A 144,179-nucleotide genomic window follows, 5' to 3' on the forward strand; every position below is an offset into this window, starting at 1 on the left:
ATGGTTTTACTTCTGCTTTTCCAATTTGGATGCCTTTTCTTTTTCTTAACTGCTCTGACAAGGACTTCTCATACTACGTTAAGTAAAAATGAGGAGAGCAGGCATCCTTGTCTTATTTCTGATCCTAGAGGAAAAGCTTTAAGCTTACCACCATTGAGTATGATATTAGCTGTTGGTTTATCATATATGCCTTTATTATGTTGTGGTACATTCCCTCTGTACCTACTTTGTAGAGAGTTTTATCATAAATGGATATTGAATTTTGTCAAGTGTTTTTTCTACATCCATTAAGATAATCATTTGATTTTTGTCTTTCATTTTGTTATTGTGATGTATCATGCTGACGGATTTACAGATGATAAACCATTGTTACATCCCTGGAATAAATTACACTGATCAGGGTAGGGCTTGTGATCCTATTAATGTATTGTTGAATTTGGTTAGCTAATATATTGTTAAGAATTTTCACATCTATGTTCATGTTCTTGTGGTCCTTGTCTGGTTTTGATGTCAAGGTAATGCTGGCTTTATAAAATAAGTTTGGAAGAGTTCCCTCCTCCTCAGAATTGGCTTCTGGTTCCAGTTCATGATATCAATGTAGGAAGATCCTGAACTCATCTCCTCCCACAGACACACTACATATGGAACAATTTCCCTTAAAAAAACCTAAAGTGTAGCTGAGTGATGATTACATTTTGGGCAAATGAGGAGAAGACCACATTGAAGCAGACAGGAAAGCCTGGCACAGAATCTCGCCATAAATCCCTCCACCCTTGGCATGTTGACCCACAACCAGGAGAAAACTCAAAGCCTGGAAAATTCAAAGCCTCTTCACCTCAAAGACCAAAGGGTTTGCACCCTGTATCAGGCAACTTAATTTTTAAGACCTGCCCTAAGAGATGGGCTGCCAAACATCTAACTTTGAAAACCAATGGAGGCTCACGTCTCAATACCTACAAGACTGAAGTGATGTGAGAAACAGCTCTTAAAGTGCCTATATACTCAAACTTATCCAGCTCCAGGCTCAGGTCAGAGGCAGCCAGTTGCACCCAGGCTTAAGGTGAAGAAGGCTCATATTAAAGCATCTGCCTGAAGGGCAAGCATCTAATTTAACACACACTTGTAGGAGTCTTCCGGAATATTCTCTGGGATAGACTCTGGCAGGTACCACCTTTGCCCTATCCCTTTGCCATGCTCTAGAGCATTTGTATCTCCTGGAAAGGAGCTTTTTTGTGGCTGCATCCCAGGGGCTGCCTTGGTCACCTGGCTCTGGAACCCAGGGGAGCTTGTGTTCTTGCCCCCATGAGACTGCAGTAATTGGTGCCACCCATAAAGGAGGTCATACCCCTTTCTGGTATCCCAATTTTTGCAGCTGCTACCATGGGTCACTTCTATATCACCTGGCTCTGGTGGCCAGTGGGGCTTATGCTTGTGGGTCCCACAGGACGGAAGGAGAAAGGCTTTTTAAACAGTACTACCCCCATGGCACAGCAAGAGGCAACAGACCCAGGAGCTTGGGCTTTCTGTGAAGGAGACCTATTAACTAGCTAATCATCATGGCTGCAGTCTGAGGGGAAGGAGGCTTCTAATTAAACACCCGTCTAGGGGCTGCCTATAATTGTTTCCAGAGATTCTATCTTCACGCTTTCCCTGTGCTGTGCTCCAGAGTGCCAATGTCTCCTGGAGGGAAGCTTTACATGTATCTGATACCCTAGTTTTTATGTCTGGTGCCCTGGTTCTTATGACTGCTACCCAGAGGACACCACCTGATTGCCTAGCTTTGGTGCCCTGGGAGCTTGCATTCCTGGGTTCCATAGGACTGTGGCAATCAGACAGTTATTGGGAGGATACCAACCCCAAGCCCTGCACAGGCAGCAGAGTCTTTGTGTTGACATGTCTTATTTTCCTGGTGCATTCAGCTCTTGGAATACTTGGTCAATTCTCTTTCTAGCAGACTTTGGTCAGGACTCCTTGATGGACACTTTACAAGTTTTCCTACATTCAAATCATGGAGATTGGAGTATGGGGCTCTGATGTCTTCTCTGCAACTTAAGGCCCTAGGTTTCTTATAGGGACTGAGTCATCTCCTCCCCAATGACCAGCGCTGCACACCAATGGGAGAGACAAATTTTGTTAAGACAAAAAAAAAAAAAGTCCCTTATTCCAGAATGCGTGTCTACTCATGCTATATTTGCATAACTAAAAGGTTACTAAAGTGACCCTTCTCTAGTCCAAGAAGCTCAAGTTCTATCAAGTTTAAAAAGGCAGAAATAAAAATAGTAGAGGGTAGATATCCTGCGACATTAGCAAAGGAAAAGAAAAGTTAAGAGAAGAACAGGAGAGACCATGGTAAGGAAACCGGGCATTTTATAGAAATGAGTGATCGATAATTTCAGTTTTTATCAGGTTACATAAGTGGAGACTGCAAAGGACCCACTGGATTTGGACTTTGAGTCATTGTTGGGTAGACACATGATTGCACTTGTTTGAAGAATGAATGAGAGGTGAAGTAGAGACTGTAAGTCTGTACTTTCCTTATAAGAACCTTGGCTGTGAAAGCAAAATGAGAGGGGATAACTATGTATGTGTGTGTGTGTTGCGGGGGGGTGATGTTGGAAGTAGGCTTTCTCAGAATAAGGGCAGCTTCGAGGAATTCCAGTCTCACTTGTATTATCTGCTTCTTTGGGAATTTTGAGTTAACTGAAACCTGGTGTTTCTTATTAATAGAATCCCATCCAGGCTATGTAACATATAGTCACCATGGCTCCTTAGGCTCCTCTCAGCTGTGATTATTTCTCAGACTTTCCTAGTTTTTGGTGACCTTGACAATTTTGTTTTGTTTTTTAAGCAGGCTCCATGCCCTATGTGGGGCTTGAACTCATAACCCTGAGATCAAGAGTTGCATGTTCTACTGACTAAGCTAGCCAGGTGTCCCATGACCTTGGCAGTTTTGAGGAGTACTGGTCAGGTATTTTTTTGTGTAATGTCCCTCGACTGGGATTTGTCTGGTGCTTTTCTCATAATTAGACTGGGGTTATAGGTATCTAGGAGGAAGACCATAGAGAGTCATTTGAATCACATGACCAATCACCACTGATGTGAAACTTGATCACCTGGCTAAGGCAGTATTTGTCAAATTTCTCCACTGTAAAGTTACTTCCCTCCCTCCCTTTCCATACTGTCCTCTTTGGATGGAAGTCACTCTGCAAAGCCCACACTTAAGGAGTCAGGAGCTAGCTTCCACCTCTTCCAGGGTGGAGTATTTACATAATTTTTTTTGGAATTTGCTAAACAGGAACTTTGTGTCTTCTTTCCTGGGTAAGTCAATTTTTAGTCCCCCTATGAAAGACTCAATGACTTCATGCCTTGCTTACTGAGATTAAATTCGTAGGATAAATTTCATCCAGGAAGTCAGCTATTTGATTCATATTTTTCAGTACAGATTAACATGCTGACAGTAGCAGAAATTGAGAGCATTGAAGAGACTCATAGAAATAATATTGAAAGTGTTCACATATTTCACATATTTCTTTTGCCAGTCGTTAACATTTCCATAGGCCAAGAAAGAAGTCATTTAATGAATGACCTGTAACTGAGTGATTTGAATAACATGAAGTTGAAATACTGAATCAACACTTTTATTTGTCAGTTTTAATTTTCTAGTTTCTGAATGCATAAGACTGTTTAAAAAATTAAAGTTACTGAGTTTCACATCCTAATAATTAGCACTGATAATGAAAGAGAAACTACAGATTAAAACTGGTTGTGTTAAGCAGCCATAATTTATCGAGGCTCTATCACTTTCTAGTTGTGTGACCTACTGTAACTTAGCTTCTGTAAGCAAACCTCCATTTCCTCACCTATAAATTAGAAAAAGAATAATGCCTACATAACAAATTTTTGAGGATTAAGTGGGAAAAATGTATATTTCTTAAACTTTTCATTTACATTCCAGTTAACATACAGTGTAATATTAGTCTCAGATGTACAATATAGTGATTCAACACTTCCATACAACACCCAGTGCTCATCACAAGTGTGCTCCTTAATCCCCACCACCTATTTCACCCATCCCCCCACCACCTCCCCTCTGGCAACCATCAGTTTGTTCTCTATAGTTAAGAGTCTGTTTCTTGGTTTGCCTTTCATTCTCTCTCTCTCTTTTTCTTTCACCCTTTGCTGATTTGTTTTGTTTCTTAAATTCCACATATGAAGATAATATATTTTAAAATGCATTTGTAACATATAAAGCTGCACCAGGCCCTGGGGGTGATACTCAACCAGGGTGCACTGCTGCAGCCAGTATGTTTATGCCTAATGTTCATTAGATTGGTCAGGGCCCAAGCTGCATCAGTGCTAAGAATTTTGCACATCACTGCTGTTAGCTACTTGTGAGACACACAGAGAGTCAGCTTCCTCCTGGCCCTCAAAGCCAATTAATTTATGTACTGTTGGAACTAGCACTGTAAATAATTAAGGGCCTTGCTACACATTAATAATTAAGATGCCTTGATGCCTGGAGATCTGGAGGTGGGGAGCCAGGGGTTCACCTTGACAGAGTTTGAAAGGCAAACCTTACTCTTGCAGGTGTACTTGCTATGCCTGAATTAGCAAGTCCTGCTGGGAAGCCCCTCCCACTGTAAGCACAGACAGGTAGACAGACATGCCCATATTCAGGCTTATGGTTCCCTGGCCCCCTCTCCGTTGGTGTGAACATTTCAGGCAGTGGACATAATTAGTATTTGGTAAAGATAGTTTCGTTCCTTCCCTTTATTTGCTTTTGTTAAAATGTTACCCAAAGCAATGAACACAGGAGGAAGACTACTCCCTAAATAATTTCTTGAGTATAAGCAAGTTATCATAGAAAATTATCAAAAATTCCAAGCCATATTTAATACTGAGTTAGGAAATAACTGCTCCAGGTGATTACATGACACCAGTAAACAAACAAAAAAAAATATTCAGGAGTCTCTCCTCAAATACGTTATTAATTGAAGGCAGTTTATGGAATCAATTCCACTTCTGCTGAAAAAAAAATACTTAGTGCTTTTGGAGAAATACTTAATAATATCATAGTTTTCCAATCACATTCCATGTTTTGTTTTTCCAAGTCAACATTTTTGCTAAAGAATTGTTTTCTATTTGTAAAATTGTACTGATTACCTAAGATTGAATACATAATTTTTTAATAATTTCAAATCATTTATTAATATGTATTTTTAAAGGTCATCATTTTGGGGAAAAATAATCATATATTCTATTTTGGTATTAAAATTTGAAATCAATAGTCCATAAGGAAAAACAAGGACATTTCAGCCTCCTTATTGCCTAATGTTAAAGATCTGACTTCCATTTCAAGAATATATTCTGGGTAAGAATGAGAACTCAGTGCATCATTCCAGAAATTGGAGCGTTTCCCTCCTTGAGTCATAAGCCTTGTGGCTAAAAAAAAAAAATTATCTTCAGATAGCTCCTGGAGATAAGGTTTTTAGCATTAATTTATTTCTTCTATTTCATCCATATTTTATAGTTTTAAAAAAATATTTTATTTATTCATTTGAGAAAGGTGGGGGGGAGAGAGTGTACAAGGGGGAGGTGGGGGGCAGAGGGAGAAGCAGTCTCCCTGCTGAGCAGGGAGCCCAATGTGGGACTCGATCCCAGGAAGCTGGGCTCATGGCCTGAGCCAAAGGCAGATGCTTAACCGACTGAGCCACCCAGGCTCCCCATAAATATTTTATAGTTAAAAAAAAATTCTTACCGATGAGCAGAACTGTCTTAATTTTGTTAAGCATATCACTTGAAATACTGAATTCGAATTCTACTAAAAAAAATACATATTATCAAAGAAACTGGGGGGTGGAACTGGCCATGAAAGCCACCGGATTTATTTACACATAGTGTGACTCACGCAATATCTGGATGGCTTTCATTTGTGCAGGAGTCACGAATTTTAAGACCAGAGTTCTTCGAAATCATCTCATAATTTGCATCATCTTACAGTTGGGGAAATTGATGTCTCATATTTACTCAGCTTGTGGGGAAAGAGCTGCTCTGAGGGAAACCGAGTAGGTTTGTGGTCCTGTGTTGTTTTTTGGGGTTTTTTTTTTGGGTAAAGATTTCATTTACTTATTTGAGAGAGAGAGAGATTATGAGCGGGAGGGAAAGGGAGTCTGGAGCTGAGTCCGCGCTGAGCACAGAGCCCAATGCTGGCGTCAATACCACAGCCAGATCACAACCTAAGGTGAAAGCAGGGGTCAGATGCTGAACTGACTGAGCCACCATGGTGCCCCCGTCCTGTGTTCTTTGAGCTGTAGTTCACTGCTCCCCCTCCCCCGCTGCTGAGGGCATACAGCAGGCACCCCTTGTCCTCGGGTGTGCGTCCCAAGACCCTTGCGGCACGGAAACCGTGGGTAGCACTGAACCCTCTACAGACCATGGTTTTCCCTACACAGACATTCCCAGGATAAAGTTTAAGTTCTAAATTAGGCACAAGAGGAGAGTAAACGTAACTACAAATAAAATAAAATGATGATAATGAGATACCTGTAATACAAGTTATGTGAATGTGGGCTCTCTCCCTGCCCTGGACTCCCCGTGCCTGTGAGATGGGAGACGACCAGATGCCTCCGTGAGGAGACGAAGCCATGGGAGGGACGCAGGCGCGTGACGTAGTCCTAGGCGACCACTGGCCTTCTGCTGATTCTCCGGCGGGAGGGTCGTGTGCTTCCCCACCGAGGTCGACCTGGGTAAGTGAAACTGCACAGAGCAAAACCCGGGAGAGGGAGCGCTGCTCTCGTTTTACCCCAAGTCGAATCAGGCGCCGTGGGGGCTGCAGGTTGCCCCTGAAACAGCCAGCTTCATTCCTCGCGCGGCTCAGCGAAGGGAGCCCGCTGGGCTCGGACTGTGCGTTCAAGGTGTGTGAGAGTAATACCTTCTTATCACTGGTAAAATGTGCACATGTATGACGACTGTGAACTGTTATAGCAATATGCTCTTTGGTGCCAGTGATGCAGTCCCAAAGAGAACCGGCCAAGGCCAAGAGAGAGGGTGGTTTGCTGTTAGGATTCTGGGAGAGCACACCCAACTGAAGGAAGACCTGCCCTGCCAAATCAAGATAAAGCTGTCTTCGAGAACAACCTGAACAGAACTGAATGCTGCTAGGACTCTCATTCTCTCTCTCATTCTCTTCTATCTTCTTAAAGCTTTCGTTTGAACTCCTGGGGGTGGCAGGGAACGTATGTTATTCAACACAGAACCGGTTCTGAACTCAGGTTTGGCTGCTTGCGGCTCCAAAATCAATACGTGAGGGACGAGTTGTGGGAAAGAAAAGGTTGCTCTACTCAGGAAGCTGGCAACCTGAGAAGATGGTGGACTAACATCTCAAAGACCATATTCACTGTCCAGGGGAAGCCAGAGGGTTTGAAAGGGGAAAAGGGAGGGAGCTACTGGCAGGAGAAGCAGGTGCGCAGGCGGTTAGTTGTCTGTTGACATGACCCTGAACAGACTTGGTGGCATCTTTGCAGCTCTTTTCAAATGTCGTCAGGGCTTATCTTCTGGAAAAGTCTGGTCCTTCACTCCTTAAGGCCAGTGATCTGCAAATCTCATGGAAAGTAAGTTAATTCTGCTACAGACCAAGGGATTTAGGTCAGCAAGCAAGGAGTGCATATGCTTGAAGCAATGTTAACCGTTCAGAGTAGTTTGAGTGCTGGGGCGCCTGGCTGGCTCAGTCAGTAGAGCATGTGACTCTTTTTTTTTTTTTTTTTTAGATTTTATTTATTTATTTATTTGACAGAGAGAGAGAGCCAGTGAGGAGGGAACACAAGTAGAGGGAGTGGGAGAGGAAGAAGCAGGCTCCCAGTGGAGCAGGGAGCTGGATGCGGGGCTCGATTCCAGAACCCTGGGATCACACCCTGAGCTGAAGGCAGACGCTTAACAACTGAGCCACCCAGGCGCCCTGAGCATGTGAGTCTTGATCTCGGGGCTGTGGGTTCGAGCTCCACATTGGGTGTAGAGATTACTTAAAAATTAAAACTAAAAAAAAAAAAGAGAGAGAGAGACTAGTTGGAGTGCTGTTCGGGGGAGAGGTAAGGGAAGAAGTTCCTATACAAAGGTCAAGCACTTTGGAGGTCCGTCAAAACAAAGTTCAAATTCAGCTCTGCAAACTTACCTAGGACATATTATTTAATGGCTCTGAACTGATTAAAGTCAGTTCAATAGTGACTTTCTCTTAGACTCTTTGAGGAGAATTACATGTAATGATATACAGAAGTCACTTAGCATAACACTGGCCTATAGTAGTTACTCAATAAATAGTGTTATTGTTACCATACACTTCAGAGTCTTTCCTGCCTGCTCTTTCGTCTTCCCCTGGCTGCAAAGCCAACATATAAAAATTGTAAAGATCAGCTTCAAGAGCATCAGAGATGCCATCAGTTGTAAGATAAGCCATTATTTTATGTACCATTAAAAATAAAATATGCTGCCAAAAAATGTGCTGCCAATGATACTATGGCTCACTCTCTTATCGCTTGGGAATTTTTTTATACTTCTTGAAAAAGCTGTTTTAGCGGCGCCTGGGTGGCTCAGTCGTTAAGTGTCTGCCTTCGGCTCAGGGCGTGATCCCAGAGTCCTGGGATCGAGCCCCACATCAGGCTCCTCTGATGGGAGCCTGCTTCTTCCTCTCCCACTCCCCCTGCTTGTGTTCCCTCTCTCGCTGGCTGTCTCTCTGTCAAATAAATAAAATCTTTAAAAAAAAAGCTATTTTAGACTTATTAAGATGTACATTATCAAATACCACTGTTGTACATATATAAAAGGAAGGTATAAGCAAAAAATTGGTTAAAATATTCCTGAAACTCCCTCGCATTCTGTGTCTGATGGCTGTGAATCAATGTATCAACTCAGAGGCATCAGTGTCTATGTTTTTCCACATATATCATCCTTTATTCCATCAAGAGCTTCAGTGAGACAGCATTTCTTTTAAAAAAGTCACTCCACTAATGCTAGGATTCCAGGACTTTTTCCAAATTGCTGGTACCCGTTCTGCTGTTCTGCAAGTTTTGAGACTGCTGTTTTCATGATCTCACCAGAAATCATGTGATCAAGGAAAACATCCAAGTTAATGGATGTGCAAGCCATGTCAGTGTCTGCTGCCTGGCCAGTGGCCAATGCAAGGTGCCATGAGTGGTATAAAGATTCCCAGTTTCAGAGTTGTTAAAATGTGAAATAATGTGCACCTAAGGATTGATGTACAAATGGTAGACAGCCCACATCATTACAGGTCCCTCACTTAGAAAAAACAAGTCATCATAAAATTATTTCAAACAGTGAGCTTGTTTAGCACATTAAAAAGTATTTGAATAACCCCTCTTTAATCTGTATAAAATGAAGTGTACTTGTATTTTCTTTCTTTTACATCAACAGGAAATGGTAGGCTGAGTTTTAGGCTGAAAACAACTTGCCCTAAGTGAAGGAATGGTTTTCCTCAGTTCTATTAGCATCCTACTCACAGAGACAAGTTGGTGCCATTTGAAGGTACTTGAGACCTGCAGCCTTTTCTTGCCAAGATTTGTTGTTATAAAATTCAGAAAGGCTTAAGAGTTTTAAAAGAACAACTTCTTTCAATTTTCAAGTTGAGGGCATATTCACTTCAAAATCAGAAAAAAAGGAATCTTATACAAGTATTATGAACTTACTAACCTGTGTTTTCCTCCCAGTACTCTCTCTTTTTTTTTTTTAATTGAGATATACTCTATGTCAAATAAAATGCATAGGTCTAAAACAGTACAGTTAAATGGCATAAACTCATGTAACCACTTCCCCAGTCAAGAAATAGAGTATTTCTATCATAACAAAAAAGTTCCCTGGGCCCCTTTCCAATCATTCACCCTGGCCTCCTTCAACATAATGTGGTCTTTTAACTTAAACCATGGGTCAACAACATATTAACGTATAAAAAAAAAAAAAGAGAGAGGGAAAGAAAAGAAAAAGAAAGAAAGAAAGAAAGAAAGAAAGAAAGAAAGAAAGAAAGAAAGAAAGAAAAGAAAAGAAAATAGAAAAAAAAGAAACTTCTTAAGTGATCATGAGTTATAGGGTGAAAAATCTGTTTTGCAACTTAATCTTAATTACTATCGCTATGTTGTTATATATAACTACCCTGTCTTCGAGTGATTTTGTTATTTTTAAAATGATTAATATTAACCTGAATAGTAAATAAAATGTATACCCTAGTCACACACACACAGGTAGAAATATGATATATTTTTAGCCAGGCTGGATCAGGTAGCGTGTGGTCTCCCATTTCAGTTTAGGACATAAACACTATATAGATTTACCTACCACATGACTTCCAGACTTAGACCAGCAGTCTCAGAACTTTATATTGTGTAAATTATTACTTAAAATTTATTTTTTCTTTGCATATAACAAAGTGAAGTGGCAACTGTGGGAGACTTTTACTGAAATGTAAAAAGTTACTATAAAGGTGACAATATACTTCTCCCTTTCACTCCCCTGTATGAAACTGTGGGACTTTAGTAGGAGTAATTCACTACTTTTTGTCCATTTGTACTTTCTTCATTACTCCAAATGTGATTCCAATAAAGACATGGGTAATAATCTGCTTGCTTAATGTTGATATGCGTTAACATGTTCAAGGGCTAATAAAATCTGGTTGGAATTAGAGTAGAGGTAATAAGAAAAATGAACCATGGCCTATTTACTTTGACACTATAACTGTGGGTTCACTCATTTTGATTAGTCAACAAATATTGAGTGCCTTTTATATGCCAGTCACTGTGCTAAAGTTGGAGGTACAACCAAAGATAGAATAACCAGACCAGAACCAAAGACCCTTTTGGCCAGAGTGGGGGCTCAAAAGTTGTCCACCCAACAAGGAATCATTCACTGTCCAGAGAGCGAGGACAAGGACAATGTCTATTACTCATTGCATGAAAGTCATACTCTACTGGGGTTGTAGACACATGAGCAATTACAATTCAGTTTGACGAGTGTGTAAATATAAGTGGTGGGGAAATATAGGAAGGGTCCTCGACTCAGACTCAGATGGAGGGGTGCAATTCAGATCTAAGGAATGAGTAAGAATTCACCAGGTAAAGAGCTGGGAAAGTAGCTTATAAGAAAGGAGAAGGAGATGGGACAGAGTATTTGGTTATATGATCCCAATAGTAGGAACCCTGGCCATACTTCTTCAAGTATAATATTCCTTTTAAAACAAATGAAGCTATCAGTGAAGAAATTACTGGCCAATCAATGTTTCAAAGGACAATGAGAATCACATAAATATAGCAGGATTTTATCTGAAACAATAGACCAAGTATTCTAGATCCACCTTTCTGTTCTAAGATAGTTTTTATATTCCTAGGGAGAGACAGAGACCCTTCCAAGTGATAAAAGTACCACAAAGGAATTTTTTTGTTGTTGTTTTCTTTTTCTCTCCACTGAAAACAGAACGAAACAAAAAAAGTAAAAACAACAGGGAAATACAGAAACCCTACCACAAAGGAACTATTGTCTTGATCTAGATTGTGTTAGAAAAACTGGCAAATCAGTGCTTCTCTGTTCCAATTGCTGGGAAACACATCACTGTCATTATGAAATTCTTGAGATGCAGGCAGGCAATTTCATCTACTTCCATGATTTCAACAGGCTGCTGATTACCAAATGAGTTATCTCTTAAGATCTGTATTTCCCACTACACTACAACTTCCAAGAGGTCTGTGTCAAAAGCCATCATTTCCCCGGGGCCTGGTGTAATACTTGGCACACAGTAAGGTGCTCAATAGATGCTTGTTAAATGAAAGTAGAGATTTACCTTTCCAGCCATCTTTTTTCTCCAGCTTTCCTCCTTGTACCCTATGATGGGGAAAATCAAACATGATGGCCAAACCAGAATTCCTTGGCCTTCTCTGACAGCCCTCCATTCACCTGGCAGGACACTTACCAGCTGGCCCCAGGATAGGCTGATGTCTCTCCCAAACTGGATTGGGAGCTTCTGAAGGATGGTGATTGTGTCTTATTCAGTCATGGAATACCTGGGCTCTCATAAAATCACTAGGATATAGTAGGAGCTCCATAACCCTACTGAATAAGGAATTGTATAAAGAGTTTATAAACTTTGCAATGAATTTATTTGTATCAACAAATAAATATTCATTGCATTCCTAATTCACTAGGCACTGTTTTAGATGTGGAGGATACACAGGTGAACAAGACTGATAAGGCCCCTGGTTTCATGGAGGTCAAAATTCTGGTGGAGGCAGACAATAAACATGTCTGACTCTGTTTTTGATGTTTGACTGCTGACAGCTTTCAAGCCCCAGCCCTCCCTCTTCCCTTCTGTCCTGCCTCTGGACAAGTGGGTGAGAGTCTCCCTCCCTTGTTCAGACCACAGAAACCCCAGCAACGTGCAGGAGAATTCTAACCCTGGCCCCACCCCCTAACCACAATGAACACCGGAACCATTCACCCCTGACTTCACTCAGGCCATTTTGAATTGCCCTACTCTTCCCAGAAAGTCCCAGCATGTGAGTAATAAACGCTTTCAGACTCTTCTGGTACATGTGTGTCCTCATCACTCTGGACATCTGAAAGGCTTTGGTGGTGCTGGTGAGGGACTGATCCTGTTTTCTGTGGAGCAACCACAAGACCCATGTAAACAAACAAGGTGCTTTCAGATAATGGTAAGTGTTATGAGAAAAATAAAACAGGACGAGACAAACAATGAGGGGTGGTGGCAGTCAAGGGATGGGGAAAGGGTGAGCTTGACAGAATTATGTATGTGACAATGTTTTGACTAAAACTCCACTTGATGTGGTGGGGACTGCAAGCTGCCTCCCAATAATTCCCTTTCTCCATAATAAGAAAGGAATAATAACAATATTTCATTTCTTCCTCCACTTTTAGCTGGGTATGTGGCCTCCTAGAATAAAAATGTCATTTCCCAACCCCCTTAACTGGGAGTGGTCATGGGACTAAATTCCAGCCAATGGGCTTGGACTGACTCCATTCTCCTGACCAGATGTAGACTTGGTGGTTGGAGCTCCAGGGACCACCCTGGAGCATGGCATGACAGCAGGGACCCAGGCTGTACAGAGCAGAGCCACGGAAGGGAAAGGTCCCTATGTTGCAGAGCACCCCAGCTCTGCCTGGCTCCCTCCACTTGAACCTCTAAGACAAAACCCCTGTATCTTGTTAAAGGTGCTAAAGTTTTAGGTTTCGTGCTTTTCTCACCTGAATGAATCCTAAGCCATACATTTGTTGGACATACCACTTTTGAAACTGTTATATTCTGTCTCTTCATACCTCTCACCGACTCTGTTTTGTCTACTTAGTCCTGCTTCTTTTCTTCTTTTCCTTTCCCTATTTCCCCCTTTGTTTCTGTTCTTTTCTCCTTACTGAGCATTATGCAAAACTCGAATATCTTGATCTATTCTCTATTGAATACGTTTTAAAAAGTAACTTATTATAGAGAATGTAAAATACACAAAAGTAGACAGAATAAAACACTAAATCTTTTGCACTCACAGCTCTGCTGCACCAGCTTTTAATCTATGGTCAACTCAGCCACATCCACATTCCAGCCTCTTGCCCCTTTCTACATTATTTTAAAGCAAATCTCAGATCTCATATTATTATTGAATAAATCTTCAGGTCTCTCTATTGCTTAAAAAGCAGATGAAGCAATATTTTTCTTCCAGAAATAAAGCCAAATTTTTAACTCATGTTTTTCTTCACTTCATAAAACTTATCCTTTTCATATTATCTTCTTAAGTGTTCACCTTCCTATTTCCCTGCTCTTTGCCCTCCCCCATTCCTTTTTTTCTCCCTCATTCCCTTCTTCCCTCCCTCTTTCTGTATCTAAATCATCTTTTGACTATAGGGCACCCCACATTTTTTTAAAAAGGAAATCCAGGTCTAATTTTACCAGTTACAGATGTGGTTCTTTGATATACCTACCTCTTTCAATTTTCAACCACTGAGAATCTTTTTTGCCAAAACAGCAGAGTTTCCTCATTTATAGTTCCTTTAGAGTTTGAAAGGAAGTATTTTTAAAAAGTCACATAGTCCCCAAACTACCCTCCCCCGGTCCCCTAATAAAAACCAGCTATACTAGTAGTACACTGTGAGAAAGTATAATTAATAAAAGGAATCCAGTTATAATAATAACCAAAATTAAGTATTGGATGTTATTTTAATTATACAAACTCTAAAACCCTACTGATACTGAAGACTTGTTTTTATAATATTGATAAGACATTGAACTTTTATGTCATTGGACCTGGGCCATGTGTATGTTTTCCCACAAAGCAAGCTGGAACTGTTTTGATATCACTCATGCGTAAGAATCAAGCATGTTTCTCATAGGCAGAATGTAACCAATCTTTTGGAGTGAGTACAGATTATTTGGACACGGTGGAGGCAGATCTTGCCACCACATGGTATGATTACAGAGTCACTGTCAAATTCTCATAGATTTTATTTGTTTTTATTTTGCTATCCTGGTGAAAAATCAATTTGTGACTTTTCACACTGTAACAGAACAAAAAGAACTATGACCGATAAACACAATGCTCTTTATGTACCTTTGGAAACAGACTATGTTCCTAAACATTACAAACATATTTCTCCTCTGGGAAGTTGTGGGAAGTGCGTGTCACTCCACCCATTGCTTTCACCTATTACCTTGACCTTCACACCAATAAGAAAGTGTGGTGAAAGAACTTGTAATTGTTGCTCATTATGTTTACTTGTCTAACCTAAGACTAAAGTGTTTGAGGGCAAAGGCTTGTTGCTTTTGCCTCTGTATCTCAAAACACTCCGTTTGTAGGGTCAGGCCAATCAACAGTCAATGTGTGCCCACGAGCATTTTATGAAACGAGTAAATACAGAAACTCTTCAGGAGAACCAGTAGCACGGGTTATAGAAGTCCAGGTTCATTTAGCAAGTTGGCATTTAATGCTTCTTTTGTTCTTTACTCTTAGTAGTTCTCTCTCTCTCTTTTTTAATTCCAGTTAGTTAACATACAGTGTTAGTTTCAGGTGTACAATACTCTAAGCAGTTCTTAAAGAGCATTTTTACTTTTCTTGTAGTCTTAACATGATCGTTTTCCTTATCATGTCCCTCTACTTCAGTATTGTTAGCTTTTTTGACACGAGACTAACATTTAACCAACCTCTCCTAATAGTCTTAAAATCGTGTGTTCTCACTTCTATGCCCAAGTGGGGTTTGACTTACATTTTCAGAAACAGTGTGAGTATTTAGGTCTACATACTACTCATGATAAAGTGAGCAGAAGTGTTTTCTCAGAAAAGCTAAAATAACTATTTCCTGAGCTAGTGGTTTTAACTGAAGGTGAGAGATTTAAAACTTCTCCTCCTTATGGTCTTGGGAAAACAACTGTTTAGAAAAGTTGCATGTATAAATAATATTCTAGCAAATCATACACTGTTTGAGGGAGGAGAAGGGGAGAGGGAGAGGCAGAGAAAGAGAACATGCTCTAACTAGACATTCATCTACATGTCTAGACATTCATTCCACATTTAAATATTTAGAACTTTCAGTAGCCTGTGAATACAAGAAAATTTATTACATTAAGGTAGGCTTTAGATATTTGACATGTAGCTGATATTTTCATAGTGTGAGAAATACCAAGCTGACATTATGCTTTCTCTGTGATGATTACTTCCAAATGTCAGAGAGTAGAAACTTATTCATGGGATTTCAGGGCCTTAGGATAGTGTCAATTTAAAAGACATTCACATCGACCTCTTTTTTATTTAAACATGCTAAATGGAGGATGAAAAGCAGGTTAAGAAATCAACAGAGAAAGGAAGAGCAAAGAAGAAACCTATTGACAAGAAAATTTTAAATAGATTGATGTACTCTTACATCAATTTCATGAAACCCTAGCTGACAGCAGGCTTTGCAATTGCCTCCTAATATTTCTGACAACCGGAGTCTGGCAGTTCATATTATTTTACTCATATCACTTCTGTTGAATTTGGGAAATTAAAAATAAGATGTGAACTATTTGATTTTTTGTAGACTATCTTTAATAAATAAGTCAGATAACTAATATTGTCTTTTAATACTGATATTGGACTTCAAATTAAAACCAAATAACTTAGTGATATTTTAAATTAAAAATTTATTCTTTTGTTCACCAAACTCCTTAGAAGCTAATTATGAATCTACTGAAGTGCTATTTTAGAAATAACTCAAAGAAATTTTTAAAATTATTATTAAACAAATTGGCACATCAGAGATAATTATGAGTTTAAATAAACCTTTGTCTTTCCAATTATGTGCACAGCGGTGCTCTTAATTACTTGGGGTCACTGAAATCCCATGGCATCCTGAGAAAAGCATTTCTCCTGCAGTCTATCTAGTTAGATTTCCTGTTTTTGGAAGCCAGCATCTTTTCCTTTTTAAAATCCCTTTTTAGCAACAGTGGGAATGATGTCAAGGATGGTAACATGGATTCGGAATCTTAAAATCAGGCCCTTTTGTTTGTCTTCTGTAGGTCAATGACAGGAGTCACTGAGTAGCCATCTAAGTTCTCTGATTTATCTTACAAACTAATTTTTGATACAAAGAAAATATTGTGGAACCTCAGTGAGCTAGACCAGCTACTTCTTGGGGCTGCAAAATTTTAAATTGTTACTTAGAAAAACAAAAGGACAAGCCAAACATGCTGACTGATAGAACTATAGCAGAGGATCATTGTAATCTTGCTCACTAAATAAAAGCTGGAATAGAATGGACTGATAACTCGGTTTCCCTATTGGTATTGCTCAAATTCTTGAACTGAAGTGCTGGATTCAAGGACGATCATTCCATTATTAAGCTCTAAAAGCCATACTGTTTTGTATGCATCGAACACCACAAAATGAATAATATTGAAAAGCTAGAGGGGCGCCTGGGTGGCTCAGTCGTTAAGCGTCTGCCTTCGGCTAAGGTTATAATCCCAGGGTCCTTGAATCGAGCCCCCAAATGGGGCTCCCTGCTCAGCGGGAAGCCTGCTTCTCCCTCTCTCACTTCCCCGCTTGTATTCTCTCTCTCTCTCTCTGTCAAATAAACAAAATCTTAAAAAAAAAAAAAAAAAAGCTAGAGTTTGCTACGTTTACACACTTGATAGGCCACCCCCCAGACCCCTCGCTCCCCCGCCAAGGCCAAGGCGTCTGGGCTGTCCCCTGTGAAGGCAGGAGACAAATGGGGAAGGGTAAGACGTTGTTACCAGCACCCTGGCGCAGAGCGCCCCACAAAGTCCAGAGCCACCCCAGTAACATCCTTAGAATGGCAGAACCTGTAGGTCCTCTGCTTTTGCCAGGTTAAGAGAGAGAGGTCTCAGGAATCCAGAGTCCCAAAGCCAGTCCCTGGGCTTTGACTGCCCTGGGCCTTTCCCGGGTGTCTCACACTGCAAGAGTCACTAACAGCTTCATCGGGACAGAGTGTCTCCTGCTAACTGCAAGGTCCCCAACACCTAGTTCAATTCTGAGCTGGACCAGGGCTCACCTCCTCACTGGGCACTTTCCTGATTGTTTTTGTCTTCTTAGAACCTTCAAGTCCCGTACGCCCAGTCTGTTCTCTGCCCGGCAGCCCAGGGCCAAGTCTGGGCGGGAATGGTGAGTGTTCAAAGCCTGGGCTAAACTTAGGGGATTTCGGGCTTTGCTGAGAGGCCTCCTCCCTCTGTCAGAAAGCAATGGGTGCGCTGCACGGTCGCCTTTGGCTTCCGGGGAAAAGTCCCCCCAAAGAGACAGCCTCGCGCCTGGAGTCTGCAAGCTGGAGCTTCAGGGCGAACTCCTAGGCCACCGTCCCCAACCCGCGCGGGGCGCGGGGGAGACTCGGAGCGCCCCCCAGTGGCCGCCCGGCCGCGCCGCTCCGGGCCGGTAGGGGCGGCGGCGGCGGCGGCGGAAGGGGAGGTGCGGCTGCGGCAACGGGGTGGCCATGGCAGAACCCGCGCGGGAGGAGCTCTCCGCCCTGGCCGCGATTTTCTGCGGGCCCGACGAGTGGGAAGTGCTGAGTCGCTCAGGTGACTACCCCCACGAGGGAGGGGCCGGGCGTCCTTCCTTCCCACCACCGGGACTGGGCTCCCTCCCCCGGGGCCCACCCTCGGGGACCCGGCTAGTTGAAGGATGGAACGACACGCACTGGGACCGGAGATGTGTGGGAGCAGGCGGGAGAGTGAGGCGACCCCTTCCAACGTAAGCAGTGTGGCGGCGTGCTCGCCACTCCGCAGGGGACGGAGACCGCAGCGCCCAGGCCGGTGCGGCTCGCCGGCGGGCCCCTGCCTCCCGCGTCCCTCCGGCCCGCGCCCGCCCCCACCCCAGCCCCACTGCCACCGGCCGAGCGCCCGGCCCTGAGCGCCCGCAGAGCCCGGGTCCCGGAACCCGCTCCACCCGGCTTCTCCGGCCGCCCGTGTTGACCTCAGGTCTCACCTTGAAAAGAGGCCTGTCCTGACACCCCGTTTAAACCCAGCTGCCCCAAATTGCATATTGTCTTTTGTAAGCGCTGTGCATTATTCCTTCGGGGCACTCACCACAGTTTTAACTCTGTGGGCATTGAGTGTGCCATGCAGGTGGGCGGGGACCCTGTCTGTTACGTAATCACAAAACTCCATGCACCTAGGACAGTACCAGACATATGGTAGTCAGTAAATGTTTGTTGAATGAATCTTTGAATTCTCCCAGTGCTCTATCCGAACCGTGTCTCAGTTATGTTCCCTAGTTGATTGCTCTTCTTTGGGTTTTTCTAGTCCCTTTAAAGGTGGCTGTCAATAAGAGGCTCTTGGGGGGTTGATCGTTCAGCTCACGTGTACTGATTTCCTGTAAACACTGACAAGGGTTCAAAGACACCGCCCATGTCCTCTGGGAGCTTACAGTCTAGAAAGGTTCTTCTGGCGATTTTTTGATGATAGTTAAAACTTATTCTGTCCCTGTCTGTGACTTATATTACGTAAAAACCCAAACTGAGGATTTTGAAAAAGTGCAGCGATGCAGATAATTTTCAATTTTCACTTAGCTTTTAAATTTATTATGTAAATTTTTTGGCATGGGATTTAGCCTTCTGTTATATTTCAGCAACTATTAAAATTGCCTTTTTGACCGTAAATTGGTTGACCTTTAAGAAAGTAGTCTAAAAATGTTCTGGGCTTGTGAGAAAACCATCTAGGACTAAGATGGGTTTCATGGTATCATTTGGTTGCTAATTCACACAGGAAGCCAGAGCTGGGCCTTTTTCATTTCTTCTTCCTTGCAGCCCCTGTGGTCATGTGACCACTGTCATGTTCCAGGCACTGTGAACCGGTTTGGGTAATGGAGCTGCTTCCTTTTCAGTGCCTAGCCTGTCTTGTATCTTATAGAAACTATCATTGACAATCCATATGAAATAATTTATTTTTAGTGTTCTTGTCACGCCTCTTCTGATTGGATAGCATTCATGATTCTTCATCATCTTACTCCCTGTCTCCATGTCTCTCTTTATTGATAATTACTTCTGCCTAAGGCAGGCTATTTGAGAGATCATCAGTTTTTCTAAATTCTTTCATAATGCCTCAGTTGAAATATCCTGGGAAAATGAACATATGATTTCCCATCACACCTTAAAGAGTGGAGTGGTTGTGAGCCGGGTCATGAGAGCGTAAGATGCTGCTGACAGGTCAGAGAAAACCTAAAAAAGTAAGCATAGAAAGAAAGAGCAGTTTCTTAATAGCGAGAACACTGTGGACCCTTTATCTGCTGTTAAATTGAGCATGACTTTCAAGCCATGCCTCCTAATTAATTTAATTCAGCGTTCTGGCATCAATAAGTAATTGAATTATAAAAGAATTCAGTGTAACAACTTAGGACATTTTGTTGCTGAAAGGTTCATTGGAGAATAGAACAATTCAGTGATTGAAATAGGTATGTTTGATGTTCACAGCTGGGAATTAAGAGTAAGGTAAGGCCTTCTTTAATAGACCACAGTAAACATACAGTGAACTGCTGGCTGTTGTTCTCACCGTCACCGTCACCGTCACCCTGGATTGGAGGATATAAGATTGATACCAGAACATTTTTAACACCATCAGTTCCATTCTGGCCTCCCTGCAAATAATGCTCCTTCTTGTTGCCGCTGGAATCAGGAGAACATTGTGGGATACTGTGGGTGAGATTGCGCTTCTGGTTGCCCAGGAAGGGTTAGGCTCCCAACCCAAGGGTCAACTATTGAGGCCATAAGATTAAAGAGGCTGACTAATTGGAATCAGCTAAGTTGGGCTAATTTGTGCTGGGAATTTCAGGGGACTTAAGCACCTGGCCTCTTTACAATGGTTATAGTAAGCTTATAGTAAGAGGCATCAGGTATAACTATCTCTTACAGATACAAATGAAGTAAACCCCCACACTGCTGTCTACTAGGGAGGGCTGTGGGTAGACCAAATCAGAAATATTCTACGCCTCCCTGTACAGTGCAGTCAGGCCAGGTGCCAGGTTTAATTGGGGTCGCCTTCCATGTGCCTCATAATTCAAATGCATCTTACTTGATGAGGGGTAATCTTAGCTTTTTGTTTCATAGAGAAGTTAATAGATGCTCAGACTGGTTAACCACCAGGCACCAGAGTGTATGGACCCTTGACAGAGATGGGGCTGCTGCATGAGGAAGAGAATTCTTAGCAAGGGTAACAGTTGTGAAAGAGCAATAATGAGCATGCAGAGAAAGGAGATGGGTGTCACCCAGTTTATGTTCAGAGTAATTCTGAAGGCGAGTGTGTGGGCATGCATATGTGTGCACACCTATCAGATAGATGAAATTGATATTGTTATAAATCCTCATTTTCCTGATGAGGTAGTTGAGGGTCACAGATTATATTGCTGTGGTCAGTGCTCATTATATGTGGAGCTGTATTTCTGGAAATTACCTTGTGGATCAAAAAGTTGTAAAATGGGAGGTATATAGGACTCAATATCATATAATGTTTGCACAGTAGCTTCAGCATGAATTTTTGTCTTCTGCTAATACTCATGTTCAGATTGGATTGGGCCCTCTTGCAAAATGAATCATGACTGTCACCCACTGACCCCTCTAAATCTGCTCAGCTGTTTCCTGCTGATTGTCAGTACTGTGCTCACCTCTGTAAAACCAATTCAGCCTTGAACTTGACTTCTAAAGGATGGGATTGCCACTTTTAGCTTCACTTATTTTTAGTTTTCCTTTTGCTTTTTTCCCTGTAACCACATTTTAAACACATATAAAAATCCAGCCATAGCATAAAAACAAGCACAAGTGGATGCGTACTTGTGGCGAGCTGCCCAGGAGGAAAAGGAAAGAAAGCCCTGTTCAGTGTAGTACAAGACGGGATTGGGGGGTGCTTCTTGGTTTTCTGAACAAAGGCTTACTCTGAGGATATCTAAAAATTGAAGAAAAAAAAGCAAGTAAAAGGAAAGTCAGTTGTATATGGTTTCTTAACGGGCTCTAAATGAATCTTGAAGAACTCATTCTATTAAATTGTTTACATTTTCCAATGTCTTCTGTTATTGGACAGCATTTACTAAGTTCCTATTATGTGACTATGAAGTAGGGAAATCCTTAAAAATAACACTGCTCTGGAATTTGGGGTTCAGTTCAGTTTCTCTAGTTTGAATTTCTGTTGTTTGGAGTGTGGTTAGGTGTACAGTTTCTTTCATCTACTTGTAAGGAAGAACAAGGTCTGAAACCTATTTCAGTTAGTGTTTTATTTATGAAATTGATACACTTATTATAAGGCAGAGTGACTTACTTAAAAAAAAAAAAAGAAAGAAAAACTAGGGAATTTATATGTGAATTTCAACCAGAGGTGAGGTCTACATCTTTTGGTAGGATCTTTAGATTAAAAGAGTCTTGGAACTTATGAAAATTCTAGTTTTCTAGGGCAAGCATAAGGTTTCTGGGGCATAGTTGTTTATTGACAATGATGAATTTGTGAGTTAACGAGTTTGTTGAGGTCAGGGAGGGGCAAAGATTAGCATTAGATTTAGAGCACAATTATTTTTCTGTTAATCATTCTTTCTAAGCTGTTAATAGTCTTAAAGCAGATAGAGGCAACTTTGTTTTTTGTGTCTCTTTTTTTTACTGAAAAAATCAGAGTGACTGTACATGTGGTTATATGAAAACTTCTGACATGAGAGAGAGCCAGTTTAATTGCATGTACAAACTAAAGCAGATGTGAAGTGTAAGAGTAGTACACATACTTTGAGAGTTTTAGGGAGAAAATGAGTTTTTAAAAGAATGTATAATTTTATTACCACATTAAATATCAGCAGAGTGGGGTCATTTTTGGGCTTTTCATTTTCCAATAGGGATAACATCATTTTGTGTTATTTTAGTTTGTAGCCCCAGTGTGTGTGTGTGTGTGTGTGTGTGTGTGTGTGTGTGTGTGTGTGTGTTGGGAGGGAAATGGGCAGGGAGTCACTGTCTCTGAGAAGACCAATTAGGAAGAATGTTAATCCTTCCCAATTCTTGAAAGAATCAAAGCAATTTTTCTTTTAAACATATGAAAAGAATTTTACAATTTTCTAAGGCAAAAGTGAGGATTTTTCCCATTGCTTTTTTTTTTCTTTTGAGAGAGAGAGAGAGAGAGAGAGAATCCCAAGCAGGCTCCACACCCAGCATGGAGCCCAGCGCAGGGCTCAATCCCACCACCCTGAGATCATGACCTGAGCTGAAATCGAGAGCTGAACGCCCAAGCAACTCGGCCACCAGGTGCCCCTCTCCCTTATTTACTATTTGCTGACTAGGACCAGAAAATCACTGAGAGAGAAAAATAAAAATTGGTCAGGAGTAGAAAGACCAGCTCAATAGCATTTTCATACTTTCTCGCTGGACTGCCTGTTTCTGTCAGTTGGTTATCTGCACTGGGGAGGAGCAGGTGGGTACTTAACGTATGGCAGAGATTGGAGGACACTGTGGGTTTCAGGGTTTTGATCAGGAACGGATTCTTGCTTGAACGGAAAAGCTTGCTTTGTGGACACAGGTACTGTATTAGTTTCCTGTGGCTACTATAACAAATTTCCAAAAGTGTGGTGGCTTAAAATAATGCATATTTTTTCTCTTGTAGTCCTGGAGATCAGAAGTCTAAAATCAGCTTCACCAGGCTGAAAGCATGTGGTCAGCAGGGCTGTGTTCCCTCTGGGGGCTTTAGGGGGAGAATCCACTTCTTTGCCTTTTCCAGCTTCTAGAGCTGCATTTCTTGTGCCTCTTCGCTCATGGTCCTTCTCTATCTTCCAAGCCGGTAGCGTGGCATCTGACTTCAGTGATTACATTGCCTTTTGTGGTACAGTCTCCCTCTGCCTCACTCTTATAAGGACACTTGTGATTACATATAGGGCCCATCTCAGGATCCTTAACCCGATCACATCTGCAAAGGCCCTTTTGCCATGTTCTGGGGATTAACACATCCACATTATTTAGCCTATCATGAGTAGCAAGGACTTCTGCACCTGTGAGCCCCATGGGTACAAGCTAGTGCTCAGAGCTGTTTAACTAAAATTTAAAAGTTTCTTATAACCTGTAAAATCATTTCTTGGTTGTTGTCCAAAAGGAAATTGAGATATTCCAGTGGTGAAGAAAATAGTTCATTTGGTTCAAACATGATAATTCTGGTATGAAAGTACCATAAAATAAGTTCAAAGTACCATGGGAATCATAAGACAGATTTTAGAGAGGTGATGTTTGTTGAATGATGAATGTATAAAGATCTTCAGAAGTTATGCCTCCCCTTGAGGGAGAAGGTGGGCTCCCTAAAGGATTTCTGGAGAATTTATTCAGTCTAACGGTCATACGTCGTCTGTAGGTGTATTTATAGTGCCCATTTCACATAGTGGAATGTACTAATCTAACTGACATATATGGACCCTATTTAATAATAAGATTAAAAAAATAAGGAACTAGATGAAAGAAAGAAGGGTTTTGAGAAGTATGATGGATTGTAGAGGAACGTACTAAGTTAGGTTTGGAAACTTTTTCTTTATGCAGTACCCGTTTTACTTATGTAAACACATTTTAGTTGTATCATTTTAATATGATCTTTATAATGGTTACTGTCTGTGTTTCTGGGTGGTGTCTTAAAATAGTAGTGCTTTGCAGCTGATACCAGAGTCTATTAAACAACAACAGCAGAAACCCTTTTGTAGCAGATGTGTTTGGTCCTATGTGAATCAACGCCTGTAACGACAGCTTTTATATAAATGGAATCAGATGGCTCGAAAGCCATGTTAATATTCTGTCTGATTCTTTCGAGGGGGACACAGTCGGGTTCCAGTTGTTGAGGCTGTTGAGCAGCAATCCAGGTATGGAAATGAGAAAGGTTTGGCTGCCTCTCTCGTGAAGGAGGCTGGAACAAGGGCGTGTGGAGAAAGAAGTAGGGGTAGAGAGAGGCAAGTTAGCTTCAAAGAGATTCGTCTGCACCCAGTTCTGTTCTACTCTGCTCTTCTGATCTGTGTGCTTCTGCCCCCTGCAGAATGAATCAGCCTGACGTTTTATCAACTTTTTGAAAAGTGGGGTGAAGCGATGTGGAACACATCAGAGGGGTGAAGTCGAGCAAATCTGAAAGGGAGCAGTGTTTCATCTCCTAGCCTGTGTGTGCTCCCCCCACCCCTCATGGAGCCAGAGAGGGCTGAATTGATGTCCGCCCCATTTTAGTTCATCCTGCTACCTTCATGTTACACTGATACTAATACATTTGAAGTCAGAAAAGAGCAGGGCCAGGCAGTTACTGTCTCCTGCACAGTCATCAGTTTCTCGGGCCCTGCAGCCACACAGCATTGCGGTGTTTGCTTTGGCATGGATTTTCCACACAATGACCTTCCTTGGATGTACTGTGTAACTTTTCAATTAATCGTTGATTTTATAGATATGCAACTGTTTCTCTGAATGTTCACGGGAGTTTATTGCAGAATTAGAACTAAGTGAGGGTAGAAAAAAAATTGCGTGCTTTACCCTTCTGATAAACCTGAAAAAAAAAAATGGGGCAATAGCAAGGGTAAATGCCCCAGAAGCCCTGGGTACTGGGATGCAGGAATCCAGGAGTATATGTGTGTGGTTGAAGCCGATGATCTGCAAATCATGGCTCTCCTGGAGTTATGTGTCTCTTTGTGAAATAACTCCAGTTTTCTCATGAAACCTAAGTCGACATTGGAAACAAAAATTTTAACTTCTTAGTGTGCCATTCAAATCGAATTATGTATAGCTAATCATTGTTTTTGGATGTTTTCCAGAGACAGATGGGACGGTGTTCAGAATTCTCACAAAAGCCGAAGGACTTACGGGTGCGGATGTACCTTTAGAGTTGGTGTTCCATTTGCCAGTCAATTACCCTTCGTGCCTGCCTGGTATCTCGGTACACTCCGAGCACCTGACCCGGGCCCAGTCCGTGACTGTGAAAGAGAAGTTACTTCAGCAAGCAGAGAACCTTTTGTCGGAACCTATGGTTCACGAGCTGGTTCTCTGGATTCAGCAGAATCTCAGGCACGTCCTCAACCAACCAGACACTGGAAGTGGCAGTACTTTTGCAACGGGCATGACTGTGGATGATGGACTGTGGCTGACTCTTTTGCGTTTAGATCACATGAGAGCAAAGACCAAATATGTCAAAACTGTTGAGAAGTGGGCTTCCGATTTAAAGCTGACAGGAAGACTGATGTTCATGGGTAAAATAATACTGATTTTACTACAAGGAGACAGAAGCAATATCAAGGTGCCAAAACGTGTGATGTTGAATATAAATTTGGCTATTTTCTGCTAAAATGGTGTGTCTATAAGTGTGTTTTGTGACGATGGGACAGATTAGTCGTTAAGATGTTAATGGATCTCCATTTTTTAAAGAATGTCTCTAACTTCTAATTACAGCTACAAACTTGCAAAGCTTGAAGAATAAGTAGATAATATCTTAAAAATTATTCCACATAATGAAAGTGATGTCATAAAAAAAAATCTCTGTGGTGTGCGAATGTTTGTTTCTCTAATTAGCTTTGAGCCTTGACTTTATAAATGTGCACTAAAAGTTTGTGCAATTTGTATTTCATTCCTTAGGCACAGCAAGGTGTCTGTAGGTAGTGTGTAAAAGTTTGAACTTTTTGGCAGTTAAAAACACATGCTGACACTTTAATTTGGCTTCTGTAATACCTGGAAAGAGGAGCTGGTCCCTCCTAACCAGGATTTAGTGTTCGTGGAAGTAGCATCGTTAGGCTGTCAGCTTGTCACCTCCTACCTAACTTTTGCTTTCCACCTGACTTGTCGCAGCAGCTGCTTTCAAAACCATCATCTTCTTCAGATTCTCCAAGTTCGCATTCTCAACTCATCTAGCCTGTTTTATGTGGGACCAGACGAGGAAAGCTGCTTATTATATTTTAAATCTTGAAAGCGCTACAAATCACTTAATAGGTTTATGCTTTCAGATGGGTTGGGTCAAGAATACTTACAACTGAATTTATTCAAAACAGATTTAGCTTGCACAACCTATAATCTGAAAGATTTGTAGAATAACTACCTAGCTTTTTTCGGATGGGGCCTTATCGCAATACTTATTTGGCATTTGGTTAACCAGATTAGTGCTGGGGTTATAGCATAGAGGTGCCACCAATAATTATAGTTTAATCTAAATCTTGGTTTGAGGTTTGACCAAAGAACCAGATATTGCAAGGTGATTTATAGTATATCTATAAAACTTGATATTTAGGGTAAACTCCTGGCTGATGAAATGAATACGAATTAATTTCCTTGTTCATATTTCCCTAAAAGGCTCAGATTTTTCTTTAAACCAGCTCAGGAATGTTAGGCTAAGTGCGGCTGTTTTGCAGATGTTGTTACTCAGATTGGATCCATCAATTAAATAACAAGTATTTATTCATATGACTAGAACTTTGCTAATGTAGAAAAATTATGCTTTTTATTTAAAGAGTTTTTTCTTTTTTGTGAGCTTTCCCTACAATGCCATTTAATGTAAATATTTCTGTTAGATTTTTTAAGACTATATATCAGGATTGAGAATTACAGGTACATATTTATAGATGCCATCCAATTTGGAATTGTAAGTGCTGTGTACCTATTAACTTCTTGCAGACACCGAAGTAGTAATAATACTGCCACTAGCTGGTACTATTAATTGTGCCAGGCTGTCCTCTGAGCACTTTGCATGTATTCACTCATTTAATCATCACAGCTTCCCATAAGGTAGGTGCTGTTCTAAGTACCATTTTATGGAGTAGGCTCCTGAGGTAGAGAGGGCTTAGCCTGGAATCAGATCAAGGAGGCTGCACAGTCCAGATTTAAACCTGTGTAGTTTGATGGCCTCCTTCTACCAGCACATTCTGCTGCCTAGTGTAGAAAGACACTGTAGTCCTCTTACTGCTTGATTCAGAAAGAGAGTACTCTAGGCAGTAAAATAAGCCTGCAGGTACATGGCTCCTTTAAAACTAGGACGTGGAGATCCAGAGTAAGATATGTATTTAATGTACTGATTTATCATTTAGGAGTACCTGATTCTTCAGAAAACCTCCAGAGTAGATGTGGACTCAAGTGGAAAGAAATGCAAAGAGAAAATGATTAGCGTACTGTTTGAAACAAAAGTACAGAGAGAACACAAAAGGTATAATTTAGTACTATTGCAGATGGAAAAGTAACTGAATCGGTAATTATACTCTGACAAATCTAGGCATATTCATGAGTTTCTCTTGTATAACGCAGGTTTCTGGCATTTGAAGTCAAAGAGTATTCATCGTTGGATGAGTTACAAAAGGAATTTGAAACTGCAGGACTTGAGAAGCTTTTCTCTGAATTTGTGCTCGGGCTGCTAAGATGACATGGGAGACAGGACTCTTTTAGTAAGACAGCAGTGGCGTTTTGTTTTGTTTTGCTTTGTTTTGTTTTGTGTTTTACAGTGGATTTGGGGAATGGCTAATTGAAATCCTCGTAAGGAAACAATTTTAAAGTTTCTCTGAATCAAAATGATAGACACCATTCTAACTTCAGGAACAAAAGCCCATTTTGTTTATGGACTATTAAACGGGAAAAACAGCCGTGTATTCTAATTTTTGCCAGTAAAGGCTAGGTTCAATAGATGGAACATTATTTGAAAGATAAATATAAAATGATGATGATAAGTGAGCCCTTGTGATTATCTAGAGGATTTGTTTGGAACTATGCAATTTTCTGGCCAATTTTCTTGTAATTAAATGAATTTTTTAAAAGGTTTGTTTTCATGTTCACTTTTTTCATGTTTACATTTTTAGCATTTGATCACGATTTTCCCACATTCAGCATATTATGTCTAATGTTTTAATTTGAATGTTAAGAAAAATATAACATTGATTTATTTGTGAAAGTACATAAACTGTTTAAATACAAACTAAACAAGTTCTATAGAACTTGATTTTTGATCACTTTCTTTGGGGTCCTAGATAGCATGGGATTTGCTAGTTGCAGGATTAAAGAGTCAATTTAAATTAAAATTATTATTTTTTGGGGGGGGGCACAGATGGAAAGGGAGAGAGAGAATCTTAAGCAGGCTACATGCCTAGCATGGAGCCCAACGTGGGACTTGATCTCACGACCCTAAGATCATGACCTGAGCCAAAATCAAGAGTCGAATGCTTAACCAACTGAGCCACCCAGATGCCCCTTAAAATAATTTTTGGAAAAACTTACCTTCTGGTTTTACAAGGGGAGAATGTTTCACATAAAATGAACTTGACTTGGTGGATGGAGAAAATGATATAGAGATACTATTTTATATTTCTTAGGAAATCTGCTAAAGTATGATGATCTTAAAATACACTTATTATGACCCAAGGAGAGAAGAAGCCATAAAATGAAAGCTTGTATTACAATCTGTAACAAACGTTTAAGGAGGCATTTATGTTTGAGAAAGGGTATTTGTGTTCATAAAGCCAACTGTGCTTCCAAAAGAAGGGGCCAAGTGATGGAGGAAAGGCCATGCAAATCCCTCTCACTGCAGTCTATGGAGTACAGTGATGTCATTATAACATCATAACTGGTGGGAGACATACGTGAGGACATGTTGCAGTATGCGGGTAGTGTTTCTTGACGGTGCTGCTTTGGGACAATGGTGGTTCAATCTGATTGCCTCACTTTCAGGCATCCTTATAATTAAGTTATACCTACCTATTGATCATCTTATGGGGTTCAAATGAGAGGGGATTTTTGGTTCATTTTACCTCATTCCAGAGTGTTTATGATCTTTTTCTTCGAGAACTGGTAAATGTAGTTAGGTTGTTCTATGGGAACAGCATATGGCAAGGAGAAGCTAGGCTACCGGTATGCTAAACTGAAAACAGGCTTGAAAATTTGGGGCTGGTCATTATTACTGCTTCATTTGATTTACTAAGCAAGGAGATTAAAAGTTATTGCCATCAAGGCTGTGACAGTAGAAGTAGTAGGGGGCTGGTCTGAATTTTATCACAACAGAACTTCTAGTCCTTTATTATACCTTGAATCTTCTCTGGTCAGGTGTTTTCTACACCATGCTTTGTGGTTCTCCTCCAAACTTTCATCTTCACATTTGACCCTCTACCCCTAGAGAAGAACTTGAATCAGGCAAAATTGAATGTTCACAGTGACTTTCTCCAAATTAATTAAATTTCTATTTGCTAAAATTATGTTTAAAAAGTATTGGTTATGATCACTTTCTTGGATGTTTACATCTCAGTCTTTCACAAATATACACATCAGAATGCAAAACTAACCTTAACAGTGTTAGAGACTTATATAAATTTAATTTGACCATCTCTGAATAAAAGAAAAATTTAAATTATATGCAAAAAGTCTTTAAGAGTCTTTTTGGTATTTTCTTAACTTTAGAGGAGGAGAATTGTTTCCATTGATATTTTTGCCTCAAACTCGGATGCTTTCTTTTCAGCCTGAGGTACTTACGGAAAGATAATTAGGACTTCCAGAAGACAGAAGAGGTGAGGCCAAGAGCTGGGACCCCTGAAGGACTACACTGTAAGAGTAAGACTGAAGTGTGAATAAACTAATTGTCGTAGTACTATAGCTAAACTTTGAGGATTCTGTTAGGTCCAGAAAGTCTTAAACTTTGAATTTGGATTAAAGTAGTTCATGATTCTAATGCCCCCATATCCTCCAAATCTTTGGAGGAAGATAACATTATCCTAGGTGTCAAATTTTATCTATGAGCAATTTTAAAATTCAATATGCAGCAAATAATCAGAGATAATTGGACTCGTGAAGAGACAAGATACTATCAGCGAGAAACAACCGAAACAATAGACAATAGTAATAGACCCACAGGGACTCTACATGCTGGAATTATTAGACGTAGATCATGGAACAGTTATGCTTAGTATGTTCTAGTAGACAAAAGCCAAACTTGGAACTGGTATTAGAAACTGTAAAAGGCGACATGGTATATTTGTATTTGAAAAACAACAAAACAAAAAGCAAAACAAATAGAAATTCTAGAACTGAAAAATATAAGAATTAAAGGAATGGTTAATGAGTTGAAGCCCAGTTAAGAAATCAGAAACCAGCTTAGGTATTTCTAACAGTGAATTTAAAGCAGGGATTGGTTAGAAGGCTGGAAGAGCAAAACAGAGAAGGAATGGGACTGGATGAGAAAAAAGAAAAAGAGAGGAGGGTGATATCCTCAGAGTTCAAATTGCCAAGAGTGCGTACCTGCTGCTGCACTTTAAAAACTGTTGTATTTGGTCCCAGATCTGCTCACATGGTGCTGCCTGGACCAGAGCTAAAGCTGCTGATAGGTACTGTCTCTGGTCTATTGGAGTTGCCACTTGCTACCACTACAGCAAATGCCAACAACTATCACAGTACCCTGTGCTACCTTCAGATCTTCCAGCAGTTCCTTCTATTGACCAAACCCAACAGGAATCCAGCTGGCAAAGAAGTCTGGGAAATGTAGTTTGAATATCCCAACCCAGAAGAACCACAGAATATAGGAGGATGGGTGTGTGTGTGTGTGTGTGTGTGTGTGTGCGCACGCGTGAAGTGAGAGGGGAGAGACCTGAGTGCCTGTAGCAAGTAACCAGCACAATCTTCCCTTTAGGCTATTAAGCATTCCCACATACTCCGTACCCATATTTAAATTTCTCTACAATTTTTCTGATTCCATCTATGCAGATTTTATGCTTCCATCTATGCAAATTAAACTATTTTTTTTGTACAAATGAAGAGATTTTCACCTTTTCCCCCAAAGGGGGAGAACTAAAGTCCCATCAGTTACTATTATACTCACTGGTGTTAATTCTTCTAGTTCAATCATAATTCCACAGTTCCGCTTGGATATTTTGTAACCTGAAGATGAAACTGTAAAGTTCACCACCACCACCATCTCTTACGTAACTTGAGGGAAGGAAAGGGAAGAACTTGCAGGAAGAGGGAAGGAAAAATAGTTAATACATACAAAGATATACAGAACAAAAAAAATTTTGAGGAGTATTTTGGTACTTATTTCTATAACTGGTCATGAAACTGCAGCTGGTATTTTTGACTTCTTCCTTTACTCCATTCTTCTTTGTTCTTAGTCAGTACTTTCACTGGTCAAGGCTCTCTACTTAGCATGGTGGCCAAAACCTCATTCTGGAAGGATCTAAACCTTCAGTAGTTGAGTTGCTTATTAACAAGAAATATTAAGAGGCAACCCAGAGAATTTTCTGGGCTCCTGACATAGTTCTTGTTGACCTCATTGTGTATCAGTAGCCCAATTTTGCTGTAATAATCTGGATCAATCACCCCAGCCATTATGGGATTCTCTTTCTTTGCTTGTGGGTTTAGTATCATAAGGAGCCTAATATATTCAAGTGTGTCTCAACTTCTAATTCATTTGAACCATTTTGTGTGCTCTGATAAAAACATTCTTCCATAGGAACTAAGACTGCCAAACCAGCATAGCCCAGGTTTACAGAGATGGGAATAAAAAATTCTGTGAGTAGATTATTAAATATAATATGGACAGAAATCCATCCTATTGTTATTCCTTGATTTCTAGACCCTTGTACTCTGGCAGTGGGTAAAATGATCTTACACTGATCACTGATTCAAAGTACTTTTTTATCTTGTATGATAGCACCTCAACCTTTCAGAGTCTTGTCTCCCAGCTGGCCAAATAACTGAGTCTTTTATAAGTCATTCTATTACTTTATCAAGCTGGCCACATCTGGTGTCTGGGTGATTTGGTACATGGAAAGACCTATGAATTTCATAGCCATGACCTGTTGCTACATTTCTTTGGTTGTGAAATATTGTTCTCATTTAGAAGTTATATTGTGCTCTCACAACGTCTATAATATTGTGGTTGGTAGTGTTATAGGAAGGGACTTCTAATTCATATCCAAAATAAGTATTTTTATGAAGACAAATTGCTGGCCCTTCCACTAGAGAAGAGATCCAATGTGATTAACTAGCCACTAGGCAGCTGGTATCTCCCAGGAAGTGAGGCCCTACTGGTGGCTCAGCATTGATATCTGTTCATAGCAGGTTAGACACTTGGCAGTGATAACAGCAAGATCAGGATTGGTGAGAGAAATTGTATATTGCTGAGCCCATGTATAACTTCCATCCCTGCTGCCATATTTGCTTTGTAGAAGAGCCCACTGAGCAAGCACTGGAATGCTAGCGAAAGAGAGTAACTGACATCTATAGGGTGAGTCAACCTGTGCATTTGATCGATGAAGGCTTTCTTCACAGTGGTTGCCCTTTGATAAACATCACATGGTACACAGATATCCTTATATTTTGTGTTCATCCCGACGGGTCCATTCATGTATCTCTGCCTCAGATCTCCCTGTCGTTAGTCTTCTTGATCTCATTCTTTCAAAGTGACTGATTCCATGGCCAACATTAGCCACTGCCCATGAAATACTGTAGGTCTACACCATGGACATTTCTTTACCTAGACAAAGTAGACAGCCAAGGAGTACTGCTCAAAGTTCTGCCCACTGAGAAGATGTCACTTTCACCTTTCAGAGACACTCTAGACTGGAATGGTCATTGCTGAAGCAACTTGTGAAGAACCGTCCATATCCCAGGCCTGAGTTCTGTCTTCCTCAGTTAACAAGTTACAGGTACTCCCCATGACAGCAAGAAGAAGCTATGTCACAGTTGCTGTAGGCCTCTGAGCCACGTGATCACGTAGCTTGCCTCTGCCTTCAGGACCTGCTTGAGCTTGATCTTGTACATATTGTACTTTCTCAAATTTAAGAATACCCAGATGAAATAATACGCAGTTCGTGATATGGGGAGCTCCGGTCACATGGTCAGTTGGTATTCCACAGTCAAGTGTTCAATCTCATCCAAGATCCAGGAGCAAGCTAGGGGTACTTTTTCAAGAGAAGGGTAATAATACGTAAAAGAGGGCATGGCTTTGATTTAAAACCCTGAGTTCCACTGTGCTTATGAGGGGCTCTACATAGCATCACCACAGGCCATAACTACATTGAGCTTCATTGGGTCTTCTGGGTTGCAAGGTCCATGCAGCAAGGCAGCTTGTACTGCAGTTTGGATCTGTAGCCTTTTCTTGCTCCGGGCCCCACTCAAAACAGGCACCTCCAAGGGTTAATTGTCAAATGGGGGCAGAAAATCACATTCGAATACAAAATATATTGCCTCCGGAATCCAAAGATGCCTGGGGAGCATTGTACTTCAGTGGCAGGAGTACAAGGGGAAGCAACTTGGGATATCCTGGGATATACCTGGAAACACTGGGGCCCTAAAAACTTCATCATGCTGATGGGCTTCTGAATTTTTATACGTTTTTATCTCCCTCTTTCCGATGCGGTATTTAGAGTACTTGCTACTTTCTGCCCACCAGGTCTAATTGGCATGATGTTCAGAGGGATGTTAAAATAAATGAAGTCCTTGAATACTGAATTATGACCCAGAGCCAGAGAGCTGACGTAGTCCCAAAGTAAAATATAGTCGTGAAGTCAAAGTGTCAGGCTGTCCTTGCTAGGTAAGAACAAACTGCTTCTAGTGGGCCTTACAAATGGATCTTGAGAAAAAGCATTTCCCAGATCCAGAGCTGGATACCACGAACTCAGGGCTATGCTGATTTGCTGCAGGATAAGACCGCATCTGGAAGAGCAATTATGATTGGAGTCAATTACTTACCTAAATTTGGTATTCTACAGCCATTCTCTGAGACTCATCTGCTTCTGCCAAGCCCAACTGGTGAGTTAAATGGGGATGTTGTAGGAATCACACTTAGAAAGGACAGAACGTGGTCCTGGAAAAATTGAGTACCTACATGGAGAAAAAACATAAATAAATTTTGCTCCTACCTAACATCATAACCAAGATTAATTCCAGTTGGATTAGAGACCAAAATGTGAAAGGCAAAAATATTTTAGAACAAAATACAGAAGCATATTTTCTTGACCTTCAGATCCTAGTGTTAAACAGGACACAAAAGCAACATCTTGATGGGAAAGATTGGTAAATTGGACTCCATTAAAATAAAACACTTCTATTCATCAAAAGGTATCATTAAAGGTCATGGAAAGATAAGCCACAGAATGGGAAAAGACATTTAACATCTAATTGATACAGGTCTCATTTCTAGAATATAACAAATACACAACCCAATAGAAAAATGGGCAAAAGAATCTTGAATAGATACTTCACAACTGAAACTATCCAAATGGCCAAAACAGTATGCATAGGTGCTCAATGTCAATAGTAATTAGGGGGAATGCAAATTAAAACCACAATGATATCACTAGCCACCCACTAGAAGAGCTAAAATTTAAAAGATGGATAATAACAAGAGTGGACAAAGAGGTGAAGCAATGCCAACACTGACACACCCGTGGCAGGAGTATAAACTGACCCAACTACTTTGAACAAACGGTTTGATATAATCTGGAAAAACTGACAATTCCGTATCCTATAACCTTCTAGGTATATATCTGCTTCTAGGTATATACATCACAGAAGCATAAATGTGTGAGGTTACCCATACAAGAATGTCCATAATAATATTATTTTTACTAGCCCAAATGAAGCAACCCAACATCCATCAACACAGAATGGATAAGTAAATTGTGGTATATTCATGCAATGGACTACGATAGAGCAAACTGAGTGAAGTGTAACCACATAGAACAACATGGATTCCTTTTATAAAAGCAAGATTCCACAAATGAGGTAAACACAGAAGAATACGTACCATATGATTCTAAAATAGAAGTCAGCATGGCAGTTACCTGTAGGGGGGAAAATGGGGTTGTGGTTGGGGTTGCACGTAAAGACTTTTTTTTTTTTTTTTTTTTTTTGCAGGAGGAGATGGCTATGTTCTCTTTCCTGACCAGGTGCTCATTTCTCAGACATTTCGTTATAGTCATTCATTAAGCTCTACACTTACTTTATTGTATATTTCTATATTTTTTCTTCTATAAAAGTAGGCTTGGCTTTTAAAAATGCCAGAGTTCTTACAATATTTTTAGTAAATAAGAAAACTATTGAATCTTAAATCTTTATAATTAATAGCAATTTCTCTGATCTTAAAGCTTGGCTCAGCCACATAGAAAATTTGGAAGGTAGGTGCAAAATGGTAGGCTATTGTAAGTAGAATTGTTAGGGCAATCTTCTCTAAGGGCACGGCATTTAAACCAGTACCTGAACGAAAGGGACCAAGCATGGGAAAAGTAGGCAGCAGAGAGTTCCAGGCAGCAGGAACTCTAAGTGCAGAAGACCCGAGGCCTGAAGGCATGTGACCTGTTTGAAATAGATTCAACTGAGTGAAGACTTGTTCCGCGACAGAAGCTGTACATCCACCTGTCTCCGCAGGCCAAATGATCTCCATCATACTTCAGGTATGCTAACTTTATGACACTTCTGCTTGTTAGCATTATTTTTGACCCCTTAATTTGCTGTTTTCTACGTATTTTTATACAAAAGGGAAAATGCAATATTCAAATACTTGTACGCATAGAGCTATATAGGATGAAGATGTTAACAAGTTTGGAATCGTGGTACGATAGCCTAATTTGTCTGTCAGTTGATGCACCGATGTCTGAATTTGAGAAACGAAAAACTACCTTTCAAGTGTCACTACTATAGCATGCGTAGGGCAGAAAAATGAATTTGAAATAAACAGATTAAAAATAGGAGCAATTCCCCCATATTATGAAAAACAGACAAAAACGTCTAAAGATGGTAAAACTGCCAAATGTACAAAAATGATCAAGAAATGAGAAAAGTTGGGGAATGGAATCTTCATTTTTGATCACTTGGTCATTTCAGGTCATCAAATGCCTAAGTCAGTTTGCTTTCCACCGTTTGATTTGGGACTAGATAGCTTTTCTTCCAAACAACCTGGATCATAGGTTTCAATTTCTTCAGATCACCTGAAGTGATGTTGCTGTACTCCTTCCATCCCTCTTCGATTAGTCAGGGTTCTCCGGAGAAACAGAGCCAATAGGGTATATATTTACTTATTTTAAGGGATTGGCTCAAGTGATCGTGGAGGCTGGCAAACCCAACATTTGCGGAATGGGCTGGCAGCCTGGAGACTTAGTAAGGGCGGATGTTGTAGTTTGTGTGGAAGGCTGTCAGTGTGGAGCCCAGGGGAAGAGCCCCTAATGCAGCTGAAGACTGCAGGCAGTCTCCTGGCAGAATCCCCTCCTGCTTCGGGGAGGTCAGCCTTTTGTTCTATTTCCATTTGCAACTGATTGGATGAGGTCCACCCACAGTATGGAGGCCCCAATCTGCTTTCTCAAAGTCCACCATTTTAAATGCAAATCTCACCCTGAAACACCCTCACAGGACCATCCAGAATGATGTTTGGCCAAATATGCGGGCAATGTGACACAGCCAAGTTGACACATACAATTAGCCATCACACCTCTCAAGAAGGCTCCCGTAGCTTTGCTTCTAGAGGCGAGGAATGTGGCTTTCAGTTTGTAGCTGCTTAAGTCATTGTGGTTTCTTCTTACCATGTACCAAGGCTACAAAACATTAAAGACCGGTATGAATCTGTAGTAGCATTGGTAAGAAAGATACCGTTTACAAAACAAGTTCACAACTTGACAAACTGTAGTTTTCTTTGGCCTGAATGGCTCCTCTTGAGTCAGAACTGGCCACGGTAATAAATTCCACAAAAAGCTACATTTCTGCTACCCTAGAAGTATAAAAAATGTACACTCAAAGGTGTATATTGATTTTTTTAAAAAGTGAACTCACCTGCTTTGGGACATCTTTCTAGAGCTCTAAACTTGTGTTTCCTCAGTTCATTGTTATGAAGTGTTATTAGGGGGGAGTTCTGGAATTGTACTCCTTTCTATGTGAACTCCAACCTAGTTTTTTTTCTGATACGTTTGACAATCCTGTTTCTCCATCACCAGGGGGAAGATTAGCCTCTGTTAATCTTTAGCAGTAGACCTTTCATGCAACTAGGAAAGCTGTGTTGTAAAGCGCTAGTGACTTCGAAATTTCCATGCATTTAGGAAGGTGACCAGATCATAATCAAAGTAACTGGCTTCACAGCCAATTTGGAATTCTGTCTCCAGGAAAATGGTTACTATGTGATAGAGACAACCCTGAGAAAATGAGCATTCAAAACTGCGTCAAGGAAGAAAATAAGCTAAGGTGGTTAGGAGAGCAGATTCTTTTTTTTTTTTAAGATTTTATCTATCTATCTATCTATCTATCTATCTATCTATCTATCTATCTATCTATCTGAAAGCAAGAGAGTGAGAGCATGAGTGGAGGCGGGGGAGGACCAAGGGAGAGAGAAAAACAGACTCCCCACTGAGCAGGGAGCCCGACATGGGGCTCGATCCCAGGACCCGAAGATCATGACCTGGGCTGAAGGCAGACACGTCACCAACTGAGCCACCCAGGGGCCCCAGGAGAGCAGCTTCTATAGTAAGAGTGAACAGATCCTAATCTGCCTAAATAATTTATGATCTAGGTGGCCTTGGAAACAAGTAGAACTTTTCTCTGCCTTAATTTTCTCATCTCTAAATTGGAACCTATCTCATAGGGTGCTTGTGAGAATGCTGGCAGTGTCCTTGGTACACAGTAAATGCTCAGTAAATGTTACTAAATCTGGTAATAATATATTTTCTTCTCCTGGGGGTACCAAGAATCTGACACAAAGATGAGCATTTCAAATAAAGAGAAGCTATAAGATAAAACCAGCTCATCCAAGCTAATAACAGAGAGCAGTTCAGATTTTCTCTTGACTGGATTTGATTATATAATCACAAAAATAAATAACTGACTCAGTTTCAGATATAAAAGAGGTACAAGTATGACAGAGAAAGTGTTTACTTCTCCAGATACAGGGAGTGACGTTCAGTTTGCTCTTTTTTGTGTGTTTAGTACACTAAAACTCTTTTTTCTCCAGAAGAGAGAAAACAAGTCCACAAAGGTTGTTTCATCTCCTAATCCTGTTGTTTTATGTTGATTTATAGATATGCCCATTATAGACTCAATTCTTGAGTCATGAAGATGTGACCCACGTTATTTAGAACTCCCCATGTGCTGTAGTCAACACCCCCCACCTCTCATTGGGTTGTTTTTTTTTTTTTAAGATTTTATTTATTTATTTGTAAGAGAGAGAGAGCACAAGCAGGGGGAGCTGCAGTCAGAGGGAGAAGGAGAAGCAGCCTCCTGCTGAGCAAGGAGCCCAGTGTGGGACTTGATCCCAGGACCCTGGTATCATGACCTGAGCCAAGGGCAGACACCTAACCTACTGAGCCACCCAGGCATCCCTCATTGGGGGTTAGATTAGCAGACGTTCCCTTCTTCCTCATGCCAGAGCCTCCTGGAGATCAGGCACATCTTCAGAGGGCTCAACTCCAGTGTTGATATGGGGACCTAGACCCATTTTGTCCTGTGGTCCCCGTGTTTCCTAGGACTTTCTCAATGTTCTCCACGGGAGCTTCAGCCTTCCTCAGCTGATGAGCAAAGATACAGAATGAGGTTGATTGTGTGGGATATTTTATATCCAGCTTGGGAGTGGCAATCATCATTTATTCTCATATTCCTTTGGCCAGAACCTGGTCACGTGGCCACAACCTAACTGCAAGGGAAGCTAGGAAATGTAGGTTTCCTGTATTCCCATGATGGGAAAAAGGGACGGGCAAACATTTAGTTAGCCTCTGATGCATGACTTTTCTTGATGTGAAATTAAAAAGTTTTTGCACTGGGTAAAGATTTATAGGGTGGTTTGCCACAAGGGAAGTTCAGAGACCTTGGCCACTGGATCAAGGCAAGAGCCTTTTGTACTTCAAAATGTGAATATGCACATTAATATGTACAGCAGTGAGGACCTCTTTGAGTAGGATGCCCCTGATCCACTGGGGTGGGTGGAAGTCGTTCTTGCTTCCTTAGGTCAAGATGCTGAAGAAGGAGCGGTAACCCCATGCTTTCTAGATATTCTCCTAACATCAAGACCCCTCCAGAGGATATTGAAACCCTTTTCATCTGGCTAATGTAATTCAACTTGATGTTAACTTGATATTGCCCATCTCTTCTCTAGAATTTTCCCTTAACGTGTTTCAACTTTTACATCTGAGTCTGTCTGGATCATCAAAATGGTCTTGCCTTGCCCTCACTCACTCATTCATCCAGCAAGCAGCTATTGAGTGTCTACTATGAAAAGACAATAAGAATAGTTTTTGGTTATATCTTCAGATAGTAATGTGGCTTTACTAAAGGGGTAGAAACTTTCAGTTCATGAAACAATCTATCCAATAACAGTAATTTATAAAGGAAATTACTGGAATTACATGTTTTTCACTTCTTTATTACTTGGGAATTTTATCCATTTGCGTATCTCCTCTCTGTAGCAATGGCTCAAGTTTACGCCTCAGGTCCTGACCTCTCTCCTGAACTCTATACACACATTTCTAACTCTGCCTGATATTACAACCTAGATGTCCTGCGAACACCTTAAATCCACTATGATTAAAACAAATGATCCCATTTGTTGTTGTTGTTGTTGTTACTGTTACCAAAACTGTCATTGGGCTCCCAGGATTAATCCTGGATTTTCCATTGACTTCTTCACTTCTTTGCATCCAATTAGCTGCCAAATCTAGCTTCTACTGAGTCTTATATTCTCCCATCCTTTCCATTCTCATGGATACACTGTATGTCAGGTTCTTTTCTTTTTTTCTGGACAGGACTATTGGAGGTCTCCAACCTAGTATTCTAATCTCTGTTCTCCTCCTGACCGATCCTATACATTAATAATCCCTCATACAAAACTTGGGGTCAGATGTGTTTCAGAATGCAGATTTTTCTTTTCAATTGTTAGAGTTTTAGAAAAGTAATGTGGAGAAGATACCTTATATTACAAAGTCTCCCTAGTGGGGACTGGGGCAATGTCCTGTAGTCAAATATTGTTTTTCTGCAGCAAAATGTATGAATAATCACTTTAAGTAGGATAAATAAAAAGTATTAATGGTCTTGTATTGTTCATGTAAACTTAAATGCCAAATAAGTTCAGATGAGATTGGCTTTTGCCTCCAAGTAAAGTATCAAAAAAGAACCAAAACAATGTTCTGCATTTTTTATTTTCAGAACGTTTGCTTTTGAAATTGTGGAAAAGACTTGGTAGATCTGGACTAGGTATATCTTCCTCAGGTAACCCTATCACTCCCATTTCCTACTGGGTTAGTTATAAACTCTTCACTCTGCTATTTTCAAATGCCTTCCCAATTTGACCACAAAGCATTGTTTTCTGGTTTTATCTTCCACTCATCTTCTACATATCGTTTTGACCTACCTAAACTAGTTAACCACATCTTATTTTTTCTTCTGCATATACTCAGGCTCATCCTTCTTCCTGAAATGTCCTTTCCTCTTGTCCGTTCTTCTGCCAGCTATCTGCTGATCTTTTTTTCTGTTTTCAGAATGTTTCCCTCTATAAACTGTTTGATCCCCATTCTGGGATCAGTAACTGTTCTTTGGTCTAAATTCTTGTAGCAAGCTTTTATTTTCCCATATGGAAATGAGAATAATCCCACTTCCTTATCCCTTAGACTTGTCAGTGGATTAAATAATGTTACAAATGCACCTCGCACGGTGTTAGACCCATAGTAGGACTGCATTGAGGTTAGTTCTTCCTTTTTCATCTTCTGCTTGTTCTTCCTTGCTTTTTCTTGGTACATTCTGTACTTTATGTTATAGTTTTAAATGTGCTTTTATTGTCCCCACTACTAGATTGGAAGATTTCTGAGGGTAAAAACTTGCTTATTAGAAGCTCAGTAAATATTGAGTTATGTGAAATGAATACAAATGGTGTTACTAGAGAAATTTCAACTCCACCTTTGGATTCTGGAAAGACTGATTTGTGTGTCTATGAATGTACATTTAAAAACTCAAAACAAAACCTATGATCACAGGGCCCATCTTGTTGTTTAGTGTCATAATTTCCGTTTCAGGGGAATTCTGAATGTCCAGAGCCCTTGTAAGGGACACTGCCCACCCAGATCATGGCAAGCCTCAGGGCCTAGAGGGGCACACTCTTTCTGGAACACTAACAGCCAGCCATTGGGAGACCTTGCCAGAAACCAGTGGGTAGGCCGACTAACACAGCTCTTGCACTGGTGAGATACTCGAATGTAGCTTGGATCGTGGGAGAGCACAGATTCTGTTCCTATGCTCTTTCTTGGGGCTCACTGGAGTGTCCCTGGGCCCCCTCAGGGAGGGGGAGGTCTCTGAACACTCCTTTTGCTTTTGTGCACTTGGTCCTTTCAGGTTGGTTCTGCTTATCTCCAGGCCCTGCTGTCTCTCTCCCAAAATAGCTCCTCTAAAACCCCTTTCACCGCCCCCTCCCTTGCCCTGATAATATTATGTCCCCTGGAGAGAGAAAAGCTAGTGATGGTAGAGGTCACTACGTGTTTACCTAATTTCCATCTAACATTCTTCTTAATAAATTTTTCTTAATAATTTTCTAAGTAATTTCTTAGTAATTTTTACCTGGGTACATTACTATCTAGAATAAAAACTATATTTTGCAGCTCCCCTTGAAGCTAATTATGGCCATAAGACTAAATTCAGAGTAAGGGAGAGTGCTGTGTGACTTCCAGGAAGGCTCTTCGAGGCGCTGACTCACTCTGAGCCGCGCCTTGGTCCTTCCTCCCTTTGCCGCCTGGACCCTGGACACAGTGGCTGAAAGGCCAGCAGCAATCTTGGATTACGAAGAAAGCTTGAGGGTGAAAATGGAGCAGAAAATAGGAGCTACCTTCTGAATGTTTTTTTAATGTGAAAGAATATACCTTTTTGGCTTTCAGTCCCTTTTTCAGTTTTCTATCGTATGCCATCCAATCCAGCCTTGACGGATCTGAAGATTGAATCCTAGTAAAATAATAGAAGCTAAAACGTGACTGATTGTGAATTTGTCCAGATGCCTTAGTACGGCTTCAATTTGTTGCCTGGAGTTCTTAGAAACCTAGATTTTCTTAATTCGAAGTAAGATTTCAAAACATGTGGCATAAGAATTTCATTCCTCTGTTGCCCTGCGTTCAACTTCCAACAGCCATTTCCTGTTGTTAGAGGAGGTGGGAGGCCGGAGCTGTTGGGGCTGGGTAAGGGATACAAGAACACGTGAGGGGAGATGCGTGTGCGAAATACCATCTGACATCATATCCTATAGATAAATATGCTTTGACTGTTTTCAGGGAAATATCACCTTGGCACATTCATAGTTTATGTTCCCATGTTTCTATTAAAGTACATGTCAATTTGGCGGGCTTTCGTTTTTGTTTTTTGGGTTTTCTTTAGATTTTATTTATTTAATTGTTAGAAAGCGTGCACGTGCGCGTGCACAAACAAGGGGAGCTGCAGGCAGAGGGAGAAGCACGCTCTCTGCTGAGCAAGGAGCCCTATGCAGGACCCTGGGATCATGACCACAGCCGAAGGCAGACGCTTAACCAACTGGGCCATGCAGGTGTCCCAATGTGTGTGCTTTCGTTTTTGTTGTTATCATCTTTCTGTTTCTCAGAATTATTACTAATAATGATTGGAAATTTGTGTGGTGCTAATATCTACAGACAACCTAAATGACTTAAGATTTTTCTTGGAGTTTTCCAAAAGACACAAATTCGTATGAAATTAACATGCAGGGGAAGAAATGGAGAAAAGTCTGCGGATTTAATTTTTGCTCACTTCTTGGTTTTCTTTAAGCCCACGGCTGGATTTACACCGTCAGCCCACACAAACGTGAATTCCCAAGAAATCCAAGGAGAAAGAGAATAGAAAGAAGGGCGGAATGTATTTGATTTCTTTATGGCTAGAGCTTTGTTCTAGGCCCTCGGCATGAAGTTCTTTATATCTATTTATAAATCATCCATGAATATCTGTGCGTGAACCCACTCCATGCACCAGAGAGCAACTCACTTAGCTTGGATGAATAAGGTTCCCCACGATCCAAAGTTCAGTTCCTTAATTAACAAGGCTCTTTTGAAAACATTTTAGAGATGGTAACATTTTAAAGATGTTTTGCACTCATCTGATGAACAGAATGTATAGAACATGATCTAAGCTCGTGACGTGGGGATCATCACTAACAGCCGGCGCTCCAGCCTCCTGTGATACAGGAAAGTTGGGTCCTGGGCTGTTGAGGTGAATGAGCCTCCACTTCCACTTTACACGGGTACCCCATTGCTTCACATTCCAAGTGTTGATTCCTCCTTTTTCTTTCTGCTCCTTCTGCTCCATTTCCCCTCTGTCTCTTTTTCCTATACACCATTTCTGATGCTTCCCTTAATCTCTGCCATCGCAGAGATTGGCTGCTTATTGATTTCTTTCCTCTCTCCTTTTTTTTTTTTTTTGCCTTTCCCTCCTTTGCTGTCTCTTTTCTCCCTTTCTTACCACTTCCTCCAAATTTTATGACTTTAGGGCAGCAGGGCTTAGCTTTTAGAGCCATCATCATCCAAGGAGAGTGATAGCCAATCACAACATGTCTTCTTAAGCTTCATCTCTTTCTTCTTTTTGTTATTTCCATTCATACTCACAATTGTAGGCTTTACAAATTCTTTTTTAGGTTCATAGTTTGTTCCTGCAGGTTGACAGTGTTTGACTGCTTGACTGGGGTAGCGTGTATATAGAAGTCATAGACCTTACATCTAGGAGGTACTAAAAAGATAGTTTAATCCAATTCCCTTTTTTTTTTTAAAGCAAGGTACTGAAGTAACTTACGTAAGAGCATTCATACATCTGGTAGCAAAACCAGGACTTTAAGACATAGGCCTATACATCTTCATTTGGAAGAGAATTATATTACCTCCTTAGTCCTATATATAATACAAGGAGACCTCACGGAGCCAAGCAAACAATTATTTTCCAATAGCTACAGTCTCCAGGGAAATATCTGCTCCATTCTGTTCTGGTGCTTTAGAGAGGAGAGAGACTCTTCTTTATTCTTTTTTTTTTTTTTTAAAGATTTTATTTATTTATTCGACAGAGATAGAGACAGCCAGCGAGAGAGGGAACACAAGCAGGGGGAGTGGGAGAGGAAGAAGCAGGCTCCTAGCAGAGGAGCCTGATGTGGGGCTCGATCCCATAACGCCGGGATCACGCCCTGAGCTGAAGGCAGACGCTTAACTACTGTGCCACCCAGGCGCCCCTCTTCTTTATTCTTGATTTGTAAAATTATCCCTAAATATATAGTCATGTATACATTGTAAGTTCATAGGGTTTCTTCACAAATGAAAGCTGTTTTCTTATGATTGCAATTATTTATGCATGAATAGAACGTACATGATCCAATGCCTGAAACTTGCTTCATACGTATTAGATGTTTTAAGCGGCTAAATGACTTTTAGTTGGGAGTAAGCACTCTGAGTATCACAGAGTCTTACATTTATTTAAAAACAAAAACCTTAAAAACATCCTGCTATTAGAGAAATGAGCATACAATAAAAATATTTTACATTGCATTTGCGTATTTCACCTTCTCTAGAAAAGTAGAATCTGAGACTTAGACAGAAACGTAGAGTTTTAGCTCAACTCCCTACCCAGCGCAGGAATTTTTAAAAGTTGTAACTTTGACAGATATCCAACGTCTCCTTGAAAACCTCCAGAGGCTGATATCACTGTTATGAGGCAGCCGTTATTGTTACTGGACAGCACAAGTGGATAAAATTTCCTTCTTGCATTGAATCAGAATCTGCCTTCTTTAACTTCCAGCTTTTTATCCTAGTTCTGGCCTTGGAGCAACACAGAATTAGTATACGATTCTCTCCATGACAGCCCTTCAAATATTTGAAAGCAGATATTATACCTTTTCTTATTCTTTGCTTCCCAAGTTGCTTGAATAATTTATCAAAAATTATAGCTTCTCCTATTCAACTGGACATTTGCCTTTCATTACATCCTAATTGGTCAAAGTCCCTCTTAAAATGTGGCACCTGGAATTGAATTCTATATTATAGATGTGGTTTAACTAGCTAAAAATCCAATAGAACTGTCATGGGTAGTGATCTGTGGGTAGTAATTTCTCACAGAAGCATCCTAAGTCCCTTAAAAGAAGGTGGCTTGTGTGAAAACACTTGGTAAACTGTAAAGGGCTTTATAAATGAAAAGCTTTGTTACATTTCATTTAAAAATACAAAAAATAAGCAAAGAGGTTTTTTTTTCTGTCATTAACAACTTTGATTTCAACTTTTGTGTCTACAGAGTTAGCAAAGAGGCTGGTATTTTTACTTGGTAAAAGTGTGAAAATATTTTTAAACTCAGCCATTATGTTGAACAAGATTTAAATAATCAAGTCTTTTTGGAACACGATTTTTTTTTAAGTGTATGATAAATGTCATTTTTAACCTGTGCAAACTTATTTAATGAGACAAAAGCAGAATCTCCTATTGACAAGGCATTTTAATAAGTAGAACTATTTTCACATTCAAAGTTAAGTTTTAAATATGTAATCTGTATTTCTTCCATTTTAAGATATAAATTTTAAACTTCCACTCTAAACATTCCTTTTTTAAATTTTGAGTCAAGTGGTTTATGGTTTAATATTGTCATCTAACCATTCATTCTCATTTGCTGAGTATTGATTATGTGTTAAGAACTTGAAAAAGACGTTAATAAATTGTTATCCTTCCCTCTTCACTAACCCTAGAAGACTTTTGGAAAGAATAACTTTTTATCTAAAATGCTTGGCATGAATTTACATCTTGAACATTCTGACTAAGGGTTTAATGCACTGCTAAATGGGATAATCTCAAAACTAGCTGTAGCAGGTTACCATTGGTAAATATAAATGTGTATAAATGTAAATGCAAAATATAAATATGAAACCCAAATGGGATAAAGGTAATGATGGGGAGCCCGACACACTCCCTGGCACATAGCAGATTCTTAATCAACATTGGCCTCATGAATACTGACTATTAGGGGAGGATTATTCCTAATCAGGCAGTGAGCCTGGTGTGACAGCTGAAGGTTGAGTCCTGTAGATTGATGTGCCATTGCTCAAATGAGTAAGACACATTAGACACTACACCGTATTTTAAGACCTCATATCTCTTTCATCGGAACACTATTTCTTGGTTAAGAGAAATCACTACATTTTCTAAAACACGACAGTGTTGTGGTGGTTATACTTTGATTTACAACATATGTCAAATACTCTAAAGAGCATAAATTATTTAAAAATATATAAGTACTCAGAATAAAAATCCGTTGTTCTGTACTGTCCATACTGGAAAGAAATTTATTAAAGAAAATAACCCAGTAAATCATTTCCAAGAATTATAGTATTCTGATAGCATTCTGAAAAGTCAGAATTCTGGAAAAACATCCATTTGTTGGTACATTTTTTAAAAAATTGTATAATTTAATAATTTTTTTTTCTTTTTACAATCCTGGTAACTGGGGCCATGTAAATTGGAGAGGACTGCTTTGTAAAATTGGATTTGGAGTCACATAATTTAAACTTATATTACTAGGTCCAAAATTTATCTTTCTATTGGATTTTCTTTCTTTTTAATAGTTAAAAAAATGTACAAATAGGTTATCTTTTCTAGAGAAAGACTGCATTCTTTTTATATTTTGTGCACTTAACCTTCCTAAGCTAGGTATTATTTGGTTAAACATACAATTTATAGTTATACATAGACTGAGGAAAAATAAATATTCTAATAGCATCTAGTTGTTATTGTTTTTGGCTATACGGATGTGTGAGCTTTTATATCAATATTAGTGTTTTCTACCCTTCATAGTATTTTCCTCCAGCAAAGAACTGTCTCTTTGCTGAGAAGGGAAAAAAAAAAAAACCAAACTTGCTTACAAAATGAGGCCGTTTTGCATATTAATTAGGAGGTCTTTGAACTCTAAGAATAAAATCCGTTAATGCTTTGGGTATGGAACAATTACGCATTCAAGGACTTTGATTTTATGCTAATAATGTGACAAGCTTTACATTTTTCTTTGTTTTGTTTGCATTCCCTAAAGATAACTTAATGCAAATAATCCATCCATATACAGCATAGAGCGTGTCGGATGGTTTCCCTATAGTTAAGATTGTATCACCACTCCCATTATAAATCTCTATTACCCATGGTTTATAATTTAATTGAAAAAACCCACTGCAGGCAGAAACTCAACACTTAGGGTTTCAGGGTAAAAGCAATATTTCTCTTTTAAAAATTGCCTCCTCTCTTTAATTTCATAGTTAATGGAAATATAAGAAGGATCATCCTGGAGCTGATTTTGAACAAAGCCAAACAGATCATTGTCTATAACTAAAATAATTTCTAAATGAAAGTAGTTGATATCTTATCATTGGCCTAATACTACAACATTTAACCAAACGAGAAAAGACAACAATGGAATCTGCTTATCCTTTCTCTACACAAAAAAATACATACAAGGAGAACAAGAAAATTCTGTAAGACCAGATATCCATAAAATATATGTTTGACAGTATGGTGTGAGGCATTACATTTTTATTTGGTTTCCAAGTGCACACTTTATTCCTTTCAGTGGCCCTGGGCCAAGGCTGTGGAATCTGCTCTTTGTCAGACTGAGCTGGGAAGAGGGCACAGGGTGGAGAGCCACGTGCTCTGGAATTCTTTACTTTGTCTGCCACATAAATCTTATCTTCAGTTTATGCTTCAATTATCTTGACGGGATTCAGGGGTTAATTAACAGGCACAGCAGTTTCAACCTACTTACACAGTAGAATTGAAAAGATCAGTTTTTAGACACATGGTGGTTTTGTCTTCAGCTTTTGAACCCAAATCCTGTAGCGTAGAAAGGTTAACCTGCCTGCCAGGTAATGTGCAATCTCCAATCAAGACTCCACCGTAGTTTTGTCAACCCAGTGAGACAAAGAAACCATGAGTTACTTAGAACGAGATGTTCTGTATTTCCTGCAACCCATCAACCTTTTCCTATTTAATTTCTACTTGTAATGCTGCATGTGAAATATATGCCATGATTACTTAACCCTAAGCAGACATCAGAAACTTGCTTAAAGATGGTCTGGGTCTCTTCGCAATGCACTGTGTTTCTGAATCAGTTGCCTTTGAGATCCGAAGGGCAATTATTAAGGACAATAACACAAACTCACATCTTACAGCACTTAGCAGTGCATGAAGGGCTTCAATATTATCTAATACACATAACTGCTCAGAAGTAGAGAAAGAAGAAGCTGAGAGATTAAGTGGCAGTGAGCACTCACACTCTGTCTTGTCTACTACTCGTTCTTCTGTGGCCCAGTGGCTCCTTAGTTCTCTTAGGGGAACTCATGTTTTTAACTTTGAGAATTAGAGTCTAGTGATACCATGATGAGAATCCCCTGTACTTACCTGACATCTATTGTCAGAGACCATAAGGGAATTCACACAGTTTTTAAGTCCAATTCTTAAAATATTCCATATTTGCTTAGATTCATAAATAGAAAACTCAAAGCCTAGATAACATTCATATATATCTTAGCTACACAATAAGTCGGTGATGAAATAAAAAAACAAGTCATGGATTTACTGTTCCATCTCTCTGATTGAAATTATTTTTAATGTTGATATTTTGATTATACTAGACACATCGCTTAAATATAGAGGTTATGGGAAATTCTTTTCTGAACACACGTGATCGTACAGTCTTAAGAGATTTTTGAGAAAATAGTAGATAACTATTTTCCAAGGACGGTGTAAATGTAGTACTAGTATAATGAAGCAGGGAATACATAAGAAAACTCCCTAGGGTTGCTGTCAATCTGACAGGCCATATTTGTTATGTATAGTGAAAAGCAGACTATCTTCTGATATTTACAAACTGATTCAAAGGTTTTTAGTTTCTGTTATAAGAATTTTAATAGATTGTTCTTTACTCCTCACCCATGTCCTTTTTTTTTCTTTCTTTAGATTACTTTTTTTTTTTTAAGATTTTATTTATTTATTTGAGAGAGAGAATGCCAGATACAGAGCAGGAGTGGAGGGGGAGGGGCAGAGGGAGAGGGAAAAGCAGACTGCCCGCTGAGCAGGGAGCATGACCATCCCAGGACACGGGGATCATGACCTGAGCCAAAGGCAGGCACTTAACCAACTGAGCCACCCAGGCCCCCCTCTTTACATTACCTTTATAAACTTAAAATGTCATGCAGGATTCACTTCCAAACTTTTTATAACAAAAAAGTTTTCTGCCCCCACTAGGTGTTGTGAATGATGTGTGATCTTGCGTTCAGGAATTCAACTAAACATTTTATGTAAGTGAATGGTCTCTCCCCATGCCACTGAGAACCAATAACCATTCCCTTCCCCTACTCCGCCCTGAGCAGATGTCATTAATTGGTGCATTTTCTTTTTTTTTTTTTTAAGATTTTATTTATTTATTTATTCGACAGAGAGAGAGACAGCCAGCGAGAGAGGGATCACAAGCAGGGGGAGTGGGAGAGGAAGAAGCAGGCTCACAGTGGAGGAGCCTGATGTGGGGCTCGATCCCATAACGCCGGGATCATGCCCTGAGCCGAAGGCAGACGCTTAACCGTTGTGCCACCCAGGCGCCCCAGTTGGTGCATTTTCTTACCTCACCTCCCATTCTAGTACTACCAGGCCCAACCCTACCCAGCTTCTAAGATCAGGTCAGTCAGGGTGGAATGGCTGCAGACTTTTTCTTTTTCTAAGCTCCTCTATTGCTCTCCATTCCCCCCAGATGAATTTGTGTGTGCTCGTCTATTTTCTTGCCCTGAAATACTCTTGCTTGGGCCACCAGACACCTCCTAGGAGCAGCATCCAATAATTTTTAGGCAGTATCCGGATAGGTAGTGAAAGATCCTTGACAAATAATGTGTTTGGAATTTAGACCAGAGTTGGCAAAACTTTTTCTGTAAAGAACAAAATAGTAAATAGTTTAGGCGTCTCAGGCCACGTGATCTCTCTCCCAACTACTCTGCCAACGTAGCGCTAAAGCAGCCACTGAGAAGATCTAAATAAATGGGCAGGACTGTGTTCCAATAAAACCTTACTGATGGACACTGAGATTTGAATTTCACGTAATTTTTATATTTCATAAAAAGTATTCTTCTCCTTTGTTTCCACACTTAAAAAGTGGAAAAACCATTCTCAGCTCATGGGTTGTAGAAAATCAGGGGCAGGTCGAATGTGGGCCACAGGTTATGGTGGGCAGACCACTTCTTTAGACAGACCTGAGTTTACATAGCAGCTGTATTAGCTACTGGCTTTGTCTCCTTGGGTAAATTAGTTTACTTCTCTGCGTTTCAATTTTGTCAGTAAAATGGGGACGGCACCAATTTCATGTAGTCTTTGTGAGCATTAAATTTGATAAGGTATGCAAAGCATATAGAGAAGCAATGGTTAGTTCTATGTGTTTTGTAAATAGTCACTCTAAAAGTAATACAAATTTTAAGTAGTGATTAATTTAACTTGACAGCTCTTCCTGAGTTAATGTTTTGGCCTCTCCTTTCTTTCTCAAAATGGAAACAGGTTTCTCATCATGATTAAAAGTAACACATGTTCCTTTTTTTTTTTTTTTTTTTTTAGATTTTATTTATTTATTTGTCAGAGAGAGAGAGAGAGGGAACACAAGCAGGGGGAGCAGCAGGCAAAGGAAGAAGCAGGCTCCTCACTGAACAAAGAGCCCAATGCAGGACTCAATCCCAGGACCCTGGGATCATGACCTGAGCGAAAGGCAGACACTTAACCAACTGAGCCACCCAGGCCTCCTGAAACACATGTTCTTTTACAAAGTAAAGTAATATGGAGTACCTGGGTGGCTCAGTTGGTTAAACATCCAGCTCTTGATCTCAGCTCAGGTCTTTTTTTTTGAAGATTAATTTATTTATTTGAGAGAGAGTGAGAGAGAGTGCACACGTGGTTGGGGGGGAAGAGGCAGAGAGAATCTCCAGTAGACTCCCCGCTGAGTGCAGAGCCCAACCCAGGCTTGATTCCACACCTCTGAGATCATGAGATCATGACCCGAGCTGAAATCAAGAATTGGATGCTTAATATACTGAGCCACCCAGGTGCCCCTCAGCTTAGGTCTTGATCTCAGGGTTGTGAGTTCAAGCCCTGGGTAGAGCTCCACGCCAAGCATGGAGCTATTATAAAAAAAAAGAATAATTTGGAAAATACAGAGATAAAAAGAATAGTAAGAGAATAAGATCAACACATAGGGTTAATTCCACAATAATCCTCCGATATAGGCACGATCACCTCTTTTTTTTTTCTTTTAAAGATTTTGTTTATTTGACAGAGAGAGACAGTGAGAGAAGGAACACAAGCAGAGGGAGTGGGAGAGGGAGAAGCAGGCTTCCTGCTGATCAGGGAGCCCAATGTGGGGCTCGATCCCAGGACCCTGGGGATCATGACCTGAGCTGAAGGCAGACGCTTAAGGACTCAGCCACCCAGGTGCCCCACCATCACCTCTTTCATTTCATATGTGAGGAAACTGGGAGTCGGATGTGTTAAGTAATTGGTCCAAGGTTATCATTTATGTGGTATTTATTTGCCTTTTTATTGTCCAGAAGAAAATTTCTCTTTGGGGAAGATTGTGTTTCTTCTCTCCCAAACATGTGGTTGTAGTGGCATGGAGGCTAATCAAAATTCTCATGTCCTTTGGGCACAGAGTGGGGCATTTGGCCAATCATCATGCCCTGGTCCTGGGGCTTACCATATGGTTCCGTCATGGTTGGCCACGTGATCCAGGCTTGTCCAAGCAGTGGCATTTTCTGGAAGAATTTCAACTGAAGCACCAGGGAAACTTTTCTCTCTGGCTTTGTGGCTTGAAAAATATATTTTTATCATTGTGTTTGGCCATGGATTGAACTTGTGGGAATAGCTGGCCTGATAGAACGAAGCCAACCAGAAGGAGCAGAGCTGGTAGCCTCTGGGAGGAGAGCAAGAGTGGATGGAGGGAAGAGAGAGAAGAACCTGATGAGGTTTGAGTCCCTGGATCCAGGTATTTCTGAAGGCAGACCAATACCCCAGCTTCTCTGTAGTTTGGTGGTGTGAGCCTTGATCAGAACTGTCTTCCTCAAGTCAGTTTGATTTCCTGTCTTCTTTCTTTATAGTAAAAAAAATACTGATTAAGCAGCTAGAGTCAGGATGCAAACCCGGATCTGGCTGACCCTACAACCTTGAGCTTCCTTTCCAAACTTCCTTGGAGACAACCTCTGCTAATGGTTTGATATTTTTCTTACCGTTTCTTCTTCTTCTTTTTTTTAATGACTAAACAAATATTATGGTATATGTAAATATTTAAATTTATGATATATGTTGCCAAGTTATCATTCAATTTGGCTTTACTAATTTATACTTTCTCTAACACTTATATGCTAGCTATCTTATGTTGTACCCTGGAGAGGGGTGCCCTCTACCCTTTTCTACCCTGTTTTGTGCTCTGAGAAGCTGACCTGGGAGTATAGGTCCCTTCCCTTCAGGCTTCTGGTTGGGCCAGGTTGTCTGGGCGGGGAGGCACTGGCAGGAGATGAGAAGGAAGGAGAGTTAAGAGGTTCCGCTTCTCCTTGGCTCTTCTTGTGGTGTTAATCGAGGGCTGGCTGCGTTCCCAGACCTACGGTTACAGTTCTCTCTGCTCCACTTTGTTTTTCTAGTCCTGGAGACTGCCCTCTTCCTTGTCGGTTCCCTCCACCCTGCTTGACACCCTTATGGATAACCCTTTTATTAAATGCTCTTCAAATTACCCAATTTGAGTGTGTTCTTAATTTCCTGTCTGGACTCTGAGTAATACCACTTGCATAAGGGTGTCTTTTCCTTCCACATTTCATGTCAACATAGGGTATTGCTCACGTTTTTAATCATTTCAGTTCTCATAAGGGGAAAATGGTATCTTGTTTTAATTTATATTTTTTTGATTATTATTGCATTTGAACATCTGTTCATATGTTAATTGACTATTTGCATATTTCTCTTAATTGCTTGTTAATATTCTTTGACCATTTTTCTTTTGGGTGATCTCTCTTTCTCTCTTTTAAATTCCTATTAAGAGTGGAGTATTTGTTCCTATTATATTTTCCAACTGATTGTTGGTATAAGTGAAAATTATTGCTTTCATATTTTGTTATTCCTCTAAACTCTCTGTTAGTTTTAATAGATGTTCATTGATTCTCTTAGATTTTCTAATATCATTCACAAAGAATGATAATGCTATCTCTCCCCTTCTGATGTATGCCACGTTTCTTTATCCCATTTTACTACTCTGGCTAGATCCTCCAGCACACTCCTGGACAACAGGGGTGTCAGTGGGAATCTTTGTCTTATTCCTGACTCTAGCTCTGCTTTTCCCAGAGTGTGCTTCACAGAACGCAAACACTGACAGATACCCCTTGAGAAAAGTTTAGACCGGTGTGGGAAGCACTACGTATTCTTACAGAGTCCCAGTGCACATGAGCATGTTAAAAGCTCTAAGTTGATTTTTTGTTTTGTTTTGTTTCGGTGGTCTTTTTTTTTTTTTTTTGGTCTTTGCCTAATATAGCTCTGGTACTGAATTTTATGTAGTACATTATCAGCTTGGTAATTTCCATAGGTCCTGGAGGACCAAAATACAAACAAAATATTTTGTAATAATATAGCTAAATCACTGTGGTTTTATGCAAAAACTGAATTATTCTAAGGCTTCTTTATGATGTCTCTTCTCAACACTTATTAGTATAGAAACATGAGCCACTGTGTTTTGAATGTAAGGGATCATAGGAATCATCCACCACTTTGGTACATTTTACTGTTAAAAAAACAGCCGAGATTAAAACACTAGCTTAAATTGAAGGATGGCTGTCAGGAAATGCAGCTGGTTTCTCTCCCTCTCTTCTCTGTTTTATGCACACACACTCACACAACCAACCAACCAACCAGACGAATAAAACATTCCAACAAAGAGACCTCAAGTTACCATTTTTCTCATGTGCAGGCTTCCTTATTAACCCTGTCTCCCTTCTATCCAATACCTTTCCATTGTTCCTTTCTGCCTCCTTTCCTTTCTTCTGGTGAGCGTGCATGTGTGTGCACGCGTGTGCGTGAGCGTGAGCATGTATCGTCTCCAGGAAAATCTCTACCCTCCCTCTTTTCCCATTGCAGTTATCAGTTAAAAATTACTGTTATCGTTGTTGATAAAAATCAAGTGAATATTAGAGAATTCTTGCAACAAGAAAAGAAAAAAGCACTCGTTTTTTAAACTCCCCTCCACTGTATAATTAATACATGTTATGTTTTCACACGAAATTAAGACCTGTACAGAATTGGTGACAACAACCTCGAAAGACCTTGAAAAAGCTCAGAAGTCCCCTTCAGAATTCTCACAAATGTCTCATCTACATTTACTTTCTCTTCCAATTAAGTCTATTATTCCCAGAGCATTTAAGAATAATAAACTATCTTTTATTCAATTTAACTTTCCATTTGCTTTAATTACTAGTATTGAAACAGTTTTGCTTTCTGCTATATTTCATTGCAAGCCTTTCAGCTACACTATAAAGCTAAATTAAGGCTTTTATAGATTTTTTTTTAGGATGAACCTGATCCTTATTTATTGCTTCTAGGGTAATATTCTTCTTAAGTCTCAAAAAACTGACATGTAAGTAAACTCTTAGAAAATAACTCACTCATAAATTGGCAATTTCCTGTGTGGTGAATAATAAAAAAAAAAAAAAACCAAAAGATGGACACCTATTTTTACAGAATTTCTTTAGTTCAATTAGGCCATTTTTGTGAGTGTGAATTTAAATCACATTTCAAGGTTAATATAGATTTACAGAAATTCAGTGTTACCTCAACTTAATTGTTATGCCGTTATTTTAGTCATATGTTTATTTTTCATTTTTAGTGAAATTTCTTTGATTTCTGAAGTTGGAATTCCCATGTTTAAAAGAATAGATCCCTAGGGGCGCCTGGGTGGCACAGTGGTTAGGCGTGTGCCTTCGGCTCAGGGCGTGATCCCGGCGTTATGGGATCGAGCCCCACATCAGGCTCCTCTGCTATGAGCCTGCTTCTTCCTCTCCCACTCCCCCTGCTTGTGTTCCCTCTCTCGCTGGCTGTCTCTCTCTGTGTCGAATAAATAAATAAAATCTTAAAAAAAAAAAATAGATCCCTGACTTGATGTTAAATGAGATGGCACACCGATTTTTTGGGGGGAGGGATTTGGTAGGGGGTGGTGTCTGGAAAAATGCTTTTTTCATTAAATAGATCTGTAAGAAGAAAAATTCTTTATTGCTAATGAATGCAGGGATTTTACTTACTGGAAGTAGTCAAGTGGTCTAGTACAAAAATGCATATGGCATTATGAACCATAACATTGTGAGTTTTGTAATATAAGAGCTGCTAAATATATTTCGAATATCACGAAGACTGTATTTCTTCCCCGGAGCATGCTCTTTGTTATACCCTGCTTCTCATATTCTTATCTTTTTCAGGAGTAGTGAATCTCAATAAAATCTATGGATTGTGTTATGTTTAAAGGCTATTTACTGAACCAATATTTTCACAGATAAGATCAATAATAGATGTGTAAACCTTTGAAATTTAGATTGGAGGGGAAGCGGCCTAATAAAACTCTGGTACTGAATTTTATACAACATCTTACCAGCCTTTTAATTTTATATTCAGGTCCCGAAGGATCAGAAGACAAACTGAACACATCTGCAATTATCTGGATTTAGCCCCAATGGTTTTGTGCAAAAACTCTGAATGCATTTAAGGTTTATGTATTGTGAAGACACTGTGTAATGGTTACTCATTTCATTTCTTTGTTAAGAACCTTTGTCTAATGTTAAAATTTTGAAGGAAAAGTTTTATGTTTATACCTATTTAGTTGCACCATTAGTTCAAGCTGTAGACTAAGGAAGTGCTTGAGTTCTAAAGCATGTTTCGTTCAATGATTATTTTATAGAGTTGGTATCTGATGCTGTATTTGTAAAGCCATCAGTTATCAAACCACGTAAGTGTTAAATTCCTTTTGAAGCTTTCAAGAGGTATTTTAATTAAGTTTTCAAAATTGCTTTTGGATCATCTTCACAATTCTTTAGTGCTTTATTTCCATTAACAAAATAGTAATTAAAATTAAATTTTAAAGGAAATAACCACAGTAGGTCATACTTTTATTAACTCGAGGTAGATAATGAACCTGTCCTATATAAAGACTGAGCTAAATCTGCTGAGAGGCTGGGGATACTATATTTTAATTAAGGTAATCCTTGTTTGCATCTAACAAACAGCATTGCCACTTAGAAATTTAAGATCTTAGTGATGCATATTAGTACGTTACCTCAACAATCTAATAGAGATTTAATACTTGTGTTTTAAAGAGCAATTTGTCATAAATTAAGAGCATTTGCATAGTAAATTTCAAGGATGTTATTCTTTGCAGAGTTTTCTATAATTAAGGAATACATTAAACATTAAAATTTTACAATTTTTGTAGTACTAGGAAAGCTTGCTTTGTTATTAAACTGAGCCTTATTTTCAGCAGCACATAACCCTATGGAAAAGTCCATCCTTAATAAAGACATAATGAATGTACTGTCACTAAGATTTTTTTTTCCCTCTTTAATCTTGAGTGAAGGCTTATGTGTTTAAGGAATGTTTTATCATGCAAAATGCAGCCCTGAAGATGTCTATTTACTTGGATGGAGAGTATTTAATCATTTAAAAAGTAGGCCGAAGAGACTTACCCCAACCATACTGCTGAATAGTTGTAAGCTGCATCATATATAAATTAAGTGTTCTGTAACTGGAGTTAAGGGTAGAATCTTTCTTTAGTCAGTTAAGTATTTACAATATTTGTATCTACTTTAGTTAGTTAAAGGAATTAAAAAAGCCCATTTTAATTAGGAATGACAACTTTATTCTCAAGGTTTCTTTTCTTTTGGTGGCTAACAAGATAATTCTAGCATTTGCATTTTATAGATCCAGAGAGAATGATTTTACCAAATATAGTTTAGGATTAGGCTCAGCAGCCTGGTTCACCCGTGGTCAGATGGATTTTTGACCTGTGGCAAGAGTCTCTGTCACTTAGACATTTTTACCTGGGGATAACCTTAGGATATGAAAGGATGTGTTCCTCAGAGAAGGACTTTATACCTTACTCAGTTTACCTCAGATTACTGTGTATTCTTCCTTCTCATTATCTTCTCCTGTAAACTACCTGACTCCCTTTGCTTTTTCCAACCAAGAGGGAAGGATCTGGACTCTGTGCCACCAGGATCCACAGAGTTCGTTGGCTTGAACTTCTAGTAAATTTTTTAAAGTTTCCCCTTGGCAGGAAACACAAGTGTTTATTGAACATTCATTTAGTGAGTGTCTTCTGTCAAAGAATTAGTTCGGGTTATATGGGTGTGGACATTATGTGACTCATGATTTTTAACTCAGCACTGCATCAGTTCTAATAATAATAATAAAATATTTACATTCTTAGTTTTATCATATGCTGGAGCCAGTATGGAAAGTGATATTACACTGTTCTCATAATTTAGAGATTTCTATGCTGTCAGTATATCATCATCATCATCATTATATAATTAGCTATGAGTCTAATAGTTGTAATGTGTTATAGTTAGTTACAGCTAAGAAATAATAGTAATGAAAGAGGATATTCCAATTCTTCCTTTCATTAGAAGGACAGGTTGAAGTATAAATAGTAGGCATATGACAACAATAGGTTGTGATTTCAAATCTCAAAATTGTAATTATTCGGTGGGTGATCTTGGGCCTGAATTTTCTGCAGTTGTGTGTTGAAATGTACAAATTCCGTTCAGTTTTAGCTCCCTCTTTCCTCAACTTTAAAAGACTATATTAACTTGACAGTTCTAGTGGTTTCACAGATAACATCTGTGGCGAAGATTCTTTCTTGCCCTGTTTGTGCCACCAGCTGCCCATCTCTGCCCCTCAGTATTTAAGAGTTGAAAAATTAAAGCCCAGAAAGAGAAAATGACTGATTGAGGGATATCACTAAATAATTTAAAAATAAAAAAGAATAGTGGATGCCGATCAACTTCTCCAGACCACTCAGTCCTCAGGATGGATTAAGTGTTCCCGTGGCGGGTGGAGTGCTGAGTTTTACCACTGGGACTTAGGGAGGAATTGCCAAAATGTCTGGGACAGCAAAGAATCTACAACCTAAGGTCTTAGATTAAAACTACTTTCAGGCTATTTTGTTGTTGAGGTTGCACTGTATTAGATGCTGAGCAAAACCTGGTGATTGGAAGCTGGTCAGTGAAGATACCAAGCTGTAGATGACCCAATCTCCACTCCGTTGTAGCTGGAAGAGCCAGAACTAGCATTCAGCACTTTTCAGCACTTTTTAACACTATTCAGCGCTTTCTATGTCAGGCACAAGCATTTCACATTTACTAACCTATTTAATTATCACTACGACTTCATGAAGTTAGGACTGTTACCACTCCCATTTTACTTATGAGAAAAGTGAGGCACAAAGAAGAGAACATTGTCCATTTAAGGAAGTCAGAGGTCTGGGAAGCTACTCTAGGCAATCCGATGCCATAGCCTAACTGTTAAGCGCTTTACTATTCTACCACTTGATATTCTGTGGGCTGTCCAAGGAAAATTGGTACAAGGGTCTGCATGGAGCCCAGATCTTTCCCTCTGTGATTCTTTTTAGGTTGGAAGTAGCTCTAATGGAGGACACACCTGGGAAGGGGTCTGAGAAAAGAGCAGAAAAGAGAAAATCTCAAGCAGACTACGTACTGAGCACGGAGCCACCGCAGGGCTCCATCCCAGGACCCTGAGATCACGAGCGGAGCCAAAACGGGGAGTGTGACACTTAGTGGACTGCGCCACCCAGCCACCTTAGGAGATGTGACTTTTCACGTTGGTTCTGCAGCTCCTGGCATGACCTCAGGTGAGCTGCGGAAGCTCTCTGAATTTCCTGCGCGGTAAAGTAGTGATGCTAATGTCCACATGATGGGGTTGGTGTTCCGTGTCACCCAAGTGGCTAATGCCTGGTTCAAAGCAAGAGCTTTATCCACAGTAGCTATTGTTAGGATTTACCCAGTTATTACACTTAGAGAAATAAGGGATCGCAGTTGTACTCTTGTGCCCAAAGTGTTCCTGTCCAAAAGTTAAAGTCTCCCTCATTTTTGTTAATCTTGGTGGCCCCTGTTTCTGTGATGTGGGTTTGACAATTGTGTTTTCAAATAAATGTAACTTTCTCTTCTGGTTGCTTCTGTTTTTCCACATGAGTAGGTAATAAGCATCTGCATGAGATTGGAGGCTCCCTGCAAAAATCCAAGATCTTTTTATGAGGCACTTACTTGCGGTTAATCTCTATGAAAACACTTTGTGGGAATTCACAGTGGTTAGACTGATTTTGGAAGGACAATCCTAACATAGGATGTTTTTATTTGGAAAGAGGCGAGGGAGTTTTATTTTTTCATGTCGGAAATACAGAGTACCCCTCATGGGCCAGATATCGTGCCTACGTAGGGTGAATACATTTCGTTTTAAGAGGTCACTGAGCACTTGATGGACGCTGTTTGCTATGCTGTGTTCAGCTGGATTGTGATCCCAAGCGGGCAGGAAAGAGTTCAGGTGTCAAGAGAGGGGGTGACAAAATCGAACTACGTATTTACTGCGTATGATATAACTACCACAATATGAGCGAAACCCAAACCCAAGTCATGTTGTATTAGAATCTCCCTGTATTTATAAAGTGTTTTGAATATGTTGACTCTTTTGGACTTTTTTCTATTATATCTAAATATAGTTTGCATTATGCATTGATTATATGATCACTGGTATATTTTGCCTCACTCGTAGCTTCATTTTATAGCCACTTGATATGATCAGCATACAGATAGGAGTTTATCTTCCAAGAGAAGTTATTAATTATTTTCATGTGTGTAACAAAGACATAGACCCTTCCCTTTAGGAGTTTCAAGTTTAAACTAGACAGTACTAAGACCCAAACACTCTATAATATCAAACAGGTACCTACATTGAATAAAACACTTTGTATTTCCAGAAATGTCACTTACCTACCTTAATCAGCATGTGTGCCAGTAATTTTTGCTTCTGTTTCTGCAAAAACAGAAAGAACTAATGATTCAGTCCTAATGGGGAAAGAGCAAAGATGTCACAAAATCATACAGTTTTTTAAGTTAGTTTTTTTCATACTTCTTATTAGGGTTCTGCTCTTTATAACTGCTACTCTAAAATATTAACCTTTAAAAAAATTCCTTGCACTCCGTTGTAGCTCTGTGATCTGCCCTATTACAGCATTCTGGATGTTTATACATCGTTGGGAATCCCCAGCGGGTCTACCTAAATTCCCCGAAGAGAAAGAAAAATTCCAATCATTGTTTCCTCTTCCTGCTTTTGTTCCCAGAGAGAACAGACCTGCTCGTCCAGAGCAAACACACAGAGGTAAGAGATCAGTGAAATTGTAGGACAAGGTGCGGAGTTCTGCTTTGTGGAGCAAAAGGAGTGAGCCCCTCAGTCTCCATGAGGTGTCTCGCTGGCTGTGGAGGGTTTGTGTGAACTGTCAGTTGAAAGCATTGACAGTGTTCCATTAGTAATGAATTATGGGAGTAATTTCATTAATTCTTTACCTCAGTCAGGACATGTTAGTTTAAGTTGCTCAACCAAACATTAAAAGAACCACTGCATTGTAACCTTTTAGTCTTTTACCGTGTAACCTGGGACAGCAAAGAAATAAATTAGCGTTAACATTCCTTTTAAAAAAAATGAGTGGAGATAAGCAGTGGACATAATTTTTCCTGTTTTTAATTTAATAGCAGGTTTATGGTTTTATGCAAAACCATTCACATTACATTTGACCCTCTGGGAGCTGCCTGTTGTTTTTTTTTTTTTCTTCTGTGGGTATAATTTTGAGTCTTTAATAATCTGTTGTTAAATCCAGTCTGAGTTTGATTAATGAATTGTGATGAGCCAGTGCATTAATTTGCAGGTTTGGTCTAATGCCCTAAAAGGCTGCTTTGCCGTGGATGTTATTAACGCTAAACTCCTCCGGAGGAGCCGTGGGATGGCAGTGTGCCCCAAATAATGGACAAGCTACATCTTTGGGAAATCCCAATGAGGGAACTATAGCTCTAGAAGTGACTATGGAGCTATGTTATTGAAGGAGAAAATCCTGATTGAGTTTAATGTCCTAGAACAGGGGCTGCAGAGCCCAGGGGTTCTCTGGATGGAATTCAGGGGGGCCTGTGGATTTAGATAGTAAAACAATTCTTTACTTTCAGTAGGCTTTAACTGAAATTTCACATTTTGTTCAATTATAAATGTAGGCAGCAGACCACAGAATTATTAATAGTATCTGTGACTTTGTCACCAATGAAAATCACAGATTTTTTAATAGCATATTATGGGGTTGCAGGTAGCTCAACATGCCATTTGTGCTTATCACTGCTTCAAAATTATAGTTGTTATTAGGACAGCTGCTGGGTCTGGTTATTTAATGTGTTAGTAAAGAAATACACATAGCACAAATTTTTAAGGTGATAACCATATTTCAATATGATTGGTTATATTTGTATTCTTGTTTTAGACATTTAAATACATGATTCTGAGACGGGGTCTATGGCCCCCAGATGGTTAAGAACTCCCCTTTCCAGAGTGGCTGTTGGCCGTGCCACCATCTTTTTCTTTGGTAAATTGATACTTTACTTCTTCCTCAGAGCTCTATTTTCAGGAGCAGGTCAAGGTTCAGGTGTGTTACCCATGTGGCCAGATGATAGCAGTGACTGTGTGGTGCTAATGTTACCAACTTCTCATTTATTCTCCTACTTTCCTCCTTCCAGGCTCCTGGAAGCTATGGACTGTTTATTTTATTTGCTGTTAATTTCCCAAGCACATATTATACTGTTTGACATAGTAGGCATTTGGAAAATATTTAATGAATGAATGATAGTTTAGGAGGAAATAATTTTTTTTGCCCCGTTTGAGTAAATCTGGGTTTTAAAATCATTTTGTTGTTGTTGTTTTAAAGATTTTATTTGTTTATTTGACAGAGAGAGAAAGAGAGAGGCAGCGCGCGAGAGAACACAAGCAGGGGGAGTGGGAGAGGGAGAAGCAGGCTTCCCGCTGAGCAGGGAGCCTGATGCGGGGCTCCATCCCAGAATGCTGGGATCATGACCTGAGCAGAAGGCAGACGCTTAATGACTGAGCCACCCAGGCGCCCCTGAAATAATTTTTTAAAGTGAAAGAAAAATCTGGTCACATTCTGAAGAGTTTATTGCATTATAAAATGTATTTACAAGGCATTAGTAATGTTTATAGGAACTAATATTAACCAGTTTATTGTCCAGCAGCTCAGTTTATCGGGTAACTGTAGACTCTCATAACTGATTTTTAAAAAGCATTGTTATCATTAAACAAAGAGAACTGGAATTCTCCAAAGGCAAATATAGCTGCAGAGAGATAAGAAAATTAGATTAAGGAAAGAGATTACCATGTGTGCTGGGAGCGTGTATAAGTGTGTGGATGTGTTTTTGTGTGTGTCTCTGTGTGTGAAGAGACCCAGCCCGCATGAGAGAGTCTTTAGAGCTGTAAGTTGCCTTGGAGATTATTTTTCAATTTAATTTAACAAGTATTGAAACTGAAGCACAAAGAGGTTAAATGATCAGTGACCTCCTAATTGCTAAATCCAATAAAGCCTTCCTGGACCTTATCTTACTCGACCATGCTCCTGCATTTATGTTGTTTACCTTTTACTTTTTCTGAAAGTCTGTGCATGTGCTGTTTGTGCCACCCAGAATGCCTTCCTTTCCTGTTCCTTTCTATCTCTGCCCCTACCCTTCCTCCAGAAGAACCCATCTTTCACACCCACCTGGTCTCCATCCTTCAAGTAGAGCTTTGCTCTAGTTCCATGTTTATCAATTTTTTTTTATCCTTGCTGTCCCTAAGTAGCCTTTTTAGACATTAAAAAAAAAATCTCCTCATTCTCTCCTCCACCAAACTCTGGTGTAATTTTAGAACCACGGATATACTATAGATCAGTTTATGTACTCTAGCTTTTTGCAGGGCAACAAACCATTATAATATCTAAGCTATTCCCACCTCCAAGAACCAATTTCACCTCTCTGGGGGTTGGATCACCCCTGCTGAGAATGCACACTCTTGTAGAATTCAAATGTCGCCAGACTGTGGATTCAAAAGAGGTTGCGAAGGGCACCAACTTCTAGCCATTTTGCTCACAGAAATTCCAGTCTTTCCTATTGGATTTCTTCCCTCTGCCAACTTTTCAGGAGTGTTTACCTGTTTCGTATAAAAGTAGGTTTTGTTCTGTCTGCCTGTTTCTACCTGTGGGGGAACTGGGAGCATAGTCACTACGTTAAGGATGGACTGGAAAAGAATTGTTCTCCATTTTGTCTTTGGTCAGCATGGTCAAGCCCAGTGAAATGCGGCTGGTGGGCAGTGAGAACGTTCTTGTTGCTGCCACAACTGCCCACTGGGCAGGAAGATGGTCACCCTCACGGCTCTTGCTGCTGGCAGCAGGTGCTTGTGTTTACTAGCCTTTGCCCAGGTCTCTGGTTGAGTAATTGCCCAGCCAAGTGTGCTTTTTGGTGATATTAACTCTTTCAATTCCCATCTTACACAATTGTTTTCTCTAGGGTGCATCTGAGACGCCAGGTCAACTGTGCAACTTCCCGAGTATCCCACAGTCTCTCTGTCCTCCATGCTTGGCCCATGCTGTTCCATCACCCTGGAATTTTCTTCTCCTTTTTAACTAGATAACTGTACTCTCAGTTACCATATTACAATATCATTCTTTTCAGGAAGCTCCTCAAATGCTCCTCCACGGTCTACGTGTGGATACCTTTCCGGCAAGCTCCCACGGTATCCTGTATTCCTAGAGTTATTATATACAGACTGCTCATTTTTCTGTATATCCCATGATCATTTAGCCTCCTTACATGCAGAAAGCATGAGGGTTATGAGGTTTAGCAAATGAAAATACAAGATGCTCAGTTAAATTTGATTTTCAAATAAACAACAAATATTTTTTTAGTATAATTAAGTCCCATAATTGAATATTTGCATATGGGGCATACATATTTGAATCTGGGACATACGTATACTAAGAATTATTCATTATTTATATGCCATTAACTGGCCATTCTGTATTTTACCTGGCAATCCTAAGAACATGTCATGTGTTTTACTATATTCCTGGAGCCTAGCACAGTTCCAATCATCTAGGAGACACTCTGTAAATCCTTACGTAGTGGATGAATTTATTTTAGAAGCTGTGATAGAGCAGTGAACAAAACAAACGTCTTTGCCTTCTTGGAGGTTATATTCTAGTGGGTGTATATAAATAATAAATAAATAAGTTAAAATACATAGCGTGTCAGTGTTGGTAAGAGCTATGGAGGAAAATGAAGCAGAAAAGGGGATATAACATGTCTAACATAGGACTGATTTTTCTTCTTGTCAAACTTGCTGTATGTTCATTCTTTCTCATTTCAGCTGATGGCAACTCCATTCTTACAGTTGTTTAGATCAAACCCCTGGAAAGTCATCCTTCCTCTTTCTGTTATACCCCTCATCCAATCTGTTAGGAAATCTTATGTGTTCTACCTTCAGAAAACATCCAGAATCTGACCACTTGTTACCATCTCTACTAAAAAGTCATTGGTCCAAGCCACCATCAGCCCTCACCTGGATTACTGCAATAGCATCTGGGATGGCATCACTTCTGCCCTTGTCTCTGTATGCCCCATTTTCAACACAGTAATAGAAAGAGATTTTTAAAAATGTAACTCAGATCATGTCATTCCTTTCTTCAAAACATTCCAATGCCCCCCTATTTTCCTCATTTTAAAAGGCAGAGTCCTTAAAATGATCTCTGGCTTTTGCACTTGTTCTCCCTGCTGTGAACACTCTTCTCCCTATATCTTTTCAAAGTTTTGTTCAGATGTCATTCCTCTCAATAAAGCTTACTCCAAACACCCTTTTTATAATTCAATTTAAACTCCTTTCGCATGCCCTCTGAACAGTCTGACAAACGTTCCTTGGCCTGCCCCAGTTTTATTTCCAAACCTCCAACACACTGTATAATTAAAGTATCTATGCTTATTGTCTATCTCTTCCTTCTAGAATCTAGGCCACATGAAGGCAAGAATTTTTGTTTTGTTTACTCATTTGTCCTAAGCACCTAAGTACCTGGCTCACTTTGGCACTGGATAAATATCTGGTGAATTGAACTGCAAAGAGATTGGAAGTTGTTGGTAGTGGAAGGAATTGCAATGATAATGGTCAGGGATGAAGGTGATATTTGTGCAGAGATCTGGAGAAGTGAGGGAATGAGCCATGGGAATCTGGGTGAAGAAATATCCAGGCACATGGAATAATGAGTACAAATGTCACAGGGCAGGAATGTGCCTGTCATGTTTGCAAAGGGCAGGGAGGCAGTAAGGCTAGAGCAGAGTGGTCAAGACGTGGGGGGTAGGCGGTGAAGTAGGAGACGGGATGGCAGTCCAGATGATGGAGAGACATAGTTGTGACCATTATTTGACTTTTATTGTGAGTGACAGGTGAAGTCAGTTGGGCAGTTTTGTGGAGAGTGGTGACATAATGTGATTCAGCCTTAACAGCTTACCCTAATGACTGTGTTGACAATCAGCTATAGGGAGCAAGGGTAGAAGAAGGAAGACCAGATACGGAATGGAAATGAATCAAGAAAGAGATGATATTGGTTTATACAGGGTTAGCAGCTGGAGGTAGTGAGAAATGACCAGATTCTGGATAAATTTTGAGTTGAAGCTGACAGGAAATGTTGATGATCTGGATGTGAGGTGTGAGAAAAAGGAGAGTCAGGAGTAATTTCTGATTATTTTTTTAAGTAAAACTTTCCTTGCAGGATAATCATGCATACAGAAACATGCCCAAATCGTAAGTGTAGAGCATGTTGAATTTTTCTCAAAGGGACAATACTCATGTAATCACCTCCTTCAGCAAGATAAAAACATGACCAGCCCCTGCTATGCTGCTTCTCAGCCATCGTCCCTCCTCGAATAACTATCATCACTGGTTTTTTCCCACTAAGCACAGCTTAACCTGTGTTCACAAGTTTTGATGTCAGGTTTTCATTATCGTTCAGTTCAAAATATTTTCTAACTTCTATTCTGACTTCTTTCACCGATTTCTAATATTTGGTGGATGTTCTAGTTTTTATTTGGTTACTGACTTCTTGCTTAATTCCACTGGTTCCAAGAATACATTAATGGTTTCAATACTTGAAATGTTGGGGGACTTAGGAAGTCATTTTATGGCCCAGGATGTGGTCAGTTTTGGTAAATGTTTCACATTCCCTTATTAGATGGAGAATCCTGTATCTGTCAATTAAATTAAGTTTATTAATATATTATTTAGCCTGATGTTCAGTGAGTAATTTTTCAAAGTTTGTTGAAGCCTCCTACTATAATTGTGGACTTGTCTCTTTCTATATTTAGTTCTGTTCATTTTTTATTTACTTTTTGAGAGACTGAATTTAAAATTGTCATATCTTTCTAGTAGGTTAACTTTTTTTTACTATTTAAAAAGTTCTTTTATTGTCAAATAAATCATACACACAAAAGAAAGATAATGTATATAGTTTAAAGAATAATAGAAAAATAAGAGTCTGTGAATGCACAACACAGCTTAAAGATACCGCTGTTCTCATTTACGTTCCTGCCTAGTTCTCTCTCATACTACTATCCTGGATTTTTTTCCTAAAGATTTATTTATTTATTTGAGAGAGAGTGAGCGCGCGCGAGAGAGAACATGTGAGTGGTGAGTTGGGTGGAGGGGCAGAGGGATAGAATCTTCAAGTAGACTCCCCACTGACTGCCAAGCCCGACTTGGGCTTCCATCTCACAACCCATGAGATCATGACCTGAGCTGAAACCAAGAGTCAGCACTCAACCGACTGAGCCACCCAGTCATCCGTATCCTGGATTTTTTGTTAATTGCTCTTGCTGTTATAAAGTCTTAACATAATTATAAACATCCCTAAATTATTGTTTAGTTTTATCATTTTTTCATCTCCACATCTGCAGATTAACTTTTAAATATCATTATGAAATGTCCCTTTTTATGTTTAGTGATAGTGCTTACATATCTCTCCACTCTTTCTCTGCAATTTCAGATGTGCTTATTTAGCAATGTACAGTTGAATTTTTATTTTTTCATTTACTTGAACAAACTTTACCTTCCAGTTGAAGTATTTAGTCCATTTACATTTAATATAAGTAATGTAAGGATGTATTTGGGATTATATTTACAGGCTATAACAGCATGCATCTTTACTTAATAGAGTCTAATACAAATTACCACTTCTCAGACAACACTAGGATTTAATAACATATTAATTCCATTTATCTCCTTTGGCTATGAGAGTTATTGCTCTCATGCATCTTAATCATGTATTTTAAACTTCATAGTATATTATTATTGTTTTGTAGTCAATAGTCATTTATATTTATACTCATATTTACCTTTCTATTTCTCTTCATTCCTTCCTGAATTTCTGTCTTTCCATCTGGGATCATGTTCCTCCTGTCTAAAATCCCCTTTAGTATTTCTTTTAGTATGAGTCTGCTGACAACAAATGCTCTTTTTTTTTTTTTTTATGCCTTTATATCTGAAGGATGTTTTTAGTGTGTATAAACTACCAAGTTATGGGGCGCCTGGGTGGCTCAGTCGTTAAGCATCTGCCTTCGGCTCAGGGTGTGATCCTGGCGTTCTGGGATCGAGCCCCACATCAGGCTCCTCCGCTATGAGCCTGCTTCTTCCTCTCCCACGCCCCCTGCTTGTGTTCCCTCTCTCACTGGCTGTCTCTCTCTCTCTCAAATAAATAGATAAAATCTTTAAAAAAAAAAAAACTACTAAGTTGTCAACATTTCTTTCAGCACTTAAGATGCATTCTGTTTTCTTCTGTCTTCCAAGGTCTCTGTTCAGAGCTTAGTTGTCATTGTTGTAGCTCCTTTGAAGGTAATATACTTTTTCATCTGGTTGTTCTTGTGGCTTAGTTTTTGTCTTTGCCATTTGGCAGTTTTACTATGATGTGACTAGTAGCTTATTTATCTTGCTTGGAGTTTGATATCTTTCATCTCTTTTAGAAAATTCTCAGGCATTATGTCTTCAACATTGCTTTGGCCCCCATTCCCTCTGGAACACACCTCTGGATATCCAGTTACATTTACACTACACTTTTGCCATCATTCATGTGTCTCTCGCACTGTTTTCTATATTTCCATTCTTTTTTTTTTTCCTTTGTTTTTTGGGCTGAATATTTTCTACTGAGCTATCCTACAGTACTAATTCTCTTTTCACCTGTGTTTAATCGGCTCGTAAACCCTTCTGTTGACATCTTGATTTTAATTATTGTATCTTTCAGTTCTAGAATTTCCACTTGGTTCTTTTTTAATGGATTCCATTTTTTCTAGTGAAGCTATCTTGTCATCTGGTTTTGAATATATTTATCCATGTTTGATAACTTTAATATCTGAATTATCTGTGGCCCTTTTTCTATTGTCTTTCTTTTTCTTTTTTCTGATTTCTTGGTATGTTGGCTAATATTTTATTGAGTGCCAGAAATTTTGTATGAAAAATTGTAAAGGCTCTGGATGGTGCTATTTTTCTCTAGAGAAGGTTAACTTTATACAATGGTAGGCAGCTGGAATAAGAGCAGAGCAACTCAGTCCAATCAGTGTATGACTGAAAAGAATTGGTTTTCAAAATTTGTAAGGTTCTAGAGTCATCTGCTTAGGTTCAACTTGTAGGCTGGGTAATCTTGGACAGTACTGAATGTTTCTATTCATCACTTTTTTCATTGATATTACAGGGAAAATAATAGTACTTTCCTCACAGGGTAGTTGAGAAAAAATTAAATGAGCTCATATATGAAAAGTACTTGGATTAGTACAATAGTAAGTGGTCAGTAAGTGTTTGTTAGTGTAGCTATTAAGTATTGCCCTGGTTAAACCAACATCCAAGGCCAAAATCTTCTCCTTCCATTCCTGCATTTAACAAATATTAATTGGAATGGCTACTGATGGAACTCAATATGTGGAGAAAGATTAGACCTTGTTAGAGGAGAGGATCAGGAAATAGGGTGGAAATGTAAAACACTTAAAACAGTTGCTATATGGATAATAGAGTCAAAGATATAATGTAAGCATCTCAGTGCTGGTCCATTGTTATTCCAGATAATTTCCTATATATAATTCAGTTAGTTCCCATAACGCTAAGTGGAGTTTCAAGGTGTAAGTCTTCCACTGTGGAGGTGATTTTAAAGACTGGTCAAGTTCCTATTTGCTCTCTCTGAAGCGGGAGGAGTGGTTAGAGCAAGTGAGCCTCAGGAAGAAGGAGTAAATAGTTTCTAACATTCTCCCCATTCTATCTCCTGGGCTTTGTTTTACTTCCTTTTGGAGTGGTGCATTCTTGATGCAGGCTCCAAGAAAGATGTTCTATCAACAGTGAATTAGACATAATTTCATTAGAGAATTTCCCAACTAATGTTTCTTCTTCACTCTTATAAGAATCATCCTAGTAGGATCATTCTAGTTTGATCGGATTCAAGGTACATGATTATGCCACAGACACTGTACATGAAAGCAATCTGTGTTTTGACTGGTGATAAATTGATAATCACCTAGCTGGCTCAGCCAGTCCACGGAGAGGCAGTTAATATTGTGAAACTTCAATAAAGTCGGCTGTCAATGCGATAGATATTACAGGTGAACTCCTTGATCTCTCATTGTAATCCTTTGAATCTCTGTTATCCATCACTCTATAATACATTTGTTTAGGAGGAAAATAAGCTTCTAAAATCTCACCATCAAAGTAAGTCTCCACAATAACATTTCTAAATCTGACATACAAGTCTCAACAATACTGTCAGAACACTATTTAGTGAGGTGATGTAAATTTACAGAAGGATGGCAAGAGATTGAAAACTGTTCCCCTTTGTTTTCTTGGACAATAAAAAAGTTTTAGAAGCATATCCTTTTCCACTCCCCTTACCAACCAGTCCTTTGAGTAACAGGTCTTGGTATTAAGCTTCTGAAATTTTCCGACTGCTAAGTGTTAAGTGGTACAAAGAGTAAGAATTAGATTACAAAAGGTACAGCTTTATTCTTATGAATGGAAGCAAAACTCTGAAGAAGCAAGTAATATCGACAGATGTTTTTTATTTAGGAAAAAGGATTACATTCTTTTTTGTTTTAGTTATCTTGTATACTTGGTTTCATTGTCAAAATGAGTTATCACCTCAGTAATTCTTCTCAGAGAACTTTTATCCCACAAAGGCCAACACTCAAGAGTAAAACCAGTCGTGGCTCCACTTAGTATTTCTAGGGTGTTACCTTTTGTGAGGAAGACATTTACTCTTCTCATGGTATATTTTGAATTTATATGAACATTCTAATGAATGATCTTATTGTATGCAGTTCAGTCTCCGGAGGAAAGAATTTTCTTCTGTTTAATCTCAGGAAATAGGATCAGCTCTGCCAAAGTATTATAGAGCCCAAGGAAACACTTCCTGTATTTAAATTAAGCAGCTTTAAAATTGCTTAAGGGGGTCTTAGTAATTAGAATTCCAGTGAAGAAAGCTTGGGAAGGCTTCAGAATGCTGTATCTGAATCCACTTCTCTTCCACTCCTGGTGGGAATTTTGAAGGGATTTCACATCGTTTCCCTAGGTCAATTACAGACCTACTTTCCCCAATAATTTTGGAATTCATTATTCTCAAATATCAAATACACAAAGGAAAATATGGTCTTTAAGCTATGGCATGAGACACAGTAAGTGAATCAAAGGATTCTTATAGTTTCAAAAAAAGTTTGGTTTTTGCCATCCTTATTCAGAATAGGCTGGGAGAAGCATGGAATCGAAAGCTTCTGAGGACACGGACTTCACGACAGCAAGCACCTTGAGGACAGGGATATGTATCGTAACTGTTCTCAGAGCAACGTGCATGATATTTTTTGCACGATTTACGCTCAACAAATGTGTGATTAAATCTACTGGTTTCTATTGCTTGGAAAAATACTTCTCACTTAGGCATTCTAGAGCAGCCTGATTGTTTTGAAAGAGATGGATCGTGTCAGAATGTGTTTCAAGCAATCTGTAGTGTGTTTTACTTGTAGTTGATCTCTTGTGCCGGTTGGACCTTCCTGCTGTCCGTAGAATGTTGCTACCTAACAGGATGTCTGCTGGCTTTTGAACCTATCATAACTAAATTAAATTAAAGGGCTGGAAAGCAAGGAAGGCAAGCATAAGATTAATTTTTTTTTTTACATATGGTACATTATTATTTCCAAAAAGAAAATTATATCTAACATTGTAATTAAAGCAGAATTTCACAGACTTATTGGAGGCATCGTGTAATATTTTTAATCATAGTAATAAGCAGTAAGTTGAAATGCTCAGAAAAGAAATAGTAATAATAGCTAATATTTGTTGACTACTTAGATGAGCCATATTCTTAATCTTTAGGAGCAGAGCCTTCCAGAGCTGGGTCACATTTTCCATTTTTTTAATTCAACAAGGTGGCCACTGTATTTTAGTCTCAACTTAATTTCTTTCAGTCCTAGGTACGTGGGGCTATGTTCATTTTCATAGTCATGGTAAAGGTTTTAGATCTTTTAATAGCATTTCATCAGATGCTTCTAAGGACCTGACAGAAAATTCTGCACCCCATTTACCTTGTGTCTTAAGCCACATTCAGTTCTCCATTCTGGGACATCTTCAGTCATTGGACTCTGAGGAATTTCAAGAGCTCACCAAGGCACTTCATTTTGTTAAATGCTCCCAGTGAGCCTTCATGTGGTATGTGGAATTTCATTAATTTGGAACTCAATGTCATTGCATTCAGACAAGGCCAGTCTAGAGGGCAGAATTTTGGAGGAATTCACAGAAAGGAGGATGCTGGAATACCCAAAGGAGGAACATAGAGGTAATATACCGATATTGTTATTTACCACACAGAAGATGAGCTTCAAAGGATTTTTAAACCATTTTAAACCTCTTGGTATAAAAAAAAGCTGATAGAGAAATAAATTTATTGGATTTGGGAAAGACATATGGCACCTGCATCATGACACGCAGTGACAAAGTTGTGAGCAGATAAACAGAGAGCAGAAGAACTCACTCTCTTTCTCTCTCTGCGGCTGGTGCATAGTAAGCTTCCAATTAACTTTTGTTGAGGGGATAAAAGAAATTGCTGTGAAGTAAGATCTCTTAGGATACTAGACCAAAATACTAAAAGCAGGATCATCTCAAAAGAACGTTAACTCTGGATTTCCTTGTGCAAATGAGGAGGACAGTGTGAGGGGCAGTGGGGACAAGTGATAAAATGCTTGCTCCCTCAAGATTCGGTGTGTCCATTCACTAACACACCTTACAGTGTAAAGGAGGCTGGTGTAAGCAGGGACCTGTGGAGCCAATAAGCTTTTGTTTGATTTTTAAAACTTTTTTATTTGCTTCTTTGCCTCATCCCGTCAACCATACTGCTATGTGAGAGTAGGAGGGTGGGAAAAACTTAGACGAGTCACTTGACTTGGATTTTTCATCTCTAAGGAAATGGGGTTATAACAGGTGAGACTTGATGTCTTTGTGAGCTATTATCTTGGATTTTTTTCTTTCTTTCCCCTTCTCTCTTACTTGTAACTCATCTCCATTCGGTTTTATTTATTTTTTATTTATATTGTATAGGCTCACCCCAAAATTATAAAATGTCTAGGAGAATATACTTATGTTTGTCTTTGCCTTTTGCTATTTGATTAGAGCCCAGGCACTGTGAGGTTACACCATTAACTTGTAAATTTCTATCTGATGGAAAAAATAATCTCAAAGATTTAATTAATTACCCTGAGGACGTTAACCAGCTTTGTACTTAACCTAGCAGTTTTATTCTATCTTTCCTTTATTAGATTGCCTGTAAACCCTAATTCCTCAAGTGCTCTTTGTTTTTATTTATTTCTTATTTTTAGTCAAGTATAATTAACACAGTGTTATATTAGTTTCAGGTGTACGATATAATGATTTGACAATTCTATACATATCTCAGTGCTCATTAAGATAAGTGTACTCTTAATGCCCTTTATGTACTAATTGGGCTGTATGTTTGTTGGTATACCCAGAGTTTCTGATTTTAAGACTTTACCTGCAAATGAAAAGAGCGCAGAAAGAAAATGAGAGATTGATTGAGGTGGGGTGGTGATGTATAAAGGGGCAGCTGAAGAAAGACTGATTCCCTGGTCCCTTATTTTAAGGAATTTAATAAGATGAAGAATGGAATCCCCAACAGGAGAGAAATCCACAGAAATGGATTTCTTTCCATAGTTAAGATGTTATATGATGTTCCTGGAAAGACCTGTGCAGGTCCATGCTCTGGCAGTCCCCAAGCAGGAGGGCTTCCCCTAGCTGCCCCCTGTTCCCCACCCTGACTCACACACCTGACAGAGCGGCAGCCCACTATTCCCTTCTAGAAGTCTTGGGACAAGATTCTCAAGATGGAGTGGTCTTTGAGAGAGAGATATCAACATGCTGTCATAGCCCCGCAGCTTACATTTGTCTCTCTCTCTATTAATTCTCTAGGTTGAACAGGGATCTGCTTTTCCTTGTTTTAGGAATTACCCTATTGGGACAAATAGCTGTTCAGTAATATGATGGGGAAGAAGGGTTATCAAGTTTATTGGTCTGAATTCTCACTTTTTGAAAGCAATCTATCCTGCAATTGCTTCAGATATCGGTTCTAAGTTTCATAAAGTTAAGCTCATTGAGTTTCGGGGCATTATTTCCAGTGAGCCCTGGACTGTGTATGGAACACAGTAACATGTATGTAACATCTGAAAAGTCATTACTTAAAAAATTATGAATAGCAATTGTATGTTAGGAGCTTCATGGATTTTTTTAAAATGTATTTTCAAAAATTAGATTAAAAAAACATAAATCAGCTCTATCTTCCAGTGAATTAGGAAAGCCATAATACTGTTTACTTGGGGCTAAAATAATCCCCAGTATACCTATCTAGTTCTTGGGTCATACTGCATCCAGTCTCGGTGGAATACTAGGGGGCTTCAGAGCTCTACCGAAGAATCACAGACTGCAACCAGGGATGCGAACAGAAATGCTCAGGTGGTCTCCATGAAAGCAGTCTTGGACGTGGAAGATGCCCAATAAACATTTACTGAAAGACTGAGGAAATTGCTGAGAGCATGGTGGAGGAGGGGAGGTTTCTGGCAACTTTATAAAGCATAGCAAAAGTAAACCGTTATCTCATGCAGCAAACCACAGCACAGAGGGACTGAGGCAGGTGAACCAGGTGCCGTAGGTCTAACTCAGGCCCTGCTCCAGACTTGTGTCTGTGGGCGAGATATTTTAACTTCTGTGAGCCTCAGTTGCCTCTCTGTAAAAGGAAGTGGTTTCCTAACCATGGTTTTCCTTTTTCAAACTCAATTTTCTGGAGAATTCTAATACACACTATAGGAAGAGTAGACCCTCTTGGCTTGACTCAAGGAAGGCAGACCTTAGCCCTGCGTGCTGTGCCACGCCCTTGACCCACTCAGCACATGGTTTGAAAGGGGTTGGACTTCATCTGTGAGGTCGTTTGCGGGTGGTGTTAATAACCAGGGTTACAAGCAGCTGCCCGGAGGCCAGGGGAGGGCAGTCGAGGACATATTTTGAGAAGTCCTACTTTAGAGTGTCATCTCCCCTCAACCCTGTTCTGGCCCCTGTGGTCTCTAAGTGAGTTGATGGCATCGCAATCTGTTGTCTCCTACACCTAAACCCCGGGAATTATCCAAGACCGCCCCCTCAGTGCCCATATCCACTAAGTCACCAACTGCTCTCGGTTTTCATCTGTGAACATTTCTGAAACCAACCATTTCTTCTCCAACTCCACTACCACCCCCAGCATTAGGCCTTTATCCTCTTTCTCTTGGACAATCACAAAAAACCCTGACCAGTCTTTCGACCTTCAGTCTCAGTCCATCCCCATCTGTGCCACTCCTTAACAGAAGTCTTTTCATTGCTCCTCGTGGCCTAAAGGACAATCCCAATCTCCTTGGGAGGGCAGATGGCCTCTCCATGACCGGCCCGACCCACCTCCCCAGCCTCTACTCACGTGTGCCCTCTCGTACTTTATGCTCTGGCAGGATCAAGTGGCCCAGAGTTCTTCAGATATACCGGGTCCTGTTACACCTTCACCCTTGGGTCCCGGTGATTCTTCTCCCATCTTGCCCTCTACCTTTCTTTTCTGTAGCTCCTTTATAGTCTTTCCTTAAGACTTGTGCCAGTGTTATCCCTACAGAAGGCCAGCTAAGGGCCCCACTATGTCTGTTAGGACTCTGCTTGCTGCTACCACATTATATTAAAATTATCCAGATAGATATAGTTCCTCCACTACATTGTAACTCACTGGAGACCAGTATTATTTCTTTTTATACCTCTTATTCCCCCGTGTCAAGTACAGTGCCCATGAGCGTCTCAGTAAGCAGCCTGTCATGGGATTATCTCTGGTCTCAACACATCAGCTCACTGATTCAGTTTCCCGTGAGATTAGTCAAGAGACGTAAGTGAACTTAGGGGCAAGGAAAGGGCTAATGTAAAGTGTAATACTTTCAAAAAAAAAAAAAACTTTTTCATATAAATGCTATTCTAGTATTTATCATAAAGCTATTTAGAGCCTTAAAAGTTCTATTTGCTTTTCATTTTAATAAACTGCATCATTTAAGAAGAGAAAAGTCAAAATACACAAGTGAAAAATGGTGAGTAAATTTATTCAAGTAAACCTTTGGGTATTTTGAGTAAATTGCCAATAGTTCCTTTGTCTTAGCGTCAGACTCATGGAGGGTGAGTGCCTCCTGTGTCCCCCAACCCTGGCATACTTGAGGATCAGGAAAGCACGCTTCTTCAGTATATAATTCTCTCTTTCCTTGTCTAGGACGAAGGCCACCTCTAGCCTATATGGCACCTTCGTGTGAATGGGGAAAAAGCAACTCCTCTGTAGTGATGCAGCCCCAAGGGCACAGGGTTTAGCAACAGAACCAGGACTTTGTGCTCAGGCAAAGGTGACTGCCCTCTCGGCAGATGGCCCCATAGGATGGGAAGCTGGATGGGAGCGCCTCCGCCAGGTGCCTGTAGGAAGGGCACAGACTGACCGCGCCTAAAGCAAAGAGCTGCACATTTCCTCCTTGTCCTCAATGATAATCTGTGGCTGCCAACTAAGCAGGGAGGGCATAGTTGTCTCCCTGAAGAGCATTGTGGTAGGTTTTCTTGTTAAGTCTAGCTTGCCGTTCTGATGGGGCTGGATAGTGGCGTTCCGTGGTGCTTTCTGAGCTGTGACCCAGAGAAAGCCCTTCTTTGCATAGAATTGTCATTTTGTATAGCTCATTTTGCTAAGTGACAAAGCTGATTCTGTCACAACATGAGCCAAACAAAATGGTGATCACTGGCTCACGCGTGAGGGATCTCTTCGTTTCCACACACCCTGTGGTAAGCATTATTCACGAGCAGTTAATTATTGGTCTTCATGCATAAAATGAATGTGACATTTGAGACATGTTTATTGTTTGTTACATTTTGCTACTGAAATTGGCCAAAATTACCATCACAAAGCACAGCTTTTGTACATCCGGGGTTGTATTCTGATCTCTGACCAGTGGGAACAACATGCAGTTGTGATATACACACGGACAGACTTTTCTTTTTATTGACAGGAGGGATGGAGTTTCTTGAACAACTGCTCAGGCTGAAACAACTGCTGAGTTCCACCAGGGGCTGCTGTTGAACTTCTAAAAAAAAATCATATTTTGGAGAAGAAGGGGGTGGTGGTGGATGGGGAGGAAGGGATTGGGGGGGAAGAGGAATAGAAAAAAAATCTTGGAAGAAAACCTGACATTTCTGTCTAAGGTGGAGGAGCATGCTTTGCTGATGCCACATGTGGAATGTTTCGGAAGTGTCAGTAATAAATACTTCTATCAGAAATCTTCTCATTCTATATCTCTGCATATTATACCCCAAGGAGAGTCATACAAAGACATCGCTGTCAGGGTCTAATTTTGGATCTGAAAACTATGGCGGTTGTCAGGCATCATTTCCCATGTGTGATATTTATCTCCTCTCACAAACAAACTGAGTGCAGGGTTTTTAATTAATTTCCAAGTGTCTCCCATGATAATTTCCCCCTAATATATTAATACGATGATTTAAACCTTCATTCAGAGGCAGACTTTTGGTTGGAAATCACTAAAGGCTTAGATGGTGTTTAGTATTATCAATAAGTTACACGTTCGTTGGTTGCAGGGAATCAATAAAGTTGCCTTTTCCTCATTTTTATTTTTAGAGGCATCAGTGGGATTGTATCTCTTTTAAGTACATTAAGGAAATCATGAGTGAGCTGATTTTGTTATTTTTCTTCTCGTGATTGGAGGCAGTTCTTGGGCTGCTTCTCTTACTGCTTGTGGTGGAGTTACTTTAAGAAAAGTTCTTGATTTGATGAGAAGAGAGTGAATTTTCTTCTGTAAAGTATTCCCTTCAGAGAAACTTGATTTTTTTTTTTTAAATAAAGGAACCAGAAATAGACCATGGAAAGGGGCATATCCCTGAAATGTGCAAATCAATTGGGGACAGCAAGTGGATTCACCTCTTCTTTCCCTGCCCAATCTCTCTTTCAATAAAAAATGTGGAATAAAAAGCATAATATCGTAAAAATACTAAGGACAGGAGGAGGATGGAATTATAACGCATGTTTCTTAAATAGCATATTTTTAAAAGAAATGAAAATAAAAAATGTATGTCTTCCATAGGAAGTCACATTTGGTAGAATTTTATTTATTTCTTGGCAATGCTTATATCTTTATTATTATCATACTCTTAGCTAAAAGGTTGGTTGCCCTAAATTTCATCAAGATTTTTTTCTCAATTCACCTTTAAGATATTCGATTACTGGGGTGACAGGGCAGTCCTTGAAGAAATATTTATCTTTCTCTGAAAAGGACATTCAAACACCATTGGAAAATCATGACACTAAAAGGTCAATTCCTAAAGTCTTATATGAGGCTTCTAATTATTGGCAATCAAAATAAATTCTTGGAAATGCACGAAACTCCTTCTTATAGGACTGAGCTTACATTTGTTACTTTTTTCTGTATGAGGATTTCTTTCTTTCCTTCTCTCTCCCAACTCCCAGCACCCGCTATACAAACGCTTTCCCTGGGTCCCTTAGGAAAATTTAATAAACAAATATGTATCTAGTGAGAAAGGAATTTTTTTAAGGTTCAATTGCTCTGTTAATAATTTGTATTTTCTTTCCTGCCTTGCTGTTTCTATGTAAGCACCACAAAAATCAACCTTTTAAACACAGATTGATTCTGACAGTTTTTATTTTACGTGATTTTCAAGAATTGGTATAGAAATGCCTCTTAATTGAAATAGTTCTCCTTTTTGGCTTTTATTTTATTGTCCTTTACTTCTTGACATCTTGTACATTAAATCAGAGGCTGTTTTAGAGACATGAAATGACAGCTTTTTCAGAGCCCGACTCTGGATCCTGATAGATCTGCACTTCTCAAAGCAGACAGGCTGCTCTCCACAGCCTCCGAGAAGCTTCCTGCGCGATGGGCACGTCACCTGGAAACACAACCATAAACTGCAGGTTAATCACCAAAGACCGACTCGTGTCAATTCCCCACTGCCCTGCTTCCCATGTTAGAGGAATAAAGCCAAGAACTATTTTTTCTCTCCGTTATTTAATTTAACAGAATCTGGGCTCAACTTTAGTTGGAGATGATATTTCCTCTCCACCACAATGGAAAGGCTACTCACGTAATTTAGTAGTGTGTTGTAAAGAAAAAGCAAAGCGTCCTCATGGAATATTTTCCCCGATTGCACCTTCCTGTGATGAGAGAACACATAAAGTGAATGAGATGTGACACAGGCAGGAACAGAGAACCCATTTGTTACACTGAAATTCCGAGAAAAATGCTATTTGTGTTACTATGATGTTTTGGAGTTAGAAAAGGGTTATTTGGGAAAAAATGTGTATTTATATCAGAGTCAGGAGGAATAAAAATGAGACGAGATACAAAAATATGATAGCACAGGAAAGCACAGCTCCACAGACCAGACCAGCCCTCGTTCAAGGTAGCAGGCAAACACCGTATCGCGGGAACACTGCAAGATGAGCACTGTGGATTTGTTTTGCAGTTCTACCTAACTCTTTGTAACTTTACAATGTAAGATTCAGAAATTGGAGCCAATTACCCTAATATGTGGTGGTTTGGTGGGAGCATGTTCTACATCAGACAGTTAAAAGGTTTTATTGCTATTAGGAGCATGTTAATGCCCTTGATAATGTCTCTACTTGCTTTGTAATGTCTCTTGTTGAAGTATAGAATTCTTTTATCTTCTTATTACATTATGCAAAAACTTGAATTGAAAAGATATTTGCAGGAACATTTAAAGTAGTGCATCAATCAGCTTCAAAGAAGAGAAAATGTTCTCGGAATAGCTTATAAAAGGATAACTGTCAGTTTTATTTTGGATGAACAAAGGCGGCAACGTAAAAAGCACTTTATTGTAAAAGCATACTGTGCAATTCAATAAATATGCCATATAAATATAAAAGAGAAGAAAGTTCATAATTATCTGATGACTTAAATGTAATTTAAGTAATACTTTTAAAATGCATCTAACAGTGAAGTACTCTTTTTCTTTTGGGTTCCGAGTTCTAGCCTCTAAGCCCCCATTAGGTGATAACTTAAATCTCTCTCTCTCTCTCTCTCTCTCTGTCTGATAACGTAAGGACTTGAATGGATTAGTCATGGTCCTGTTTTTAATATATCTCAGAATGATACAGAAAGGAGTGTGTGTGTGGAAAGCATTAGCAAAAATTTTAACAACCACTTAATGGTGCAAGCTTTTCAAAATGATTTGTTCTTGTCTGCACGGTATTCAATTGTTTCTCATCCTGTCATTGCTGCTATAAGACAATTTTGAATTTGAATGTAACTGTATTGTCACTTGAAATAGCATTTCCAATGTTTTGGGTTTGTTAGGGAAATCTATTAGCATTGTAATTGTTGGACTTTCTAAATCAGGAGTGCTTTGTTACTTTGTTACTTTTTACAGAAGGATACTTGCACCCTTCCTTATATCTAGAATATATATATATATATATATATATATATATATATATACATGTATATGTGTATATACACACACACGCACAATTTTAGAAAGTTGACTTTTAACTGTAAATGCTAAATATATAACCTTATTTTCAAATGTGTTTCCCAGGTAATAAACTTTAGCCTGATAAATGCTGCAGAGATGACTCTTTTGGACAAGGTTTAAAAATCTACAATGTGAACTGTCTATTAAAGAAAGTCTTCAGATCCAGCACATGGAAAATATATGTAAATTTTCAGAATAGGAAAAAAACATCTCCAGAACTCAGTTTTTCTGTAATTTATGTTTCTACACATATCTATATGCATCTAGGGCCAGACAGTTAGCTCCCTGCACATAGAAGGCACTTGACAAATATTTGTTGATTAAAGTTAAAATATAAAAAGAAAAATATCCCAATCAGCAAAAATCTGTCTTCTGTTTTGTAACCTGACAAAAGGATGCTAATCTCTTATTAAATATAGGAATAGACATTTTTCTCAGACTCAGGCCTTTTTAAGATTCAAAAAAACTTATTTTGAAGTCAAGTAACCAGGCTAATTCACTCCCCCACACCGTTGTCGCTTGTAAAATTATATTAATGTTTGTAACATGTCTAAGAAATAATCTTCATTTATTTTAAAACTGTAAATACGGCACCTTGTAATAAAAAAATCAATTCATAACTTTATTTGTAACATCAGTTTGCTAGCGACTGATTTCTCATCACTATTGTACATGACGCCTAATTCATTAAAATAATGTTCTCATTTCAGTGGGTTTCATCCACACCCTGCAGAAAACAGTCCCCACTCTGCTGCTACTCTCTGATATACCCCAATTTCTCATCCCTCCTTTCTTTCGGCCTGTTTGGGAACACTCTCATTTTGAAAGTACAAGGAAAATTATCTCATAAAAGAAATTTAATAACAACAGAACTTCTGAGATTTCAAAAACGTAGAATTCTTAAGTTATTGAACTATGGGAAAAGCTGTAATTTATAACCAGCAAGTTAGTATGTTGTACACATCTGTGTACTGTTTCAGAAAATAAAGGTTGTTACTATAGCAACTGCCACATAATATGGAACATACGTTATTTGTGAGATGCCAGGCTTCATGTTAAAAAAAAAACAACAACTCCCTCCTCATGGCTGCTCACTGATGTTTCAAGGATTTGAAACACCTTTTCCTTTACTATTGTAAGGGATTCTCATTTTAATATTCTGTTATTTTAAATATTTTTCTTATTTTCAGTTTCCTATACTTTAGGAGTTTGTTGGCTAAATTAATAAGTTTGCTTAGTACTGCCAGATTTGGTGACCACTATTGAGACATTCTCTCCATTTTATTTTGATTTTTAAGGAATTCTAGTTAATGTTTTAGGTAGAGCAATAGGTGTGTAGCAAGGACACATAGAGCTACTGCAAATGCACAGGTGATATGCCTAGTGACATTTTATTTGGGCTGGCCTTTTCAGGGTTTTGTAATTCTGTATTGTACAACCACTGTGGTATTTGACCCCCTTTTTAAAAAATAAAAATGTCACAAAGTATGTATCTACTTTATGGATATCATATTTCATCTGAAAATGTGTATGTCATACTTAATTTCATTTGAAACAATTGTTTAGACAGCACTGATCATTTTATGGTAACAAAACTTAACTCCTTTGTGAAGGGTAGATTTCCAATTTTTCTTGGTAAGTGGTGTGTCAAAGAACAAGAAAGTTGACCAGAAATTCTGAAATATCAGTTTTGGGAGAGATCCTTTAAGTTTTATAGTTCATAAAAGGAACAAGGTAATAATGTAAAAAGGGGGCTCCTTTGATATGGCTGGACAAGGCGTCAGGATGTCCAACTGCTTAGAAGTAAGAGTCTGAAAACAACTTGACACTTAGAAGCACGGTTTTTGACCCTTGTTGGGTCCACTTTGTGGCAGAGACTTTTGATACAGTTGTGTGTGATACGACTGAATTTCTTGTGCATGGTGACTTTTTAGTCCACATTTGATACGTAATTATGATCATTGACATATTTTGTCAGCTTAGAGGTTCTTGGGGGGTAGTGTCTGAGTTTCCCTTTGCACCAGAGGGGATGCTGGGTACTAGCTCTCCTTAGAGACAACTACCACTAAATCTTCAGAATGTTCTGTGCCATCAAAATATACTATATCAACCCTAAAAACAAAACACTTCTGGTGAAAATGGCAGAATGAATAATACCTTTCCTTTTTTCGGAAAAAAAAATTGATAGTTTAATCAATAAACATGTAGTAACCATCTACCATGTGCCAGGCACCGTTTGGGGGATATAGAGATGAATAAGGGCTTCCTTGTCTCCGGGGGCCTCACGAATCCAGTCCGGGAGAGAAGCGGGCCACTCACCTGCCCGGCAAGGTCCACGCTGGGACCCGGCTCTCCATGGACCTCCGCAGGCAACAACGGCGACTTGGCAGCAGAACCACGACAGCCCACATCTATGGAACACTTACTTTTTGCCAGAGACTCCGGCGCGGCTGTCATCGAATCCACACAATAGCGGTCTGAGGGGCTTACTGACAAACTGAGGCTGAGAGCGTGGGCGTCACTCCCTGCCGTTGCCCAGCCGAGCTGGGGTTCTCACGCCTGCTACACCGAGACAATACGCCCTGACTACTTGTCCCCACCTGCGCTGACAGCATCCTCATCCACGCACCTCCGTGGCTCCCTGGGCCCGGCAGCGTCTAATTGGCGTCCCCGCGGCCCCTTGGCCCCCCAGTCCCCCTCCACACGGCTCCCGGAGTGGAGAACGTGAAGCAGATCGCGCGTCCCCCTTGCCCTTCCAGGGGCTTTGCATCGTCTGTGGGTGTAACCCCCGTTTGTAGCGACCTGCAGTTTGCTGCCGGCGGCACCCTTTCAACTCCGCTCCTGCGGCTCTCAGCCAGCTTGCCCGCTAGGCTTTCCGGAAAGGGCCGGAGAGTAACTCGAGCAGCTTTTTCAGGCCGACGGCCTCTGTGGCAACTACCTACTGAACTCCGGAGCAGAGCATGAAAGCCGCTGTCGATGAACGAACGAGCGTGGCTGTGTTCTAATAAAACTGTATTTACATGAACAGGTAGCAGGCTGGATTTGGCCCCTGCGCCATCGCTTGCTGGCCATTGTTTGGACTTACTATCCTTCCTTTGTTCCTCTAATATGCCAAGTCTTCCTATCTCAGGGTCCCACACTGTTCCCAGATCTTCCGTGGCTATTAGCCCTCACTGTGAACGAGAGACTTTTACTTGGCTGCCATATTTAAGTAGCTCTCTCTACCCCATCTGTGCACCATCTCACCTGTTTTATCACCTTCATAGCTCTTAAATAGGCAAGATCCCATTAATCTGTTTCCTAACTTGTTTATTTTCTGTGCCCCCTCTGTAAGGTAACTCTATGTGAGGAGGATTCGTATTTGCCTGTTCGCTGTGGTATTCCCACCGACTAGAGCAGGGCCTGAGGCACGGGACAAATGCTTAGTAAATACTTCCAGCTGCAGCACAAGCCTGTCTGAAACCAAAGCTTGTGCTTTTAATGATGTCTCAGTATTCCCTCTCTGTCAACATAAAGTCACACCGATGATAATTTGAGGACCTGAGCACACTGGACCCCTAGAGGACCTCTGTGTCCTGGCAAAACCCTACCTCCCAAGTACTTCTGGTTGGTCCAGGGAACATTTCTCATGGGCATGTGGGTACGTCCAGGGTCTCACCCAGTGGCATCCACTGAGTACTGACCCTTCTTATGCTGCCATCACTGTCTTCCCTGACACAGTTACCGTGTCCACTGGGTGCCTTCACTTCAACGAGGCTCCTCTGTCACTTACATCGCTCAGCACTCACTGGACGTCCTGGATGGCTCACGACTTCACCTCTGGGTACCACAAAGTCCACACAGTGATGGCCACGACTCCTGATGGTCACTGCTGCTGTCTCTGCTGAGACTTGATCTCTCTGAGTGCCGCTGCCCCTGTCAAGCACGGGAGACTTCTGCTTCCAGTCCCACTAGATGCCACCACTTCAAAATGCCGTGCTGCTTCTAGTCAACGGTGGAGGTGGGAAGAACACCTATTTTTTGTTTTCTCTCAACTTCGTGGTTCCAAGTTAGTACTGCATGTGCCCTAAGGCCTTATAGCATTTTCAGTTTTTTACTTAACTGTCATCTCTCTTCCTAAGTATGATAGCTGATGCTTATTATATGATGCTTATTGTGTGACAGGCACTGTTGGGGAGCTTTGTATTCATTAACTTGTATAATTCTCATGACAGAACCATGAGGCAGGAATGCTATTATTACCATCTCCACTGAAGCTAGAGAGGTTAACTGACTCACTCAAGGCAACTAGTATGTAATAGAATTGAAATTTGAATGCAGGCACTGAGCTTTAGAATTCACACTCTCAGGGCCAGTCAATAGGACCTAGACATGTAGGCTGGGTAGGCTGGGGACAGGTGCAGGAGGCCAACCCCACACTGTCCTCCCATCCTCCCTTCCCCTGTCACCCCAGGGCTTGTTACCTACTCAGTGACCGCTCTCAGTGCCCTGTATGCACAATTCCTGGGTGCACACCATTGATTTTTAGATCTGTGCAGATACATCTGGCCATAGGCTCAAGGGAGAACTGCTCTCCCCACACCCTTGGTCGAATAAGGCGCTAAAGCAGATGCTTGAAACATGTCTGTAACACAAAGGAAGAATCATGAACTCTTCAGGGAAGGAAGTGAAACTTGAACTCAACTCTGAAAGATGAATATGGTTTTGCCATTCAGAGACTTTGGGTAAAAAGGCCTAACTAGACCAAGCCCAGACTGCAAGATGTGTAAGGGACCAGCTATGACACGGTGAGAGGTCAGGCAGGGAAAGGGGCGTGGGGTGAATCTGGAAGGGGCCTTGATGCATGCTAGGAACTTTGGACTTTATTTTGTAGGCAAGGATGGGGGTGGAAAGAAGGGAGAAATAGGACAGCTTTAACACCCGAGTGCAGGAGAAAAGAGCACTCTAGTGTTCCTTTGAGTGGAAAGTTTCAACTTACGATTTAAAGTCCACTTGATGTCTGCTTGGTCTGTGAACTAACTTTTTTTTTATAATAATTTTTTATTATGTTATGTTAGTGGTCTGTGAACTAACTTTTATAATATCGATTGGCACAAGACTGTATCTGCCTGGTTCTAATGTGAACTAAATACTTGCAATGCCCTTTATCAAAATCAGTCCCATTTTGCTCATTTCTTGTGAGAAAGTTTCCTCTCATTATGCCTGCTCCCACCCCCGCCTTGGCAGGAGTAGAGGTGATTCCTGAGTATTCTATTCTTTCTATTTTTTAAAAGAGATTTTATTTATTTATTTGAGAGAGAGCTCGAAAGAGAGCATAAGCACAGAGGAGGGGCAGAGGGAGACTCCAGGACCCTGGGATCGTGACCTGAGCTGAAGGCAGACGCTTACCTGACTGAGCCAGCCAGGGCCCCTGAGCATTCTATTCTACTAGAATGGCCCTAAGAAGTTCTAGAACTACTGCTAGAGAGAACCTCAACCATGCGGATGATGTCACACCTGGTTGCCTTGAATGGCTTCGTCTAGGTTAACGAGTCTTCTGGGGACCGACGTGGAATCTCAGCCGCCTTCCTGCCGTGAAGGTCATGGAGGCACTAGTTCTTAGTCTGAGAAGCTGCCTGCCTCACACGGCCAACTCGAACGACGACTTAGGAGGCGCTTCAGTTTTCATGGACACCTAATTAGGCAGTTATTTACATTTCGTTTTACTTACTCTCGTGACTCTAACCGGCACACTAATGAGGCTCCTCTGTGACATCACAATGCTGCAACTGATGAAGTGTGTCTTCCCTTTGGGACTCAAACGGCCCATTTGAAATTAATGAGTCTCTTGTACCCAAACTACTTGTGAATTTTGTCAGCTCTGTCTGTGAGAACTATTTAGACTTGCCCGACTCTTGTCAGAACAGAGATCTTAGTTCTTTGGCAAATTTACATAAAATTGTAGGGAGAGTAACCCGATCCATCTGATCTATGTGTCCCTTCCATCCTGCAAGGAGTAGGGGGTATGGGGGATGGGAAGTGATTTCCAAGGTCACAGAAGAGCAGGATACAGCTTAATGAGCCTTTTGAGGAATCAAAAAGAAATGATCAGTCTGAAGAAACATTCACCATCCTTATAGTTGTTCTGTTTTCCCAGGGTCAATCTAGGAACATGAATTTTTCTATTCCCCTGATTTTTCCAAGTTTTAAAAACAGGGGGATCCTTTTATTAAAAAAAAAAAATGGAATCTTCGGTGATTCCCATATCCAGAAAACAGGGAACAATGGCGTTGCAGTGGTCGGAGGGGAGGGTGGAGTCCCGTGAGCTTGTCCCATAATGCCTATTTCCTTACCTTACAGCTCCTCCCCTCTGCCCCCAGCTACTGCCGGGCTCTGAGGAATTTGACGTGAACACCCCTGCTCTATCCCATCCATTCATTCTAGCATTGGCTCTAGGAGCTATAGCTCACATGGAAGAGGGTTTAAAGAAACATCCTTAGAATGGTCTATTTTCTCTTCATCGTGAATTACTCTAGAGTTCCCTTGATTGCCATGTGAAATGGCATGACTTCTTCAAAATACTACAAAGAACACCAAAACACAATGGTTCTTGGAAGTATCCCTCCCATAGGTCTTTGTCTTCTTCTAGTCCATTCGTTACTCTTAGGTCACCTTTATTACTCTTCCCACCAAGAGGGGGAGAGGATCCCTTTGCTCCAGTACTAATTATTGCTCTATTTTCAAAGCTGGGGGTGGGAGAAGCCCTGAATCATACAGAATATATACCCTAGAATCATATACAAGTGAAAATAAACTTAGGGCTCTTCTTAGACTAATCTAGCCTTTTTGGAGAACTGGAAATATAAAACTTTAAAATCATCTACATTTCCAACTCAGAAGAAAAGGCAAAAGATTTTATATAAAGACAGTAAATAATGAAAAAATAGATTTCTGCGCTGCTGTCGTCAGTTCAGTTGGTGAAGGACATGAGGAGCGGGGTGCCTGGGTGGCACAGAGGGTCGAGCCTCTGACTCTTGGCTTTGGCTCCAGTCCTGATCTCAGGCTTGTGAAATCAAGCCCTGGGTGGGTCTCCCTGTTCAGTGTGGAGTCTGCTTGGATTCTCTCTCCCTCCCCCTCGGCCCTTCCCCGCCCCCTCAAATAAATAAATAAAGCTTAAAAAAAAAAAAGCCAGGAGAAGGGAAGAAGGGCAGGGAGGGGAAAGGGGGGGAGGGAAGACCAGGAGGCGGAGCGTATGGAGTATGGGGAGAGGAGGACGGCTGGCCCGTTCAGGCACCTTCATTTGCTTCCACCTCTGGGACTCCATCCAGAGCCTCCTTTGTGGGGGCTCTCACCTGATGGGTCAGCATCACCCCAATCCTGCCCTGATGTGACCTGCTGAACTGCTAGGAACAAGCCGTACCCTGTCTACAACTTTGCCAAGGCTCTTCTTTAGCCCTGCCTCTCTTGGCTTCTTGTGAGGTACCTTCTGGAAAAATCCCCCTATCTTCCTGAGAATGCCTGCTCTGAATCTACTCTCTGGACTCAAGGACAATCACTGTGCTGTGGTGCTTTTCCTCTTTCTGAGAAATGTTTTCCATGCATCCAGAAGAAAAGTGAAAATTGAAATAGCGTTTGTTTCTTGAGGTTTTAATTTTCTTTGAAAATTTTTGTGAGAAATGCCTTTCTTTTTAAAAACTAAAAACTCAGCCCTGATAGAGAAGTGATTTTCTAGGATACTGTTTCTTAAACTTAAGTCATTTCTATATCTCTTTCATGACTTTGCGATGCCTGCATACCATCTGTGATATTTTTCTCAACATTTTTCTTTAAATCAACTTAAAAGGCGATAATTCCAAGTAATAAAATAGGTGAAATCAAGCATTTGATGTGATGTTATATTTTCAAAAATAAATAGATAACAACGAAAATATTTGGATGTGAGGCAACTAAAATCCCCCCAGTGGTAAATGTTCTACCATTTGGGAAATACCATTCATTCTAGTAAATGGCCTGCTTCTGGCTTATGACTTTGAATATAAACTTAGGGTCTGGTACAATATTCCACAATGCACCAACAAGAAAAGAAATTGTAAAGCTGGTGAACCGGGAGGTGGCCAGGAGCCAATAGGTCCCAGTATAAAATTTATTAAAATCCTGGAATTTTTTAAATAGAAAGAAAATGTATGTATATTCAACATAAATAAAATATATATGTATATGTATTTTTCAATTCGTACCCTAGTTTTGAGTGATGAAGTTATTCCAAGTCTATCACACAGAAGATGACTGAGCACAAGGGCATCTTTTAGGTAATTTCCTTGTGAGTTTCAGCCGGTCCTTCCACGTAGCAGCTCATTGTCCTGAAGGTGGTGCGATGGTCCTCTCATCGTCCTGTATTTGTTATCCCATAAATAGACAGGATTTCTGTGATTAAAAAAAATCATGCTACTTAATAATACTCTCAATCAACGGAACACCTTTGTAGTTTCTCAGGAAAAAGATACAATAAGGTTATATTATTACTTTATATTTTTCTGTTTGCCATAGAATTTCCTTTTCAGATTCCAGGGCATAAAGAACAAAGGATCGGTTTTTATAATTTGTTTTTTTCCAGGAGTATGTTCTGGTGTCTCATTATTTGGAGATTGCTGTGAAAACTAGGATCAAAAACATAAAAGACATAGTTAATTGTGTAATTCATAATAATAGCACATTTTTCCTGTTCATAGGTCTTTTTGGATGCATTTTTTTCTTCTGAGAAAGACTGAATGGAATAATTTTCCCCCTTTTCTCTCTTTTTCAAAACTATTGATGCGACACAATGAATGTTACATAATAATCACAGTTACCATGACTTTGGGGAAGCAGGGTTTCAAGTACACATGCTGTACAAAGGATTTTATGAAAATTTTGATTCTCATATTTGAGGAGAATAAAAGGATTCCTTTGCTTCTTAGAAAGAAACCCTGAAAACAAATGAACAAACGGCCTCACTGCGCGGACACCTAGCCGAGCCCACGTCTGGGAGGAATGGCATGCCTTCAGCATGAAGTAGCTACAAGGGAAAGACATGTAATTAAGGAGGGAACAAATCAGAGACTGGAGCCATTAAAGAGACTGTGAGATGAGGAACACATTGTACAGGAGATGTGACCACAGATCTCAGATCTGAGAGCTGAAAGGAAATGAAACTAGTTAAAATTCCACTGCTCATTCACTCCACAAGAGAAATAACATTCCTGTTCGATGCCACTTTCCACTTCAGTTTTAGAAACAATTAAAAGATGCAAATATTTGTGAATCACTGTGTATGTTGTAATCCTGTTTTGAAAACAAACAGTGCCTTGTACCTGAGGTTCTCAGGGCTGGTTATGTCGGGATTCCGGGGTTAAAGCCAACCCTTCAGAATGAGTTTACTGCTGCTACTCAGACAAAGGGACGCAACTCGGAGACTGCGTTCTGTTTGCCTGCAAGCTGTTGCCTATGCCAAATGAGCATTTTAAAAACCATTCAAATTAAGTTGAAAATTTGTAATTATATTTTCCCTTTTAATTGTAACTTATGCAAATGTTATATTCCAGCTGTACAAATAATTTTCGCTTCAGACTACAACATCCACATTAAATCTAGCATGTAACACCCCAATACAAGATTCTTCCCAAGCTGTACTTGCAGATTTAGAAGGCTGGAGTTGGCGCTGTTAGTTACGGCTTTCATTGCTGTTACCCTGCAGTTAAGTATAGATTGCAGAGTGGCAATAGAGAAGAGAGACACCTTTGCTATAATTTGCTGGAGACAATTTATGAATAGAGCACAGAGAAAGAGAATAGGAAGGCAAACAAACAGAAAGGCACAACGTCTAAGAAACCTGGCTGTTTGGGAAAGTGGATATTGTGTCTTGCTGTAATTGATGAAGCTGGCTAGTGGCGCATTAGTTACAGGAAGAGGCTGCCTGTGACTCATTTGTTAATTGTCATGCATTTTAAACCACTTAGTGCAAACAGAAATTGAGTATTTTCCATTTTCAATGGAAATTTCACTTGGGGAAATCATGTACAAAACCATTAAAATTTTTAACCAAGGGTGAAAGAAGCATGGATTGTTTTAAACACACACACACACACACTCACACACACACACACACACACACACACACAAAAGGGATCTCACATATGTGAGAAATAAAAAAGACCCCCCCCCCACCAAATGCAGCATAGTGTTCTGATTATTGAAGTGCTTTCTTAGGTTTTCATATTCTTGGTAGGCAAACATGCGGAACCTTGATTTACTTCAATCCAGTTGACCATTGATCTGCTTTTTGTGTTGAACTGTTCTGGAAGCAATGGAAGAGATAAAGAAGAAAGTATACTTCATATCCTCAAGTTATTCACAGCCTTGTTGAGAAACAAGGCAAACTTATGGAATGAGATAGACTATAAAATAATACTGTGTGTTTATAGAACTAGCAGAGAGATCAACACTTCATTTCTCAGGGCTGCAAAGAGCTCTAGTGTGGCTTAGTGCTTTGTTCAAGGTCACACCTGATAGTTGTGAAAACATGTTTCAAACTTAGGAGGTCTAACTTCTTGTCCTTTGCCTTTTTCCATCATTAAGGCATCTGTTAATTGAAAGCTGTACAACTGAAGAATCTATTTACTAAATATGGGTCCTTCCTATGCCTGCCCATGAAATGAACTTTGACTCAGTTGGAAATTGTATAGGTTTTAAAAAACTTTCATAGGTCCTAGATAGAGATTGGAAGGTTTTGTTGATTTCTAATTAGCTCTGATTGTTAAGATTGATTCTTAAACTGGGAAAATCCAAGATAAAGATCCCATGGCCCTGAAAAGTATGCTGTAAATCCATACGCTTTAGGTCAAAGTGCAAGTGATTTAAAGTCCAGATTGATTCTTGTGTAAAAGGGCAGTGCAAGGAAATGCTAAACAAGAATGAGCAGGGACAAAAACCCCGGTGGTGTGTGTCATTAGCCTGGGAATGCTAGTGGCTTACGCCTCATTTATTACTGCCCTTGGCGCAGTCGTTATATAGGCAGCTATGACGATGACTATACTTTACTTGTGTAGAGCTTGGGGACCAATGTCTACAAAAAGGACTGATGATGGTAGGTTGGTGTATTGGTCTATGTGCAGTGATTTCCTATGGGTAAGTATGGATATGCTTAGTTCTTTATACAACGATTCATTCATTCAGCAGTTCATGTATTTACTGACCCATTCATCATGCATCTATGGGGCATTTACCATGTGCCAGGCAATATTATGTTTCACGCTGGGAATACAGATGGGCAAAGTAAAAATTAAATAATTTATATAATGGATATCCACTACATGTAAGTTGCAGTCTGATGGAACCAGAAATTCTTGACTTCTGTTCTCCGCTCTCATCCAGAAAGTCAGCTGTGCTGCCCATGTCCAAAGCCAGGTTAGTTTCCCCAGATCTCTCACCATCTCTCATCTAGCCAAATTGAGTGTAAACCCATAGATGTAGACTCTTCCTCCTGTGTGTCTTACCAGAAGGGCAGTTCTCAAGCCTAACCCACTGAAGGGATCCAGCATCTTCTGTAGTAGGATTGTGGGTAAAATAATGGACTTTGGAGTTAGCTGTATATAGCTGGTTCCACCACTCACAAGATGAATGTCCTTACCACGTATTTAGTTTTCTCACCAGTAAAACGAGTATAATCTGGAAAGTTTGCAGTGAGGATGAAATTTAAATAAATTAATGCTTGACACTTTATAAGTCCTGACAAATGGTGGCTAACCGGTAACATGGTGCTAAAATTTGTTCTTCTCTCAATACTCCTTTCCATTTGCAAGTGATGTCTCTTGCCTGTCATGTATCAGCTTCATGTGCCCATGACATCTTGCAGTTGACTAGTAACTTGGACATCTGGAGTCGGCAAAAATTTTCTGGCTCCCTTCGATTGCTTTGATATGCTGCTAATTGTCTGATTTTCTAGTGGTAAGCTTGAGTGGGGCTGCTGAGCTCATCTCTGGCTACTTTCTGGAGGGCATCTGGGAGCGCAGCCTTGAAGACGGCAAACCTATGTGGGCTTCCTTCCACAGGATCACGGTGATTTCTGGGATGTAAATTGCTTCAGAGGTCCTCGATCGGTTCTTCCCCTTCTCTCCCCCACCTTCACTTTCTACTTTTCATTTCTATCTCTCTTCCTCTTCTTTCCATCTAGTCTTTGAGACGTTTACAGATACACATTAACTCCACAGTTCCTGACTCGGGCATGATCTTCATTAACGTTTGCAATTTGTGTAGATTAGTGATCTTTCATGACCTCTGCAGAGCCCCAGGATATGCCAGGGCCACTTATTTGTAGAGTCTTCTACTTTGATGAAATGCAGATAAATTGAAAAATCTGCCAAGAATCATTGTCCTCAGGATATTGGGAAACAAGCTCTTCCGTAGTTAATTGTGTGTGCATTTTTAATCGTGGCCTAATAAATTGGTTTTTCTTTTTTATGCCTTTAAATTCACTCTCAGAAAAATCTCAGAATATTAACATTTTTGCTTTGCATGTGGTCAACTATCTATCCTCAGAGGACGTGCTGAACTGGGGAGAGCAAACGACAAAATCGGGTGGGGAGGCAGAGATTTCTTGTAAGTAGGAAGTAGGAGAAATTCCTTTCCTTCAAGTCTTGAGGCCCTACCAGGCAGTGGGGTAAGGAAAAATCGCATACAGTGTGAGAGCAGCCGGTGGACAGGAATTCACAACATGTTTTCCCCATCTTGCTCAGTTTTCCTTTTTTCCTGAGCAAAATGTCTCTATGCAGAGCTTCTCGGTCTTCAGGGCATATAGGATCAGCGGGGTGGCTGTTCAAACGCCGAATCCCAGGGATTCTGAGTCACTGGATGAGTGGGGGCCTGGCAGCCTGCGTCTGAAACCACGATGATTCCCGGGGTCTGCTTTCCTGTCTCCTTCGGTTTCTGCTCCTGGCTCTGCCCACTTCTGCAGGCTTGGCTAAGGAAGCCTGTGCGGGAGGAGGTGCTGGCAAAACAGACGCAGCCGTGTCAGAGCTGTTTATTCGGAGCTCAGAGCACTGCCTAATGCACGGCGCCATCGGGTCGTTGCTCAGGGAGACACCTATGATTCCATTAATTATTTAGGGATCCAAAGTAGCCACCATTAATGAATTTGAATGTATTACAATGATCCTAATCAGAGTAACAGATGCAAAATGACAATATGATACACACCATTTTCCCCCAGCGAGTTACACACTATTAAGGTCTGTTGCAGTCAATGAATCCAGATGCTTCCACACTCTTACTGACCATGAAAGATCCTGGTTTCATTACATGAAAGAAAATAAGTTCATCCTGTCATCTTGCAGAGTTAAAGCGGGATCCAATTCAACAGCTGGTAAGGCGTCCTAAGTTGGTTTGCAATAATCCTGCTTCCATTTCAGGACTGACTGAGTGGAAGAATTCTATGGCATCTGGGCTTATCATTCCCCTTACATTATTTTTATGCTTTCCCAGATGAGATGGTTTACTCGAGCTAAGAAAGCCTCTGATGGGTATAACACAAGTGTTATACACACACTGAGTGAGAAGAAAGTGAACTATTTTTGTCGAGGGTAAATTCATTAAAACCAGAGTAACAAAACCAAAGTCAACCATGACAAAATGGGAAGCAGAAAGCTTCTCAAGAGTATATCCCGAATCCTGTTGTCAGACTTCTGGTTCGTATGAGGCTGTGCATGGCAGCACTTCCCCCCTTCTTGTCTTAGGGATCACACAAAAGGGAAACAAAACAAAACAAAACAAAAAACCAGAAAAGGAAGCGCCTCTGTCGTTTTCAACCAGGAGACAAATAGAAACCACAGCCTGCAACACCTGTGAGAGCTGCCAAGAGAAGTAGAAACTGTCTAGCAGCCGAAGGCGAGGAAACGAAAAGAAGCAGCACAGATGGTGGCGAGGATCCCAGGGATGGTGGAATGCGGGGTGTGCCGGCAAAACTACTCTTCCTGAAGGGGAAGGGCTCGCTTGAAGAAGTGCTAATGTTAAGAAAATTGTTGAAGAGTTCAGGTGAGCAGGGCCGGTGTGGGAACGCTCTTTTCCTGCTTCGGCTCTGAGAAATACAGTGAAGTGCTGAACAAAGAATCCAAAGATGAGCTGTATTTGCAGAGAACAGCCTAATTCTAGGGCAGCAGAGAAGGAAAATGAATCCTGGAAGGCCACCGTGGCCCCACCCCTGGAAAAGAACCTCTTGAAAATAACTGATTCTGGAAATTGTAGTTCATTCACTGATGATAAGTTAAAAAGGAAAAGGCATTGATAGAAAGATCCTATAATGAAAAAACGTGGGAAAAAACAACAAAACTAACCAGCAGATGGAGAACACTCTTAAGTAGATAGAAATCTTGTCCTAACAATTTTCCATGAATTAAAATAAAAATATACCCAATGAAGCAATTACCTTGATGAATGAAGACCACAAAGCAGAAATAGAAGAACACAGAAGGGAGGTGGGGAGTCAATGGAACACATGAAAGTTGAGCTGAAATGCAGAATAACTTTGCTGAGTCCTCATGGGTAATAACTGACAAATTATTTTATTTAAAGCTGAGAGAGAAAGTAATAAAGGTGAAATGCTTATTTAGCAACACGAAGATAACAAATAGAAAAATAATAATATACCACTGGGTGATGGAGGGGAGAGAGAAACAAGGAGGACAAAGAAAGAGAGGGAGAGCAAGAAAACAGCAGAGGTGCCTTATCTCTGCTGCACAGTATGTGGGGCCTCACCTGAATGACTGGGGACTAGATGCATCTGGGGGATTCTTCGCTCACATGGTTGGCTCATGGGCGGAGATGATCCAAGGCTGGGTTCAGCTGGGACTCGACCAGAGCCCCAAGGTGTGGTATCTCCATGTTGCCTGAGCTTCCTCACAGCATGGCGGCTTCAGGATCACCAGACTTCTTGCACAGGCAGTCCAAGAGCCTGTGTTCCCAGAAACGAGGAGAAAGCTGCATGGCCCTTGCTGAGCTAGCCCTGGAGTCACGTAGCATCACTTACACTGTGGTCTACGGGCTGAAGTAGCCACAGGTCCACCCAGACTCAAGACAGGAGGCAGAGACCCTACTTCTCTAGTGGAAGGAGGGTCAAAGAATTTGTGCTCATGTTTTAAATCTGTCACAGTGTTACAGGACTCAAATTTCAGTCTAAAGAAGCAATTACTCAATAATATAAGAATAGATTAATATTTCCTTAATATGATAAAATACATTTGGCTCAGTGGAAATGCCAGAATCAAGTTGAATGGCAAACAGCAGAGGCGTTCCTTTTAAAGTCAAAAAAAAGTTATAAGGATGTCTGCTGTTACTAATAGCACTTAACATTACTTGAGAAGTACTAGCCAAAGCAAGTACCTGAAAAGAAGGAAATAAAACTAACATTATTTGTAGATAATATATAATCTTTTACCTGGAATTTCCAACAGAATTAGTTGAAAAAATATTACAAATCGAGAATTCAGTAATTAGTGGGAACAAAATCAGTACAAGAAATTAATGGCTTTCATATACAAACGGAAGAAAGGATGGAAAAAAATACCCCATATGGTAGCAACTCATAATACTAAATACCTAAGAATCCATGCTAAAATGATCTATTTAAACAACAATAAAAAATAATAACAAGCCTTAAAACACTTCTCAGGAAATTTAAACAAGTCTGTTGGAAACCTGTCTGAACAAGTTGATAGAAATACTTAACCTCATAAAGATGTCATTTTTTCCTAAGTTAATTCTAATCAAAATAAGAATTTGGTTTTTGAAACTAGATAGTTCAATTTCAAAGTTCACACTGAAAGTTAAGACTAACCAACAAAACTCTGAGAAGGAAGAACAATGGTGGTGGGGGAGGGGGTGGGGCAGAAATGAGTCAGGTGATACCATATATCAACACATATTTTAAAGCTTACGTAGATGAAACAGTGTGGTAGGTAAATGAATAGAAAGAGATTTAGGAATCAAAGCAGAAAATCACAAAGTAGTCAGATATCCATAAAAATAGACCTCAGTATATATGGGAATGTAGTACATGGTGAACGTAGACTTTTCAAAAATTAGTGTTTCAACTGTAGAGAAATCTGAAAAAAAAAGTTAGCTCTTCTCAACCATTATGGTAGAATACATTCCAAATGGATCAAAGGTTTCAATTAAGAAAGGAAGTCTTGACAGTAGAAGAAAACATGAGAGCCAAGGAAATTCCTTTAAGTCCTTAGAATGCAAAATCTTTCTGACAATAACATAAAATCTACAACAAAAGCATGATGCATTTGACTACAGTAAAAACAACAAACTTTTGCATGTATAAAACACCATAATCAAAGCCAAAGTATAATATAAGTTGCGAAATTTTTCAACTTCTGAAGGGTTAATCACTCTGATATATATAAATAAGAAATGGATAAGAAACGAGCCAGTGATATAGTCAAAAATGGAAAAAGGATACATGTAGAATCCCAACGGCTCTTCAACATGTAAAAACATCCTAGACTTTGTGCACAGAAAAATGCAAATTAAATCTGCTCTGAGATGACATTTTTTAACCTTTCAGACTGGCAAAATTCCATATGTTTGATGACACACCATGTTGATGAAATCGTAGGGAATCTCATCAATTTCTGGTGGAAGATGAATACAAATATTGTAACTTCTATCTGATTCTCACCTCAATGGCTAAGAAAAGAAACTCTATACCTTCCTCTTGATTTTTTTAATATTTTGAAACCAGTTAAATTCCTAAGTTTTTATTAGCTCTTCTGCATGATGACGAATTGCTAACTTAGTCATTATGCCAGAGTGGATGAAAACTCTTGACAGTGGAGTAAATATAACCCTAGCAAGTCACTTAACTACTCTGACCTCAGTTTTCTCATTTGGGAACTGGGCATGGTAACCACTTCATAAGTTTGTGTTGAGAATTAGTAAGAGTCTTAATGCACGATAGGATGAAATAAATGTTAGCTAATAATATTATTATTTCAAACCATATCTATATATCATAAAACAGTGGAGTTTTTTGGGGGGCAGAGTTTAAAACCTTACCAAAAATACCACTTAGAAAATTTCTTATCAATGTGGACAAGTCTTTTTTTTTCAGTTATTATATAAAAAATTTTATGTGTAGTAATGGGCACATTTAAACAGCTATGGGAGAAAAAAGTGGAATGATATAAATATGATTTTACTCCTCCTTAGCTGCTATTCTACCAATGGATTATATGTGTCTTGGTAGACTAGAGGAAATGAATATTTTTCCATTAGGTATCCTTTCTCTCTACCATTTTCCATCTCATCTTCTTCTCTTTCCCTTTGGTCAAAAAAATCACACTGTTTATGTCTTCCTTGCCTTGGACAACATCCTCCTTTCGTCTCATTGTCTCACGGAGCTGTCTTCCTTTCCGACTTCACTAGCAAACTTTTTGGTGGAATGTGCTACTGTTGCCGCCACAGGACCACCACCTTACTTCTTTTTTTTTTTTTTTTTAAGATTTTATTTATTTATTTGACAGAGATAGAGACAGCAAGCGAGAGAGGGAACACAAGCAGGGGGAGCGGGAGAGGAAGAAGCAGGCTCATAGCAGAGGAGCCTGATGTGGGGCTCGATCCCGGAACGCTGGGATCACGCCCTGAGCTGAAGGCAGATGCCTAACCGCTGTGCCACCCAGGTGCCCCCACCCCCTTACTTCTTGCAGCCTACATTCTCGCTTTCCTTTTCACACTCCAACTTCATCTGTTGGCTCTAAGGATACAACCACCCAATGGCCAAATCAAAAGCTCTTGGGGTTGTCTTCCTCCTGGACTGCACCTGCATTTAGCATTGATTAGCCTTCTTTTGGTGCATGCTTCATTGTCCTACTTCTCCCCCCCTTCTGTCCATTTTTCTCCTGTGTCCTTTTCTGGCTTTGCTTTCTTCACATTTCTCACTTGTCAGCATATGCACATCCCAAAGTTTACTCTTTATCTTTCTGTTCTTTTTTTGCCATTTTCTTCCTTGGAGAGTTTCCTCAGTCTCATCATTTCAACTCCTGGAACACTGTAGAAGATTCTCCACAAGGAATCAGCCTCTCTCTTTAAAACTATAAAACTCCAAGTCGGAGTGAGGGAGAAGAACTTTAAAAGGTGGCTTTCTTTTGAGGTAGGGTAGCTATATACATATCCCTGACTCTTGTTCCTCTTTCCCTGTTTTTCTTCTCCAAAGTTTTCTCTAAATGTTTTCTTCTTCTTTAATCATATCCATACCTGTTTTTCCACAATAGGGGGAATTTTCAAGAAAAGATATTTGCAAAATTCCAAAAAGAAAAAAAAAAGAAAAATTATAGAAACTTTATATGGCATAAGAACGAGTCTATTTTAAAAAGATTTCCAAATTTTATATTATATAAAAGAAACATAACCTTATTCAGATAGCTAGCCTTAGTTGAGATGATGAGGACTGGCATCAAAGCAGGAGAGAGGGAATAGTGAAGCAAGGGTGGATTTGTGAGATATTTATTGGAGGTAGGGCTGTGATGGAATGGCTATGCCGGTGAAGGCAAAGGAGGAGTTGAAGATGACGACAAGGTGACTCACTTGGGCAACTAAGTGAATGGTGATGATATTAACCAGAACGGAGGTCCCAGCAAAAGGAACTCACTGTGTAAGGAGGATAATGAGTTTGATTTAGGACATCTTTAGCGTAAGCTAACAGTAGGGTCTTTGGAAATAAGAGTCTAGGGGTGATACTATTAAAATACATTTTGTAATTTTTTCCTTCTTGGCAGTAGAAGATCTCATTCATTTTCATAGCTTCAACTATTGTCTAATGACAGTGATTCCTATGGCAGTCATCAGTGCTGAGCATCCAATATTCTGGGTGTCTGCTTCCCAAACATATGGTAGGATGTACTTGCTGCTTTTTTGAAATTAGGTATGACCACGTGGCTTGCTTTGCTAATGAAATCCAAGAAGTGACAGGTATAACTTCAGTGTGGAAGTCTAAGAAACAAGACGTTATTCCCCACATTTCCTCCTCCGTGACAAAGGGATTGTGAAAATACTTTCTGAGGCACAGCCTCCCTCAGCCAAGGGTCCTAGTGAGTATGACACAGAACACCTGTGCCAGTCGTGATTTTGAAAAGTAAACCTTTGTGATTTTAAGCTGGGTGTTTGTTACCACACCATAGCCTACCATTCCAACTAATATAATTCTTAAATCTTTATCTCCAACCCCTTCTTTCCTTAGTGATCATAAATCCACCAATTTTTCAGAGCAGACCTCATTTCAGGTAATTTTATCCTTTTAAAAAGGGTCAATTACAAAATGTAAAAGCGGATGTGACTTGCTTTTTATATACCTTCATAAGATCTTAGAAAAATAGCTTTAAAACTCTTTCAACCATGATATGTAGTAGGAAAAAATTTTACATTAGCACCTAGTAGACACATCAATCAGAGACAAAAACTTCATGAAACAATACTTAGTGTTACTATGTGTGAGACATGACAGTTTTTTATTTCACTTAAAAACACTTATTTTAAGTCCCTAAGTAGATGTTAGGACCCAGTAATGGATCTTAACCTATAGTTTGCAAAACTCTGACTTAGGGTGTACGCTTTGGGGTTGGAATGTCTACGTTCAGTCCTGGCTGCTTCGCTTACTATGGCTGCTGTGTAACATTCAGTAAGATGTATAACCAGTGAGCCTCAGTGACGTCTTCTGTAAAATGGGATACTAGTCACTTATTTTGTAATTAAATTGGATTAAATGAGAACATATAAAAATATATAAGCACTTGAATAGATACATAAATATGAAAATAAAATTATGTATATGTATATATATATGAATTTAAATTGCCAGGCATATTTCCTGAAATATTTTAAGCGGTCATAAGGCCCAAACCTTATTTTTGGTTGGGAAGATAAGTCCTGGCAAGGCTGAAAAGTCTGAGGATTCAACTTTTCAGGAGCTGCGGTGGGACAGATATATCCCTTGCTGACATATCTAACCTCCCTGGTCTACCTGCTCCCACGGCGGTTTGACCTCCCCTGTATCTGCTCACTTAACACATTCCTTCTGTGCAAGTTCAGCTTGGGGGCTCCCTGTGGATGTGGGGCTTGTGTACAGGGATCCCGTGCATGACGGGGACCGGAGTCTGCAGTGCACTTGGGGACACTCTACTCTTATGACCATATCGTATTCTTTTCTCAGCCTTCTTCTTGCCAGTCTCAGTGAGTTTGTTATGAAAGAACACCTCCTTGCCTCCGGACCTGGCTCAAATTATTAACCCTGGTACCAATCATCAACATTCAGTGTGTGTTTTTGATGGTCTGATCGTCTCCTCTACCCACACGATTGTCAGCTCAGGGCAGTTGCTCAGCAGGTGCTTACTATGGGGGCTTCCTACAATACTGTTTACCCCCTATTTGTTGCCTGGACACGGCCTATTCATCTTTCAGTTCTCTGCTTAAAAATCGCTTCCTCTGTGTGCTCCTATCTTGAGCCCCCAAGGTCTTCACTTTCTTATCTTTTAATACTTTCCAAACAATTACAAAAGTCTTTGTTTAATTGTCGTCTTTCCTGCCAGAGTATGAATTTTAAGAGGGCAGGAGATGTTCCGATTGGTTGTAACCTAGGACAAACGGCGGTACTTTTTATTAAAGAGCATTTTGGTATATGTCATTCTAGACCAGACACCACATACTTGAATGTCTGTATGGATGAGGCAGCTCTCATATGTGAGGCAAGTCAGCCGGTGGGATTTGGGGAAGTGGAGACTGCAGGCCTTACCTAAAGGGGCAGCCTACTACTTTACATGAACAGAACATTACCTGGAGGAAGTAGCCTCTCATTGCTAAAAATTCTGATTTTTTTCTTAAATTTGAAATCTCCTGGATTTTTTCCAATGTTTTTCCAAGTTCAAAAAAAAAAAAAACCCTATCGGCTGGTTAACAATCTTTACACTATATATAATGAATATATGCATAATTTAACACATGTATTTTGGGAGCGCCCGGGTGGCTCAGTCGGTTGAGCATCCGACTCTTGATTTCAGCTCAGGTTATGATCTCAGGGTTGTGAGATCGAGCCCCCCATTGGGCTCCATGCTGGGTGTGGAGCCTACTTAAGATTCTCTCTCCTAGGGAGACAAACTATAAGAGACTCTTAATTAAAGAAAACAAACTGAGGGTTGCTGGAGGGGAGGGAGGTGGGAGGATGGGGTAACAGGGTGATGGACATTAAGGAGGGCACGTGATGTAATAAGCACGGGGTGTTATATGAGACTGACGGATAACTGACCTCTACCTTTGAAACTAATAATACGATGTGTGTTAATTAATTGAATTTAAATTAAAAAAATAAAAACAAACAAAAGATTCTCTCTCCTCTCCCCTCTGTCCCTCTGCCCCTCCCCCATCTCTCTCTCAATCTCTCTCCCTGTCTTAAAAATACATATATACATATACACATACACATATACATACACATATACATATTTTTAAATCTGATTTTTAAACCTTCTTTGTGAGCATCTTTCTTAGTCCATCTTACATATAATTTTCAGTTCCCTTATTTGTTAGGTGGGGATAAGATATTATTTCCCGGGATTGTTGTGAGGGCATACAAAGCCCAGAGGGGACAGCTAGACCCACCGTAGGTGAGTCACGAATGGGGTCCATCTTCCCTCTCTTGTTCAGTCTTCATGTCAGAGAATCAGTAGCTCAAGAAGTGGCTACAGAGAGTGTGTTCTCTGGAATGCTCTGTGAGGTGTTAATAGATATCAGGGTGGGGGGTCCTATGGGCAAATAAATTTGGAGATTGTAACCTGAACCAATTAAAGCATGCGTCTTTACAAAGGCCTTCTTAGAGACTTTAATATGCTAGTGTGCCTCGTAACTCTTCAAAAAGGGAATAGAGACACAATATTCCCTAAATTTAATTGACCTGAATGAGTGTCTTATGAAGCACACTCTGGAAAATGCTGAATCCACTGGAGTCTGGCTTCAAGGCTCCCTCGGCTCCAGTGGTCAGAGCCCAGGAAACAAGCTTCCAGCATGCGGGCCTGCGTTGCCCAGCTGCCCACCTCGCTAGCCCGCATGGGGTTGGCACTCGAGTTCTACAGAGTCAGAAATCCAGGCCCCCCAAACAACTTCATTGATCCTGCAATGCTTTTGTAGCGAAGCCACAAACAAATGTACCCACTGAACAGCAGTAAGCTGATGCTGCCTAGCCAAGCCACCCCTCTCGCTAGCATTGATTTTTATCTTTAACTAGCTATTCTCCCCGAAGAACCAAAGGAGGCGATTTTATTTCTGTTGATTCCATTCTTGAGATCGTTATGTTGATTATGGGTATTCTCTTTTTTCGTGTGGATGTTTGAAATTTCCCTAGGAAACATTTTCTTCTGCCTCAGATTGCACAGAGCATCATTTTAACACATAGTAAATGTTGCTGAGTAGAAAAATGCATGCATTACCACGTATTTTTGCAAAGTAAGAGGTTTATATCTTTGTAATTATTTTCAATGTGTGTTTATTGATTTTTATAATACAGGGATATTAACTTGAAAGGGAACAAATTACATACAACAAATTAAGCACTTGCATGGATTAGAAAATGGAGGTAGTGCGCTCAAGGCATGACTAATACGAGAGTGTTGCACGATAGAAGGACTGCGGGGTTTCGAGTCGCATCTGGGAGAGTTTCATCCAGCCACTTGTCTGAAAGGATCTTTAACTGGAATGCAGGTGCAGGATGGCATGCATTTATGGAGCGTAGTGTTTGAGAACTGGAAGAGAACCTCATCTAGGGAAACTGAGGACAAGATGAATTAAGGCCCATACACAAAGTCACAGAATATTGGAGCCATGGCCAGATTGAGAACCTATGTTTGGGGACACTGGCCCTGTGTTGACTTTCCAACCACACGCAGTGTCTCCCCAGGGCCTGGTGTTACTGTTTATCAGCTCCATGTCCTTGGGCAAGTCAGTCTTTCCTCAGTCATAAAATGAGAGCAATACCTGACTGATGGGATAACGTGCATGGACACAGCGTTAGGTTGAGCACAAATTAATGCCCTTTAAATAACTCTCCATTCATTCATTTGAGATGTATTTATTGAGTCTCTACTAAATTTCAGGCATTAATTTCTTGGAGAACAGATTTTTCCTTCCAGTACGGATATTTACCATAAGTTTTAACATAACTTACACGGCACATTTTTAAGTGTGTAGGCATAACACTTCACATTTGAATGAAACCCTGTAAAGAGGATACATTTAATAATCCCCAAATTCTAAAATCCAGATACTTATAATATGAACCTAGAACTCATTGGACTAAAGTTGCTATATAAACTACCTTACAGAGGTCATTAACATTGCCATCCCCTGATGTCTTTTAAAAAAGGGCAGTGATAAGTGACTCTTACTCTCTTAAACTCTGGATCAAAAGTTCCAGGAAGGTGGGAGTGCAGCTATCCCAGTGGGGCAGTGATTTCAAATGATGGAGTAACCCCGAGGATTTAGGCATCTCCTATTTGTCCTATATCACAGAGTTTTCCTTTCAACGTGGCTTCTTCCCTGTTCAGTGACCTTGTTTGATTTATATGTGAGGGTTTTGAGAAAGATGATTTCAAAATGGGGGATAAAAATTCATTAGGATCCTGGAAGGATTCAGGTCATGGTGCCCATACCCTGGGTCTGCTTCTCTGTGGAGGGTGGAGTTGAATTTGTAGAAATAGAAGACACGGTGAGCAGGGATCATGTAGGTCACGGGTCATTTGTTCATCAGTCCTAGGCACTTCCACCAAAGATGATCTTAGATCTGCTAGTAGTGTTTTAGAACTCAAAGGTTGGGTTAGAAGGAGTAGGGCGTGGGAAACAGTAATAGATTTATTTGAACATCCTCTTCAGCAAGACCTGTTGTGTCCTTTAACTTCTTAATGTGACTGGTGGGTCCATGACGTGTCTTGGCTAACTCTGGGCAGGGGAAGCTCTGCTCCAGGACTAGAAGAGGCTGGCTGGGATTCCTTGGAATTGCCTTACAGTTTCAGGCTGAAAACTGGGGGGTTTTACGCAGACCACATCTACTCTTTAGGGGAAGGTCATCTCTAGATCTCTCAGGTTGATTTCATTTTGGTTGATTGCCCTTCTTGGTTCTAAATGCTACAGAAATAGTGTTGACTCCTAGAACACTTTTATTAAACTTGTTTTGAGCAAGTGTCAACTTTTCTAATAAGTTGGACAGATTTATTCTTCAATTCATATTTGGCAATCCTGGTATTATAATCACTTTCATAGAGAGTCTATAATTATTTATTGGTACTTGCTGTCACCTGACTCTTGGCTATGTTTCCCTCCCTTCCATTAAATACGAAAATATATTTTCTAAATTTTAGTAGATTGCCTCAAATCTTTTTTTAAAAGATTTTATTTATTTATTTATTCGAGAGAGAGAGAGAGTGCTCGTGAGCACGAGGCGGGGTGGGGGGGCAGGTAGAAGGAGAGAGAGAATCCCAAGCAGACTCCTTGCTGAGTGCTGAGCCTGATGTGGGACTTGATCCCACGACCCTGAGATCATTGCCTGAGAGGAAACCAAGAGTCTGACGCTCAACCGACTGAGCAGACCAGGTGCCTCAAATCTTAAATATTATGTTGGTAAATGTGATGTCTTCTACAAGATAGTCTCCAACTTACAAATGATTTCTTCCCTATAAGTTTATTTATTTATTTTTAAATGTTTATTTGGAACCCAGAAAGCAATTTTCCCGAAGAAATATCATAAATATAGTGAGGTTTCCATACAACTTTTTTCATCTATAATGCACCCGAAATACTGTACATTTATATTGAAAAGTAGAGAAGAACACAATTACTGAAACAGCAAGTAAGAATAAAAATGTAAAGATTGAAAAAGAAACCAATATTTATTTATATTAATTGTTACATTTTGGGAAAAAGGATTTTAATTAGCAGGGAATTTTTAAAACTTTAGAACAACACCTGAAAGGGGTTTTCAGTATCATTAAAAGGGTTTGTTATGGGGGCTCTTTAATACTTCAGCTTTTGTTTCTCGATTGTTTTATACAAGTATACCAGCAACCTCATATAACCTCCGCTATGACCAGGTTTGGCTTCATACACAAATTTAAGAGATGGGTGTGCTAGGAATCAGTAAAAGAATTCTTGGTGAGCCTTGACCGTCCTGAAGAGGATGTACATCAAGAATGAGAAATAGGGCTGCTAGGGACCGAATCGTATCTCCTTCCCCCACCCCCACCCCTTCATATGTTGAAGTCCTAACTAACAATATGGTGGTATTTAGAGATGGGGACTTTGGGCAATACTTAGGTCATGAGTCTTTACTGTGATATTCATATTTGGAACTTGAAGCTTTATGTTTGCACTGTTTTCCCCCCAAGTAAAACCCATGGCTTTTCAATTTCTCTATTTTTTACAGTAGAACATTACGAAATAGTTTTTAGGACCCCGTAATAGGACACCATGTGATGTGCGGTTCTTTTGTTTAATGGTATCTCTAAGCTTTGGTTCCTCTCTCTGAATTCCTTTCAATATTTGGTGCTTAAAAGAGGCATCACAGAGTCTTGTGTGATTGTCTAATAAACGAGCCTTATTTAATTAATTTAATAAACTAGCTATTCGTATTACAAGGAAAAAAGTCAAAGCCATGGAATATTCATCGTAGTCGAATGTGAATCTGTTGAATCCAGGACAAGACGTTGCTGAAACATATCCTTCCCACACCTCCCCCGTGATTTTGAAGGGGAGTGGCTGTGGATGGGTTTTCAGAATTTTTTCTCAACGTTTTATAGATGTTCCCAAATGTTTTTTGGTGCTCGAACACATGAATGCTTTTTTCCATTTGTCTACTGAGGTTCTTTTAAGGATCAAGCGAGATAACGCTCCTGTAAGCACCTTGTAAATGGTCGAGTTCTATGCATGTGTTAATTCTTCTCTGCCTTGCTACTTCCATACAGTGGCTGTACTCAAAACGAATGCACCGAGGGCAACTTCCAGGGCCAGGAGCTACAGCTCTGCACTCTTTCCTGCTACACTCCTGGGCTTACTTCTTAGTGAATGCTAAATGCATGTGGCAGGATCCTGACCCCAAATCATTACAATGGATAGACTGTGCGCGCAGAGCTTAAACTATACGTGTGCTTGCTGCAACATGATGGATATAACTGCTTGCTGAGAATTTGATTTATTTTCCAATAGTTTAGCATCCCTCTGCTTTTATCTGATATGACTATTTTACAAGCGTGTGTACCAAGCATGGCTTCAAAATTGCAGGTTATGAAATACAGAAAATGGAACAATTGCCGTGCATAGCAGAAATCTTCCTGTTCAGCCTGTGTGCTGTATATTTTAAAGTAAGATGGACTGCTGAATGGTGATGGGGGCTTGCCTTGGGCTTCATCATTTTTCCCCCTACAGGTAAAAGGAAATGCAAGACTTTCTTCTTCATTTTCAACTTCATATTGTTAGTTGGTTTTTCACAGGTTGGTTTGTGATGATGGGTTTTTGCCTTATCATTTGTTGGCATAATAAAAATGACATGATGATGGGGAAGAGAGAAGTTGCCTTTTAGGATGGAACAGAGCAGCTGATACTAGCAATGAAAACGTAGCAGGCTGATGGGGATGCCTCCCCCTTTCCCATTTCGCCGCAACCCAAATCTCTGTTTTTTCAATAATACGCTTGCTGGCCGAGAAATGCACATCGGAAACTCACTGCTATTATGTATATGCATATGTTGGTGTGTAGAAGAGGCTAGCTAGTTGGCAGGCTGTGTAGCTGATGTACCGGAATAGGGACACAGTTCCTAGCAGGACAGCTTGCCTCGGTGGAAGTTGTATTTATTTCAGGGTTCTTACCTCAAATAGCCCTTCTTTCCCCCTGGTCAAAATTGACTCTGGGTTGTGAGTAATTGGCATCTAAGAACAGAACAAATCGAGGGCTGGTTCGACTCTGATAACACCTCTACTCTGCTGGAGGTTTCCTTTAGGTCAGCTGTGCAGAAGGGATTGCCGGGCAATGTGGGACCCTGATTGGCATCATTCGGAGCAGACTTAGGCAGAAGCCAAGTGTGACAGACCTGGGGAACATGTGCTGGTGTAGCAGAGGGAAGGTACGTTAACGGACAGTGCGGAGGCTGTGGTGATGAAGTGTGCACCTGCTCATTGGATGTATCTGGGACGTCAGTCATCTGGGACCTTTCACCTGGCCTGAGTCTGCACCTCTGCATTAAAATGCTTGCTGAAAACTCGGGTGCAGACCTTATGGATAGCTATCCCACTTTCACGGTTAGACAGCGTCCTGGCAAGGGTCGTTCCTTCCATGCCTTGGCGCTGAGTTGTTTCCATTTTGAGGACGTTAGTATCTCTTTCCAGTGTTCCGCGGCTATCTTGGATGATGGATCACTTGATTACTTTAAGTAAGTTAAGTCTATACAGAGAATTTAGCAGTTATTTTTGAGGAGCAGATGGCTTCCTATTTCTTTTTGATAGTAGTTCCTTAAGTGGCTTTTCATATAAAACACATGCTTAGACTTTATTAAGCATTTACTATGTTGCAGACACTACACTAAGCCTTTTTACATGGTCCTCATAACACTCTTATGAAGCAGATGCAAGAATTATCTCCATTTACAGAACGAAACTAGGCTCTACAGAGGTTAAGTGACTTGTCTAAGGTCACACAGCTGTGAATGGTGGAGAGGGACTTAAATCTAAGCATTTTGAACTTGGGGTCTGAGTTCTCATTCCCTACTTGAGGTTTCTTGGCACGGCATTTGTCAGGCACAACAAATATTTGGTGAATGCTTCCTATGTACTAGAATCCGATTTAGGTGTTAGAATTATACCTAAAATAGGTCAAATATTTCATGGAGCTTTCATTCCAGTGATACGGGGGAGGTCAGACAAACAAATAAGATAATTTTAAATAGGAATAAGAAAAGAAAAACCAGGATCCGGTACTTGAGTGACTGGTGGAAAGAGAATGAGTAGATAGGGTGGTTAGAAGAGATATCTCTCAGGAGGTGGCATTTGAACTTGGACCTTAATTAGGAGGAACCAGACACACAAGTCTGTAGGAGGAAGCGAACTGCAAAGACCAAGGCCACATGGTGGGAGCACACATGCCGTGTTCAGACACCACGAAGCAGGTCACTGAGTGTACTGAGTGCAGAGGAAGCAATGAGAGATGGAGCCGGACATGAGCAGGGACAGATCTCTTGGTGGCATGGAAGAGTCTTCAGGAATGCTGCACTCCGTCTCCGCTGGCTCCAGAGGCCGTGCTCTGCAGGGGACGTGATGCTTAGCTGCTTGCGATTCCCCAGACGCTCTCCGTGGTCTGGCCTTCGCTTTTCCTGCCTGCAACATCTTTCCCCAGAGTTCGTACCTGGCCAACTTTCATTTCTCCCTTGACACTCAGCTCAGGGGTCATTTCCTATGGTGGAGCTTCACAAATTGGGCCTGAATTTTGCTCCTGCTCTGGATCTCCCTTCATTTCTGTCCGAATACTTAGCACGCCTTTCTAGTTCTTCATTTACATGCTACTCGGAAAGAATAAGAGCTACCCGAGGACAACGAGTATGTCTTGTTCATCCTTGAAGCCCCCGTGCCCAGGCCTGTGTGTGACCTACGGACGGTAACGCATATGTGGTGAACTGACCCGAAGGCAAATTAAAGTGAAGCGGCACAGTATCTCAGGGTAAATGGAAGCATAGCAAATTCAGGGGCACTTGCAGTTCCCAGACATGGGTGTTAGATACTTTTGTCATTTTTCTATCCCGGCTCCACTCTAAAGGTTGGCTCGGGGTTCCGAGCTTCTTCCTAATGAGAGATGATCTCGTCGTTACGGCTAATGTCACATCTGCATCGTCCCATTTAATTGTCGCAGTGACCAATGGGAAAGGCACCCTTACTTTTCCATCTGACAGTTGAGGTAACTGAGGATGAGGGACATTTGGCGACCTCCCTGAGGATGCACATGCGTTTAGAGGTGGAGCTGGGATTCGAGCTGAACTTTGACCCCCAAGCTCATTCTGTTCACCGGGACACAATGGAGCCATTTTAGGCAAAAGCTGAGTCAGCTAGTGTTTTCATCGTGCGTGGCCTGCTGGCTCTGGGAGCCCCTAAGATCACCTAGAGGATTTAAATGGAGAAAAATGCTCAACAACATCCATCACTTTGAAGGGCAAAGGATTCCAGCCCCCTGCCCAGCAGCCAGGTGACCATCCTCCTGGATCCCCGCACGTGCTGTGCGTATTCCCGCCTCAGTGCTCCTGCTCCGAGCGCTTCCCTTTCACATGCCTTCCCCAAATCCCTCCTCCTCCAAGGCTTTGCTCACTGGTGGCTTGCACTTCATGTGGCAGAGATAATTAATAATAACAGCAGTATAAAAAGAGCTAGCATTTATAGGGTTCTTACTACATGCCAGCCATGATCTCGTTTAATGCTGCAGTACTTCGGGAGGTTGGTGCTATGACTATCTCTATGTTACAGAGGTGGGAAAAAATGCAGGGAGCTGATCTGCAGGAATAAGGACTATAGTATGGCAGAGGTTTTTTTGTTTCCTTCTCTTCTCTCCACTCTCTTGTTCTGTCTCTCCTTCCCTCTCTCCTCCCTCCCTTTCCTTTTTCTCTTTCTCTCCTGCCTTCTTCCCTTTCTCCTCTCTTTCTCTCTCTCTCCCTCCCTCCCTTCTCCTCCTGTCTCTCTCTCTCCTTTCTCTAGTAAGCACCATCGCCCTTTTCTGTAGCTAATAGTTAGTTCCCTCATGGCATTTGGAATTCCATTCCCCACATTGGGGGCAGCGTTGGTGAAATAGTCAATCGAGGGGCCTTCCACCCCTTCCCCCATGCTGTCATTCGCTCCAGCCCGCCAGTGATGTGTGACCCAATCTGGGCCAATCGGTGTTTCTCTCGAGACACTAAACCACGGCAGCACGGTACCTGGATGGAAAGTAGCTGGAGATGATTCATCCGAGCTGTGTCCTGTCAGGACGTCAGTTTGCTGCTGCTGCCTTGACCCCTGGAGCAACCTTTACTTCTGCCCCTTCTGCCTCCATTCGTAAGCTACTCTTTCAATTCTGTGAGCCACACGTAGCTTTGTGATAAATCCCTTCTTGGGTCGAGCTGGCCAGGGTGAATTTCAGTAGTTTGTAACCAAAGAATCCTATCAGATAGAACTAGTAGCCCTGACATCCATCCCATATCATGTGACAGACCTTGCTGGATCACCTGGAGCACCCCCAAAATATCTCTTCCTTCACGACTGCTTAAGGTACCTGGAATAGTGACCATAATTGTCAAGTCTACTTTCTGTCAATTTAGGCGTTGGATCTCTTAATAGTCATTCAACAAGCATATAATTGGAATACTATTTTGATTCTTTCTTATTCAATAAGTGGTGGACATTGAGGCCATACCCCCGGAGTGTGGAGCCTGAAATCTTCTGTAAGGAGGCATGATGTCTGCAGCAAACTGTGATTATTTCTCTCTGCTTCCCCCAATTTTATACAGTGAGACTTCTGGTTTATCAATTGAGTTTTGATCTTTGCTCTGGTGCTGCTGTATCTAAGAATTTGTTTTGACATGACTGGTTTCAGATGTTTATTCCATAGTTCTGACTTTAAAATTCTGTTAGTTATTGGTATAGCTGCGCTTGCCTGTGGTCTTGTTGACCCACCACCAGTAAAGAGGGATTTACACTAAAAGAATATTAGATTTAGATGATCATCAAGGACAACTTGGAAAGGAAAAGAAAGTAGCAACAAAAAAGCCCTATTCTCCAGCCTTAGGGTGAGGAAGGTGGGCAGGAAAAGGAAGAGTAGTTGTTCCATTTGGTTTTCTAGGAATGGCGGTGGGCTTTGGGGCTGGGTGTGATCATGCCCCTCAGCAAGGAAAATCTCTCCTTTTCTAGCACAGCTGGGCAGTGTACACTGTTTGCTTCCTCTCTTTACCAAGATTCTGCAAATCCTCCAAAACACTGAGTGTGGGACACTGAACAAATTCTAGGGTCAGCTGGAAACAAATAAATGCCGGTGAGTGGGCTCATGGTCCACCTTCGTTCACCTCCCTGTAGGGAATTATTTTCTTTGTCCAGTACTTGCTCACTTTTTTTCTGGTAACAACAACTTGATTTCATTTGGGACCATTTCATAGTTTATGTGGTTTGGTCTATAACCTCACCGTCAGCTCTTCGTGGGCTCATGCTCTAGCCATTTTACCTCCCTGGGGCATGGCAATGACATACAATCCTAAGATTTGCTTCTGAACTTCTTGGAGGAGTCCCTCCAAGTGGGTTATGGGATGATAGAAAATGGATGTGGAGCTGCTGGAAGGCTGCTCGCTATGCAGTGCGGGGGGATGGCACTGGAAGAGGCAGCTTTCTGACGACAGTGTTGGAGCACCTGAATCCAGCCTTGCCAGTCCTTGTGGCTTTTCACTGACATGAACCTATACATTTCCTTTTTGTCTCAAGCATTTTGGTTCCTAACAGATCCACCTACCAGGACTCCTGATTAGCTTCAGGATTATTGCACCTCACAGAATAGACGGCTAGTAAATTTCGGAGACAGGAATTCTCTCAGCCTCCAAAGCGCTTCTTGTATCTTTCACCATGAGCTCCAGTGGAGAATAGTCAGAGAAGGGATATAATGACTTCTCTGTTAACTTGAACTAAAATAGAAAAGATCTGTGCTGGTGATCGAGGTGACAGCCCCTGAAGAAATGTCCCCATGGTGTGGGAGGAGCGTCATGGCTTGGATTATTATAGCGGAGAAACCCCTAGATTGTCAACAACAGTTGTATGAAAGAAAAGAAAAACATCTTTCTCCTTCTCCCAGTTACTTCCTTTTGCATTTGTTTTGATGTTGCAAATACTGGAAAAAAATTTATTGCAAAAAATAAGCTGGGGAAACTTAAATTATCAAGAACAGATTTTCCCACCAAAGAATAGGCGTTGTAGTTTCTGTAAGATCTCAGACTTTTATTTGAGTGGCTAGGAACGACCAGGAGTTTGTCTAGGAAGAATGGATGCCCCCTTTCCAGGTACCACGAATAGCGCCCCCTGTCTTTCCTTTGATGAAGTCTCCCAGATCATGTTAAGCTGCTCCAGCACCGGGGTGGGGGGGGTGGGGGTCACGGTGTCCCACAGAGTGAGTGCTCCAGAATATGACATAATTTGATTTATCCTAAGAGATCAACTTGTCACAAACCTAAGTTCTTGTAGGTTAACTAGAGTGACAAATGTAGAACACTTCTCTTAGCCACTTGATTTCTCCTGGACTCACAACATCAAAGAAGCAGAGAAAAGCTTATCTGATTGAAGGCTGAATCACATAGAGAGGCATCTAAAGACTGGATGAAAATGAAGATGTAACCAAGAAAATGGAAATGCAGAGAAGGCTTGGCATAGAGGTGTACAGAGCCAGCCGTGCTGATTGTGAGCGAAATGGAAGATATCAGGATGTTGTTGGTGAGAGAAGATAATGATGAAGGGGAAAGCTCCAGGGAAATAAGACTTGACTTGCTTTCAGAACTCCTCTGGTGCTGGAGGTTGATTGGCTAAGGTCAGTCTAACACCTTGGTGACATTTAAAATAAGTGGCATTTGTAGCTTTCTTAGGGGAAAAGAAAACAGGAGAATGTACTGATCCTTTGGAGTTGTCTTAGGAAACTGCATTATATATTTAAAACGGAATGATGTTTGGATTCAGGAATAAGGCAGAAGCAGCAAGTGGGCTGTTTCATATGCCACAATTTCCCTGCACTTATTACTCCTCTACACTTACGGCATGAACTTTGCCTGTGTTTTTAATGCAGATCTATGTGTACATATTTATACAAATTTGCATTAGCCAGGGTGCTGTGATTAAAAATTTGTGGATTTTTTTTTCAGTCCTCGCTGCTCTACTTTAGGTCGAGGAGTGTAGCTCTAAAGTGGCCGTGAGGACTGTGTGTAGAAGACCCTCTTGTATTCACCATTTCAGGGAAGCAGGGGCTATATGGAATTAGAATGGATTTGGGGGTTGGAATAAACTGAATCTCAGCACTGATTCCACCTCATTATTAGACACATAATAACTTGGACAAGTGATTTTTTCTCGGAGTGTCAACTTCTTCATCTGTAAGGCAGGGATAATAATGCCTTTCTTCCAAGATTAAATGAGATAATATATTCATGTCCCCAACAAGGCTGCCATCTTGGACACAGACTGATTTGAATGGTGCCTTCTAGAGTTGTGCAATGAAATTCTGGTCCCCATACCCTCCGGTTATCTGAGACCTACCTTAACTTTAAGGTAAACAGGAAATGACTTGAGCTACCATCTTTTGGATTGAGGCAAGACCAACTCCTTTCTCATGTTTCCTCGAATATTCTGAGGTGCAGTTGGTGGGGACTCACATTTTCCTGGTTGTCTCTTGCTTTCAACTGTGGTTCTTGCTAAGACCTTGTTTACCATCTCGTTTTCCACAGCTGCTGTTACAGATGTAGTCCTTTCTCCTTCTTTCCCTAAAGATAATACCACACGCCTCCAGATTTTACTGAAGGTTTCAGTCATGGGCAGAGCTACAGCATGGACTAGGAAACATATTTCAGATGAAATGTTTGTTTTTACGGGTCTCAAACTCCCCGCCCATTCTGGCCCAGGGAATTCCCATTTGCTGTCTTGCTTCTTGAACTTTGGTAGCCCCTCATCTCTTGGGGTCCACTCCCACAGTCCCTTCCACCTGTTTTCACATGCTCATATTTCCAAGTCCCCTAAATCCCCATCTCCACGTCTGCCCCTGGAAAGCAGAAGCATTTCCTCACTTGATTGTGTAGTGCAATTAATGCTCCCATTTTACACTAGGCTCTGGAGTCCACCGTTGGTGAATCTAAAAATGCACCTAGGAATCCATCTATCCTGTAAGGAAGGCCTGTCCCTTCTTTCCTATGTAAAAGCGCTGTAGTCCTTTCTTCTGTAAAACAGTAAACGTTCCTCTACTTGTTACAACTGCAAAATGCTAAGCCTAAAGTAGATTCTCAGCAAATAAGAGCTAATCATAGAATGAAAACAATAATATCAACAGTGAAAACTAGGCAGACATGGAGTTTGTCTCTAGTCTATAGCGCGTGTGGCTCCTATGCTGATATCAAGGGAAGGTTGCTGGGTTCTGGGGTCGGCAGAAGAGGAGTTCATTCAACAACAGGGCACTGTTCCGGACACCTCAGTGAACAAAATGTTCTCAGATACGATGTTCACATGGCTCGAGTTTGTGTCTCTGTGTTACCCATGGCACAGATGATACTCGGCTGACTCCCCCAAAAGTGATTGAAGAGGGGAGAAGTATTAACAAATAAGAAAAATTCTGCAAGTATTCTGGATCACAGCTGTGTAAAGACCAGCTACTTCTAGAATTGATCTGAACAAGGTGGAGGGTGGACTTTGTCCCTTCCTCCTGGTTTTTGGTCAAATTCCCCTTCTCACTGAGTAGGCCTTCCCTGGCCACCCTTTCTGATTTGTAACCCCTCCCCTCAATGTTCCCTCTGCCCATTTTTCTTCTCGATTCTTCTCTAATGTACTTATCACCATTTGACAAACCGCAGTTTGTGTTTGTGCTGTCCTGTGTTCTCTCTGGTCCCAAGCTAGGATGTAAGCGCCGCATGGGGTGTGATTTTATTTTGTCTTATTCATTGCCGTGTCCTGGAGCCTAGCACACAGCCAGACATGTTGTGGTCTCAGAACATGTTTGTTGAATGTTTACTAACCCCCTGACTGGAAACTGGAGATGATAACAATGTCTTATTCTCCTATGTGCTGCTTTATTTTTTACAGAGAGCTTTCATGCACATCATCTTGCTTAATCTCCCACCAACTTGGGGCGGGGGCAGAGAAGGAACCAGACTCGCATGGTGATGTGAGCTCTCTGGGTCATTGAGCTTATAAATAGTCAGCCTGGGGTCTTGAGCCCTTCTCTTTTGACTCCTAATCTCAGTGTCATCTGTATTGCACATACTAAGTCACAGAAAACAAGTGCTGTTTGCATAAAACATAACAAATACTTTGGGGTAGAAAGAGTGATGGAAGCATTTTGGGCTAAGCATCCCACAGCATCTCTGTTGTCCCATTATCCTAGTCTGAAATGCTTGGCTGAGCGGGTCTTTCCTGCCAAAGGGAGGCCAGGTACCAGATACATCATGACGGCACCACACCAGCTGCAGTCTCAAATGTTGAGGCTCCGTGCCAAGTTTAACAAAACCAAACCAGACTCACTGTAGGCCTTTCACGCACATATCTTAACTAGCCAAACAGCATGGGGGTGGGGGCCCAGGAAGGAGCAAAGCCCTGAGAGTGGATGGGCTGAGGGGCTCATGTTTGTAATAATAAAGACATTTGTCAAAAGATTTAAAGCCACCACATTTCTTTAACATTTACCATCAAATTTGATTTAAAAAAATTTTTTTGAAGAAAGTCTCTTGATTAAAAGGGAGTCAGACATGAATTTGTCTGCTTTACAGATGGGGAAGCTGAGGTCTGGACAGATTGTGCAATTAGTCTAATGCTAGATGATTCGTAAGGGACAGAATTGAATTTTCAGCTCAGGAGTTTTGAAGCTAAGATTGGTGGGTTCTTCTTTTTATGACAGAGTGTTTCTCAGGGTTTAGCATAAATAAGAACCACGTGGAGAGTTCAACTACCCCCACGTATTTTGATTCGGTAGGTCTGGTGACATCCAAGAATCTGCATTTCTTCTCAACTCCCAGGTGCTGCTGCTGCTGCTGATTACACGGTGAGTAGCACTGACACAGACAGCAGAGCGAACTTTACAATTTCCTATGCAACTGGGCTTCCTTCTAGCCACCTCCCCCCACCCCTACTATTACACATTTGACATAATTTCCTGCTACACACCCCGTGCTTACTCCATTCCAAGGAGCTGGCCTCCTTGCTGTTTTTTAGCACTCCATGCATCATCCTACCTCCGGGTCTTTGCACTTGCTTTCTCTTCGGCCTGGAATGCTTTTATCCTTAGATAGCCGGGTGACTCACACCTTCTCTTCCTTCAACCCGCTCAGATGTCACCTTTGCAGTGACACCTTCTTGACCACTCCCACCCCTAGCACTCTGTATCTATTACTTTCCACAGCGCTTATCACCTCGTAATCTACCAGGCAATTACTTACTCAATTCGTTCATTGTCTATCTATCCACTGTTTTGTAAGAGTGTCGACTTTGAGGATGGATCTTTATCTTTTCACTACTATATTCCCAGTGTCTAGGACAGTGACTGCCATACAGCAGGCCCTTAAAAAGTAGAAGGAATGGAGACAAGGAGGGAAGGAGGGAACAAAATCAAGGACTCTGCCATCTTAAAAAACCCAGATTTTTTTATAAATAGAAGAAAATTTGTTGTTTACTTACCTGAGAAAATAAAAAAATTTTTTCAAACCCTTAATGCATTTACTTAATCTTGAGAAGTTAAAAAATTGCAGAAAAGCACAAGGAAATCACCAGGTATGTATCACACACAATTAACAATTGTTACCATTTCGTCAGATTTACTTCAATATTTAATACAATTACAACTGTAAAGTTCACATGCCTGTTTTCCATTCTTCTTCCCAGCTCCCCAGAAAAAAAACCTCTGTCATGAATGTTGAGTATTTTCTTCTAGTCAGTGCAAATAAATCTATCTATATGCAGCATTATGCGTCTCAAAAATCACAACTTGATGCAAAAAGAAAGTCGCCGAATGAAATTTTATAGTATAATGTACCTTCTTGAAATACACACCCACAACTATATCTTGTTCAGTCATTAAATTAAAACTTCTTTAAGTAGAAGATAGCACATGGATTAAGTTTCAGAAAGATCAGTGCTATTTAAGAATAACTCTCCATAAAGGAAATCTTTATAATAGAGGGAAAATAATGACCGAATACTGTTGAAGATAATGTCACTTTGATTTTACATGTTCTGTTGAGTTTGTGAGGATTTTGAAAAACTTTATGGTGATAGGATCTAGAGAAATGTTAACACAGGTGGGTTTGATTTTATTCATTGATATAATTGTGCAGTTGAAAGAAGCCCTTGGAATGAATTAGATGCATGATTGATTAATGATTAGCTTCATTCATTCTTGGTGTATGGTACTTGGGGATAAAGCTTTCCATACTATGTTTGTTTGCAGAACTCTATTTAGCAAACCTTTGGTCTCAGTGACTATATAAATTGGCAATTACATGCACTTTAAACAGAGGAATATTGTGCTGAATTAAATTGTACAGTGGTTTGGCTTGAACTTGGTTCATGCTAGCAAGTCTTTTGCTTATTAAATCTGTGCAGTAGCTATAAAATCTTTATATTATCTGAAGAGTTTTACTCTTTTACAAAACAAGCACATTATCAGATGGTTTCCCAGAGTGTGAAAAGAATAAGAAATTAAAATGTATTTGAATCGTGAATCACATTTGATAGCATATGTTCTTTTCTCTCTGCTTCGATTATGCATAGGGCTCAGCACTGGGCAGTGCGTCCAAGGGCTGTTGTGAAAGTATGCCTGATGTCTGAGGAAGGAGGAAGATGGCTCAAGGACTCTGGGGTTTTGCTCAATGCCGCCTCCTGCAGGCAGGAAATGTTTCTTCTCGTGTTCATATTTTTCTTTAAATTTCCTGACAGTTTGCATTCAATTCTGAAATATTTCCATTTAAAATATATATATATTTAAAGTTCCTAGTTAAATCAATTCAGTTTAAAAAAAAATTTTTGTTTATTTATTTGAGAGAGAGAGTGAGTGAGAGAGATAGAGACAGAGAAAGAGAGAGAGAGAGAGAGGGAGAGAGAAAGAGAGATTATGCTGGAGGGAGGGGCAGAGGGAGAAACAGACTCTCCCACTGAGCAGAGAGTCCGATGTAGGGCTCCTGCCCAGGACCCTGGGATCACGACCTGAGCTGAAGGCAGACGTTTAACCGACTGAGCCACCCAGGCACCCCTAATTAACTTTTTTATCCCCAAATCTTGACACAAAATGGATACTCCAAAGAACATGAACCCTGTTTATCCTGGCATTCTGTCACATTCGCTTGGTCGATGGGAACACTAGGGTGATAAACAAGACTGTAAGGTATTATGTTAAGTTGAGGAAAAACTGTACTGCCATTGTTTATGATTTTCATTGCCTAATTAATTATGCTTAAAGTTCTCTTACTGGCAACAGATTTGAGTTTTTTGGTTTTTTTAGCCAATTTTTTCCCTCTGTCTGTCTTGGTTTGTCCATTTATAAAATGCAATGAGAAAAATACTATGTGTTCCTTAGATTCAGGTAACCACCACGAAATTATATGAGCACTAGCTGACATTCACTGCGTGTTGATCATGCGTCAGGCACTGTTCAAAGGCTCAATGCGCTGCCTGTGGATTCGTTATTTTCTCACAACCGTTCCCTTTGGCAGCCACTTTTATCATATTCATGTTTGGTATAAGAGTCCACAGTGCTAGGAGGTCAGGAGATAATTTTACTAAAGTACAGAATTTTTCAGGAATTCTCATAATTATGATCAAATAAGTTTTGGAAGTCCTGCTTATTATATAATACTGGAGAGTGACAATGACAATATAATATATGCCCCGAAGAGTGTTGCAGTGGAAAAAAAAACAAAACACCAACATAATCTTTCCTTAATTTTGTTAAATCAAAAATTTCCTAAAATAATTTGATCCCGGGACCATTTTCCCTTGCTCCCTCCTGCACAACAGCATTACTGCCTCTCAGAATTAGTGTCCTCAGAACAAACTTGGAGGATTAGCTGACATAACCCCGCAGTTCTGGGAAGGGACACAGGGCCTGTGTGAGTGGGGACAGGAACTCTGAATCACGATACTCCAAAAACTGAGGGAGCAGTTGGCTTGCTGGATCTTTGGCGTAGCTCTTTGGAGAGAAAGAAAGTTAATTCAACACGGATGAGGGTCTATCCATAAATTAATGATAGCTGAGAATTAGTGGAGATTTTTCAATTTAATCAAACAAACGTCGAGCACTTCCTATGTGCCAGATGCTGTTCTAGATGTTCGGAACATAACAATGAGTAAAACAGACATGTATCCCTGCCCTTACGGAGGAGATGAGCAATAAACAAAATAATTAAGTAAATTACCTATTGCATGAGAAAGAGAATTATCGGAAACCCAACTTTTTAGATTTCTGATAAAATGCTTCCAGAATACTTTGCTAGATGAGAGCTGAGGCATAGCAAGGGTGAGACAAGGGGAAGATCCACCCCAGGGCAAGCCAGAAAGGCATGGCCTGTCCAGAGAGTAGCAAAACAGTGACGGAACGGACAAAAAGCTGGTCTGCTTCTCATAATCACCATAGACTGGTACTTTTAAACAATGCCCGCGACAGAATGTTCTTCCTTGGGAAAACCTTTTGTTGATCTAAGTTCTAAACAATTATTATGGTTACTCTTCAGTGTTAATACACATGTAAGCTCCTAGGAGCACATACTCACTACCTATTTTTCTTTCTTTGTGTTTTAAAGATTCTACTTATTTGTGTGAGAGAGAGCACAAACCCGTGAGGATGGGGGGGGGTTGGGGGGGTGGGAGCAAGAGGGAGAGGGAGAAGCAGGCTCCCCACTGAGCAGGGAACTCAAGGTGGGGCTCAATCGCAGGACCCTGAGATCATGACCTGAGCCGAAGGCAGACGCTTAACGTACTGAGCCATCCGGGCTCCCCTAACTACTTATTCTTTAATAAACATTGTATTGTACATGGAAATTAATATAGATAATTCGCACTTGTAAAGTGTCCACCCCCGCTCCCCTGAACAAGGAAACGCAGAATTATGAGGGTGTGCTTCAGGGTGGCTCAGGTCTTCTATCCCCAAGTCTACGGGTTTGTGTGTAAATCGGAGCTTTGGCGTCAACAGGAGCTGAGCGATAATTGAGACAAAGAAGCAGAACTCAGGTTGTATCAGTTCTGTCCTTCCTTAGGGCCACTTGAAGATTTGCTCTGTGTTTACAATTTAAAACGACGAAACAGAGCATGAATAGTGAAGTGGCATGTTTTTGCTTGCTAAGTGAAAACTTTAGTTCATGAATGAGATATTCTACAGCATGTGAATAGTGTCTTTATAATAGAAATTTGTTTTTAGAAAATCCTTAGTTATTTATTTTTTTCTGTCTCTCATCTTTAGTGCGGGGTGATCCAAAGTGTTCAGGGAAGGATCCTGTGCTCTGGTCTCAGTCACTGACCGGCAGGAAATCCAGGTCAATCCCCGAGGGCCAGCTGGTCGGAAGGTGTGGGTTGCCCGCCCTGCCCCTCACCTGCAGACGTGCCATCACTGCACTCACGTGATTTCCAACGCCCTCCTTGTTTTTAGAAAATTCTTATTATTTGTCATTAAACTGTAATTTATTCATTTCTGAGGGAAACATTATGTGGATATAACTTTTTCTTTTTTTTCCAAAAATACATAAATGTGATGAAGTTATCAACCCATTGCTTTCATTTCTTTTTTGTACTGTGATATTTATTTCTTCTTTGGTCATTGTTAAATTGTATTACTGGCATGTGTATGGATAGAAAGATCGATGAAAGAAAATGCCCACAGTTTCTGATTCTCCTCTGGTCATTATTATCATTAATTTCCTGATTATTTCTAAAACAAATTCTATTGTAGGGAGGAGAGAGAAAAACTGATCTGCTCTAAGTGTTAAATACACTAGTTATGTCACTGCACTTGGATGAGATTAAGATTCCCTTTTGGAAAGTTAGATTTATCTGCTCAGCTAATCATCTGTCTTGTGACAGGCCTAATAACTTTAACCAGACATCCTTTATTGTACCTAGTCTAACAATATTATCTAACCACTTTCCCTGGCTAGAAACATGTCTCACAAGAGAAGAATCTTGGGATTGGCTTTCCCAGGAGCCTTTTCTCTTGTGGCAAGTTTGAAATAACACTTGGGTCCAAGTTTATAATTAAGTAGCCTAAAAAGTTGCTTTACATTCGTTTAACAAGACCTATTGATAAAAAAACAAAAACCAAAGCGGTGAAGGAAGTGAGGGAGTTTGCCGAGTGAGTATCTTCAAGAAGAGCGTTCCAAATAGAGGGAATCACACGTGCAAATGCCCGGAGGTAGAGAATTGCTGGTGAGCTTGAGAGAAAGGCAAGAGGCCAGTGTGGCTGGTGTGGAGGGAGTGAGTGGTTTGGTAGGAGATGTGGTTGGGGGACACATGGGCCACTGTAAGGACTGCAGAGGTCCTGCCGCTTCTCAGATGCCGTTCCTTGTTTAAGATCCTATTTAAAGCCTTGTGTTTTTCCTTCACTTCCGAGATGGTTTCTTCATTTAAATTCATATTGAGTTTTAGGCGCACCTTTTAATATTCTACTTTGTCCTAAATCTTTGGCTTCTAGTCTTATTCATCTTTTCTGGATTTTTAGCTGTTTAAGGGCACAGCTGTACTTTCTCTCCCTTTGTAATCTCATTCATTCACTTATCCATTAGAAATTTATTGAGCACTTACTATGTGGCAGGAACTGTGCTAGGCCCCTATTAAAGAGTATAATCTTAAAAGTTATGTCACCCCAAAATATGCCACCTCAAAATGCTACTTTGGCATATTGATTATACTAAGCTGTATTTACTAAGCTGCCACTTGAAAAGTGGCAAATGCAGGAAGGGGCTTTCTCTGAACATCCCTTATCTGCCCGAAGATAGATCACCAAAAAGAACTCAGTTGTCATTAATGGCCTCTTAAGAGTTTCATCAACCAGGGAAGACTGCCTCTTGTTACGAGAAAGGAGATTAGAAGTTAACACCACGTCCAGACAAACTTTGTCACAAACTTGTCACACCTCCTATCTATTCTTCTGAGGGCCTGTTCATCTTCCCTAAAAACCATTCACTGTCCTCTAAGTTGCCTATACACTCCCTCCCCTTTCTCTAGTAAGATGATTTTTAAGCTTTTTCTAAGCCCCTTCTTTGAGTTACCCTACGTGTCTCCCATGTAAACATAGGGTATACCTGTTAATCAATGTCTATTTGTTTTCTGTTATTAATCTGTTTTTTATTGGAGGAGTTTCAGCCAAAAACTTATAAAGAGTTAGAGGGGAAATTATTTTTCCTTCCCTACAACCTTCTACGCTCAAGGAACTCATCATTTACATGAAGATATATGAGTAAAGCAAGCATTTACAGCACAATATAAAAGGTATCATTGGGACATAGGGCATCTAATAGGAGAACCACAGAAAGGACAGTTGTGATCAGGGAAGACTTTCAGGAGGAGGTGATGATTGACCTGTACCCAGAGTTCACTGGAGGAATTCTCTCTTATTGAGATGGTGTTTTGAGGTAACTCACCTGTAGTGTAGGAGTGTGGGTGGGGGAGGGAAGGTGCAGCCTCTTTACTTTTGAATAAGGCTACTTAAAACTGTCAAAGGCCCTTGTGAGCCGTTCAGGCTGCTGCAGCCCTGAGTCCCATTACTGGGAGGGACATGGTCATCAGCCTCAGCCCTTTCTTGGCTCTGTTCTTTCTTTCCTGGTTGGAATGTCCTTTTCTATTCAACCAATGTTCTTCAGCAGTCTGAATCCAATAACTCAGGGTGAATTATTTCAGGGGACGTGGCATCCCTATAGTTTTGGAATGTCTTTGGTTCACAGTGAGATTTTTGTTCTAAGGGTAAGAAAGAATTTTGAGCCACATCTCATGAATATTCACAACCTTCCTGTGAAGCTAATAGCCAACTTGAAATCATTTGAATGAATTGTTTTACTTTTGTAGATGGGAAAATGGAGACACAGGTTGGGTAAATGTCTTTGCTAGTGTCCCATGGTAAGCTGATGACTGAAGTGGGAGCAGATCTGCAGATTAATAACTTGGGGGTCATTGTCCATCAGCCTGAGCTAGCTGGCCTGGAGCCAAAGACCTTGACTTATAATAACTGCAAATTTCTAGACTTTTGTGTTTAAAACACAGAAAAATAATGATGCATTAATTTGCATTACATGGTTTTTTGTTGCTTTTATGTGTATGTGCATGTGTGTGAGGGTTTTTTTTTTTTGAGTGAAGAAAAGACATCTGCGTGCATGTAATATGCTTGACTTGGAGACTCTACACTGAGGGCGTTCATTTGAATGACTGCATAATTACTCTATTAAGTGCTTTGAGGATATTTATTTTATTTTAATATTCAGGCACCCATGACACCTTCTAGCCAACAATAGGAAGTTATTTACGGTGTCATATATCTTAAAGTACTTTGAAAGTATCAACTTACTCTTCACTCTCACCTTTCAGGAAGATGAAGGTATTGCTTATTTTCTTCTGTTCAGGGGAGCAAGCCTTTGTAAATGAAACAGCCTGCCCCCGGTGCTCAGTGAAGAGCCTGGCTAGTGCTTTGTAAGACCCAGGATGGCGTCCCCTCTGTGATAAAACATGTCACGGTAGAGCTCTCCAGCTTGTTGTAACTAAAAGGCTGTAACTTGAAGGAATCGGGAAGACAAGAGTAGAGAATTATCTTGACTCTCCTCATCTGCTGGAGTTTGGAAGGTCTTGGGCTGGACTGAAACTCCTCTATCCCCTGCAGGAACAAGAGCTTGTCCACATCGACACTGATTGGGGGAGAGAAGGTTTTATCCAGAATGGTCTTCAAAGTGTTGTTGAGCAGGGTAAGTTGCTCGGATGAGAGTAAGATCTCTCAGCCAAGGGGCAGCGTTATTTAAATTCCATTCAGGAGCTACACTCTTTAAATTTGAATTCAGCTTCTCTCGAGCTCCCTGACTTGGGTACTCAAGAAATATCTGTAGATTTATTCATTTCTTTGGGTTAAGTGATTGCCCTCTCATTTGGCCTCTTTAAAATGCAGACTCCCTGGGGACATAGCGCATTAAGCTGTTAATATTTACACCTTAGCGGCAGCAGATTTATAACATTCTTCTTCTTTGATGAGGGGCATTGAAGCAGCAAAGGAGGATTGAATTGATGCTTGCAGTGAGAGGTGTTGAAAATGGGGAAAACATTTAGTCCCTCCCCCAGTTTGGGGCCTGGGAGTAGTGGTGTGGGTGGGAGGGGTGGATTGACTGGGTGGACTGATGCTGAAGTTGGATGCTGGGGCCCTGAGCCCTGGAACAGGAGACCAGGAGGCATAAGGGGAGAGAAAGAACTAGAACTAAGTAAGAGGTGCTGTTTAGTGTGGGTCCTCTTAGGAACAGACGCCAGGCTGGATTGGATGAACCCGAGATTGTCTAGAGAAAATGGTTCTGAGGGCACGCAGGAGAGCCAGCAGACTGCGAGCCTGGTCTGACCTGAGTGAATGAGAGAAGGAAGGTTGGGTGGAAGAATCTTAGGCCATCGGGGAGCCTGTCAGAGGAGTCCCCTGTCTTCCAGGGATGGCCCTGCTTTAGCATCCCTGCTGTGGTCCATTGTAAGCTGGGAGCAGGCAGTGGGAAGCGCATCTTCCGTGTGAATGTGGTGATGGATTTCCGAGAGCAGCCACTGGACCGTCGCTCATTTTTGCACCTCGTGAGCAGCAGCAGGGATCTCAGAGGTGCATTGTCGTGGTCAGGGAAGCCTGCTTGGAGCTCTTCCTGGTGCGGGCCGCATGGTGTGGAGCAGAGCCGCCTGGGCCACAGCCTGCATTTGGAGTGGCCACGAGGGAACTGATGGGAAAACAGAGATCTCCGAAGACATACACATTCTATGGTAGGATGCAATGCTGTCAGTGGGTAGAATGCCAGCGCATTATTATTGGGCCAACTTTTAGCTCTGCTGCTTGCTGGCCGCATGGCCTTGAGAAAGATACTTTAGATCTCTGAAACTCAATTTCCTGTCAGTAAAATGGGGGTAATAATATTCATCTTGCAGGATGCTGGGAGGATAAAATGAGATGATGTCTGTGCTATGCCTACCACAGAGCAGACATTCCATAAGGGGGCAGTGTTTGTGACTCTGTTTCAGGGTTGACTTAGATTTCCTGTTTGCTCAATACCTTGTGTTTTAAAATGTGCTTAAATATGCTTTTGAGATAATAAGAGCATGCTTGTAGATCCATCAACTGTCACATTTTGGAAGATGACCCTGAACGTGTATGCATCTATGTGCTCAGGCTGGCTGAGAACTCTAATATGTGAACAAGTTCATTTTCTGTACCAGCATGCTTTAGGCTATTTTGGTTTGAGATCACACAGAAATTTAGCAGACGCTATTCTCTTTGCGGGCTGCTTTTTTTGGACGCATGTTCAAGATGTCTTTTCACATGTCAGGATGACCAAGTTGTCCCTGGTAAGAGGAGTGGCATGGGGAAGCAAAAAAGAACAGGAATCAAAAGGTAATGATAAGTCATTTGTGTAAAGCACTTCACAGTTTATAAGGTACTTTTACAAAAATTGGGCTTCAGGGTATGAGAGGTAATAGCATTCTGAGCCAAAGATATGGAAACTGAAGTACAGGAAGTCTCAATATGCATAGGAATGTCTGTATTATGCATGCCTTGAAGGGCACAGGAAGAAATCAGGAACCCATTATGAACACTCTCCCAGAAGCCAGTCAGCGTACTTTGCAGCACTTCAAGAGAATCACAGGGTTGAGTCTTGGTGTGGGGATGGAAGACTATTCTTTGGGGCTAGTCACTGGACCCGACCCTGAGGTTAGTGTATTCCCAAAATTTGCTTTGGTTGAAGCTAAAAAAGGTAACAGGATGGGATACTACCTAATGTGATTTTAAGCAAATTTGAAGTGCTTTTAAAGAGCTATTTCTTGGCAAATAAGGATAATAGCTATGCCAATCATTTGCCCATTTGCTTTCAACTTTATTCCCTGCCCTTCTAAACCCTGACCTACATTGGAGGAAATTACATTTTCCTGGCTCCTGTGCGTTTTAGCTTGTAAAGAGGTTTTGATGCAGGCAGGCGGGTTCTGAGGACCCAGAGGGGGTCCTGCAGGACCAACCAAGAGGGTCCTTGGCTTCACACTGGATAGAAATCAAACCCAAGCCAGCAGGAGGTGAAAGCAGAGTTTGTTAAAGACCTAGACAGCAGATAAAGATGCACCATCATCCGGGAGGCTCGGAAAGTAAAGGCTCATGGGTCTGGTTTTTGTTCCGGGCCTGGAGGTTTTTACTGACGATTGTGGTCTGGTGCACGTGTCCTCTTGGGCATCCAGGCACTGGTCAGAACGAGGACAAGGTCCAGCTGGTGCATCTTAAGTCATTTATTCCCCGAAGCCAGGAGTCTTGGCCTCGAGATGTTTAACATGGGCTGGAATACACATATGACAGCTTTGCCGGTCGTTCTCACCTGGTCCTTCCTCAGATGTTCTCTATCCTAGAGGAAAAACTCCTTGTCGCCGACGAGGACAGACACTGTTTGCATTCTGAGGCATGTGTAGAGTGGAGTGAGGGTGCAGGTCCCAGCAAGTGGGTAAGAAGCAAAGGGGAAAAAAAACACTGCTTTTTCTCTCACGAGATCCCTTCGGCTTCCCTGTCTCAAAGTTATAATGATTATTTACGCTGATTTGTTGCCAGGTGAACTGCCAGACCCAAAGGAGTCGTGGAAGGTTCTCGGTTTTGTCATAAGAACGAATCGAAGGACAGACACGCAGCACAGTGCACAAGCGACACAAGCGGGAAAGGTTATTAAAGCGAAAACTACGCTCTCGGGACATAACGAGAGAAGGTAAGCTCGCGAGAGCACGGCGCGCCCTGGGGATTGGGTTTCTATCTTTTATTGACAGTTGCTAACGAGGCAGCAGAATATTCATTGCTTGGGCGGGAAGCTGGCGTTCGCGCTCTTCCTAATTTGGTCAGGCGTTTCCCCGTCTTGGCATCCGCCATCTTGGTCCTGTCTGGTTTGAACCAGCTTCTTGTCAAGTGCTGGCGGAGCATGCCTCTGACCTTCTGGTTGGCTGGCCGTGACTTCCTCGTTGCCGACCTCCGGGTTCCCTGTTGGAACCTAACTCACTGCCTACTCAGGTGAGCAAGGAGAAATCTGAAGCCTTGAGGTATGACGCAATCAGTCCAAGGTCAAACAACTAGCTAGGAGCTGTGCTGGGTTTTAGAGCCAGGCGCTCAGGTTGACATTATGTCACAGTGCATCTTAGGACAGCCTCCAGGAGCTCCTCACCTGCCACTCAAGGGGTTGGGCCCGCCTTCTAGAGGTGACACGGGCAAACTTGGAACTGTATATTTCCTTCATAGGTTGTAACTTTGTTTCATTTTTTTTAATGTTTAATTTTTTAAAAAAGATTTTATTTATTTAGAGAGAGAGTGTGAGCAAGGCAAGGGTGAGAGGGAGTGAGAGAACCTCAAGCCGATTCCATGCTGAGCAGGGAGCTGACTAGGGGCTCAGTGCCATGACCCTGAGATCATGACCTGAGTGGAAATCGAGAGTCCCACGCTCAACCCACCGAGCCACCCAGGCACCCCTGTTTCACTTCTGATTAAAAAAGCAATCTGGGGGTGCCTGGGTGGCTCGGTGGGTTGAATGTGGGACTCTTGACTTTGGCCCAGGTCGTGATCTCAAGAGTCGTGGGATCCAGCCCCATGTCGGGCTTAGCGCAGAGTCGGCTTGATTCTCTCTTTCCCTCTGCTTCTGCCCCAGCTTGTGTGCGCGCTCTCTCTCTCGAAATAAATTAATCTTAAAAAAAAAAAAAAAAAAGCAGTCTAAACCCTTGGCAGAGATTTCAGAAATATTAGAAAATAGAAGTAGAAAAAAAAAATCACACCTAATAATATCTTCATCTAGCAATGGTTATTAATATGTGGGCATTTTTTTCTTCCAGTCTTTTTTCCTATAGAACAGAGTGCCTTTGAAACGGTTTTTGTATAATTTGAGGAGAAAGCTGACTATGATCAGGGCTTATGTCTTGCAAATAGAGGCATGTGAAAAGAGAATATATAATAAAAATGTTGTGCTCTATTGACTACCTTGCCCTGAAAGTTTGCTCGCATGAGGCCCTATAGATATTTGGCCAGGTAGACCTAAGGTTAAAGAGGAAGTGTAAAATCAGCAAAACACAGGCTCTGTGCATACCCTGGAAATGTGCCTACTAAATCTTATTCAGTGTGTGTCAGACTCCTTACATTTCGGTTTTCCCAGAAGATGACTTTGGGATGAAATATTGGAGCTCTTTCAACTGGAACAAAACATTCCCTATTTGTTATACCAATAATGCTTTAACTTCTTGCATTTTACTAGTGTTCTCCACCTGAATTCTCCCTATCCACCTAAGAAAGCAAAACCCAGCAATAATTCAAACCCCTGAGGTCCATTATGAAAAACATGTGCAGCAGAATGGCTGCATGCTAAGGTAGGCACCAGGGAGGAAATCCTGAGTTTTATTTCCTGAACTATCTCTGCTACTCTGCCATGTGGTGGGTGGTTCACTCCACTCTTTGCCTTGTTTCATGTTTCCAATCAAAGAGAGGCAAGCAGATGACATATCTGGTCGGTTCTTTTGTGAAGGCATTGTGGGAATGTGGAGGATTAAAGGAGGAACACTGATGCTTGTTGTGCCCTGTTTCAGGTTGGACTCAAATTCTGAGTCCTAAAAATGAACTATGACTTGGAGGCAGTCATTTGGAATCCTTTTGTGAGTTTAAAGGTTTGACTTGAGGTTCTCCCTAAATTACAAAGGTTTGGACCCATTCACCTGTCTTGAAGACTTCTTGGGAGCTGTCATTGTGCTTAGGTAGATTTTCTTTCTGTCCTTCAGTTTTTAGCTTCCTCCATGATTGCTCTGTTTACTCTGCCCCCTCCCCAAGGACTGCCCCAACAATTACTTTGGCGTGAGGTATAAGAAAGAAGGTGATAAAGTTGGCCAGAGGCGCCTGCTTGGATGGGGTATGGGTGGATCTCCCCAGTGACATAGGGAAATGGTAGAGCTGTGGATGTTCCGTCAGCCGGAGGAGAAGGAAAAGAGGAAAATGAAGGGGAGCAGGGCCCAAAGGCATCATAGAAAACTGCAGGTGGGAGTCAAAGGTAGCTTCTTGACTGGGACATAACTAAAAGAGACTGATGAAGATTGCAGTATGCTTTTTTTCCAGAGGCTGCTTAATTGAAATGATGAGGTCAGGGCTGGAAAAAGGAAAGAATCAGCTGCAGTCTCTTTGTGGCAAATAAAGATCCTATGAGGAAACGCAGTTAAGCCTGGGATCAAGGAATTGGAACAAGGAGAGGTCTTGATTCCAGCTTTTACTGTATTAGCTCATTGCAATCTCTGGCACTAATGAGGATCTCTGGTGGGGATATATATACAAATAAAATGACTTCATCGTTTTCTGGGGTGGTGGAGGAGGAAACAGAGACCTGGTACACTGTAAGACCATAGGATAATCAAACAAGAACATTCCTCAGGATGGTCCATCTGAACATATGAAACATTTTCTTGAAACCCCCATTTTTCCTCTTTCCCTTGAGGTTTCTCAAAATTTCATGTTCAGTTTTGTTGTGTGTTTATATCATTTTTTGTCTGTTTATAGTTTTTTTCATAAATAATTGTTCCTTGGCAACTGTGTTATGTCCAGCACAATGGACACCTATTGTTTGGGAGACCGAAAATGCCCTTTCCTCGATCCTCCTTAACTAGGGGATAGTACACGTCTTATAGTAGAGACTAGATGATTTCACCCAAACCTGTTTCCTGTTCCTCCTGTGCTCCTCCTGAAGAAGAGTCATCTGACCAGAATTGTGTCATGAGCAAGATATAAACTTTCATCATGTTAAACCACAGAGACATAGGGACTTGTCAGTTGCCAGTAATTAGTATTAACCTAACTTAAACATCTTCTTTTTTTGGAAACTGCTTGTCTTCTCCATGCATGTAGGCAAAGCCATGTTTTTAAAGTCCACAGCTCATCCCCATCCCCAGATATTTTATTGATAAAGGTGGTTTCTGACCCAAACTGAGCTAGCTAGTATCCTGTCCCAGGATTTAAGAAGTCAAACCAAGAAAGATAGACAGATCTTCTTTAGTGGTGAAAGATGAAAGATGTTAAGTCAAAACCCATTAGGAGTAAATGTGAGGGAGAATCAACACAGAGAAAGCCAGAGAAGAAGAGGGCAAGGGGGAGACGGATAGGGAAGGAGATGGAGAGAAAATGAGAGAGACTTCTTTTTGAGGTCGTGAATCCTCTTGACCTTTGTCCACCTTACTCTCTATCCTTCCATGATTTAGAAGTGATATCCTCTAATAATTTCCCAATACATTCTCACTTGTTGCGTAAGCGAGTTTAGGTTGGTTTCTGCGACCAAAACTATAGTGGCCAACACACGTCATAGATGGGTGCTTATTGAATTGTGATAAAATGTTAAAGTTTATTATAATAGATGCCCAAAGACTCAATCTCCAACGAGTATTTAAGTATACTAATTCGCAGGCACATATTTCTCCCACCTGCAGTGCTCTGCATGTTCCTGTTCTCTGCTCAGCAGCCAGTCCCCTTCTTGGTGAGGGTTTTAGGCTCTTATTGAGGAGTGGATAGTTGATAGGGAGGGAAAACAGAGACTTTGAGGAGCCCAGTGACAGAGAAGGCGTGGGCAAAGGAATAGGACAGCAAGGACAAGCAAGGATCAAAGCTGAGATTTTGCTATGTTGGAGAGTAGAGAGAATAACAACCTTCAGGTATTTCTATGAGGCAAACATTTGTGATTTTGGTGCCATTTTGTCTGAAGGCAAAGGGCTCACACCATGCTGGATACCAGGGAGGGGCCACATTGTAATTTATCCCAGCCAAGAGAAAAGCCGTGGCTATTCTTAGGTATCCATAATAACCCATTTCTGTAGCACGGCGAGGTTCAGCTCAGGATAGGGGGCCACCCAGATATACCTCAAATGTTTCTGCTAGAATTCAAATAATCACATTTGAAGACACTATACTGCTTCCCATCAGGGGTGAGAAGTGTATGTGCAAAGTAGTGTAAGCTCTGAAGGGCTGGGAGGAGCAGTTCCGTGGCGTTGCCGAGGAGGGCCATAATGAGGAGTGTGTTCCCGCTGAGAAGCACCAGGATGCGTTTATTGATTGGAGGTGAATGCAGGGAATGTAAAGTTGGGGAGTTTTGCAGTTTAATCTGACATCTGTCATTCCTGGAAGAATGAACAGTTCAAAGTAAAACCTTATCCATATTGATGTGTAAGAAGAACTCCGGGTTAGGAAAAATGGGACCCATGAGATCAGCACTGGGAGAGCTAAGACAGAGCAAATGTCTTCCCTGTAGCCGTAACTCGTGGACCAAGCGAATTGCTTTGTTGGAAAGCAGCTAATAGAATGCTGGGTGCAAAATGGAGATTCGAAAAGCGTTCGTTCTCTTCTCCTTTCAAAGAGTAGAGGAAGCTTTGAAAGCAGACTCCGGACTTCTGAAGAGGAAAAATGGGTGGGAAAAACACAGATGTGTGGTTCTGGTGTGCAGAGAAGTTGAATTTTCCATTTGGGGAGAGGAATTTTCTTGGGGACGGGTGGGAGGTGAGGAGGAAGTGAACATAGAGTGGTTGCATTATTTTTTTTTAACCCTCAGCTTTGCAGGAGGTGGAGAGGCTACCCAGACCCAGGCTCCCCTGATCTCCCTGCGCCTCCACGGTTTTTGGCAGTGTTGCTGTTTGGCCCAGCAGCCCAAATCCGCATGCCCAGGCATCCCGGCTCTGTAAGGTGTAGCTGGTCTCAGGCTCTGTCTCAGGTAAGTAATGGGCACTTTGGGCTGCAATTTCTATTCCTGAATAGGCCTCCTATCTCAGAGTCATGCTTCAACAAACACTCAATTAAAAGGAAAAAACCTCTGGGTGATGGAAGGCACCCTATTACTGAGAAGCAGGGGATGTTTACCGAAGAAAGTGACTTCTCCCTAGTTACTAGTAGCCTAGCAAAGATTTATGAGCCAGTTTGTCCCACAGCAATCAAACTTGAAATGTGAAGTTTAAACCGGTGTGTTTTTTTAATCAACAAAACAAACTAGGTCATGAGAGTTGCTTAGAATTAGGAATTAGGCAAAGCAATGGAGCGTTAAGGCCGTGGATAAGAAGGAGCTAGGCCTGGGGTGGTTGTGGTAGAAAAATTCCCTAATTTGAGCATCAGACACCTACAAATGAGAAGTCGATATTATTTTTTATTAAATGCCCACTCACAGCTCATGACCGTCTGAAAAAATACATTTTCTCTTTGGAATACAGGAGTAATCAGAATTTATTCACGAGGGCTGATTCTGAGAGTTTTGATGTCCAAGGGCAATCCTGTCTGATTGATACCACTCAAATGGCAATATTGTTTGAAGAAATGTAGTTAGAGAGATGGCAATTTAAAGGCTGTAAAAAGTTACAGGCAAAGCGAGTGTAACATTCCATACTGATTTCTGACACGCGATACTACACGGTACTGAATTGCCAGTAACTTGTCAGTTTGGTTTTCCAGAGATGGAGTGTCTGAAAAGAAAGGGAGGAGGAAATGTGGATTTCAGATGTGTTAAATATACCACAGTTAACTATTTTTTTCCACTGGAGTACTCTCTGTGGTAAATGAGAGTTCTGCTATCTGAGACTCTGGAATGTTAATAAACCATGGTCACTCCTCTCTGGGGTGTTTCTTTGAAAAACAGTTGTTTTCCCTCAAACAGGCTTTTGTGAATAGGGACTCTAGAGCAGTCCTCTCTCCTTAGCCCCAGAGAGGGCTCTCCAGACAGAAGGTTGCCTGCATGTCATCACCATGCATGTTTCTGAGCAAGACATTGCTCTTCACTGCTCCAGCCCAAGAAATCCAACATTGCCTGTGGCATGCCCCCTAAGGAAGCCTTAGGGGTTAAGAAATTCAAAATATGGAGTTGGGGGGTGGGGGGCGGGAATTAAAACTTGTTCAGTCACTTTAAAATTCTCAACATGTTTTCTCATTTGGCCAAAACCAGAACAAAGTGACCCACCGGTGGCTGTACTAAAAATAAGGGGCCCAGGCACCACGGCCTTTAAGCAAGCAGGTCACGCAGCAGGCGATTTCTGTGGGGTGAAGCCTGGGAGACTAAGGGAAAGAGTCACGGAGGAGTTGAAAGCAGCACGACATCAGTGAGCGAGAGGTGTAGGAATCCAAGGTGACACTGCCAATTGAAAATCGTCTTTTCAAAAGGCCTGGATTGGGGGCCACAGCTGGGGAGTTACTGTGGTAATGGAGAATCCCTCAGCCTCGTCCTCATTTCTCCCACTGGCCTTGGATCACCCAGCAGTGCACCACACTGGATGCTGGGGTCCAGAAATAAAAGGGGAATAACACACCCCTGGTTCCTCTCCTTAGGGAGCTTATAGTCTAAGGGAGAAGAAAGGTAGGCCCAAGTAAATAGCACCCGAAATACTTCAAAGTGTGATAACATGCTGTGGAGAAAGCGATCAAAATTCTGAGTTAGGGGATCCAGGAAGGTACATCTCTTTCATAGAGTAGGTGGGCTATGCTTTTGGAGAGACTGACATACAAACAGACATGCTGTAAGGAGGAGGGAGGTTTGCATTGTCTGGTGGGGAAGAGGTTGGTGAAGTATTGAAAGAAGGCAGTGTGGTTGGAGAACAGTATGCCTCTGGAACAATTAAACAAAATGGAACAAAAAGAAAAGGAAACCCAGCCGTGGCCGCAAGTTCCATTTTGGTCACTCACCCATCATTGTAGTACCCTTCCCACCCCTAGGCTTCCATTGGAAAGCCCTTTTAGGGAATTTGGCTTCTTTAAATTACAAGTGACAGAAACCCAATCCAAACTAACTTGGGCAGTAAAGGGGAGTTACTGAATTGCTAGCAAATCAGGATGCAGCTGACTCCATGGGTAGCTAGAACCTGGGGATAAGGGTCATTGAGGTTCCCTTTCTTATTTGCTCACGTGGGTCTCCTTCATTTCCCTCCGCCAGGCAGACTTATTCCACAGACGACCAGGAAGTAATGTTCCCAGTAGCAGCCTGGGAGTACCTACTTGTACCCTTCCCAGATTTGCCACCAGAGGGGAAGGGGGCGGTCTTCTCTTAGTTCCAGTTTGACTCACCCTTAGTGAAGCTTCTGCTTTCCTTGGCTTAGGTCACAGTTCTCCAAGGAGACAGGGTGCTATGAGGAGCAGAATGTGAGAAGAGCATCTCCTCTATAGATGTGAGATGTGTATGTGTGTGATGCTCACATGTGAGTGTAGGAAAGTGTAATCTGGGTGTGTGAGCGTGTATGTGTGTGTCAGTGTATTTTGAGAATACATGGGTGTGTGTATGAGTACATTGGAGAGTTTGCTGTCCTGGAGCAATACATATGCTTGCGTATGTGTAAGGGTATGTGTATGAGTCTGTGTGAATGGGAGTTCGTGTATGTGTGATTGTGTATATGTGTGGGATTACATGTATATGTGAATTTGTGAGTATATATGTATATGTAAGTGTTATGGGTTAATTGTATCCCAGTTAGGTGTGAACTTATTTGGAGATAGGGTCTTTGCAGAGGTAATCAAAGTAAAATGAGGTCATTAGGGTGGACCCTGATCCAATATAACCAGTATCCTTATAAAATGGGAAACCTGTGACTGAGTGACACTCAAGGAAGATAATGTGAAGAGATCCAAGGGGAAGATGGCCATCTCCAGGCCAGGAACAGATTCTTCCTCTCAGACCTCAGAAAGAACCAACCCTTCCCACGCCTTGATTTCCAACTTCTAGCTTCCAGAACTTTGAGACAATACGTTTCTGTTGTTCAAGCCACCTAATCTGTGGGATTTTGTTACTGCAGCCCTAGCAAACTAACACAGTGAGTATGTGTATGACTCTGGGCATATGAGTATCAGTGTATATGTGTGCGTGTGCATGTGTGTGTGCGCATGTGTGTAGATTGAGAGTTGACTCCAGTCACAAATCAAAAGGTGTCCATTATGCCTTCTGTTCTTTGCTTATCTAATCCTACTCACATTCGACAGCCCATCACATATCTCCCTCCTCTTTGACATCTTTCACAAGTTCTTAGTTCTCTAGGAGCAGTTCATGCTGCCCGCCTATTAGTTGTGTGATTCATGGTCACCTCAAGGCAGAGAACCTTCCTCATTAATCGCTGAATCCCCAATATTTGTCATATGACCCTGAACATAGTAGGTACTCAAATAATATTAATTTTGTTACTTAACCTTTTATTTGAAATTTTTACTGTAAAATAAAACAAATACAGAGTGTACAAAACAAAACTTTATAGGCCAATGTCTGATCACAGAGTGAACTCCGTGTCACCACTGCACAAGGTGAGAGATCCAGTACCGCCAGCGTTCTGAAGGCTCCTCTCCTGCTACACACCCTCTTCTAGTTGTTTATCTTCCATTCCCCTCAAGGGTAACCATCCCCCTGATTTTTATATAGTCGCCCAGTTGGTTTTCCTTATAGTTTAACCACCTGAGCTTGCATCCCTAAATATTATAGTTGAGTTTGCTTGGCCTCTAGGGAAAAGGTGTTGAACCTCACCAGTAATCAAGAAAATGCAAATTAAAAACATGATGTGGCAACACTACACACACAGCAGGCTGATGAAAACAAAAAAGACTGGTAGTAGCCACAGGGAGGTTAAAGACAGGAAATTGAAACACGGCTGAAAACATATATATAAACACTTTAGAAAAGTTTGGTTTTATCTCAAGTCGAACTTCTACAGACCCTGTGACCCCATAGTTCCCAACAGAATTGCACGCACATGTGCACTGAAGACATGCACATTAGTATTCGTGGCAGCATAATTGATGATAATGATGTGATGGGAAAATGCGTTTTGCTTTTTGTTTGGCACAACCTTCTAGTGACGTTAAGCACCTTCTCATGGTTACTGGTCCTTGGTGGCATGGATTCTTTGATTGTTCTGAAGGCTGCATAGATTCCTGTTAGACATCTAAGTGGAGATGTCATGTATAGAGTCATGTATGGAGTTTATGGGAGAAGCCAGAGGATGCAGATATGCACTTGAGGCCATAACATGTAGATAGTACTGAAAGCAATAGAAGAGAGAAGATCATTTGAGGGGTATGAGTGTTGATAGAGAAGAGGTCTGAGGACTGAGCCTCGGGTCGGAGTGAGGAATCCAGTAAATGAAAGTGAAAGGTTAACAGACAGGGAGGTAAGAAGAAAACCAGAAACATATGATGTTCCAAGTATAAGGGGGAAAAAAAGTATTCCAAGAAAAAGAGAGTGATAAATTATCAAATGATGCTGGAAAGACAAATTAGATGAAGACCAAGAAAAGACTTCCAAGTTCGGTAATACAGAGCTAATTAGAGACCTTAAAAGGAGTGACACGAAGGGGATGTTAACCTGAGTGGAACCGGTTCGAAAAAGAATGGGAAGTGAGAAATTTGGTATAGAGAGCAGGCACACTCTTTTAAATAATTTTGCTGTGGATGGGAGCCAAGAAATGGCGAGTGACATTAACAGGACCAGGAGGAAGATGCAGGGCCAAGGGTGGGCTTCTTTTCAAAAGGAAAATATTACAATATGTTTGCTGATGTGTGTGACCTGGTAGGCGGCCAAACATGCTTATTCAGGGGAGACTGGAGATAATTGCTGTGCCAGAGTCCTTCAGCAGACAAGAGGGGATGGGTCCATTGCTTAAGGGGAGGGAGAGGCCTCAGAAAGGGCAGGCAGTTCAGTCAGCGTTATAGGAGGGCAGGTGAAATATGCGCGCAGCAGGATATAGGAAGTACAATTGGCTGTAGGTTGAGAAGGTTCTCTTCTGAGTGTTTCGTTTTTTTCCAGTAAAATAAGAAATAAAGTTACCACCTGAGAGAAGAATGCAGAGGATGTGTTGGAGTTCTAAGTGAAGAAGACCGTGTGAGATATACTTGTCTCAGAGGGCAGGAGAATGAATTGACTAGGACAGTATGCTGGAATTCCTGGTTAATGTGGAGGGCATAATTGACACTTGTGGTCATGGTTTTAAAGTGGGCTTAGTTAGAAGGGTTATAGGTTTTTCTCTGACATTTAGTGTTGGTTTGGGTGTAGGCATGGAGTAGGCAGAAAGCTGAATTTAGCCAGGATTGCCGTTTTGTCAGCTGAGTCTCTGGTGGGAGAGATGAGCAGGAGAGCCAGGAGAGTTTATATGAGGGGGTGATTTTAGACATGGACCATGGAATTTAAACTGGGGCATGGGGGGGAGTGAGAACCTCGTGGACAGTACAAGAGCGGTGAGACCAATGATTTGGATATCCTAAGGGAGCCAAAACGTTGGAGTTGAAGTAAAAAATAATTGAGCTGAAAAGACATGGGTTATAATTAGTGAAAGGGATACTTGAAACCAAAAATTTGAAATGAAAGTTCCTGGTGATGAAAAGAGAGAGTCTGTGGTCATGAAAGTGAGTGGCTGGGTTGGGATATTTCCAATGGCCGATAGAAAAAAAAAAAAAAATCAAGGCTATGGAACCCACCAAAAAATATTACAGAAATAGAAGTAGAGAGAAAGAGTGAGCAAGGGAAAAATTCTTTCAGTTGGCAGAGAGGAAGGTAGATCATTGCAATGAGTAGCATAGGGTGGTAAAGCTGAAGTTTGCAGGGCAGAATCAGGACTATTCATCTGGATGTGGCGATGAGAAATGAGATCTACCCCTTCCTTCAAGACAAATGGTATCAGAGAACAGACAACCACCACTTCAGGGAGCTGCAGAGAAAGCAGTGCCTTTGGGATCTACTTGAGATAGCAGCTGGAGTGAGAAAGTAATGTATTTAGAGAAGTTAGTTGTGATAAGCCATGAGTTCTAGAAGACCCAAGGGAAGAGTCTGGAGGGTGGCAAGGGGAAAGGAGAGTGGGTTATATGGGGGGATAGAGACTACTCTTTTGGACCAAGAAGACTCCTAAGAAAGGGGTGGATAATTAATTTTAAGTAGAGTCTCCTAGAACTGGCCGCTCTGTCCGTGAGCTGTGGTCTGGAGGGGAAGTGATGCATGAGTGTCCTACCAGCGCTCACTTCAATCCTGCTGTAAGTAGGTCCAGGCCAGGGGAGAGGAATTTTAACTCTTCAATCCTGCTAGTGGGATGTCAAGGCTGGGGAGGGGCCAATCTTCCCAATATGGAGGAATCTCATCGACACAGGGAGAAATAAGATCATTTAGGTGAAGAAGGCTCTGGGTCAACATACTTACTGATTTTCGTTTGCCGATCTCAGAAGAAAATACTAGGACAAGGTCTTCTGTTGAAAAAAAAAATTATTTGAATCATAAGCAGATGAAAATGCTTTGATACTCAAAGAATACTCTTGTCTTAGATGTTTTTAGCAGCTTATATATAACTAGCTATAATTCTTTTTAAGCACCATTTTGTTCAGTCTTTTGAAACTGAAGATTAGTCTTTCAATGAGAAATCTGCATTTCATTGTAAAGATGGAACACAATGCCTTTGGCTCACTTAGTCTGTGGAGAAGCAAGCTTATTTTGGTAATGTATCTTTAGCATATTGTAAAACAGTGATTGTAGCAAATTTATTTCAGGCAAGACAGTCGAAACATGCACATGTATGGCTCAAGGTCCAATACTTCAAGTAATAAAATCTCAGAAGTGATGGCAGTCATCTTTGATTTCAAATTGGGTGTCTGTGACGAAAGAACCAGTTGAGGGGGGGTTAGTAATTTCACGATGAGAGATTATTGTAGTTAGAGTCAGCAGCAGATCTCTGTGGTACAGAGATGTTTCTTTATGTTCTTCCTCCTTTGGGAAAATAGAAAATCTTAAGAATGTTCCCATTAGATCAAACCAGTGGTCATTTCTGCCTCAGGTTCTAAATATTGTACTTCAGTAGAAATTGTATGCATGTCTTCACCATGACCTTGGCCTCATTCCCAATCAATTTTCTGGCAAAGAAGCATCAATAATTAAATCCACCGTCAGCCAGGTAGCCCTGACCATTTGACCACCATTAGGGATTTTGAATCTATTCTCTTTGTGCATTCCTGCTGCCCTTGTCCTAACTCAGGCCCTTAGTGTCTTTCAGCTGCCTAATTACTGTAACTGGAGAAAAGGTGGGTATGATGACTTTAGTCTGGATCAGTTATAAGGAAAGGCTTTTTTGAGGGGGTGGAATTTGAATTAGGTATTCAGGAATAGTCAGAATTTTTGAAGGATATTCTAGGTGGTGAGGTTGTTTTGAGTGAAGGAATCATGATGAGGAAGCACAGGGCCCATTTGGAAGGTGCTAAGCTGAGCAAATGACCAGAATTTCCCATTAAGGAAGGTGAGGTAGAAAGTTAGCTTAGGGCAGGATTTAGTTGAACCCTGATTACCCAGTGAAGGAAACTGGGCTGAGTACGGAGAGTTGAGAACCACTGCCCTCCTTTATTTTTGGCAAGAAGGAGCTAATTTTTAGTTCCCTGAGGTCTTAAATCTCCCTGAGGTCTTAAATCACCCTGAGGAAGAAATTGGGGCAGGGCTTATAAAGGATGGTAGTTACAGTAAAAATCTCTCCTGGAAGAGAATCCTGCAAATAGTAACAGTGGGGAGAGAGGGCAGCAGCAACAAAATCTGCGACGGAGACCCGCCAGCCAATGTGGCTCTTACTGCCAGTGGGAAGACACTTAGAAGTCAATAGAACATGCCTCTCTTTGCCATCAGCAGGACTTTGGAATATTTTCTTGTTATAATGAACTTTTTATTGTAATTGCTGTAGAAGGATCTGGCCTGAGGACTCAATTTTGCTGCAATAAAATGTCGTAATTTGTAAAAACCCAGGCCTGATAGAAGCCTAAGTAGAAATACAGGTTCTAACAGAAGTTCTAATTTTGCCCAGAAATAGGACAGCAAAGCAATCTCTACAAAAGAGACTTTAAGCTAATGAAGGAGATTGTTTTACAAGGTGAAGATGGCCAGTGGCACATTGAAAATGCTAAAATATAAAAATCTATCACCCACTTTACTGTTTCCTATATTGTACCTAGTACCAAGCCTGACCGAATTAGGTGCTCAACGAATGTCTCTTGAATGAACAAATATGAAATGTTATGGGCTAGGGAAGTGGTACTTACAATATTTACTTGGGTTACAATTATTTTTTTATCGTCATGTACTAAGATGATGCAGTAGAAATAAAATAAAACAAAAAATACTCCACCATCTCCAACTTTTAAGGTTCTCTAGACCCGGATGAGGAATAACTTGACTAAGAATCCATAAAGCAATAGATTCTGGATGCTTGATTCTGGCAAAATTATCATAAATTTGTTGAAGGGATCATAGCAAGAAGCAAAGACAAAATACTAATACGTTTTGAGTTCATTAGGAGAATGTATTCTGGTTACCAAAAAGTTCCATTTGATTTTAAAAATGCAAATGTTACAGCAGAGTGATTTGCATCTCACTTTTGGCCTTCCCTGGAACCTGTTACCTTTCTGAGTTTCAAAGCCTTTTCGCTGTTGACAATGTTAGTAGGAAGTATCAGGTCCAACCTTGGATCAATTGTTTGGCAGTGGATCAAGATTGAATCAGGATAGAATTATGTATATTAGCAGCTACAGGCGTTTGTGGGTTAAGGGTCTTACCCTAGAGTCACAATCCGCCCATGAAGAAATGGGGTTTGGAATAGGGAATCAAATGTAGATGGCGCTCAGGCTGTAAATACTGTGTTGCTTGCAGGGACCACGGTATTATGACAACATCCAGCAAAGCCAAAGGGCTGTACATAAAGGTTTGGTTTGACAGGGGAGTGAACAGAGGCTCCTCTTTGGCAGGCTCAACTTGAACCTGCTAAAGTCTGATTGAAAGAGGAAAGGCAACAGGGCTAAGGTGGGAGAATTTTCTCCCTTCAGTGCTTGGGAGAAAAAACTACTCGTGCCCTCCAGCATACTGGAGAATGGAAATTTTTTTTTTAACTGAATTTGTAGTTGTTATAAAAAGAAGTTGAAAATATATTGTCGTAGAAGGTACGTTGGGATTCTTCTCCTGGGAGAGAACGCTCCTACTTAGGTGAGGGGTGTACCTGGGATTATAGGTTGAAGGTGCAAAATGAGAAGAAACCTTTATCTGGTGGTTTCTTTATATCTCCTCCAGTGAATTCTGGCTTTCGATCAGAAAGAGAGGATGGATTTTCTTGCCTTATGGCTTCCGGGGAGACATGCTGTGGGAGTCTCTCTGCTTCGAAATAATTCGTGGATGTTTTGTGAAACCTTTTGACCTGGCTGGGAGCCTGGGGCTTTTGAGCATTCAAGAATAATAGGCAGCATTGAAAAGGAGTGGATAGAATGTTTTATTAACTGTAGCTATTTTTATTAACTGGAGTCAGGGGAATATCAGAAAGGATCAAAATTTAGGAATTCTTTGAAAGCCTTTATTTTACATTGGTTTTATTTTACATTGCTTCGATGCTTTTACTCCATGGTATAACAGACACTGCATTTTCTGCCCTAACAAATGAGAGGGCCAGGATGAAGCTTTGAAATTTTTATTTGTTGTTGAAAGTGGGGGGAACATGGAGTGGAAGCAAGATAAAGGGAGAGGCAAAGAGGTAACAGTGACTTTTTTGAGAGCTGCTTCTTTCCTCCAAAATTTCTGCTCCTCAGAATAATGTTTCAGCACCATTTATTTCTCTCTCCCAGTCATATTCATGTTGTTGTAAGTTTTATCTGTGTTTCAGTAAGTAAATTTTGAGTGTCAGCTGCGTATAAAGTGTGTGCTGAGTGTGTAAGGAATTAGGAATAAGTGTATAGAGTGTGGGCTCATGGTCTCTTGGTTGGTCCTGGTTATCTGCCAGTTGTAGGTTTATTACCTTCCTCACCCTCCATCTCCTGATCCCAAGAGTCCAAGCCTGATCTTTGTTCTTATGACAGGAAACTGTTAGCAATTTTGGTTATAAGCAATAGAAACAAATGCTGGCTAATTTAAACAAAAGGGATTATTTATAGAAAGGTATGGAAGTTGTTCATGAGATCTAAGAACTAGGTTTGGACTACACAGGAAACATATAGCTCCAGAAGTTCTGGATAAAAGCAACTACCGAACTGTCTTGTTGGGGTGAAGGGCTGCCCCAGGAATAAGAGAGTTCTAACTATTTGACTATTATTCTCATGATTCAAACTCTAGGAGGGGAACACTTGATTGGCCAGTTAGGGTCACATGACTGCCCCTTGCGCCTCTTGACTAATAGACATGATATACTGGGAGAGAAGTAGCTTGTCAAAAATTGGGATCTATTACTAAATTAAGATGGAATAGATGCTGAGCAGTCAGAAAACTACAAAAACACTTTACATTAGAATAAGGTAGACCAGAGACTCTCTCCCCTAATTCCAACCTGTGTTAGTTTCAGACCTGGGTCACAGAAGGTATTGGACCTTGGAAAAGGATGATACTGAATCAAGGAGTGGGGGGAAATCTGAACCCCTCTTCTACTCCTTCACCCCCCTCCCCAGGAGAGACCATATCCACCCAGAGGAAGAGGCATTAACTCCAGAAATTGGAAGAGGGAACTCCTTGGTGGAGGGTCAGATGGTCTCTGGCACTGGACGCACACTCTCAGTTTGAGGCACCCTTTGTGGAGTGGGCTGTACCCAGGTATGCTGGCGCTAACTCCAGATAAAAGGGATTTCTTCTCTTCTGAAGCCAGACAGGTGCAATTTAGAACAGGCCACAGTGCTGACCAATGGACGGCACACCCTACATCTTTCCTTCTGGAGCATATCTGGCTTCCTTACTCAGAATCCAGACAGATCATTCTGTGGCGATAGCTACCCATCTGGCCCATACCCAGATATGGTCCCTGAGGTGACTATAATCTGTGCTACCAAGCCTGTCTCACTGGGGTGGGCATCCCACACTTTCCCCCCACCATTGTCAATGAGCCTGATTATCATGTAGAGATCAAGACAGAACCTGAAAGAAAATTTGGATATTTATACTGTCTTAGAATTAAAAAAATCCACTGATAGAGTGGTTCTAGTCTTAAAAAGCCAAGTTTTCCAGGAATGGAGCTGGTGCCTGCTTTATCTTTCTGTAACTGAGTCTAGACTCCTTAGGGACTGAATTTTCTGCTGTAATCTCTAGGTTTTATGGGTGGGTCACTGGTGCCTGCCATGAAGACTCTTCGGTGGATATAATCTACTTGATTGGATCAATTGATTGAATTTATTATATATATATTTAGTGTGCATGTATAATGGATAAACCCTGGGATGAGTGAGCTATTAAGGATACAGAGTGGGTTTAAGGGTCATAGGAAACAGGAACTAAGGAAAGTCAAGTTTGTGGCCCAGCTTCCATGCCCTATTGTAAGGAAAAACAATGGCATAAAATTAGTAAGGACACATATATCTGTGATGTGTAGAGCTTAAGTGACAAACCATGCCGTGTGGGTTGAGCTGTGACTAAGACATTGTATAGACACTATGAATATTGGGGTTCATCCATGGTGTTTATATCAGAAGAGGTTTGGCTGGAGATAGGATGAATGGCTGTTTTTGAAGTAGTATAGCAAAAACTACGGTGTTTTAAAAAATATTTTTTGACTATAACTCACAGTAAGAAATACATTTTATACTGGGATACATATAACCCTCCACACTTTCCCACAC

General features: G+C 40.8%; 1 protein-coding gene across 35 annotated transcripts; it reads left to right on the forward strand.

Moving 5' to 3' along the window:
* Positions 1-17,941: 17,941 nt before the first annotated feature.
* Positions 17,942-82,124, forward strand: RWDD3 (RWD domain containing 3). Of its 35 annotated transcripts, none has more exons than XR_015726337.1 (11): positions 17,942-18,052; positions 25,251-25,729; positions 27,504-27,619; positions 27,718-27,854; positions 29,909-33,976; positions 34,086-34,194; positions 35,017-35,169; positions 35,302-35,837; positions 56,061-59,310; positions 60,664-60,833; positions 62,438-82,124. XR_015726337.1 is itself a non-coding variant. In XM_087866117.1 (5 exons), the coding sequence occupies exons 1-4, from the start codon at positions 17,968-17,970 to the stop codon at positions 27,830-27,832; spliced, it is 795 nt and encodes a 264-aa protein (XP_087722243.1). In that variant the 5' UTR covers positions 17,942-17,967; the 3' UTR covers positions 27,833-27,854; positions 29,909-35,289. The 35 variants fall into 35 exon arrangements, 2 of the variants coding, with proteins under 2 accessions (XP_087722243.1, XP_045657680.1); XR_015726342.1 differs by having other exon boundaries at positions 29,909-33,089; XR_015726345.1 differs by having other exon boundaries at positions 29,909-33,089; positions 34,155-34,194.
* The last annotated feature ends 62,055 nt before the right edge of the window (positions 82,125-144,179 follow it).

Source organism: Ursus americanus, chromosome 12 (genome assembly GCF_024610735.1).
Source record: "Ursus americanus isolate L20-20 chromosome 12, mUrsAme1.1.p, whole genome shotgun sequence".
In the NCBI taxonomy this organism is placed as follows: domain Eukaryota; kingdom Metazoa; phylum Chordata; class Mammalia; order Carnivora; family Ursidae; genus Ursus; species Ursus americanus.

What these genes read in the sequence shown, in the direction of transcription:
- RWDD3 (XM_087866117.1), top strand. Translation starts at nt 17,968, where the DNA reads ATGGCAGAACCCGCGCGGGAGGAGCTCTCCGCCCTGGCCGCGATTTTC. An exon ending in GGAAGTGCTGAGTCGCTCAG is followed by an intron (nt 18,053 to 25,250) that starts GTGACTACCCCC and finishes GATGTTTTCCAG; the next exon opens with AGACAGATGGGACGGTGTTC. An exon ending in GTACAGAGAGAACACAAAAG is followed by an intron (nt 27,620 to 27,717) that starts GTATAATTTAGT and finishes TGTATAACGCAG; the next exon opens with GTTTCTGGCATTTGAAGTCA.